The sequence below is a fragment of the Ciconia boyciana genome, chromosome 16, assembly GCF_034638445.1.
Source record: "Ciconia boyciana chromosome 16, ASM3463844v1, whole genome shotgun sequence".
Lineage (NCBI taxonomy): Eukaryota > Metazoa > Chordata > Aves > Ciconiiformes > Ciconiidae > Ciconia > Ciconia boyciana.
Genome location: NC_132949.1, coordinates 14,362,311 through 14,498,713, shown reverse-complemented (window position 1 = coordinate 14,498,713; position 136,403 = coordinate 14,362,311). Strand labels below are relative to the sequence as shown.

General features: G+C 43.9%; 3 protein-coding genes and 1 non-coding gene across 4 annotated transcripts; 3 read left to right on the top strand and 1 right to left on the bottom strand.

The window, feature by feature from the left end:
- Positions 1-9,559: 9,559 nt before the first annotated feature.
- On the top strand, positions 9,560-9,641 carry TRNAS-GCU (transfer RNA serine (anticodon GCU)). The gene has a single exon. It is a non-coding gene; the product is annotated as a tRNA-Ser (tRNA).
- A 45,180-nt stretch (positions 9,642-54,821) lies between these two features.
- Positions 54,822-64,070, top strand: DHRS7C (dehydrogenase/reductase 7C). Its single transcript, XM_072881258.1, has 6 exons — positions 54,822-54,975; positions 59,022-59,134; positions 60,542-60,752; positions 61,311-61,403; positions 63,196-63,351; positions 63,862-64,070. Exons 1-6 carry the CDS (start codon positions 54,822-54,824, stop codon positions 64,068-64,070), a joined length of 936 nt encoding a protein of 311 aa, XP_072737359.1.
- A 9,637-nt stretch (positions 64,071-73,707) lies between these two features.
- GSG1L2 (GSG1 like 2) lies at positions 73,708-90,735 on the bottom strand. The gene is made up of 6 exons (XM_072881534.1): positions 90,561-90,735; positions 87,262-87,585; positions 85,608-85,655; positions 83,038-83,190; positions 78,890-79,001; positions 73,708-73,963 (listed from the first exon to the last, which is right to left on the bottom strand). Exons 1-6 carry the CDS (start codon positions 90,733-90,735, stop codon positions 73,708-73,710), a joined length of 1,068 nt encoding a protein of 355 aa, XP_072737635.1.
- An 832-nt stretch (positions 90,736-91,567) lies between these two features.
- GLP2R (glucagon like peptide 2 receptor) lies at positions 91,568-136,125 on the top strand. Its single transcript, XM_072881161.1, has 13 exons — positions 91,568-91,672; positions 98,705-98,798; positions 105,026-105,130; positions 107,827-107,952; positions 110,404-110,506; positions 110,751-110,907; positions 111,876-112,035; positions 114,604-114,664; positions 115,903-115,972; positions 123,167-123,255; positions 124,870-125,008; positions 133,492-133,533; positions 135,793-136,125. The coding sequence occupies exons 1-13, from the start codon at positions 91,568-91,570 to the stop codon at positions 136,123-136,125; spliced, it is 1,584 nt and encodes a 527-aa protein (XP_072737262.1).
- The last annotated feature ends 278 nt before the right edge of the window (positions 136,126-136,403 follow it).

The following is a 136,403-nucleotide window of genomic DNA, read 5'->3' as shown; positions in this document are numbered from 1 at the left end:
CAATCTAGGCCACTAATGGAACCGCTGGGCAGTGCTGGCCTCAGAAGGAGCACAGCAGCACCCCACTAGACAGAGTCTTTGCCATTTTACCTCAATCCTCCTGTACCATCTTGACCCAAGATGACATTTTGGAGATTTTTTGACTCACTCAAGACATGGAAGTACCACAGACAGAGGACCTGCATGCATCTGGTCTTTCATCCACCCTCTAAAAGACGCTTTTCATGTTGTATACAAAACAATGGAAATACTAGGATTTTATTAAATATTTTGGCAGTCTCCTCCAAAAGAAAGTGATTGAGCAGGTGAAACCCTATGAAAGATGCCTAATTTCCTCTGTATGTAAAACTAGTCCCATCTAATTTGAATAATGGTAAAATGGAAAATGGAATCAGCAAGTGAGTATGCATAAATCCAAAGTAAGCAAAAATAAGCATTAAATTAACTGGAAAATGTTAATTTGATACCAAGCATGAGCTAAGAAGGACCTGACCTCATCAGACAAGGACTGCAGAAGCAAATAGACTCACTTTGGAAACAGGTGGGCACAGCCAGAATGGGTTGGAAGGATTTCTTTTTCCAATATGATCAGTTTTCTCTGCAACAGTTACAGAAACATCTGGCATGACTCCAAGGAAAAGGTACCAGTGCTCACAAAGGCCTTTCCATTGCTCAGTGAGTTAGCTGCTTCTCAGCAAACTTCTTACCATGTACTCTTGCTTTAGCCCCTTGCTAAAACAACCTGCACAGTATATAATCTGTTAGGGCTAGTAACATTGCCAGCCTGTTTGCAAGTACAAGAATTAACAGACTCAGTCAGGAGACTGTTTACTACTGAAGAAATCAATGGAGGCAAAGGCAAGGGAAGGCACATTATAAGCCCGGGTTTCTGGCTGCTGATTTCAGTGGGGTTGCTTTGCTTTGACTATTTCTGAATGGAGACCAAATGGTTCAGAGGTCATTTTATCCCCATATTCTTTTCTAGGAGTCAAATGGCTGCACCTGCAGTATGGAGGAACCCAGTGACCAGCCATTCACTTTCCTTCAGGTCAGGCAAACTACACGGATACCATGCCAGCAGCAAAATGGGTCTGGTCTCAGCAATACCTTTGTCATTCTGCACCTCAGCTTCATGCCCAGAGCATGGGATGAACATCATCACCCCTGCCATTACTTTGGTCCTTTTCCTATTTATGGCAAGGGCCTTCAAGGGCTACTCCTTGCCCAGCAAGAGTATAACTATATGTATTGCCAGCACCCCTGAGCAGCAGCAAATAACAATACAGAAAACTTGCACTGCTGCTGCTGATCGTGTCTAATGGCTTGGTAGGTCATGGCAGGCCAGTAGGGCTTGGTTCGATCACCCTTAGATGGGATTTAAAAGCAACTCTAAGTAGCAGTGGAAGAACAATGAACTTAGAGTGAGTAACTGTTGTACCACATATCTAGATTTGCTCAGACTTTGTAGAAAATTTTTGAAAAATGTCATTGCCACTTTTTTCTCTCAAAGAGCAAGAATACCAAGGTTTTTCAAAGTAAAGTCATTCTCTATTCGTGATGATGTGACAGAAATAGCACAGGGTCTCCTGAACACAGCTCTGCACTATTTGCTGACAATACGGAATGTCCAACTGTATCTTCTCATAGTCCACTGCCACTTTCTTTATCTCACCTGGAAAAAAGGAGGAACAATGTAACTCACACCACAGCTGAGCAGACTCAAATGAAGTGCCAGCAATTTCCAGGTAATATATTGCTACAGAGCTGTCTTGTCTAACCACATGGTATAGCTTCGTAAAGGAGATTATGTAGACCACTCCTACAGTAAATTCACCTGCCAAGTGATGTGCCACATGCACAGCCATGATTTCTTCAGTACAGAAATAGGAAGAATCTGAGCCATCTGGTGTGACTACTACACAGGGCAGCAGGACAAGGTGGGGAGAACCAGGGCAGGCTCCATGAGAAGACTGGAGTGTTCCAGGCCATGGAATTGAGCCCACATTTGGTGCACTTCTGGTTTGGGGAGACTTAGCCATGCCACAGAGGTAAGGAAGAAGCAAAGCACAAGTACTACACAAGAACCCTTTAGAGTGTTCTGGACACTCCTCATGACCCTCAAACTTGAGGAGCAACTGCCTTAGCTTTTGGTACCAGAGTCCTGCCCCAAAGAGACGTGTGATAGATGTTCCTATCAAGAAGAAGGACACCTTCTTAACTGGAAAGTTAAGAACCACCCCAAATAAATCATCATGTTGGGTGGAGGTGCTGGTTCTTTTCCTGTCAATGAACCACAGTGACATGCTTTTAGATCAGGAGCCACAGGTCTTGGCATCCCAGCCTATTGCGGTGCTTTGGCCTTCTGCACTAGGCACCTGGGTTTTCTTCTCAAAGGTGACAGAACAAAGCTGACAAATAAAGCAGGACACAAGGTGTAGGGGTGGTTTCATGGCCTCAGTTGGACGTGGTAACATTTTCTCATCCGAAACTTTGGTTAAGTATCATACTTGCACAGACGTAGGACAAGAGGTAACAGACACAAGTTGGACTGTGGGCAATTCCAATCAGGTATGTGGAAAGCCGTTTTTTACTATAAGAGTGGTCAGACATTGGATCAGCTTACCTGGGGAGGTTGTGGGATCTGCACTATTTGCTGACAATACGGAATGTCCAACTGTATCTTCTCATAGTCCACTGCCAACGCTGGAGGTATTCAAAACCCAGCTGGACATGACCTTGAGCAACCTGATCTGATGAGATGTACTCTGAGCAGGGGGCTGGGCTAGAAACCTCCAGAGGTCCTTTCCAACCTGAATTATCCAATTATTTTATGAGTTCTCTCAGCCTCTCCTTTTACATGAGGTTCCTGACAGCTCACTTCTCCAGTCTATTGAGGTCTGTTTGAAGAGCAGCCCTCCCCTCTACCATATCAGCAGGTCCGTCTGCTCCCCTCCCCAATTTGGTGAGCATGCACTCCATCCCTCATCCAGATTGATAAGAAGATATTAAACAGCGTTGGTCCCAGTACTGATCCCTGAAAGAAAGTCGCTAGTCAATGTCTGCCAACTGGATTTTGGACGCATCTCTTTGCTTTGCTTGCACATTGGTTTGCTGTGCCTCAGCTGGTAACCCTAGAGTTCCTTCATAGTCCGTAGAAAGAAACAGGCATTTCATGGCCAAAATGCATCTCATCCCAAAGCCAATGTATGGAGTAGGTCAGAAAAATCACATCCCAGCAGCAGCTATTTCTCTTCATGTAAGTTACAACTTTTCATTTCATATAAATGAAAGCAAAATATCATTAAAATATATATTCATCACACAATCTTCACAAACTTCACTTACACCAACAAAAAGAATTCCCCATACTGAACTAAAAATAACATAATCACAACACTGACAAAGGTGGACAATTTACACACGCCACCCCTTGTCCCACAATTACAACAAAAATTCCCCACAATTGAAAAATGAAGGCAACCTGACTTGACAAGCTTAGCTGGACACTGTGATACTGATGACACACAGGACAGACAAATCTCATCGCAACACTAAACTCATAGTTACAGGTTAAGTCTCTACGTTTTGGCACTTAATCAAGATGTTCAAATTCCCAGTCTGTCACACCTGGTTATTCTTAAAACCAGTGCAGAAGGGTCAGCATCTGCAAAGTGCCATTCAGTGTACATGGGCTTGTTTCATCTTTGGAGATACTCATCACTTCTCTCACTGTTGTCCCCAGAAACAACCTTAGCTCCAAAAAAGCAGGGTGACTGAGCACTGTAAGGAGGTGGCCCAGAAAGGTTATGGACTCTCCATCCTTGGAGGTATTCAAAAGCCATCTGGACATGGTCCTGGCCAGCCAGCTCTAGGTGGCTGTGCTTGAGTAGGGGGTTCGACCAGATGACCTCCAGAGGTCCCTTCCAACATCAGCCATTCTGTGATTCTGTGAAAAACTAACTCCTCTTGAGGATTACTACACTTGAGTGGGGAGAAATCTAGACCCATTGTCATGGTTTAACCCCAGCCAGCAGCTAAGCACCACACAGCCGCTTGCTTACTCCCCCCTGGTGGGATGCGAGAGATAATTGGAAGAGTAAAAGTGAGAAAACTCATTGTTTGAGATAAAGACAATTTAACAGGTAAAGCAAAAGCCGCGCATGCAAGCAAAGCGAAACAAGGAATTCCTTCACTCTTTCCCATCAGCAGGCAGGTGTTCAGCCATCTCCAGGAAAGGAGGGCTCCATCACATGTAATGGTTACTTGGGAAGACAAGTGCCATCACTCCGAATGTCACCCCCTTCCTTCTTCTTCCCCCAGCTTTATACGCTGAGCACGATGTCATATGGTCTGGAATAGCCCTTTGGGCAGTTCGGGTCAGCTGTCTTGGCTGTGTTCCCTCCCAACTTCTTGTGCGCCCCCAGCCTCCTCGCTGATGGGATGGTGTGAGGAGCAGAAAAGGCCTTGACTGTGTCTAAGTCCTGCTCAGCAATAATGAAAACATCTGTGTATTATCAACACTGTTTCCAGCACAAATCCAAAACATAGCCTCATACTAGCTATATGAAGAAAATTAACTCTACCCCAGTCAAAACCAGCACACCCATCCTGCTCTTTTTCCCACCCCATTCAATGAAAGCAGGCATTGCTTACATCCTCTCCAAAGATTGTGGCAAGATCACTTAAATGGGATTTAAGTTATAATTGTGATATAAGCAGGACACTATAGTTGCAAATCTGCTTTAGCTGGGCAAAAGGGTTATCTATACCTGTGTGCATGCCTAGTGCACATAGTCATAAAGTCCTGGAGGATCCAGAAAGTCCACCAGTGTCCGCAGAGATGAGACAATGAACTAATTTAAGACAATGGACTGATTTGCAAAAAGGTAGTGAATTGAACTTTTAGGGTAATTCACAACAAAAGAACAACTCCTAGCTGGCTTCACAACTGACAAGCTGTGAAGACCTATGCATGTGGGAATTTTGGAAAGGCACAGAGATTCCCTCAGGCATCTCCTGCTGTGCATAGATCAATGGATAGCACCAGCTGGAAGCTTAGATGCATGTTAAGTCCCTGTGTGGACAATCTGGATTCCCCCAGCCAATTCCTCATGCAGATGAAGGAATTGACCAAACTGTACATTGGTCGTTTTAAATGGTCATTGCAAATGATTGCTGTAGATTCAGGAATGGCGACGTGGGAGAGACTTTCATTCATAGCTAAGATACTTAGGAATTTTTTGATACATAGCTGAAGACAACCAATAGAAACAGATTAGTATGCTCTGGAGTGGTCATGTAGGACAAAGGGCCAACTGGATATAAGAACTCAGCAGAACAATGGTTTGGAGAGTCTCATCTGATATCCTGCAATGGCAGCCAGCCAGCCACTAACCATACTGTTTGAAAGATCTGATTTCCCACATTACTTCTCTTCCAACAGATTCATTATTATTGTAACACAATGGGTGTTCCCCTCATATGAGAAAGGACAATGAAATTTGGGTTTATTCCCACTCAGGATGGAAAGCAGTGCCAGAATACTCTAGTCTGCCCACAGGGGAAATGATGGTGCCTGAGAACCTCTGTCCAATACACTTTGACTATGCAATTGTTCTCCCACAAGTGTGAGGTCATTTACCCGATGTGCGAGATGCCAATATACACACAGGGCAGAGGTATTTTATTTCATGTCTGCGCAGAGATGGGTGCTAGGTGGTAGCTCCACAAAGCTAGCACAAAGTTTGGTCATACAGGTACAGTATTTATACAGTCTAGTTATGCATATGTGTAAATAATTACACAAAGCAGTTTTCTATTGGACTACATTTCTCTTATTTCAGCTTAAAGCTACAGTGCTACTTTAATATTCTGCGCATGCTCAAAGGTGGAGGGGTCTTTGCTTGGGCTGGGGTCTCCGGCTCGAGAGGTGTGACTTTTAGTATTATAATGAGGATACTTTGCATGAAGGTGCTTCTTATCACACTTCTACTAGTGGTTTCAGATGGTTCCCAAAACATCTTAATTAGCCTACATATTTCTCCAGGATGTGCTTTCCTCCCAAGGACAGTAATTCTTGCTTAGACGTTCCATGTTCCAGTCTGAATCCCCCTTATCAACTTTACGTAAGTCCGGGCCTTCCACCAGCTCTTGTAAGACTACACTGGGATTGAATGTTCTCAACTTCCTTGGTGAGTGATTTCTTCCGGATATAGCCTTGAGTTAGCCCCCCCCACCGCACCCGCCAGAGTGAGCAATTATATATTCTGGGTACCCATGAGAGAGAAGGATTCCCCCTTTGTAAGTGAGCGTGTGCGCGCGCTTTGGATCATCATTCTTGTGTGTATTGCTGTGTAGTAACAATACCCCAACGACACCTCGAACCTGTTAGATGTTACATGTTATCGGCGTGTTGACTGGTTTCGGTTTACCCCTGTTTCTCATTGGTTTCTCTTGTGTGATTTTGGCTGTTTTGTGAAATAAAGGTTGCCTCTCGTTTGAGCTAGTTTTAGTGTACCTCCGTGATGCTGCCAAAGCCCCATAATCCCAGGCCCAGCCAGCAGCCAGGCTGAGCATGCCTCCCACGAGGCACACACACACAGATCCATGCATACAACCCCGATACACATGGCCGACCACACCCATCAAGCCAGGCAGAAACACTCAGCACTCAACAATGGGCACCGAGAGCCTCGTCCAGGTCCCCTTCCTGGCTGATGACAAGGAAGGTCTGTGAGTGGGAAAATACTACACACCTGTACAACGTGGATCCCTCCATCAGCTGGGCTGAGACTGTAGCCCCTCTACCCTGTAGCTGGTGCCTGGCTCCAGTTGGCCTGGACACCCTGGTCCTTCTGGTAGCCAGCTCCTCCGGTTCTCTCGCCCCTAGAGGCTCGCACACAGACACAAACAGGCCCTATGGGGTCTCTGGCAGTTGGCCAGGACCCTCCGGTGCCTCCTGTAGCCTACTCCTTCTGCGACCTCACCCTTAGAGGCACACGCCCATACGTGGCTCCCAAGCAGCTCTACCCACCCGCTGCAGCATCTGGCTTGATACTCGAGGGCAATCACACACGGACTTGCATACTCTCACACGCTCCACTTGCTGGCACGTTATTTCCACTCATCCTGGTCTGTCCGGGTGCCGGCACCCCAGACAAACAGTCCCAATGACCTCTGGTCCCACTCCAGTGACTGGCACCACCCAGACAGGAACCACGGCGACCTGTGGTTTGACTCCAGTTGCTGGCCCCTAGGCTTCCATACACACACATACGCACAGAATAGAGAGCCCCTCACCAGGGAGAAGAGTTAGGAATAGAACTTAACAGGACACAGGACAGGCTGTGCTGATCCGAAGCAGGGCATGGCCATCCCGAACAGCAACCACTTCTTGAGTGACAGCCATGTTGTCCCATCTTCCCTCTAGTTTTCTCACGTTTCTTCCTCCCAGGACCACCCTGAACCCTCCCTTCCTCCACCTCTGGTTTCTCTCCCCCAAACATTCCATACCGAGTCTCCTGCTGTCCTGTCATGCTCTTCCCCTGCACTCATCACAGTTTTCCAGTACTTAAAGGCCACTACAAAGAGGACGGAGTCTCTCTCTTAACAAAGAGCCACATGGAGAGGACAGGGAGCAACCAGGAGAGGATTAACCTTGATATAAGAATGACATTTTTTACAGTGAGAACAATCATTCACTGCAGCAACCTCCCAGGGATGTGGTAGAGTCCCCATGACTGGGAGGTTTTCAAGATGCGCTTGGAAAGGGTGCTAGATAATCTCATCTAGGCTCCCTTTCCCACAAAAGCTTGGACCAGATGATCTTTGGAGGTCCCTGCCACTCGGGGCGATTCTCTGATTCTATCAATATTCGGGCTTCCTTCATACTATGTTTTGTGGCTTTCGGGGCGTGCCGATGAGTAATGGGGCTCCTTCCACAAGAGCTCTCACCCCAAGCTGGCCTTGTCTCCATTGCTATGGGATGTCAGGGGCGAAAGACGAGGCTCTCTCAAAGCCAGGAACTAGGGAGAAAGCCCTAGTTTTAGCAAGCGAGGAACTCTTTTGGACACTCAGCTGGCTGGGATTGGAGAAGAGGGGAGAATGAAACATGACTCTCTTGCAAAGCTGATGCCCAATGTCTTTAATGAGAAAATCAAAGGACAATGGAAAAGGTGAGAGATTGAGCAATGCATTTTGAAGGCTGAGTAAAGCTCAGAGAAGTGCTGCCATCTGAAGGAAAACCTCCACGCCAGGGATGCTTCTTTTCCAATTCCCCTTCAAGGCTCTGGCAATCGTGTATCTCCTAGAGCCATTGCTACGGAAGGAAGGAGGAGCTATTTGGTGGGGAGCGTAAGGCAAAGCAGAGCCAGAGGGGGAAAGAGAGAGGCTTCCTTGGGAAGAGACGGAAGGCCAGCGCAGGCCCCTTCCTCCAGGCAGACCGTGGCCGCGCTCTCAGGGCTGGCTCCAGGGCTTTCCTGGAGGCTCCTGGTGCTCAACCACGGGGAGGCAATATATGGCCTTCAGCATAAGAGATTGCCCCGTCCCAGAGGCCCGCAGAGCCCACGACCCAGACCGGACCACCCAAAGCCCCCCAGCCCCAGGGAGCCCCCAGAAGCGATGGGCACACTGGCAGCGCTGAGAGAGCTCCCCACGGCAGCCGACGCGGTGGATCCCACGGCTGTGCTCTGAGGGAAGGAGCTGAGGATTGGGCCCGGCAGGGTCACCAGGACCGGTGAGGGCTGGATGGCAACGCTGGAGTCGGCGCACCGGATGACGCAGGGCTCGTTGCAGCTGTTGGCAAGCGGGGTTGGGCCGCAGGCAGCTGGCAGGCAGGGGCTGTAGCACGCCATGTCTCGCGGAGGGAGGCGACCCTGCAAGACCGGGAGGGAGCAGAGGGCATCAGCTGTCGGGCCCTTTCAGACCTCCAGCTTGGCTCCTCTGAGAACGGGCAGTGCCTAGGCGCTCAGCAGAGAGTGATTTGGGATGGGGCACGAGTCAAGAAACCTGTGTCCGGCAGGAGGGCCCACAATTTGGCAGAACAGCACAATGCAGCCTCCTCTCCACTACCTTAACCTTCCTGGTGCCTAGTCACAACCTACCGTAACTGAAGACCCCTTCTCTCACGCACCTGAGATGTCTCACCGAGAGGGAGCCGGGCTAATCTGGCTAGAGTTACTTGCAACGTCCCCATGAAATGCAGGGTCCCACTTGGTAAACATTCTGAAAGGCAGTGGCATGGCCCAACAGTTGATGGACCTCCAGTGTCTGCAGAGAGGGGGTTTCTGGGCTTTTTTGTGGGCCTGCGGTGGGTATTTGTTTGCAATTGAAGGGTGATCTGAGAGGGTCTGTCCAAACACAAGGAAGCTCCCCCCGCTTCCTCGCAAAGTGTATAAAAATCTGTAGGCATCAGAAGCTGGAGATGGAGGTGGAGCAGGAACATGAGCAGGAGGAGGAGCAGCAGGAGCAGCAAGATCAGGAGCAGTGTCAGCAGCAGTGGCAGGAGCAGCAGCAGGAGCAGGAGAAGGAGCAGAAGGAGCAGCAGGAGCAGCAGCATGCTGACGAGGTGGCCGAGTGGTGAAGGCGATGGACTGCTAATCCATTGTGCTCTGCACGCGTGGGTTCGAATCCCATCCTCGTCGGTCAGGCCAATGATGGTCAGAGTTTATGAGAGTGAGGGGCTCCATGTGTGCCCCCAAGTAAGCCTTTGTTTTGAGATGAGAGTTGCCTGAAAAGAACTTGCAAGGTTTTGAAGTGGCTCAGGACACACCTCAACCTCTTCTGTCTCCACAGGAACAACAAGGGCAAGAAGGAAGATCCAGGGAACTCACAGGATGGTCAGCCTCTCCTTAACCTCTGGGAAGATGATAGAGCAAACCATCCTGGAAGTAGTTTCCAAACACAGGTAGCACAGAAAGTTGGTTGGGAGTAGTAAGCATTTACGATTTCCAAAGGAGAAGTCATGCTTAACCAAGCTGGTAGCCTTCTGCAGTGAGGTGACGAGCTTGGCGGAGAAGGGAAGAGCAGTGGATGCTGTTTACCTTGCCTTCAGGAAGGCTCAACCAGCCGCGGAACGAAAAACAAAATACGCGTAAACCACTTTCTGTCACAGAACATTTCAAGCAAGATATTCTTTTATGGGAGGCATTGCTCTCGTCTCTTCACAGAATCTCCGAATCGTTGGGGTCGGAAGGGACCTCCTGAGATCCTTTAGTGCAAGCCAACTGCTCCAGCAGGGTCAACTTGAGCTGGTTGCTTAGGACATAGTCCAGTTGGTTTTGAGTATCTCCAAGGATGGAGACTCCACAACCTCTCTGCGCAACCTGGTCCACTGTGTCACACCCCTGACGGCAAGAAAGCGGTTTCTTGCCTTGAGATGGAATTTCAGGTGTTTTAATTTGTGCCCACTGCCTCTTGCGCTGGCAGTTGGTACTACTGAGAAGAGGCTGGCTCCCTCTTCCTTCCCTGCCATCAGGTATGGGAAGAACCCCAGCTCTCACAGCCTCCCCTCACGTTTCAGACATACCAAGCCCTTAACCAGTTTTGTGACAAAGCAGGGATTTGCAGGGAAGACCTGTGTGGAGGCAGGAGTAGCCAGTAGCCAGCTGTGCCACCAAGGGATGTGCTGTCCTGGGTGGTCAGGAGCGACTTGGCAGGGGTCAGAGGGACAGGGATGATCCAGCATGGTTATGAAAAGCACAGAGGTGGCTGGAGCCTCTTGCTGCCCACACGACCTCCCCTCTCTTGCACACATTTACATTTCTGCCTCTCGGCCCACCTGCCTCCCTCCTCCAATCCCTGGACATTTCCTTGGGATATCTCTTCCCCACGACCGTGGGCCTCTTGCTCTCCCCACCCTGCTCTCCTCTGGATGTGCTGCCCAGTAGTTTTGCACTTCCAAGGATGCCTCGTGGCTCACGGTGATCAGCACCTGTGAGCAGCGTGCCTGGACACAGCAGCATGCAAACAAGATGAGAGAAGAAGAGACTGGGGTTTGGCCAAGGGGCTCAGAGCTCACAATGCTGCTGACCCCACCCCCTGCCCACACCCCCGCCAGCCTCGCATATCCCTAAGGCCTGTGAGCCAGGTAGAGGGGACCACTGGCCCCACTGCCAGCCCAGTTGGGTCTGAATCCAAAGGGAGAGGCCGTGGGAGACAAGAAAGGGGCCGCCTGCTGTGGAGAGGTCAGCTTCTTCATCAGCACCTTAATCTCCCCTGGCCAGCCTCAGGGAAGAGAAGAAGAGCAGAACGCTTTCTCATCGACAGGTGAGCTTGGCGGTTTGGACGGCCCAGAAGGATCCCTTTCTGTTCGGTGGCTGCTGAACCCAGCAGCCCAGCAGAGCTCAGGCTGCCACAGCTCCATGCCCCCAGGCCCGGCCAGCAGCCAGGCTGAGCGTGCCTCCCACGAGGCACACACACACAGATCCATGCATACAACCCCGATACACATGGCCGACCACACCCATCAAGCCAGGCAGAAACACTCAGCACTCAACAGTGGGCACCGAGAGCCTCGTCCAGGTCCCCTTCCTGGCTGATGACAAGGAAGGTCTGTGAGTGGGAAAATACTACACACCTGTACAACGTGGATCCCTCCATCAGCTGGGCTGAGACTGTAGCCCCTCTACCCTGTAGCTGGTGCCTGGCTCCAGTTGGCCTGGACACCCTGGTCCTTCTGGTAGCCAGCTCCTCCGGTTCTCTCGCCCCTAGAGGCTCGCACACAGACACAAACAGGCCCTATGGGGTCTCTGGCAGTTGGCCAGGACCCTCTGGTGCCTCCTGTAGCCTACTCCTTCTGTGACCTCACCCTTAGAGGCACACGCCCATACGTGGCTCCCAAGCGGCTCTACCCACTCGCTGCAGCATCTGGCTTGATACTCGAGAGCAATCACACACTGACTTGCAGACCCTCACACGCTCCACTTGCTGGCACGTTATTTCCACTCACCCCGGTCTGTCCGGGTGCCGGCACCCCAGACAAACAGTCCCAATGACCTCTGGTCCCACTCCAGTGACTGGCACCACCCAGGCAGGAACCACGGCGACCTGTGGTTTGACTCCAGTTGCTGGCCCCTAGGCTTCCATACACACACATACGCACAGAATAGAGAGCCCCTCACCAGGGAGAAGAGTTAGGAATAGAACTTAAGAAGAACACAGGACAGGCTGCGCCTATCCGAAGCAGGGCATGGCCATCCCGAACAGCAACCAATTCTTGAGTGACAGCCATGTTGTCCCATCTTCCCTCTAGTTTTCTCACGTTTCTTCCTCCCAGGACCACCCTGAACCCTCCCTTCCCCCACCTCTGGTTTCTCTCCCCAAAACATTCCATACCAAGTCTCCTGCTGTCCTGTCATGCTCTTCCCCTGCACTCATCACAGTTTTCCAGTACTTAAAGGCCACTACAAGAGCACGGAGTCTCTCTCTTAACAAAGAGCCACATGGAGGACAGGGAGCAACCAGGAGAGGTTTAACCTTGATATAAGAATTACATTTTTTACAGTGAGAACTATCATTCACTGCAGTAACCTCCCAGGGACGTGGTAGAATCTTCATGACTGGGAGGTTTTTAAGATGCGCTTGGACAGGGTGCTAGATAATCTCATGTAGGCTTCCTTTCCCGCAAAAGCTTGGACCAGATGATCTTTGGAGGTCCCTACCACTCGGGGCGATTCTCTGATGCTATCAATATTCGGGCTTCCTTCATACTATGTTTTGTGGCTTTCGAGGGGTGCCGATGAGTAATGGGGCTCCTTCCACAAGAGCTCTCACCCCAAGCTGGCCTTGTCTCCATTGCTATGGGATGTCAGGGGCGAAAGACGAGGCTCTCTCAAAGCCAGGAACTAGGGAGAAAGCCCTAGTTTTAGCAAGCGAGGAACTCTTTTGGACACTCAGCTGGCTGGGATTGGAGAAGAGGGGAGAATGAAACATGACTCTCTTGCAAAGCTGATGCCCAATGTCTTTAATGAGAAAATCAAAGGACAATGGAAAAGGCGAGAGATTGAGCAATGCATTTTGGAGGCTGAGTAAAGCTCAGAGAAGTGCTGCCATCTGAAGGAAAACCTCCACACCAGGGATGCTTCTTTTCCAATTCCCCTTCAAGGCTCTGGCAGTCGTGTATCTCCTAGAGCCATTGCTACGGAAGGAAGGAGGAGCTATTTGGTGGGGAGCGTAAGGCAAAGCAGAGCCAGAGGGGGAAAGAGAGAGGCTTCCTTGGGAAGAGACGGAAGGCCAGCGCAGGCCCTTTCCTCCAGGCAGTGGGAGCGGTGGGAGCTGGGGTCCCTGCAGACCATGGCCGCGCTCTCAGGGCTGGCTCCAGGGCTTTCCTCGAGGCTCCCGGTGCTCAGCCACGGGGAGGCAATATACGGCCTTCAGCATAAGAGATTGCCCCGTCCCAGAGGCCCGCAGAGCCCACGACCCAGACCGGACCACCCAAAGCCCCCCAGCCCCAGGGAGCCCCCAGAAGCGATGGGCACACTGGCAGCGCTGAGAGAGCTCCCCACGGCAGCCGACGCGGTGGATCCCACGGCTGTGCTCTGAGGGAAGGAGCTGAGGATTGGGCCCGGCAGCGTCACCAGGACCGGCGAGGGCTGGATGGCAACGCTGGAGTCGGCGCACCGGATGACGCAGGGCTCGTTGCAGCTGTTGGCAAGCGGGGTTGGGCCGCAGGCAGCTGGCAGGCACGGGCTGTAGCACGCCATGTCTCGTGGAGAGGGGCGACCCTGCAAGACCGGGAGGGAGCAGAAGACATCAGCTGTCGGGCCCTTTCAGACCCCCAGCTTGGCTCCTCTGAGAACAGGCAGTGCCTAGGCGCTCAGCGGAGAGTGATTTGGGAGGGGGCACGAGTCAAGAAAGCTGTGTCCAGCAGCAGGGCCCAGAATTTGGCAGAACAGCACAATGCAGCCTCCTCTCCACTACCTTAAACTTCCTGGTGCCTCGTCACAACCTACCGTTACTGAAGACCTCTTCTCTCACCCACCTGGGATGTCTCACCCACAAGGAGCCGGGCTCATCTGGCCAGAGTTACTTGCAACGCCCCCATGAAATGCAGGGTCCCACTTGGTAAACATTCTCAAAGGCAGAAGCAGTGGCATGGCCCAACAGTGGATGGACCGCCAGTGTCTGCAGAGAGGGGGTTTCTGGGCTTTTTTGTGGGCCTGCGGTGGGTATTTGTTTGCAACTGAAGGGTGATCTGAGAGGGTCTGTCCAAACGCAAGGAAGCTCCCTCTGTCCAAGTCAAGCTCCTTCGCAGCCTGTACCTCAGCCTATACCTCAGCCAGCCTTGCCACTCCCAGGCACGCCTGCCCCATGGAGGCACTCTGCTGCCTCCAGTTGCTCCATTACCAAGGGCTACGAGGTCTGCAGGCTACGAGGATATTTCACAACAACCCTTCTGCTCAGCCTTGAAGGCTTGCCAGGGAAGGTGCCGCAGAGGGAGTCCTCAGTAAGTCCCCTCCCAGTATGAGGAAATGGATGCCAGGTTTTTCAGACGGGTTGAGCATAGCCTTGATGCTGTGGCCTTAGTCAGGGAAAGATTTTTGACTGCAGACCAAGAGGCTCCCTCTTCTTGGCATCAGGCTGTGTACTTCCTGATCATCAGCCCTTGTACCAGCATCGATTTGTTCACTCAGCCAAATGGGTCTCCTTCTTCCCCCACCCCCCGCCCTCGAGACCCCTGGTCTTGTCAGGGCAGGCTCCTCTCACCCACTTCTCTCAGGAGGGGACATGTCTGAGTAAAACGCAACAGGGTGCCTGAAGACAGCAGCCACTATGGAAGAAGATGTCTACGGTGGGACAAGCTCTCCTGAGGAAGCTCCTCGTCATGCCCATAATGCAAAAGGAGCATTGCTAAACTGCGGATGACGGAGGAAGTGCCCAGGTGATGGTTAGAGAGTGCTGGCCGTACGTCCTGCGCCTTGGAAAGAACCACAGCTGGCAAAGAAACCAACCAATGCCCTGTTTCACATCCTAGACTGTTCACCCAGGATGAGGGAGGCAAAATGCATGCAGCCCTCTCCACAAAAACTGTCCTGCCAACCGAGGAGACAAGAGGCAAAATGAACTGAGACTTACCACCTTCACAGAGCGGAGGAAGGCACGAGGAGAGGATGGAGGAGCTGGGAGTTGGGCACGCTTTTATACTGTGGCCCAGAGCCCCAGGGGAGCTGAAAAATGACACAAACATGAAGCATGTTGAGAAACAGCAATTTTGGCTTCTCAAAGCTCTGCTGGTCGACGAAAGACATGCCTCCTTTGCCAGAAATGCTTGGCTCCCTTTTCATCCTGGGCAGCACTGAAGTGATTTGGTTGATAGCAATTATGTTTCTTCCCCAGACCAACGCTCGTTTGAGGTCTCATGCCAGTTGCTGGTGAAGCCTTGCAGCAGATTCAGGCCAGGAGTAGGTGTTGTGCGCGTCCTGCCCTTCCTGGGGAACATTACTTAGGACTTAGGACCACTACTAAGAACCACGTACTTAGGACTTTGCCTGTGGAGCACGCCTGAAGGCCGCTCAGAAGGGTCTCTCTTTGGCGGGCTGAGGCCGACCCTGAGCAATACCTGTGCCTGCTCAGAGCCCAGCCAAGCTTCTGCAGGATGGCTGTTCTGCTGAGGGACAGAGAACGGAGGAGACTCAGATCCCCAGGCTGATTGGAAGGTGGTCGTCAAACAAGGCCCTCCTGCGATCTGGAGAGAAACCCCGCTGTGTACAGGGACGGGGACACAGGCCATTGCTGGAGAGGATCAGGCTTCTCGGTGGCAGATCTCTGCTCCCCTCAGGCCTCGGTGAGGCACACACTTTCCAGCCATGCAAAGGGAGCCCAGCAGTTCAGCTGTTGCTTCGGTCAGGAAAGGCCAGAGTGTTTTCTTTGGGAACTGCACAGCCCTTGCCTTGCCTGCCAGGACTTTACTCATTACTGTCCCGAGGAGAAGCAAAGGCTCAACGTGGCCCTGGATGGCGATGAAGGAGCCTGCTGACTCGTGCCCGAAAGTGAGCCATCACCAAGTGGACCCGTCTGCTTTGGCACAGTCTTCCCAAACAACACTCACCTTTGCATCATGGCCGGGTGGCTTGTTCAGGTCACTGACCCAGAGGGTCTGGCTTGTTTTCCCTGCCTCAGGGATGGATTGGCACATTCAGGGCCCTTGAATTGCGAGGTGGCACCAGCAGACCACCTGGGAGTCACCAAAAAGTGCTGAGGCACTATGAGACACCTCAGCTCCACCTTGGTGCGAATCATCCAGGCACTGGCATCAGGGGCTCTGGGGGAAAGGGATTCAGGCGTGCAGAGGACCCTAGGCGCAACCTCATGTCCCCATTCCTGCAGAAATGCAGGTTTTGTACAGTGTTGTCATGGCTGTTAGCGTCTTGCCCAACCACTTGGTGACTCCTTGAAATCCTGTCAGGCTCCTTGGTGAAACAGCAGCCAAAAGAGGACAGCACGGACATGCCCTGACGTTCCCACTCCCGGACGTTTGTGGAGCGCAGACCAAATCAAGGAAAGTTGCCAACACGATGTGTCCAGGGCCTGGGGAGCCTGCATTTTAAGACAGGCCGGTGTGACAGAGCACCGGACTGAGGCTGCAGCCACTGAGTGGCACCAGATGGTGCTCCCTGCTGCCGTGTGAGCCATGGTGGAGACTGTGCCGGTCTGGAAAGGTCTGGGGGAGCTCAAAGGCCAGGCGCGTGTCACCGGCCCTAAGAGCTGCCTGGGCTGTAGTGCCGTCCTGCCGGGACAGTCAACCCAGTGCCACAGCTCACGGCAGAAACGTGCTCACTCCGTACAGGCAGAAACAGGTCCCAGGAGTCACTACGGCACCAGGCTGGGAGGCAGCCACCCGTGCCTCTTTTCCAGGTGCAACTGGAAGTGCACTGACAAAGCAGCCAGTGAGGCACCCTCCTGAAAGGCTCTGAGGCTCTGAGAGGAATTTGCGAGGCACTCGAGCCCCAGCGTGTCCCCAGCTGAAGGGCAGGGAAGTGGCTGCCCATCTCTTCCAGCCCCCAAAGCCCTGAGATGTGGCCTTTTGCGACGTGGCCCAGCCCCGCAGAAGAGGCGCGGGGTGCCCACAGCAATCTGCGCAGGGGAAGCTGCCAGCAGGAACCAACCCCGAGGGAAACTCCCCAGATGGCATGACCTGCCCTATGGCTGCTCTGTTCCCGGCCAGTGCACTAATGGCTGAGCGCTCAAACTCCTGATGTACAGCCTTGCTGCTCCTCCCTCTCTGCTCTCCCTTCTGGCAATTGAGAGGTCGTGCAAAGAGGAGCAGACGCCAGGACAGACACTCTGCTCCTCACGTAGCCTCCTTTGCCACCAGGCAGGAGCATGACACAGCCCATCACAGCTCCGCTACAGCAGGCAGTGACTACCATCGCTGGGCTACTCTCCTCCTTGGCCTGCCATCCTGCCCCGCTGCTGGATGCGGGAAGGGTGGGGAGGCATTCCTCTACTGCATGAGGAGCCCGGCCTTTGCTGCGCCTGAGCAAAGCTGAGGCAGCGGGAGAGGGCACGTGCATCCACCTGCCTCAGCAGGCATGTGGTAACACCTGAGGGCAGGAAGCGGACAGCACAGGCCCATCCTTGCTCCGCAAGATGCCTTCTGCTTTGAACTGCAGCCACAAGAGGACATGTCCTTCCCAGGCCTGGCAAGGCAACCAAAAGTGAAAAGCACCCTCGGGCAAATGCTATGAGTTTACTCCTCAGCCACTTTGACCTTGCACCCTTGGGGCTGACTACCCACTTTGAGCATGAGAATTCTGAGAATGAGCATTGACAGATTTCCACAGAACGAGACCTTGTTTTTTCCTCTCTTCCCCTTTTTTCCTTTGTTTTGAGGCCCCCACAGAGCTACCTGGCCACCTCTAGGAATGGTCCCAGTGCCCCCATCCCTTCACACAGTGGTGCTTCTCTGCATCTCCCATCTCCTTCTTTGTCCTTCACCTTCCAACCACCTCTGGGGGTCTGAGTCCCCTCCTCTTCGTGTCTCTCAGCCGGACAGGCATCCAGCCGGGGCTTGGCTGATTGCTGAGTCCTTCCATGGCCCTGTGGGGCCTGGTGTTTCTCAAGGTCAGCCTCAGCCCTTCAACAGGAGGCCCACGTGAGTGGCCTTCATCAGGAGTGCTCCACAGCTGAAGGCCTGACTGAGCGTGGTAGTCACGTGCCCAACAAAGATGTGCACAAGCCACACACAGGGCCTGGAGCTAAGGAAACCCTTTCCTGGGAACTGGCATGGGACCCCAAATGACCGCTGCTTTGAGGAGCCAGCATCTAATGAATCACTGTGCTCTCACCCAACAGGGAAATGCAAGCCAGACCTTTCAGATGAAAGAGACAAGTTCTTCATCTCTTGGCTGTGCTTTGCAAGCCTCAAATTGCTCTTTGTTGACGTGCTTCACAAAGAAGGTGTGTTCCAGGTCTCCTGAGGCGCCGGCTCACCATATAAAAAGCCCGTGCCACTCCAGGCCCTTCCATCCATATCTCTTCCCTTGCTCTCCACGGTGAACTTGGTAAGTCTGAACTCACTCCTTCTCTTCCTGCTGGGAGGATTTCTGGCAGGGGGACTGCTTCCCTTCTGCGCGTGGTCCTTCTGATACGTGGTCCAGGCTTGAAAATACACTGTGCTTCCCTCTTCTGGGAGGTGAGGTGGTGAGGGAAGAGGGAAGGCTTTGTTCCCTTCCGAGAGGGAGTCAGTTCGGCTCCTCTGGAGCAGTGGCTCTGCTGAAGTCTGAGGCTGGACGACCAGTACCGTCTAACCAGACACGACGTGCTTCCCCCCATCCATAGTGCAGCAACCTGCCTTGGTCACTCTTGGCACAGAAAGGAACTTGCCAGGGAGATCTGACCTGACCCAGGCACTGCCCGTTCTCAGAGGAGCCAAGCTGGAGGTCTGAAAGGGCCCGACAGCTGATGCCCTCTGCTCCCTCCCGGTCTTGCAGGGTCGCCTCCCTCCACAAGACATGGCGTGCTACAGCCCCTGCCTGCCAGCTGCCTGCGGCCCAACCCCACTTGCCAACAGCTGCAACGAGCCCTGCGTCATCCGGTGCGCCGACTCCAGCGTTGCCATCCAGCCCTCACCGGTCCTGGTGACCCTGCCGGGCCCAATCCTCAGCTCCTTCCCTCAGAGCACAGCCGTGGGATCCACCGCGTCGGCTGCCGTGGGGAGCTCTCTCAGCGCTGCCATTGTGCCCATCGCTTCTGGGGGCTCCCTGGGGCTGGGGGGCTTTGGGTGGTCCGGTCTGGGTCGTGGGCTCTGCGGGCCTCTGGGACGGGGCAATCTCTTATGCTGAAGGCCATATATTGCCTCCCCGTGGCTGAGCACCAGGAGCCTCGAGGAAAGCCCTGGAGCCAGCCCTGAGAGCGCGGCCATGGTCTGCCTGGAGGAAGGGGCCTGCGCTGGCCTTCCATCTCTTCCCAAGGAAGCCTCTCTCTTTCCCCCTCTTGCTCTGCTTTGCCTTACGCTCCCCACCAAATAGCTCCTCCTTCCTTCCGTAGCAATGGCTCTAGGAGATACATGACTGCCAGAGCCTTGAAGGGGAATTGGAAAAGAAGCATCCCTGGCGTGGAGGTTTTCCTTCAGATGGCAGCACTTCTCTGAGCTTTACTCAGCCTCCAAAATGCATTGCTCAATCTCTCGCCTTTTCCATTGTCCTTTGATTTTCTCATTAAAGACACTGGGCATCAGCTTTGCAAGAGAGTCATGTTTCATTCTCCCCTCTTCTCCAATCCCAGCCAGCTGAGTGTCCAAAAGAGTTCCTCGCTTGCTAAAACTAGGGCTTTCTGCCTAGTTCCTGGCTTTGAGAGAGCCTCGTCTTTCGCCCCTGACATCCCATAGCAATGGAGACAAGGCCAGCTTGGGGTGAGAGCTCTTGTGGAAGGAGCCCCATTACTCATCGGCACGCCCCGAAAGCCACAAAACACAGAATGAAGGAAGCTCCTATTTTCTGTTGAATGTCCCTGTGCTGCATTGATTACAGCAGGGGCTCAACCAAATGCTGCATTAATGAGAGCCAATGATGGGCCTGGCTACTTTCCTAGGAAAGTCTTTGTTAAGAACCCAGAAAGTGAATCCCAGGAACTTTTCATATCCACAACGGGGAGCACCAGCAGTTGGGGGAAGCAGCTCGGCACAGCATGGCATTTCCCAGGCCTGGCCTCCCTCCTGCCATGGGCTCCTGCCCTGGAGGCCATCCTGAATCTGTCAGTTCTCCTTGTTCACATGTCTCCGCAATTGTGGGCCCACGGGGTGGGCTGGGGCTAGGAGAAACTACTTGGGGTGACCAGGGTGCAAGTGGTTCTGGCCCCAGCCCCCAAGGCTGTGCACTGCTCCCCTTTGTCCAGGACAGGAATTAACCAGGCGGAGGAGAAAGAGAGGCTGCCAGGGCCCTGCCATCGGTGTCCATCCCACGGTGCGCAATCCCGTACCCACCTTTCTGTTATCCAGCAGGGGCAGCAAGCCTGGCCTCGGCACCATTTCCCCCAGCTCAAGGTCTGACCTTCAAGGCACAGAGAGGTCTGGGTTCAGTTGTTTCAACTCTCTGCAGCACTGGAGCTCTGGCAGGTAAAAAGAGGAGCTGTGTGCAGTGGGGCTGGTGTCCCTCAGCTCCCTCTTCATTCCTGACTGTTAGCTGTGCTGGGAGAGAAGCAGCCTGTGATGAGATCCTGGGTGAGCGCCGGGGATCAGCACAGAGGTGCCATGGCCAAGCCTGAGGCACGTGCTCTGTCCTGGTGAAAAAAGTCCACCAGTCAAGTGTGAGTGACTCCTGTCCATGTGAGCTGGTGGTATCCTTCCAGAATGTGAGGGGAAGGTGGCTGGTGACAAAGTAATCTCAAAGTCAGGCTTGAGTCCTTTGGAGGTGCTGAGCCGCTCTGCGGTCACTTTCTGGTGTTCCTTCCCGGGAAGGAGCGTGGGGCTCTGCTGTTCAGTTGGTTTCTGATGTGAACGCCGAGACCTATTTCCCAAAGGTCCCTGGAGCTCAGCCCAGCTGTCAGGAGAGCAGACCAGTCCCAAAAGGCAAAACCTGGAGGCTGTGTCCTTTTGTCCCATGTCAAAGTGTATAAAAAGCTGTAGGTGTCCCAGGCAGGAGCTGTAGGTGCAGCAGGAATAGGAGCAGCAGCAGCAGGAGCAGCAAGATGAGGAGCTGTGGCAGCAGTGTCAGGAGCAGCAGCAGGAGCAGAGGAAGCAGCAGCAGGAGCAGCAGCAGCATGCTGCTGTCTTGGCCCAGTAGTGAAAGTGATGGGCTGCTAATCCATTGTGCTCTGCACACCTGGGTTCACATCCCCTCCTTATTGCAACCCCAAGGTCTGGCCCAGACAATGGCTGGATTTTGTTGTCTGGTTTTTCGCTCCTTTTCCCCCTTGGTGAGATTTTGTGATCTCATTGAGATCAATCAGAATTCTTCCTCAGACCAAAGTGCACTCTTGCCTGATGCTTGCCTGATGCTTCTGAATCTTGAGAGGTTCAGAAGATCCTTGCCTCACATTGGTCGTGCATATTGATGTCCTCCTCGTCCTGTGGAGTGCAGCCAGTCCTCAGGGAGGACTTCAGCTGCAACGCACCCCTTAGGGCACCTCACTGAGGGCCTGGAGCTGAGCATGAGAGGCACAAGTCTTTGCAGGGCTATGCAGGACGTCAGGTCAGAGACACACCTCTACCGTGTCTGTCCCACATGGAAAGAAGGAAACTCAGATCCCCGTGCGTGATCGGTGGTGAGCTGGAGAGAAACCTCTTTGTGTACAGGGATGGGGGCACCAAGGCCTCTCCTGGAGATGTCCAGGCAGCTCCAGAGTGGGTCTTTGATCTTATGCTGTGCACAGATTCACACACCTTCCTGCCATGCCAGGGGAAGCCAGGGGGCTTGGGGACCTCATCCAGTGAGTTCTCTTCTGCATAGCTACTGCCTTACCTTTATTCCTCTCCTGAGTGGGAGCACCCATTCTGCTTGGGAAGTGTAGACCACGTGAGAAAGGAGGCCATCAAGGCCTTGGAGAGTGACAAAAGAGGCTGCTGAGTGCCTCATTGAAAGTCAGTAAGAACCTCCAGAAGCAAGGTACCTGCTAGGCCACCAGGGACATCACAAGCACCTGTGTAAGCCATGTGCCTGCTCCTGCCATATCAGCTACGCAGCCATGAGTGACATCACAAGCATATGCACAACCCAGGTGCATTCTCTTTCCATATCACTGTGTCAGCCACCAGTGACATAACAAGCGCTTGCACAAGCCCAGTGCATGCTCCTACTCTATCAGCTACTCAGCCACCAGTGACATCACAAACACTGGCACAGCAGCAGCGTCCTGACTTCTAACACCCTGTCTTTTTCACCTCCATCTCTCTCTCCTGTCTCTCTGTGCTGTCCTGTCTCCCAGGCACCTTTCTCACCCACTCCATGACCTGCCAAGGCCTGTTAATGTCTTTGTGCATCTGTGGCAGGTGTAAACTTGAAATCATTGTCCCAGCCTTGTCACCTGCATCTCCTTCTCTTCTCTCTGCTATCATCTGCTGGCTTTGTGATGCATTTTTTGACTGTTTTTGACCAGGTCCTTTTGTCCTGCCTCCCTCCTGCTTTTAAACTTTGTTCCTGCAAGAAAAGTCACAATCAGTCAGTGTTCCCTCCATGGTATTGTACCTGCATCTTCCTAAGCTGGACAGCTGGTGGGAACAGTTACCATCAGCCCCAGCTGTGCTTGAAGTCTTCTCCCGGCACAGGTGCACCGCTGGGTGTACTTGGTGTGTATCATAGTTCCTGATGGGGAACAGCAAAACTCAAAGTAACTCCTGGGCAATGTCCTGCTGGGAAGAGCTGATTTGAAGGCAGGTTGGCAGCAGGCCCCGAGGCTGTGCCAGGGGTGCTCCTTGTCCACCAGCTCGGACACAGGTCCCACATCTGGCTCTTTCTAGCAGGATTTTGGAAAGATCACTTCCAGCTGTGAGCTCCAGGCCAAGGGAACAAGGCAGAAACAGCCCCCACCCCTGAGGGCCCCAGTGCCACAACTGGCCTCTGTCCACAAACTACTAGAACTTCCAAAAAGGGTCTCTCTCTAACTAAATTATCTTCAGTTTTAAGAAAAGAAACTCTAGACTTCCATATTAAGTAATCTGACTAAAATTTTTAAAGGGCTATTTGGGCTTCAGTTCCAGAACAAAAGAATTTCCATTACAGAATCTCAGCCACCACCTCCATGATTGCCATCAGTGACTCACAAACACTGTGCTTTGAAGAAATCTATCAGCTAATAAAAAGTACCCTCTCCCCCCACCCAAATCCTTGTTTTTCTCATAGCCTCAGACTACCACAGTAATAACCATACTATTATTCTGTAAATACCACCGATCTGAAAACCCTCCAATGCATCATTCACTGACGTGACCGACAGCACTGTTGATAAGGGAGAACCATCACTAACCACACACCCACCTGTTAGTCCTTTTGCAGCAAGGCCTCTGTGACTGAGCACGTCTACATGGACCTCTCTGCCTGACAGGAGAAGACCAGCCCAAAAAAATTATCTTAGGTTGTCTTGGCTCTAGTGAAAGCAAAAAATTTAGAATAATGATACAAACAAGTTTAAGAGAAAGCAGGATAGTGGAAGAGGCAGAACATGTGATGTGTCTCTCCCACCTCTAACTTCAGAGGAAGTTTCCAAGGGTGGCTGTTTTTTTAATCACTGCACAGTCCGAGTGAAAAAACATGCACCTGCTTCTTAAGGAGAACTGAAAACCACAAGAGTAAGACTATTGAGTCTGTGTGAATACTCTTCTTTCCAGGATATGTCAGTCATCTTTTTACATCTCACTGGAGAACTTTAACTTAAAATCACTAAGTTCTGATATGGAAATAGCAACACTTCCTCTGAAAATCTCTGAAAATAATAGTATATTGAAGGAAAACTGTTCATATAAACTATAAATGACACATTTCCATTGTCAAATGTGACAATGCTTTTGAGTATCTTTGCCACAGTCGTCTTCACTTTCTTCTGATGACATTACAACTACCGTACCTCAACATAACATTAAACTGTTCAAGTACTCTTGCAAATTATATGAAATCCAAAATGCCCCACATGGATGCCTCTTGGGTTTGCTATTACCATGACGTTAATGACCCAATAAGTCCTGCCAAACCTACAACCTGCAAAACCTGAAGACCAATTTCTGCAAGACACATTCCAGAAATTACCAAACAGCACAGTGAAGCATACATATTGATATTGTTTCCTCCTTACCAAGACTGCTGGATGACTTGTCATCAGCCTCAGTGACTAACAACAGGCAAGACTCTCTCATCTGGCTTAGCTCAAATGCAGCTCCTATGAAAACAACATATGTTTGCAGCTCCTCAGGCAAAGGTAAACCCATTCGTGGGATTGCTTTTGCTCACAGACCTAGGTGGGTGCACTTGATGGGTGATGCAGAAGGATGGGGAGTCAAATGTGTACTATGTACTCCCTGATTCCTATCCACAAGCTGGTTCGTTGACTGGAGAGCCAAGGAGTGATTAACAAGACCGCTCACCCTTTAACAGTCCCATATGGCCAGTGCGAAAGTCTAATGGAGAGTGGAGACCAACAGTAGACTATCGTGGCCTGAATGAAGTCACGCCGCCGCTGAGTGCTGCTTTGCCAGACGTGCTAGAACTTCAATACGAACTGGAGTCAAAGGCAGCCAAGTGGTATGCCACAACTGATATTGCTAATGCGTTTTTCTCAATCCCTTTGGCAGCAGAGTGCAGGCCACAGTTTGTTTGCACTTGGAGGGGCGTCCAGTACACCTGAAATCAACTGCCCGAAGGGTGGAAACACAGTCCTACCATTTGCCATGGACTGATCCAGACTGCCTGCAATACATTGATGACATCATCGTGTGGGGCAACACAGCAGAAGAGGTTTCTGAGAAAGGGAAGAAAATAGTCCAAATCCTCCTGAAAGCCGTTTTTGCTATAAAACAAAGTAAGGTCAAGGGACCTGCACAGGATATCCAGTTTTTAGGAATAAAATGGATGGATGTCATCCATGGATGTCATCCATGTCATCCATGTCATCCAAATGGAAGGATGGATGTCATCAGATCCTGATGGATGTCGTCAGATCCCAATGGATGTGATCAATAAAATAACAGCCATGTCCCCACCAACTAGCAAAAAGGAAACACAAGCTTTCTTAGGCATTGTGGGTTTTTGGAGAACGCATATTCCAAATTACAGTCCTCTCTATCAAGTGACCTGGAAGAAGAACGATTTCAAATGGGACCCTGAGCAAAGACAAGCCTTTGAACAAATTAAACAGGAGATGGTTCATGCAGTAGCCCTTGGCCCAGTCCAGGCAGGACAAGATGTGAAAAATGTGCTCTACACCGCAGCTGGGGAGAATGGCCCTACCTGGAGCCTCTGGCAAAAAGCACCAGGGGAGACTTGAGGTCGACCCCTAGGGTTTTGAAGTTGGGGATACAGAGGATCCAAGGCCCACTATACTCCAACTGAAAAAGAGATATTGGCAGCATTTGAAGGGTTTTGAGCTGCTTTGGAAGTGGTTGGTACTGAAGCACAGCTCCTCCTGGCACCCTGACTGCTGGTGCTGGGCTGGATGTTCAAAGGGAGGGTCCCCTCTACACATCATGCAACTGATGCTATGTGGAGTAAGTGGGTGGCACTGATTATGCAACAGGCTCGATTAGGAAACCCCAGTCACCCAGGAATCTTGGAAGTGACCATGTACTGTCCAGAAGGCAAAGATTTCGAAATATTGCCAGAGGAGGAGGAGGAGGTGACGTGCTGAGGAGGCCCCACTGTATAATCAACTGCCAGAAAATGAGAAGCAATATGCCCTGTTCACTGATGGGTCCTGTCATCTTGTGGGAAGGCATGGGAGGTGGAAGGCTGCTGTGTGGAGTCCTATACGACAGGTCGCAGGAAACTGCTGAAGGGGAAGGTGAATCATGTCAGTTTGCAGAGGTGAAAGCTATCCAGCTGGCTTTAGATATTGCTGAACGAGAAAAGTGGCCAGTGCTCTATCTCTATACTGACTCATGGATGGTGGCAAATGCCCTGTGGGGGTGGTTGCAGCAATGGAAGCAGAACAATTGGCAGCGCGGAGGTAAATCCATCTGGGCTGCTGCATTGTGGCAAGCTACTGCTGCCCGGGTAGAGAACCTGGTTGTAAAAGTACATTACGTAGATGCTCATGTACCCAAGAGTCGGGCCACTGAAGAACACCAAAACAACCAGCAGGTGCATCAGGCTGCTAAGATTGAAGTGGTTCAGGTGGATCTGGACTGGCAACATAAGGGTGAACTATTTATAGCTTGGTGGGCCCATGACACCTCAGGCCATCAAGTACGAGATGCAACATATAGATGGGCTTGTGATCGAGGGGCGGACTGGACCATGGACTCTATTGGACAGGTTATCCATGAATGTGAGACATGCACTGCAATCAAACAAGCCAAGCAGTTAAAGCCTCTTTGGTATGGAGGACGATGGCTGAAATATAAACATGGAGGGGCCTGACAGATTGATTATATCATGCTCCCACAAACCCGCCAAGGCAAGCACCATGTGCTCACCATGGTGGAAGCAACCACCACCAGGTGGCTGGAAACATATCCCGTGCCCCATGCCACCACCTGGAACACTACCTTGGGCCTTGCAAAGCAAGCCTTATGCCGCCATGGCACCCCAGAAAGAATTGAGCCAGACAATGGGACTCATTTCTGAAACAACCTCATAGACACCTGGGCCAAAGAGCATGGCATGGAGTAGGTATATCACATGACCAGCCTCTGGGAAAATCGAACGATACAATGGACTATTAAAGACTACCCTGGGAGCAATAGGTGGTGGGACATTCAAACATTGGGATACACATTTAGCAAAAGCCCCCTGGTTAGTCAACTGTAGATGATCTGCCAATGGGGCTGGCCCTGCCCAATCAAAACCTTTACGTACTGTACACATAAAAAGTATGCTAGGGAAGACAGTCTCTGTTATTCCTGCCTCAGGCAAAAGTAAACCCATTAGTGGGATTGCTTTTGCTCAAGGCCCTAGGTGCACTTGGTGGGTGATGCAGGACAGGGAAGTCAAATGTGTACCTCAAGGGGATTTGATTTTGGGTGAAAATAGCCAATGAACAGAATTGTATGATGTTAATTGCTATATGATACTGTATGTCATCACTTCTATGGTTGCTCTACGCCATATCAACGGTATTACAGGAAGAACAACACAGAGTAATGAAGAATGAGCTTTGATGAAACCGAGCAAAGTGCAGCCATGATGGAACCAGAACTGGCTTCAGCATGCAACAATCCAAGACCGCACACCATCTCTCCTGCCTTGAAAGACTGCTATAACAGAGGGAGCCCAAAGTCATGGACTAAATGACACGAGTCCTCACCTTCCCTTGGCAGCCCTTTCACAGCCCCACCAGCACTGGGGCTCTGCACTTGACTAGCCACTTAACTGTCCCAACGCTTACTCTCACTCTTGCCAGAGCCCAGCTCTGAAATTGAAAACATCCAGCAACTGCTCCCACACAGAAAGTACCAGGACTAAAAGCTGTTGCTGGCCCTCACCTTCCCTTGGCAGCCCTTTCACAGCCCCACCAGCACTGGGGCTCAGTGCTTGCGTACGTGTCCCATGACTCTTACTTGTTCTTGCCAGAGCCAAGCTCAGAAATTGAAAACATCCAGCGACTGCTCCCACATGGAAGGTTCCAGGACTGAAAGCTGTTGCTGGCTCTCACCTTCACTTGGCAGCTGTTCGCAGCGCCACAAAATCTGGCGCTCTGCGCTTGCCTAGCCTCCTAATGGTCCCACGCAAAAAGCTCTCTCTCTCTCTTGCCATACCCAGCTCCACAATACATAGAACAGAATCATAGAACCCTTTAGGTTGGAAAACCCTTTAAGATCACCAAGTACAACCGTTAAAAATTGATTCTATGAATATTCGGGCTTCCTTCATACTGTGTTTTGTGGCTTTCGAGGGGTGCCGATGAGTAATGGGGCTCCTTCCACAAGAGCTCTCACCCCAAACTGGCCTTGTCTCCATTGCTATGGGATGTCAGGGGCGAAAGACGAGGCTCTCTCAAAGCCAGGAACTAGGGAGAAAGCCCTAGTTTTAGCAAGCGAGGAACTCTTTTGGACACTCAGCTGGCTGGGATTGGAGAAGAGGGGAGAATGAAACATGACTCTCTTGCAAAGCTGATGCCCAATGTCTTTAATGAGAAAATCAAAGGACAATGGAAAAGGCGAGAGATTGAGCAATGCATTTTGGAGGCTGAGTAAAGCTCAGAGAAGTGCTGCCATCTGAAGGAAAACCTCCACGCCAGGGATGCTTCTTTTCCAATTCCCCTTCAAGGCTCTGGCAGTCGTGTATCTCCTAGAGCCATTGCTACAGAAGGAAGGAGGAGCTATTTGGTGGGGAGCGTAAGGCAAAGCAGAGCAAGAGGGGGAAAGAGAGAGGCTTCCTTGGGAAGAGACGGAAGGCCAGCGCAGGCCCCTTCCTCCAGGCAGACCATGGCCGCGCTCTCAGGGCTGGCTCCAGGGCTTTCCTGGAGGCTCCTGGTGCTCAGCCACGGGGAGGCAATATATGGCCTTCAGCATAAGAGATTGCCCCGTCCCAGAGGCCCGCAGAGCCCACGACCCAGACCGGACCACCCAAAGCCCCCCAGCCCCAGGGAGCCCCCAGAAGCGATGGGCACACTGGCAGCGCTGAGAGAGCTCCCCACGGCAGCCGACGCGGTGGATCCCACGGCTGTGCTCTGAGGGAAGGAGCTGAGGATTGGGCCCGGCAGCGTCACCAGGACCGGTGAGGGCTGGATGGCAACGCTGGAGTCGGCGCACCGGATGACGCAGGGCTCGTTGCAGCTGTTGGCAAGCGGGGTTGGGCCGCAGGCAGCTGGCAGGCAGGGGCTGTAGCACGCCATGTCTTGTGGAGGGAGGCGACCCTGCAAGACCGGGAGGGAGCAGAGGGCATCAGCTGTCGGGCCCTTTCAGACCTCCAGCTTGGCTCCTCTGAGAACGGGCAGTGCCTGGGTCAGGTCAGATCTCCCTGGCAAGTTCCTTTCTGTGCCAAGAGTGACCAAGGCAGGTTGCTGCACTATGGATGGGGGGAAGCACGTCGTGTCCGGTTAGACGGTACTGGTCGTCCAGCCTCAGACTTCAGCAGAGCCACTGCTCCAGAGGAGCCGAACTGACTCCCTCTCGGAAGGGAACAAAGCCTTCCCTCTTCCCTCACCACCTCACCTCCCAGAAGAGGGAAGCACAGTGTATTTTCAAGCCTGGACCACGTATCAGAAGGACCACGCGCAGAAGGGAAGCAGTCCCCCTGCCAGAAATCCTCCCAGCAGGAAGAGAAGGAGTGAGTTCAGACTTACCAAGTTCACCGTGGAGAGCAAGGGAAGAGATATGGATGGAAGGGCCTGGAGTGGCACGGGCTTTTTATATGGTGAGCCGGCGCCTCAGGAGACCTGGAACACACCTTCTTTGTGAAGCACGTCAACAAAGAGCAATTTGAGGCTTGCAAAGCACAGCCAAGAGATGAAGAACTTGTCTCTTTCATCTGAAAGGTCTGGCTTGCATTTCCCTGTTGGGTGAGAGCACAGTGATTCATTAGATGCTGGCTCCTCAAAGCAGCGGTCATTTGGGGTCCCATGCCAGTTCCCAGGAAAGGGTTTCCTTAGCTCCAGGCCCTGTGTGTGGCTTGTGCACATCTTTGTTGGGCACGTGACTACCACGCTCAGTCAGGCCTTCAGCTGTGGAGCACTCCTGATGAAGGCCACTCACGTGGGCCTCCTGTTGAAGGGCTGAGGCTGACCTTGAGAAACACCAGGCCCCACAGGGCCATGGAAGGACTCAGCAATCAGCCAAGCCCTGGCTGGATGCCTGTCCGGCTGAGAGACACGAAGAGGAGGGGACTCAGACCCCCAGAGGTGGTTGGAAGGTGAAGGACAAAGAAGGAGATGGGAGATGCAGAGAAGCACCACTGTGTGAAGGGATGGGGGCACTGGGACCATTCCTAGAGGTGGCCAGGTAGCTCTGTGGGGGCCTCAAAACAAAGGAAAAAAGGGGAAGAGAGGAAAAAACAAGGTCTCGTTCTGTGGAAATCTGTCAATGCTCATTCTCAGAATTCTCATGCTCAAAGTGGGTAGTCAGCCCCAAGGGTGCAAGGTCAAAGTGGCTGAGGAGTAAACTCATAGCATTTGCCCGAGGGTGCTTTTCACTTTTGGTTGCCTTGCCAGGCCTGGGAAGGACATGTCCTCTTGTGGCTGCAGTTCAAAGCAGAAGGCATCTTGCGGAGCAAGGATGGGCCTGTGCTGTCCGCTTCCTGCCCTCAGGTGTTACCACATGCCTGCTGAGGCAGGTGGATGCACGTGCCCTCTCCCGCTGCCTCAGCTTTGCTCAGGCGCAGCAAAGGCCGGGCTCCTCATGCAGTAGAGGAATGCCTCCCCACCCTTCCCGCATCCAGCAGCGGGGCAGGATGGCAGGCCAAGGAGGAGAGTAGCCCAGCGATGGTAGTCACTGCCTGCTGTAGCGGAGCTGTGATGGGCTGTGTCATGCTCCTGCCTGGTGGCAAAGGAGGCTACGTGAGGAGCAGAGTGTCTGTCCTGGCGTCTGCTCCTCTTTGCACGACCTCTCAATTGCCAGAAGGGAGAGCAGAGAGGGAGGAGCAGCAAGGCTGTACATCAGGAGTTTGAGCGCTCAGCCATTAGTGCACTGGCCGGGAACAGAGCAGCCATAGGGCAGGTCATGCCATCTGGGGAGTTTCCCTCGGGGTTGGTTCCTGCTGGCAGCTTCCCCTGCGCAGATTGCTGTGGGCACCCCGCGCCTCTTCTGCGGGGCTGGGCCACGTCGCAAAAGGCCACATCTCAGGGCTTTGGGGGCTGGAAGAGATGGGCAGCCACTTCCCTGCCCTTCAGCTGGGGACACGCTGGGGCTCGAGTGCCTCGCAAATTCCTCCTCAAGTGCCTCTCAAGTTCTCCTCTCAAGTTCCTTGAAGGCCTCAGAGCCTTTCAGGAGGGAGCATCACTGGCTGCTTTGTCAGCGCACTTCCAGTTGCACCTGGAAAAGAGGCACGGGTGGCTGCCTCCCACCCTGGCACCATAGTGACTCCTGGGACCTGTTTCTGCCTGTATGGAGTGAGCACGTTTCTGCCGTGAGCTGTGGCACTGGGTTGACTGTCCCAGCAGGATGGCACTACATCCCCAGAGCATGGCTCTGCTGGAAACGACGGCAGAAGTGAGACAGAGCCATCAATCCTTTGCAGGAGAAGCCAACAGCCCCCTTCCAAGACCCTTCCCCCAAATGGCACAGCTGCCCAGCAGAGAGCGTGGCCCATGTTCCCGAGCAGCATATACAGTCAGAGGCTTTTTCCAGGCAGCTCTTAGGGCTGGCGACATGCACCTGGCCTTTGAGCTCCCCCCAGACCTTTCCAGACCGGCACAGTCTCCACCATGGTTCACACGGCAGCAGGGAGCACCATCTGGTGCCACTCAGTGGCTGCAGCCTCAGTCTGGTGGCCTGTCAAACCCATCTGTCAAAAAAAGCAGGCTCCCCAGGCCCTGGACACATCGTGTTGGCAACTTTCCTCCATTTGGTCCGTGCCTCACAAACGTCCGGGAGTGGGAACGTTAGGGTACGTCCGTGCTGTCCTCCTTTGGCTGGTGTTTCACCAAGGAGCATGACAGGATTTCAAGGAGTCACCAAGTGGTTGGGCAAGACGCTAACAGCCATGACAACACTGTACAAAACCTGCATTTCTGCAGGAATGGGGACATGAGGTTGCGCCTAGTGTCCCCTGCACGCCTGAATCCCTTTCCCCCAGAGCCCCTGATGCCAGTGCCTGGATGATTCGCACCAAGGTGGAGCTGAGGTGTCTCATAGTGCCTCAGCACTTTTTGGTGACTCCGAGGTGGTCTGCTGGTGCCACCTCGCACTTAAAGGGCCCTGAATGTGCCAATCCATCCCTGAGGCAGGGAAAACAAGCCAGACCCTCTGGGTCAGTGACCTGAACAAGCCACCCGGCCATGATGCAAAGGTAAGTGTTGTTTGGGAAGACTGCGCCGAAGCAGACGGGTCCACTTGGTGATGGCTCACTTTCGGGCATGAGTCAGCAGGCTCCTTCATCGCTGTCCAGGGCCACGTTGAGCCTTTGCTTCTCCTCGGGACAGTAATGAGTAAAGTCCTGGCAGGCAAGGCAAGGGCTGTGCAGTTCCCAAAGAAAACACTCTGGCCTTTCCTGACCGAAGCAACAGCTGAACTGCTGGGCTCCCTTTGCATGGCTGGAAAGTGTGTGCCTCACCGAGGCCTGAGGGGAGCAGAGATCTGCCACCGAGAAGCCTGATCCTCTCCAGCAATGGCCTGTGTCCCCGTCCCTGTACACAGCGGGGTTTCTCTCCAGATCACAGGAGGGCCTTGTTTGACGACCACCTTCCAATCAGCCTGGGGATCTGAGTCTCCTCCGTTCTCTGTCCCTCAGCAGAACAGCCATCCTGCAGAGGCTTAGCTGGGCTCTGAGCAGGCACTGGTGTTGCTCCTGGTCGGCCTCAGCCCGCCAAAGAGAGACCCTTCTGAGCGGCCTCCAGGCGTGCTCCACAGGCAAAGTCCTAAGTAAGTGGTGGCCATGTTCCCCAGGAAGGGCAGGATGCGCACAACACCTACTCCTGGCCTGAATCTGCTGCAAGGCTTCACCAGCAACTGGCACGAGACCTCCAACGAGCGTTGGTCTGGGGAAGAAACATAATTGCTATCAACCAAATCACTTCAGTGCTGCCCAGGATGAAAAGGGAGCCAAGCATTTCTGGCAAAGGAGGCATGTCTTTCGTCGACCAGCAGAGCTTTGAGAAGCCAAAATTGCTGTTTCTCAACATGCTTCATGTTTGTGTCATTTTTCAGCTCCCCTGGGGCTCTGCGCCACAGTATAAAAGCGTGCCCAACTCCCAGCTCCTCCATCCTCTCCTCGTGCCTTCCTCCGCTCTGTGAAGGTGGTAAGTCTCAGTTCATTTTGCCTCTTGTCTCCTCGGTTGGCAGGACAGTTTTTGTGGAGAAGGCTGCATGCATTTTGCCTCCCTCATCCTGGGTGAACAGTCTAGGATGTGAAACAGGGCATTGGTTGGTTTCTTTGCCAGCTGTGGTTCTTTCCAAGGCGCAGGACGTACGGCCAGCACTCTCTAACCATCACCTGGGCACTTCCTCCGTCATCCGCAGTTTAGCAATGCTCCTTTTGCATTATGGGCATGACGAGGAGCTTCCTCAGGAGAGCTTGTCCCACCGTAGACATCTTCTTCCGTAGTGGCTGCTGTCTTCAGGCACCCTGTTGCGTTTTACTCAGACATGTCCCCTCCTGAGAGAAGTGGGTGAGAGGAGCCTGCCCTGACAAGACCAGGGGTCTCGAGGGCGCGGCGTGGGGGAAGAAGGAGACCCATCTGGCTGAGTGAACAAATCGATGCTGGTACAAGGGCTGATGATCAGGAAGTACACAGCCTGATGCCAAGAAGAGGGAGCCTCTTGGTCTGCAGTCAAAAATCTTTCCCTGACTAAGGCCACAGCATCAAGGCTATGCTCAACCCGTCTGAAAAACCTGGCATCCATTTCCTCATACTGGGAGGGGACTTACTGAGGACTCCCTCTGCGGCACCTTCCCTGGCAAGCCTTCAAGGCTGAGCAGAAGGGTTGTTGTGAAATATCCTCGTAGCCTGCAGACCTCGTAGCCCTTGGTAATGGAGCAACTGGAGGCAGCAGAGTGCCTCCATGGGGCAGGCGTGCCTGGGAGTGGCAAGGCTGGCTGAGGTATAGGCTGAGGTATAGGCTGCAAAGGAGCTTGACTTGGACAGGGGGAGCTTCCTTGCGTTTGGACAGACCCTCTCGGATCACCCTTCAGTTGCAAACAAATAACCACCACAGGCCCACAACAGTCCCAGAAACCCCCTCTCTGCAGACACTGGCGGTCCATCCACTGTTGGGCCATGCCACTGCTTCTGCCTTTGAGAATGTTTACCAAGTGGGACCCTGCATTTCATGGGGGCGTTGCAAGTAACTCTGGCCAGATGAGCCCGGCTCCTTGTGGGTGAGACATCCCAGGTGGGTGAGAGAAGAGGTCTTCAGTTACGGCAGGCTGTGACCAGGCAGTAGGGAGGTTAAGGCAGTGGAGAGGAGGCTGCATTGTGGTGTTCTGCCAAGAACATTGTGAGCCCTCCTGCCGGACACAGCTTGCTTGACTCGTGCCCCATGCCACTTCTCTCTCCGCTGAGCTCCCAGGCACTGCTGTTCTCAGAGGAGCCAAGCTGGAGGTCTGAAAGGGCCCGACAGCTGATGCCCTCTGCTCCCTCCCGGTCTTGCAGGGTCTCCTCCCTCCGCGAGACATGGCGTGCTACAGCCCGTGCCTGCCAGCTGCCTGCGGCCCAACCCCGCTTGCCAACAGCTGCAACGAGCCCTGCGTCATCCGGTGCGCCGACTCCAGCGTTGCCATCCAGCCCTCACCGGTCCTGGTGACGCTGCCGGGCCCAATCCTCAGCTCCTTCCCTCAGAGCACAGCCGTGGGATCCACCGCGTCGGCTGCCGTGGGGAGCTCTCTCAGCGCTGCCAGTGTGCCCATCGCTTCTGGGGGCTCCCTGGGGCTGGGGGGCTTTGGGTGGTCCGGTCTGGGTCGTGGGCTCTGCGGGCCTCTGGGACGGGGCAATCTCTTATGCTGAAGGCCGTATATTGCCTCCCCGTGGCTGAGCACCGGGAGCCTTGAGGAAAGCCCTGGAGCCAGCCCTGAGAGCGTGGCCATGATCCGCAGAGGACCCCAGCTCCCACCGCTCCCACTGCCTGGAGGAAGGGGCCTGCGCTGGCCTTCCGTCTCTTCCCAAGGAAGCCTCTCTCTTTCCCCCTCTTGCTCTGCTTTGCCTTACGCTCCCCACCAAATAGCTCCTCCTTCCTTCCATAGCAATGGCTCTAGGAGATACACGACTGCCAGAGCCTTGAAGGGGAATTGGAAAAGAAGCATCCCTGGCGTGGAGGTTTTCCTTCAGATGGCAGCACTTCTCTGAGCTTTACTCAGCCTCCAAAATGCATTGCTCAATCTCTCGCCTTTTCCATTGTCCTTTGATTTTCTCATTAAAGACATTGGGCATCAGCTTTGCAAGAGAGTCATGTTTCATTCTCCCCTCTTCTCCAATCCCAGCCAGCTGAGTGTCCAAAAGAGTTCCTCGCTTGCTAAAACTAGGGCTTTCTCCCTAGTTCCTGGCTTTGAGAGAGCCTCGTCTTTCGCCCCTGACATCCCATAGCAATGGAGACAAGGCCAGTTTGGGGTGAGAGCTCTTGTGGAAGGAGCCCCATTACTCATCGGCACGCCCCGAAAGCCACAAAACACAGTATGAAGGAAGCCCGAATATTGATAGGATCAGAGAATCGCCCCGAGTGGCAGGGACCTCCAGAAATCATCTGGTCCAAGCTTTTGTGGGAAAGGGAGCCTAGATGAGATTATCTAGCACCCTGTCCAAGCGCATCTTGAAAACCTCCCAGTCATGGGGACTCTACCACGTCCCTGGGGAGGCTGTTGCAGTGAATGATTGTTCTCACTGTAGAAGATGTCTTTCTTATATCAAGGTAAAAGCTCTCCCAGTTGCTCCCTGTCCTCTCCATGTGGCTCTTTGTTAAGAGAGAGTCTCCGTCCTCTTTGTAGTGGCCTTTAAGTACTGGAAAACTGTGATGAGCGCAGGGGAAGAGCATGACAGGACAGCAGGAGACTCGGTATGGAATGTTTGGGGAGAGGAAGCAGAGGTGGGGGAAGGGAGGGTTCAGGGTGGTCCTGGGAGGAAGAAACGTGAGAAAACTAGAGGGAAGATGGGACAACATGGCTGTCACTCAAGAAGTGGTTGCTGTTCGGGATGGCCATGCCCTGCTTCGGATCAGCGCAGCCTGTCCTGTGTTCTTCTTAAGTTCTATTCCTAACTCCTCTCCCTGGTGAGGGGCTCTCTATTCTGTGCGTATGTGTGTGTATGGAAGCCTAGGGGCCAGCAACTGGAGTCAAACCACAGGTCGCCGTGGTTCCTGTCTGGGTGGTGCCAGTCACTGGAGTGGGACCAGAGGTCATTGGGACTGTTTGTCTGGGGTGCCAGCACCCGGACAGACCGGGGTGAGTGGAAATAACGTGCCAGCAAGTGGAGCGTGTGAGGGTCTGCAAGTCAGTGTGTGATTGCTCTCGAGTATCAAGCCAGATGCTGCAGCGAGTGGGTAGAGCCGCTTGGGAGCCACGTATGGGCGTGTGCCTCTAAGGGTGAGGTCACAGAAGGAGTAGGCTACAGGAGGCACCAGAGGGTCCTGGCCAACTGCCAGAGACCCCATAGGGCCTGTTTGTGTCTGTGTGCGAGCCTCTAGGGGCGAGAGAACCACAGGAGCTGGCTACCAGAAGGACCAGGGTGTCCAGGCCAACTGGAGCCAGGCACCAGCTACAGGGTAGAGGGGCTACAGTCTCAGCCCAGCTGATGGAGGGATCCACGTTGTACAGGTGTGTAGTATTTTCCCACTCACAGACCTTCCTTGTCATCAGCCAGGAAGGGGACCTGGACGAGGCTCTCGGTGCCCATTGTTGAGTGCTGAGTGTTTCTGCCTGGCTTGATGGGTGTGGTCGGCCATGTGTATTGGGGTTCTATGCATGGATCTGTGTGTGTGCGCTGCTTGGCTCTGGTGTCCTGCACTGGCACCAGCTTGTACATTTTGGGATTTTGTCTTTATACATTCCCCAGTCCATCAAACTCTAGTATTCCTCAGAGTCCCTCAGACCCAGAGTTTCCATGGACAATGAGGGGCCTGGAAGTAGCTCCTCTTGGCACTGTGCAGCCAGCTGTGACCCCAATAGAGGATGCTGTTCGCAGGCAGCACAGCACCCACTACCACACAGCCAGGTCTGGACTTGAAGTACAGGGGTCTGCTAGTGCCCCTGTACTAGGATGAAGCCACCTTTAACACCATCCTACAGCCACCGCCTGGCTCCTGCCTCTTCACCCCACCTCTTGGGCTGCAGGAGGAACAGTGTGCACATGTGCAGTGGAGGGGAGGGGCTGTGCGGGGGGTGTGTGCTGCAGGGGATGCACGTGCACCATGGGGGGATACATGAGGGGCACGGGTGCCATGTGGGGGTGGCATAGATGCCAGCATGCACTGCAGGGAGGTGCTCCTTGCGGGACCCAGTGCCTCACATGGCACCAGGCCTCACATGGGCTGACAGGACCGGGACCCCAAGCCCCAGCCTCACAGATGGCCAGGAGCCCAGGCTCCTGGGAGCACCAACATCCCCCCCATACACACCTCTTCCATCCTGCAGAGGCCTCTTAGGTCTTCTCACCTGACAGGTGCTCAAGGGACAATCAGGATTCAGGGCTCCCTTGGACCTGCCATCCCCGTCACCAAAGTAAGGCCCTGTCTGGCTGCCCTTCACCAGGCAGAAGTGATCTGGCTGGTAAAGGGGTCCCATAGGCCCCACTCCTAACACTGCAGGCCCACCTAGTATCTGATCTGGGGGGCGGGTGTCTGTACAGCACCATGTGTACAGGGCACATTTGGATACTGGGACCAGTTTGAGGTTCTCCAGTACACAAGACACATTGACATGCTGGAGCAAGGTGGTGCCATCCCCATCTTTGGAGACAGATATACAGCCATTGACTGCATGAGGACCTGGACAACCTGGTCCAGATGACACCTGCTCTGACATGGGTTTGGAGCAGAGACCTCCGTAGGTCCTGTACCAAGACCTGACAGGACGAGGCCTCCTATTCTGCCCACCGCAAGTGCATCTCTTGCCAGTCAGGCAATACAAGAGAAGCCCAGCAAGGCCTCCATGAAGCATAAGACCAGCCCAGCCTTGTCTCCAAAGGAGGAGGCCATTTCTTAGCCGCCAGGACCAGGAATATCCTGAAATGACCTTGGAGGCAACCCACAGGAGACAAACAGGTCCATGTGGTCTCAGTCCACCAGGAAAAAGGTGTGGTGGACAGAACATTTAGAATGTGGGTCCTGGAGACAACCTGTTTGCACCCAAGCTAGCAGTCACCCTTGACAGAGCTGGGCTCACCACAGGCAATTGTATGTCTTACAGGCCCTTCACTCACATCAGGACAGAAGCCAACCACAAAGACAGAGCAGCTCTGGTCCAATAGGCAATAGAGGAGCTTTGGATGACAACTCCTGGATGTCAGGTGAGGATGTGTGTGGAGGGAAACAAAGGCCACATTGCGGCCATGGAAGATCTTGGCTATGCAAGCTGGACAGCTATCTTAAAGAAGACACTTAGTCTCTGCCACTCAAGCTGCTCTAACACCCCCATGACATTTAAGGTGACCCAGAGAAGTCTGGACCAGCCACGTGCTTTTGGTCACCCTTGAGCACCAAGTATGTCTTACTGCCACAGGAGACATCCAGGGTCCTTTCTGTGATGGACACAGCCATTTCTATCACCTCAGCTTGGTCTTCTACCCTCTTCTTTTGCTCTGGAAACACATTGGGGCATCTCCATGGTCCCCCAGCTCTTTGACAGCACTGAGGGACACCCTTCTGTGCTGCCTAGAAGTGGCTCTGGGCTGCTCTCTGGATCAGCAGAGGAGGAGGGAAAGGAAAGAGGCAGATGGAAGGGACTCTGAGCAGGCAGTGTGTCTGAAGGACTCCAGACACCTCTGGTATAAGCCCCAACAGGGATGGTTGTCTCCATTCTGGCCCTGAAACCAGTTGCCCTGGGGTCAAAGCAAGCTACTACAAGAGAAACTCGGGGGCTGGTTTAGTTCTCTGGCATATGCCTTTGGGAGACAGTGTGGGGAAGATATCTCAGACACCTGGGTTCCCTGAAAGGCACTCATCATTGCCAGAGAGAAGCAGTGCAGGGGGGAGGGCAGTCCCAGACATATTGCTCCCTTCAGAAGCAGCAGAAAGTCCTGGACAGCTGGGTTCCCTGGCAGGGGAGAAATGGGAGAAGTCCAGGATGCTAGGGTTACCTGAGGGGAAGCTCAGAGCCCAGGAGTGTCAATGGGAGCGGGGGACATCCTGGATGCCTGGGTTCTCTGTTCTCTGGGGGTCAGTGGGGGGGTCTGAGACCCTCTGTTCCCCAAGTGGCACTTACCAGGGCATGACAGCAGGGCAGCACAGAGCATCCCGGGTTCCCTGGAGGGCAGGAGGTCTCTGGGATGCCTTGGTCCCCTTGATGTCATTGGGAGATCCTCAATGCCTGGCTTCCTTGAGGGGAACTCAAGGGTGCCACTGAGGGGCAGGGGGAGGGGTGTCAACAGGGTAATGTGGTGCTTCTATCCCCAGGGGACACATCCCTGCATGGTTCAAGGGGAGGCAGTGCTGGGTAGGGTGGAAGCCAGAGGTGCAAGTGAATGACTGGCCACAGCAGGCACAAGCAATGTTTCTCCCCCACTGGAGCACTTCCTGTATGAGGACAAGCTGAGAGAGTTGGGGTTGTTTAGCCTGGAGAAGAGAAGGGTCCAGAGTGACCATATAGCAGCCTTCCAGTATTTAAAGGGGGCCTACAGGAAAGATGGGGAGGGGCTCTTTATCAGAGAGTGTAGTGATAGGACAAGGGGTAATGGCTTTAAACTGAAAGAGGGTAGATTTAGATTAGATATTAGGAAGAAACTCTTTACTGTGAGGGTGGTGAGGCACTGGAACAGGTTGCCCAGAGAAGTTGTGGATGCCCCCTCCCTGGAAGTGTTCAAGGCCAGGTTTGATGGGGCTTTGAGCAACCTGGTCTAGTGGAAGGTGTCCCTGCCCATGGCAGGGGCATTGGAAATAGATGATCTTTATGGTCCCTTCCAACCCAAACCAATCTATGATTCTATGATTCTGTGATCTTCCCTTGTTGTCCTATGTACCTGAAAAAACCCTTCTTGTTATTTTTTACCTCCCTAGCCAAGTTCAGCTCCAGCTGTGCCTTGGCTTTTCTGATCCCCTCCCCACACTCCCGGGCCATATCCCTATAATCTCCCTAGGATGTGTATCCCTGCCTCCACTGCCTATGCATTTTGTTTTTGTGTTTTACTTTGGCTAAGATGTCTTGACTTAGCTAAGCTGGCCTCCTGCCTCCCTTGCCCAACTTCTTGCACACTGGGATTGAGAGCTCTTGCACCCTAATAAAAATGTCTTTAAATATCTCCCAGCTCCTTTGTCTCCTTTGTCTCTGAGGGCAAATATCTCCTTTGCCCTCAGATATCTCCTTTGTCTCTGAGGGCAGTTTCCCAAGGGATCCCACGCACTAGCGCCCTAAACAGATGAAAGTTTTCCTTTCTGAGGTTCAGGATCCTGACTCTACTTTTTACCTGTCCTGTACCCCTCAAGACTGAGAATTGTACCAGGGTTTGATCACTGCAGCCCAGGCTGCCTCCAGTCTTGACCTCTCTGATAAGTTCTTCCACATTAGTGAGCAACAGGTCCAGCAGTGCCTCTCCTCTTGTTGTGCTCTCCATCACCTGTACTAGAAAGTTGTCCTCAACCCACTCCAGTAGTTTCCTGGACTACTTTCTGCCTTCTTAAAATAAATTTCTGTAGTGGGTTCCTAAACAAATGCTTGGGTGGGAGGAGAAGTCTATTATTTAGATGTAACATAGCCTAGCGGTTTTTAGAACTGTGGTGAAGGCTAGGAAAAGAAACTATAATGATATGAAGTATATAAGGATCCAAATAGGACAAATACAGTTTTCTTACATTTTTAGTCTTGATCTACTTACAAAGTTTCAGAAGTTGTTTTCCTCCCCCTGTGACACTGCAATGTTAATTCAGTTAAGACCAGTCCTGGTTGACAAGAGTGTTAGGTTTTTTGGTTCAGAAGTGTATGTAGCTACTATGGGTTGGAAATAATTATGTGATAAGAGGTTCTGCAACTTCCAAATCGATAAAAGCTCCCAGTTTGCCAGACTTATTTGAAATACCATTTCATTCTCTAAACCAATGAATATTTAAAATATTTGAGTCAAGTGTTTTTGCCCTTGCTGGAAATACTTTGCATCTTGGGGATAGCTTCTCTCCAGATGATAGAGAAGGACAGCTGACCAGCCTTTCCCACAAGCCTGTAGCAGCTATAGTGCTCTGCACTGTATACTGGCAAAGCCAAAGAGCAATTGGTTCACAGGTGATGTACATTAGATGTGTCCCATGGTGCAGTAAGCCCATCTGGCTGCAGGTGAATAACCAACAGATTTGCAGTAAAGTCAGTGCAATATTCTGTTGGGTATTATGTATTGAGAACAGTCATATGCATGTGCTGTTATGAAAATAAATTCTGCTTTGCTGAAATGAATGGACTTGAAAAGTTAATTTCTGTTTCAACTTGTTGAGCAATTATCAAAGGTGTCCTTTAGAAATTTTAAACTTTTTGTCACGAGACTTCTGTCCATTTTCTTGACTTTTTAAATTTGTGTTAATGTTATTTAACATTGAAAATATTTCTTGGCCACTTGAAACTTGTTTTACTCTACGAAAGTGTTGTTTTCACATTCTGTAACTGGAGGATTTTTTTTAACAAAATACTCAACATTTTTAAGATCTTACAAATTTCAGTCGGATTTCAGACAAGTTCTAGCTGCAGTGCTTATTTAATTTTGAGGACACATAGAAAAGGTTAAAAATGGACTGTGTTGATCTCCTATAGTTTTTTGTTGTCCTCTGTTTCTAGATCTGTTACCACATGCTGATGCTGAAAAACAGATGTAGATTTTCCAGCTGTTGGTCTGACATCTTCCTTAAGTAGTTTCCTCTGTTTTCTTTTACCTGCTTGTTCAGCTATCTAATTTGGGATTCCATGTGCCTGAACAAGAAAAAAAATTAGAAATGTAGTTGCTGAGGATAGGGTTACCATGAATCTGCCAGCAGCCATTGCCCAGGGTGCGGGAGGTAACAACCACCTCACTTTCTGAACACAACGCATGGCAAATTTTGTTCTCCTCTTTATTTGTCACCCTTTCTTCAAGAGTTGTCAAAGATTCACACCAAAGGACAAGTGTGTGTATGGGTTTCTTAAATATGGATGTGAAACTAAATGAGGAAAACTGAGAGCATTAAAAAAAAAAGTTGAAGTAATGGTTTGCTGCATGTTGGTGGAAATACAGACATAATGTTTGTTACTTTTTTTTTTTTTAGACAGAAATAAATAAATAAATAAATACACAATATCTCCATCATTATGTTTTGGGCCTGTGTCAGTTGTCTTTCTAGATAAAATATAAGAATAATTTTTTCTCATCATTTTTAATGCAGGAATCATTTTTTATGCGGGAAGCACGGCTGAAAAAAGTCCAGGTAATTCTTTCTTCCTTTTTTTTTTTTTCTGTTGCATGCATATCTGTCAAATGTTGTTTTTTAAAGAGAAGTTTTGTATAAAGAGAGACAGGGACAGAGTAAGTGTTCCAAAAATGTATAAAAATAAAGGAAAAGCAATATTGCGTACGCAGCTTACATGTTACAGCACAACAGTGGGGTTTGCAAATGGGCAAATACATACATAAAATATCTGTGGTTGAAAAAAAATGAAGTTCATACACAAGACGTCTTTAACAGGTTGCCTCCAAATTCAGTCTTTCTATGGCTCTACAAAATATAAAATTAAAGTTGACCTCTGATAACTGAAAAAATGTCCATGAACATAAATTAGGGGAAAAAAGGAACTAATGCATTGGAAAGACGCAGAACAATATCCCACTGGAAAGGAAAGACAAGAGAAGAACTGAGATAACAGCAAAGCCAACAAAAAGAAGCAGTATACGTAAAAGTAAGAAAATTAATCAGAAACAAAAGGAATTATCCATCTCATAAATATTTCTTACTGATCTTCATAAAATCAATACCTAAATAGTATTTCAAATAATGAAAAAGGAAGAGATGAGAAACCCCAGTCTAACAGCATCAAAGAAAATGAGCAAAAAGCAAACTCATTAACTGAGACAAGAAAAAAATACTGAACAAATACTGCAAACAAGATAGGCAGTGAGTGGTAGGCTAGATGACAACAATTTTCCCAAAACAAGTAAAAAAAAAGAAAGCCTATAACAAACTTCTGAACTTTTAAGAAGAGAAAACTGAAGAGCAATGAGTAATTGGCCAGCCACATGAACAAAAACAGTAAGAAAGAACAACAAATACTAAACAAATTCCTACTAGCAATTAAAAAGCAGAAGGATTAAAAAATTGTATTGAAATAACTGGAACAGTCAATGAAGAGCAAAATGAGCAACAAATGGGTGGCAAATTAAATTACAACGAGGAAAAGATGCAAAGACAAAAGAAAGCATTTAACCACAAACTGGATAATAACAGAAAGAAAAGGAAAATAGAGATAGTGATCACCGTGAGAAACCAGACAGCACATGAACAAAGACTGTCACTCAGAAAAATGAAAGGGAAAATCAGCACATAGTAATGAACTGTTTCAAGCAAGATGAAAAGCAAAGAAGAGCAAAGTAAGCACTGGCCAAAGAAAGTACAGCAAGAAGTGCTATACATGACCAGTAAGTAATGTGTTAATGAACAGCAACAATGTTAACAAATAATGAACATCAAAAAAGAATCCTACTCTCTCAACCAGAAATAAACAAAAACCATTATATAAAATATTCAAAGTACTTCTTTGCTAGAGCAAAATGAACAACTAGCAGGAACTCCATTAAACAAGAGTATAAAGAAAAATATAAACTAAATAAAAATGAAATTATGAGCTAATAAGCAGAAGGAGCAGTTAAGTTGAAGGGACACAACACATGAGCTGTGAGTTAACAGCAATTATCATGCAAAATCTGAGACAAGTGGCCAAAAGAGACATTATTGCACGGAAAGTGAACAGGAAACAATATGAGAAATGGGCAGTAAATAATCACTGAAAACAAAACAAAACAAAAAACCAGCTACAGCCTGCTCGTTACTGTGCTGTCAATGCTGTGTAGCTGTAGCTCCATTGATGCCAGTAGTTACATTAGCCTGTATGCTGGTATAACTTCTGCTGAAGAGCCCTCTGAATACTTGCCTAACTGAGCTCTGTATGCCCTCAGAGCTTTAAAAAATGTGAGCTCCGTTTACCATCCTTTTAATGCAGCAGATTTTTCTTGTTTAGCTGAACATGGCTCTTATCCCACCAACCTTTCATCTCACTTCATCCCACCAGCCATCCTGGGCAGTAGCATTAATTGTAAACTTTTTTACAGTTTTTAAAAAGCTAGAAAATTCAGTGGTGATGCTGCTTTAGTCTTTCCTTCACAAGATTGCAAAACAGAAGTCTTAAGATAGGTCTGGAGCCCTGCTGCAGCTGGGTAACTGCATGAATCTGGGTTCAGCAGAAAGGATCAAAAGTTTGGTGCTGGCTTGTCTGTTTTCTTCTTACTTTTAAATAAAATTATCCTAATTTATACAAGGTAATCAAGCAGGAGCATGATTTTATACCTCAATTTAAAACAGAGAAAAATTATGTCTTTGTTGTCAGGCTAGTTTTGTTGTCTTTTATGTATACATATGTATATATGTATGATCCTTACGGGTCCCTTCCCACTTGAGATATTCTATGATTCTATGATTCTATGTATGTTTGTATGTGTGTATATAATTATATGTGTGCATGTTTGTGTATTTATCTATTTCTCCTCTACTCTGAAAGCCTCAATTGATACCTTGTCTTGCACTTGCAATGTTTCCCAGGAACTGAGCTTTCAATTAACCTAATATTCATGTGCCATAAGCTGCTTCAGGGCCTCCCTTCACAATCCAGTGAGCCTGGAGTAGAGTTTCAAAGAGCTTTGAGATTTCAGCTGACCTCAGGCAAGGTTCAGAGGCAGGATTTGACTTTGGAAAGCCCCTGAGCAACACACTTGGGTGTGCTTTGTCACTTGTATGCTGCTAATCGGGAGGGTCTAACCTCTGGCAACCACAGCACAGCAGTCCTGGGCTGACTGATACCCTGTGGCTCCTGAGGAGGGTGTGAGATTGTGTCAGTACCCCTGCAGATGCGGAAGTTGACACCACTGACAGCATTGGGAGCTTAGTTTCACCTAGGATGACCCCACCACCCACTACGGTGAAGGGACATTTGACATACCATGTCTCCAGAAAGTCACTGTGCATCAGAGGATTGGCCCTGTTAAGGCAGCAGAGATAAAGAGATGGATTTTGTCCATAGGTGCCCCCTTAGCAGAGTTCAGAAGCAAGAACTGATCACAGAGGAAACCTGAGCAGCCCACAGAGATAGGGACCAAACCCCAGTGACCACGGAGCTGCGGTCTGGGTAAGGAGCTAATGACGGGTCAGGGGTCCTTGGGAAGCAGCTGGGATTGGGGTGACCTAAGTTGGCTTCTCTGTACAGTTGATAGTGTTGGATCTCCAGACATCCAAAATGAAATCTGGTGGATGACAAGTGAGCCATTAGGACACCTGAGAGGAAAGACTTGACATCACATGCCCTCAGCAGATGTCAGAGACAGGATTTGGTCTCGGTCTCAGATTTGAAAAATAGATGAGGAACAGACTTAAGGGGACCCTGAGCATGGGCTAAAGTAAGATTTGCCTTAGTTAACTGCCAAGGAGGCTTCAATGGTGCTTCCCACCTGGTGAACCCTACACTGCAGAGTGGCTTGATGGCTGACCTGGGAGCAGTGTGCAGTGCCTGTGCTGAGAAATATTTCTGAGAAATATTTGTAGTTTGCTGATTTTGTGTAGGCTACATACACAGAACATTTTCACTCACGGTGAGTTCTTATCATTATTTCGGGCAATTTCAAGATCTATTTCCCTGTTACTGGTATACTTCTACTATCCTGATGAATACCCTATAAGTTGTCTTTCCCTGCAATGCATTAATTCCATCATTTCTATTAACCCAAATTTAAATAATTATTTAAAATCTAAACAATTCTTTGTATTTCAAGGCTTAGTTATGTTTGCCAGCTTGAACATGGCCATATTTCTGATAACTATGCTGAAACTTTTGAAGTTGTGAAAAGTTATTTCTCCCAGCCAAAGGGATTTTGGACTAATTCTGACATGTATTTGTCTAGTAAGAACACATTCCAGCTATAGGCTCCCAGTTAGTCCTGTGCAAGGACAAGTATCTTGAAGTTCAAGGCAAACTTCTCATATCTTCCTTGAGAATTTATTTATAGCTATCTAATTTTTTCCTATGCCTTTTTATGTCAAATACTGTAGTAACTTTCCCATATGTTTTTTCTTCACTCCCATGGAATTATGAAGATTAGTCCTGCTGCTGACTCTTTTCAACATCTGTTCAATAGCACATCATAGATGTATTTTGTGCGAGTTTTCACCTTCATTCCTCAAAAACGCTAATAACTACACATATTGCAGGGCATACTTGCTTTTGCTGATGCATTTCCACACCGTTTATATCTTCTGGGTTTCTGGTGAGTTTTTATCTTCCTATCAGCCTGATGAAATTGGAAATAATTCTACACACAGACAAAAGCATACTTGTCTAATGATATTTTTTCCCTACAGAACATTTGTATATGCCAAGTATTTTAGCTCATAGTGAGTTCTTCAGTGCATGCCTAGATAATTCACAGATACCAGTACTATCTCAAATATCCCTTCCCATTTTTCTGTATTTGAAATCCTTTCCATAGATGGATGAGACCTTTACAAACATCAGGAAATGAAGAAAGCATTCGAGCCTTTTTTGGCATGGACTGAGACCTGCAGAAGATGCCACAGTGCTGTTTAAAAGATATATATGTTTTACAGGAACTCTCTAGCTATTATGTTTGCATTGGGCAGATTTGAAAAAAACAACTCAAAACCTCACGAGAAATATAATACAAGCTTCATTTCATTGTTTTCTTAACTGTTGTCTTAAGGAGAAGCACAGGGCCAGGATCAGTGAAAGTAACCAGGACCTTCAACCCAAATGCAGAGGTCTAAACCTGAGCTAGTCATCCTCAGTTCCTCTTCTAATCAGTGGAGAGAAAGGCATCTCCAAGGGGCTTGTTATCTGATCTATCTTAGAGACCTGTTCTTGGCTTAAAGCAATTGCTTTAATTAATTGAAGTTAACTGCATCACTAAAGTATTTTTGGATGGAAAAGCATTTTTATTTGTAATTGAGAATTTTTAATTTGACCTAAGAACAGAAAACCTTTAAAGGCTTTTCTGAAATGCCATGTCCTCCCTGTTTTGCTGATTATGTGATCATGGAGTGGCTTTTCCTTAAGGGAGGCTGAAGGGGAAGGGAAGAATTGTTGCCAGTGTTCATCACTGAAAAGTTCTCAACACTTACCTTAATGGCTCCTCAAGCACTTCTCTCCTGACCTCGCATGTACTTCTAACAATATCCATTGAGGCACATTAGGAACATGTCTTTAACTACAATAATTAAAAAACTTTTCAAGAAATTTCATCTATTAAAGCCCAGGGCACACAGCAGCATCTGTCTGGAGCTGTGTATCATTACTGCAGAAAAATCATAGTCAATGGTTTAGCTTATTTGTTTACTGACTCACCGCTCTGCTGATCTGTATGTTCACATACACCTCTCCTAGTGCTGCTGGACTCCGGGCCATGTATGCCTGCCTGCATCTCCCTAAGCGAACTCTGTCAGCTACCGTATTGCAGAAGGCTTTTCCCACACCCGTACTCGCTGTTCCTGGCACACAGAAATGCTCATTCCAAAACCTAACCAGATATTACTGTCCATACTGGGTAATGGCTACAAATGGTACACTGGTTTCTAAATCCTGGCACCGAAAGACTGAAAATACTGCATCACCACGCTGCCGGGGAATACAGCATTGCTGTTAGAGTAAGAGCCCACAGCTCTGTTCAGCCTTAGCAAGACCTCAGGACTAAGGCTTGTCTGGCTTTGCCTGAAGTTGCCTTGCCTCCAGGATCTTTCTTTTTCTTTGGTTAGCTGTAACAGCAATTTTTGTAATGACCTGGTGGCTATGCCTGATTTGTTTTAGTTCTGCTGAAGCTTTGTACAATATAGACATATTTTTGTGCAGCTTCCAGTAAGAAGTAGTTACTCTGTGTAGAATTAAATATTGATGACTCCAGCACCACGATGCAGTGTAGAGATAGAGGCCCTTATTCTGAATAAATAAGATACAGAATATATACATAAATTATATTCTATGTGCAGACTATATAAAAAAAGGCTGATAGAGAGCATGTTCCTGTAGTCTGCTCTAGCTCCTGGTGTAGGAAGACAGGCCTCAAAGCGGAGAGCTGATACGTAGCATAGAGGAGTATATGTACGGGATCAGAAAAGGGGCAAGGGTGAACACTAGACACGTCCAGGCTCTAAACAATTCAGCAATAGTCAGGTAAAGAAATGCAGACCTCCGAGTGCAGCAAAAACATTTCTACCAGTAAACAAAGACAACACAGGAAAGTAACTAGCATTTTTAAATGTTCCATATAAGGTAAATTTTAATTTAGTGTGGAGCTGCAAACCACTGAAGAAAGAAGAAGGGCTAAAGCACATTTGAGAATGTATAACAAGATCCCTAAGCAGTCCCTAGGTGAGGAGGAAGAAACTACCACCAGGGCTGGCACTGCTGGCCACAGGCCAAGAGGGACAGGGACAGGCATTTTTCTGTAATGATTAGATTGACTGGCTTTTTTTCGTATATGCACAGAGTCAGTGCTGTAGAATATAATTTGCTGCAAGAACCCAGTTCTCCAAGGACCTTTTGACTTCACAGGCTGATCACCCAGGACTGGTATGGATGTGATCATGAATGTGTCTGAGTGAGTGTTTTCTTCCTGAACTCCATGCTTTTCTTCCCTCTGATTTAATCAGCTACTCTCAATACAAACTACACTGAGCTGTGGTTTGTACCTGATTAGTTATTCCATTGGATAATACTCTCATGTCATTTTGAAATAAATAAATAAAATTCTCAAAGTTTTTTGAGCAGTGAAATCTCTAAAGCACTGTTAGAGACCTTCTGGCTGATGTCAGTATTCTGCATTTTTCGTAAATGTCCCCAGCTGCAAGAGGTACAAACTGTGGCTTGTTCCGAAAACTGAACTTACTTTCCAGAAGATTCTTCAGGGAGGATATTCCAGATGCTGACACAAACAGGTGCTTTTTTACAGCATGAGACATCACCATCTGTGAAGGTAAACAGAGTCTGCCTCTTGCCATCCTTCAATAAACCATATGATGGTTAAAAAATAAGACCAGCAATAAATTCCAAGCTCATGTATAGTGGATAAGCCTCATGTATACTGGTTCCTACACTAATTTGATATAGTGTGGAACTGAATTAAACAGTCCCTAGATATAGCGTTGAAAGCACAGTGTGACACATGTCCAGTGTGGAGCACAGTAGCAAAGACTGTCTCCTGATCTTCTAGCCAAGACAGGAAAGGTTTTTAAAAGGCATGGAAGAGAAAGGAAGAGGAGGTTAAGATGATCTTTTTTCATAGAGTTTGGGAAAAAAGATACCCAAAGGAGAGGTGCAGAGCCCTGAAATCCTTGAAGGAGTGGAGACTTGGTTATACCATTGAACAACACTATACTGCCAATCTACAGGTTTTCCATAGGTGCTGGTAGGTTATGAGAGATGCCAGAATTTGAAAACCATGAAAAATTTTTAAAGTCTCCTACTGATAATAGTAGACAAAAAATACCATTTGATTGGTTATGACAAATTGTGCACAGTGAGAACTGATCTCTTTCCTTAAATCCATAAGAGGGAATCTGTGAGCAAAAAATCTTCCAGGAACACCAGGCCTTATAACCAGCCAAAGCCTGTGCAGGGAACCACAACAGTGACTGAGACAATTCCAGGGCAAGGATGCTGTCTGGTCGCATCAGAGTGTGAAAAACATATTCTTTTGCTCTAGTGTGCAGACTGCAGACAGGATACAAAACTCCTTGTGCTCAGCTGAAACTAGGCAGAGGAATGAAGGCTAAAGTACAGTGATCATAGAACCATAGGATCATAGAATAGTTTGGGTTGGAAGGGACCTTTAAAGGTCATCTAGTCCACCCCCCCTGCAATGAGCAGGGACATCTTCAACTAGATCAGGTTGCTCAGAGCCCCATACAACCTGACCTTGAATGTTTCCAGGGATGGGGCATCTACCACCTCTCTGGGCAACCTGTGCCAGTGTTTCACCACCCTCATTGTAAAAAATTTCTTCCTTGTATATAGTCTAAATCTACCCTCTTTTAGTTTAAAATCATTACTCCTCGTCCTATCACAACAGGCCCTGCTAAAAAGTTTGTCCCCATCTTTCTTATAAGCTCCCTTTAAGTACAGAAAGGAACGTGTAAGATAACTGATATGCAACTGTTATAAATGGGATAATTGTAGGGTAATTTGGAGGTGCAGAGTCTTGGTAGGGCACTCACTAATCATATCAGTAACACCTTATCAGGCTAAGATTGCCTAGGTAACCAGATCAGAACCACATAATTTGGATATGGATGTCACAGAACTGGGACCAATGAGCAAAAAGTAATTCAAAGTGGATTGTTTCTTTGGAAGGAGTTTGAGAAGAGAAAGGGAGATAGAATGGCTACAAAAAGGTGGATTCAGAAGTAGAAAAAAATGGGAATAATGTATGAAATCAGGTAAAGAGAAAAGATGAGACCTTCCAACAGTAGAGTGCAGATGCCTATGGATGGTAATGAAGCTGACTGCAGATCCAAGCCCACCAGGAAACCAGGGGGAAACCCACTGGTCAACCCAATAGAGTCTCCCTCAGGAGAAAGGAGGGCAGAGTGACGGTGTGCTCGTATGTCTCTATTACTGAGGTGAACACCAACTTTCTTTGTAGTTTTCTTTATCAGGATGCTTACCTTTCACAGTATGTAGGAGGAACCGTACCTATATACTGTGGCACACCACTGCTGTGGATGTGTAGGAAGAGAACATCAAATAAATAATTGCATGGACTGAAGAGTGTTTTTGACATTGAGCAGGCAGTGTGTTTGACTTGAACTAGATGTTCTTCTGTTGACACTGTGTTTCTGATTCAAAGGTTTTTGGTTCTTCCATTGTGATCACAGGACTTTCCAAAGAGCAGCTTTTTAGTCCAAAATTGTTAAGATCAATTTTTTTTACATTGAGAATGGAAACACTGTATGTTTCTGCTTCTCCCAGGACCAAACATGGTGCTGACTGCTTTTTCAAGCATGAATTTCTGTGCTTTCCAAGGCTTGAAAATATTCATAGTAATATTACGAATATATGATGGGCTAATCATGCAAGTCAACAACAGGTCTATGAATAGTGGGGACCATTCACAGATGCTTATGACATAGGTATAAACATAGGAATTCTAGCAAATACCAAAAGTATCTTTAAGTAGAAACTGTACTGTCAGAATGCTCAGTGATTTCAAAGCTATCAAAAGAAAATACAAGGAAAATCAATAAAATAAGAATGGAAGGAAACAGAAACAATGGCTGAGGAAAAAAATAAGAGGTAAAATTCATCTAGCTGTGAAAATAATGCAGTCACAGTAAATGCCCTATAATGTCACGTGGCTGAGACAAATGCAGAACACAGGACTCGCTACAGCCTGTGTGTTCCTTTAGCAGGAGTATAAGAAGCACAGAACTAAAGCACTTCACCTGGCTACTGCTAGTATTAAAAAGGTCTCTGGCTTTGAGTGCTAGAGACACATATCCTCTCAAAGTATATGAAAATCCATACTCCTTTCCATGTCTTCTCAAAGGGAGAATTGTATTCTTAGATGTTAGGCACCCACTGGTTAAAATAAAGATCTATGCTGTGGATGAGAATATGCCCATGCTTAGGGAGTTCACAACCCCTAGAAATGATAGCTATAAAGCTAGAATCATCTTTTTGGGGCAGACATGGATTTGAAATCTTGTTTTCTTTTTCCTGGATAAATTGCTTTAACCACCAGTGCCCCTAATCTTTGCTTTCTCTATAGTGTGTTAAACTCTTGTTTCCTCCAAGAAACAAACAAAACCACAAACAAAATATCAAAGAACACCCACCCACCCACGCAATGCTATGTCCAGCACTTCTGAACAATGTGAAATGTAATTAATGTAAATGTATGTAAGTACATGTTCATGCTCTTGGACAGCCTCCTGGGTTGAGCACTTCAGGGAATTAAGCTCTAGATCTCCATCAAGTTTCAGGTTTGGACACACACTGTTCAGCTCTGGTGTCATCTGGGACAGTTCCTGGAGCTCAGCTCTGGATAAAGGGGTTGGGAATGTAAAGACTTTCAGAGCTAGCCGAGGGAGAGCGAGGGCCTCACTTTTGTTCAAGTTTCCCTGTAGGTGACTTACCCTTTTTATGGGATCTATCGTCTGAAACAATTTCGAGTTATTCTTGTTTCCCTGGTGTTTCCAACGGTGCTCTGTAGGTGGCAGTGCAGAATACCTTTCTCTGGTACTTCACCCGACTGAGAGATTTGTGTGTTTGGAAAGATTTGGGTGTTTTGGTTATTGCAGTCACTGTATGTCTGTATTTTTCCAGATGACTCAGGCAGTCTTCCTTTACAATTGTTCATTATTATTAATAGACATGTTAGCATTTTATCATTACAACCTTACACATTGTTGGTTGTCTAGTTCTTTCAATTGACTTTTTCCTATTCTTGCTCTTGTATTACTTGTACCATTGCTCCAGTTCATTTAGGAACAAAGCAAACAAATCACTTGGAACTCCTATAAATCCTCTCTCTTTAGTGTGCTCTTTTTTTTTTTTTTTTGATGTTTCACCTTCATGGAAAAATGTTTCCAGAACCCTGAATAAATTAAAAAAACCCACATCCTGTTCCATAAAAGGAACAAAACAGCTTACTTACTGATAGGGAAATGCATATCTGTTTATTTAAAGCTGATGCTTTGAAGAAGTGAAGATAGATGGGGCTTTAGGGGTGATGGAAAATCAGATTTCCTCTCTGCTTCTGCAGGTGGCTTGGCATGACTTCTCAGCTTACTTGACTTAATGTTTTTACATTCTCCTGCGGAAACTGATGTAAATTTCATGGAATCACAGAATCACAGAATCACACAGGTTGGAAAAGACCTTTAAGATCATCGAGTCCAACTGTATTATCGAGTCCAACTGTAAAACAGGACACCATGACCATTTTGCAATGGAAAACAGGTATTTATCTGTCATTCACTATGGAGTCTTTTTAGCTAGAAGTGCACACAATATTTCAAACATTGGCACATTATACAATTCTGTGGTTTGGAAATCTTAAATCATGGGTTCTTTGGCCGGCAACTTCAACTTTCACAGGCAGGAATATGCATCTCAATTCCCAATGTCATTAGCTTCTAGAGCAAGTTAGGTTTACAAACTATGTCTAAAAGTCCCCTCCTACACCCTCTTGAATAACCTTCTATCCTCTTCCACTCATTGAAAGCTAACACTGTCCTGGTACCTGCAGATCTAACCATGAAGTCTTTGTTCCTTGTTACAGCACTCCAGTGTTAATGACTATCATTTGTAGACTTGTCATTCTCTCACTGGAGATGAAAATTAGAACATAGAATTTAGATGACCAGTAACACAGCATGAACAGGAGTACTGAATCTGATTGTCAAAACTTACAATTTTAAGACTGTGATACAATTTTTTGAAACAGCAAAACAGGAATGATTTATGGTCAACCATTCTTTTCCCTAGAACCCCAAAGGGTAACCCATAATTGTGATTGTCAGGTTAACAGATAATGTCTCTCTGAAGGAAATGTAAAAGTTAGATCACCTACCTAAAGTTGATATGGTCCTGAAATTGCTGTGAAAGAGGCACATCTGCCTTGCAGATACCAAGAGTGGAAAGCAGCCTGCGTCACCTGGAAGCGCAGTACTCCAGCCTGGTCTGTGTCCCAGCACTCAGCTGCCCACAGCAGCTCTGTGTGATTCACTGGCTCCCAAGCCAGCTTGCTCAAAGACCTTTTCCTGACACATACACACACCATTCATATTGCTGAACAGTGATTATTTCAAGTGGAAACTTCTTTATGGGACCTTTTGCTTGGTTTTGAAGGCTGGTTGTTATCATGGAGTTTATACAAATGTTTTTATGTGTAAAGCTAATTGAAGGCCAATGACAAGAAATTGAGACAGTCCTATGGACAACTGCAACCGAAGACAAGACAGAAAGATAGATATTTCTTTGTACAGTTGAATTGATACTGTACTAAGAGCCTTTACATGACTGTCCAGCCTGTTGGACTAGATAGGTCAGGCATGCGAAGCACACTGTAGATGCTATATTTACTTTTAAAGTATCTCTGTCACATGGCTATACATAGCCATCTCATTCAGGGCAAGCAGCCTCAACAAATGCAATGCTCTATGAAATTGCTAAAGGACTTTTATTAAACCTGTAATACAAAAATTTACAAAAAATACAAGAGAATGCTTTATCTGTACCTGGAGTCTTCTTAGCCATAGTAAGTGATTCTATTTTCTCTATCTTTTAGAAAAGAAAACACTTCTATTATGTGTTTTATCTGAAATTAGGCTTAAAAGCTGTTTATCTGTTTTCCTATAATAGCAACATAATTAAAAGTTGTGTTATATTTTAGCCTATGTTTTGCCTCAAGGCAATATTTGTACTAACTTTCTATTATGGTTTTGCCAACATAGAGTCATTTTGAATAGAAGGAATCCAGATTTGGTTAGACCATGCAATGATGAGGAAAACAGACAAACAAACAATATTACCCTGTTTATTAAATAATAATATTAAGCCATTGATTCGAAAACAAGCTTCCCATGGCTTCAAGCCTTTGGCATGCTGATTACTGGATTTTCTATATATGAAAACAATGCTTTTTTAGATAAGAATAATTTGAAAAATAATGAATGCATATTATGATTACTGTTACTCTCATCTGGTCTTTTGTTTCCCACAGAGATGGGTATTCTTGCTGTACTTGCTCTACCATTGCTTCTCTTCGGGATCAGTGGAGTTATTTATATTTACCAGTCAATCAGGTGGCTATTGTCCAAGTCAGCTGTGCAAAACAAGGTGGTGGTGATCACGGATGCCATCTCTGGGCTGGGAAAGGGTAAGTTGTCTCATTTCTTCTCAGTGTCAGAAACAGCCAGAGAACCACCCTCTAGGTGATAAAATCTGCATACATTACCTTGTATATATTTATAACTGCCTGGATGAAGCAGAAGTTAAGAAATATATTTTTAAACAAATCCTATGGTTTTTAAATGTACATTTTTAGTCTCAGCCACAGGAACTGCTGGTAAACTTTTAGGAACTGCAGAGCTCTGTATTTATTTAATTCAATAGAATTAGAGGTTTTGTAAGCACATTAAGAGTGCTATTTTTAGCATGTTGCTCCTATGAGATCTTATTACATAGGCTGTCACTGCAAGGTAGCAGCAAATCAGTATAAACGGGTGTCACCTTACTCTTTACATGTTCCTTTTCAGCCCTTAAAGACTTCAGCATTTACTGCTCCCTGTGAACAACAGTGCTCACCCCTCTGTCCCTGTTCATATCTCTGCCTCCTCTATCACCCATGTTACTCCTCTTCCCTTGACATCCTCCAGTACCTCCAATTGGGCTGCCTGGCTATGTGTAATGGTGGGTTCAGTGGACAGAAGGAAAGGGTATGTGATAATTTATCTATTTATATAAGCTGATTGCTTGGGTGGCCACCCACTTAGCATATTCTTCTTGGCTCATATTTCCTGCCTACACAGTGCTGCCAGATTAAAGGTACTGGGTCATATATTGCTTATGTACAGCCTTGCTCTAGGCATCACTTGAGGGCCAGTAGATGCAAGTGCCTAATAAGGCAAACATAGCTTGAGGCTACATTTTGGTGTTTTCAGTGAAGACTTCCTGTATGTTGGAAACATTGCACTCCCAAGCAGAAAACAGATGGAGAAAGGGAATGCCCTTGCGGAATTATTCCTTAGCAGAACAGAGCAGAGACCTGCAACAGAAATACACACTACGCTGGCAAGGAGTGCTCTTTATCAGAGCCTGTTAGGACAAGGTATGAAATAATTCTGACCTCCACATCCCACCTGGTCTTTCCCTTTCCCTTACACACCAGTTTCAGTTGAAGATAATATTAGCATGCTTTTTCTCTGATTGGTTATATTTCAGTATTTTTGTTTGGAGACGCATGATTTAGAGTTCTCCAGCTGAGACTGGGCGTCTCATAGAATCATAGGATGCCTGGAGGTTTCTAGACAAAAGTCCTGCTTGGAGCAGGAACATTACCAGTGCTAGATCTGGTTGGGTGTGGCTTCAAGCCAAATCTTGGAGAACTCCAAGGATAAAGAACATTTATTGAACATTTCTCCAGGTATCTTGCTCCAGCACTGCATGACCCCTGCGGAAGATTTTCCTAAGTTCAATTTCCTTATTAACCTTTCATCTTTTTTTTTTTTTTTTTTTTTTTTTTGGTAACTAGCTGCTGCCTGTCTCTTGAGGCTACAAAGGCAATCGCCTCCCCACTCCCCACCCCCCCACCCTTTTACACATAGATGAAAAAGGAGGAAACTCAAAGCAATTTTATTTTATTATCCTAAACATATCTACTGCCAGTATCCCATAGGGTGATACCGAGAAGTTATTTGCAGGCTTGAATTATTCCAAATCATGCAGAATTTGCTGTGCAGTCCACTCATGCATATGCGATGGCCATTTGTCCAGAGCTTTAAATTACCAGTTGTCTGGCCAGCTGCTGCATATTTGAACTCTTAGGCAACTGCCAAATTCCTTTTCCCACGTGGCAGAATTTCTGGACTAAAGACAACATTCATCAAAGTTACAAAAGAGAAACAAAAACAATTATGACTGAAGATGTTTGCAAGGGTTTATGGCTGTTATTTAAACCTGATTCCTGTTTCTTCTCAGCGCTATAACTCAGAAAAGTCCAGGATAGTTCTAAAGGAGAAAATCATTGGTTTCCTTTTTTCCCTTTTATTGCTGTTCACGTGGTAGTCACATTTATTCACAAGGTTACCCCAACTGTTATGTTTATAGGAAAAATACTGGTGTAGTTGTCCTAGTACTGGCAAATAATCTTTTGGGCTTTAAATCAAAAATCTTTCTATGCTAGAAAAAAGAAAATGAAAGACATTCATAAAATTACTGTTGTAAATAATGAAAAAGATTACATAAATAAAAGTCTCCAGCTGCACAGGTTTACAAAAATAGAAGAGTGGATCCAGAAGTGCTTCCATATAGATATTAAGAGTCTAACATGGGCATTTAAGAAATCTAAGATGTGCATATTAGCATAACTGGATTTGCCTGTGGGTATTGAAATCTGAAGAAAATGCTTTTTGGCGGACAGACAGCTATAGCGCTAGGGTTGTACTGTTACCCATTCAGCAAAGGCCATAGGAGCTATGACAAAAAAAACAGGCTGGAAAGGCATAAGAGTAGTTTTAAGACCATATTCCTGTTCTTCCCATGCTGAATATGTAACTGTCATGCAGATTCGATTTCGGGACCAAATATGAGGGCTCCAAGGCTGAGAGCTTTTTGGAAGACCTAATCAGGAACAAACCATGAGAGGAAAGATAACTCTTGATTTCCAATCCTACCAGCACACATAACCCACTGTCAACTAATTGTCTAGCTGCACCCAAACCAGATCTCTGGTTTGGGGCACAGTGGGCACATCCTCAGTTGTATCCTCAGGCCTATCTGCAAGACATTATCTATTCCAAGAAAGAAAAGGCAGGCAATTGTGTACTTTTCCTGGTCAGGAGGACAACCTTGACAGATTCCTGGACTGAGAGCCATAGTTTCAGTTCAGCTGAACTAGAACATGCGTCTTGTAGCAGCCTATAACAAACAGAGGAATACAACTGACAATGAATTCCTAAAAGATGCCCATGAGAGAGCTATGCTCCATGCTTCCACACCTTTCCTTGGTCAAACTGACAGGACAATGAGGAATATATTCTCCCCCAACACCACCTGGAGAAGAAAATAAACCAGACACATGCTGTCAAGATGCTCCACCCTGGTATTTCATAATCGGACTGAGTTGATTACATACTCCCATGAAGACCTCAACTAATGAGTTGGCTGCAATCTTGTAGCCAGTGCTGAGGTGTGACGATGGGTAACACTGACTGCCAGTTCCTCTTGTTATGTGAGTCCCCACTTTCAGAAAAGCACAATCAGAGTTCACTTGCATAAGAAAGGCAGAAGAATCTTCCCCAGAGACCTGGCTTAAACTAGGGTGAACCCCTAGCTCAGAATATCCCTGAATATATGGAGAAAAAGCAGTGCCAGCCCAGCATACCCAGAAACTTCTCAGTGAAGGCTTCAGGGAATGTAGCTGAACAAGAGGTAGCTCAAGCTGGTCCCTGATGCCTCTGCTGACTACTGGGAAGGTCTAATACTCAGGAGATAAAGGTCTTGGGATGGATTACATATGAAGGGAAGGGTCTGTAGAAGAAAGGCCTCTCTCATTGGTGCTCCATCTGTGGGCCAGTGGGTTGTAAGTTTCTCTGTATTGCTCTTTCTCAAAGTTGTAGATGAGTTTCATGTTGCCAAAAGCTTCATGAAGGTAGCATACAGAGCTAGTTTTACTATTTGCTGGAGTTGGTTGGTTTCTTCTTTATACTGCAGTAGACATGAAGGTTTGCAAAAGATGCAGCTTGTATTGTAATAACCTTAAGAGTGTATTTTTATATCTATTTTTCTTTATAGCAAGTGTGTCTGTAGCTGGAGAGAGTTAAGGAAGAAAGACAATGAGAACAGTTTTTCTAACTCAAACCCATCATCCATTAACTGGCATATTGTTCTTTTCTTAATTAAATTTTTATTAAATCCCATGACTAAACAGTACCATTGTGCTGTACCATTAATTGTGCATTATGCCATTACACTAAATTTTGATTTATTACTCACATATATATTGTTGCCATTTAGTGCTTTCTTTTTTCTCATATCTTTCAAATATGAGATCTCATCTCTGTCTCATAATTTCTTTCAAAATTAATGAATTTTAAAGCACAGATTCAACATCATTAGAAAAACCAGCATCCCGTCTCAAGCAAAATAAACAAAATCAATTTGTTATTATTGTTATTATTTCTTTTGAACATATTTCTCTCCTAGAATGTTCTCGGGTGTTTCACACAGGAGGAGCAAGGCTTGTGTTGTGTGGCAGAACATGGGAAAAGTTAGAAGCCTTGTATGATGCTTTAATTAGTGTGGCAGACCCCAGTATGGTAAGTATTTCCTCACGCAGCTTTTAAAATTCACAACTTGAGGTAAACACCTTGTTCAGGTACACAAAGCGCTTTTAAATCCAGTAAAACAAGGTACATGAAACATGATTCACTGTTAATGGTGATTTTGGTCACCCAGGTAACACACGCAACAGTCCAGAGAGAGAGAGAGAGGGGAAAAACACCTCTGAAGGTCTTCAGAGCATGATGCCAAAAGCATAAGTCAGAAATGCTGCTCTCTTGAGCTAATTCAAGGCAATTACTGTAAAGCAACTGAGTGGTCCTGCATTTTGAACAAGCCACCCAACTAGAAATGCTGGCAGAGGAATTTGCCTGTTAATTTGGAAGAAAAGGATCCAAAGTGCTTCATTTAATCACAGGAACTGTCATCCATTTTTCACATAATTAGTGTGCTCAAGGAGTGGGAGATGGGTCTAAAGACTGAATTAATTTTGAGTTTCTCCACTACTTTGACAGAAGTCCTGGCTAGAAGGGCATGGGAGCATATGAATGAGTGCCCTTTCCTCATTACCACTGATTGGGTCACCAAGCAAGTAGACATGCAAGGCTGCCCCTGCTGCCAGTTGTTTGGAAGGTGTTTCTTTGATGATCACTGGAAAGCTTTCCTTCTGTGACCAACAGATAGCTGACTCATTTCAGGGCACAGGTGTTCCTGAAGGCATTGCACAAATTCTACAGCCATTGCGCACCAGACCAACAAGTATTTGTGTTTGCAGTGAGCTTCATTCATCTGCATAAATAACCATAAAAGTAGTGTGTTCATGTTAGTTTGTGCAGATTCAACTAGGAAAAAAATGTTAAGTATAGCTAAGGGATCTGCATTACATTGTTGTAGTAATATAGTAAGGGAAGATACTCAGAGTTCATTCCTCTGTCCCATAGCTAATGAAATCTACATCTTTGCGGAAATCGTACAAATGTAAACTCTATTTGGATAACCTATAGCTAAACAAACCATTCCTACCTTCAAACTGCCCCCCATGTATATGTAAATTATCCATCAAAGCACTATATCCTAGACTCTGTGGTCAGCAAAGTTCTCCAGAGGGCTGCTTACAGAAGGACCATAACTTGGAGTGGTAGGAGTCACCCCCTTTATCTATTATCTGTCTCCACTGATTACAAGACAGACAAAACTCAACAGGGTAGAGCTAGTCAAGCTTACCCTTCCCATGGTTTTCTGCTTCATCTGAATTTCAGAGTCTATGAATACCCATTGCTGAACTACCTTCTTTCTAAAGAGGGTTAAAAGAACAAATCAAAGTTTTTGTGAGAATGATAAAAGCACTTTCTTCAAATATCAAGGTAAATTAATTTACAAGACGAGTAAATAGAAATACATTTTTATGTAACAGTTATCCTTGAAATAAGTCTTTTCTTTATTAGACATATGCACCAAAGCTCATACTTCTGGATATCTCAGACATAAACTGCATTCAAGATGTAGCTAAGGAAATCCTGAATTGCTATGGCTGTGTGGATATACTGATCAACAATGCAAGTATGAAGGTGAAAGGAGCAGTGCAGAGCATTTCGTTGGAACTTGATAAAAAGATCATGGATGCCAACTATTTTGGACCTATAACATTAACAAAAGGTATTTTAATTTTTTTCCTGTTTTGCTGTAGCCACTTAAAACTCAAGATCAAAGTCATTGTCATTACACTGTTTCGTTTGCACTTATCTTTGCCTTCTTCACTATAATCCAAACCAATTCTGTGACAATCAATGGACTGAAATCGAGGTGAAGAAAATCAAAACCAGAGTGCCTGGGCTTGGAAATAGATTGGTCAAGACAAATATAAGCAGGTGTTTGAAAGACAGACATTTTTTTAAATGCCTGCTTATTGTATTTTGTATATGATGACTCTTTTACTTACGTGCTTGCTGCCTTTGTTACACAAACAATTGCAAGGATACAGACAGGCTGACAATTAAATGTGGTAATACTGCACCCAAATCTGCATGTAGAATCCAAGTGAAGTCTAGAAGACACTCAGTTTCCAGCTACTGTATTTTATGATACTTTTGATTGCCGTATTTAGACAGCCTTCATCAAAGTTGTGCTATCTACATTTCAGCTGTCACTTCTTTTCACTAAATGCTTTGAGCTCTTTTACTTAAGCCGTTCTTTCTTTAATTTCTTTTTTTTCAGCCATTCTTCCCAACATGATCTCAAGAAGAACTGGCCAAATTGTTCTAATTAACAGTATCCAAGGAAAAATAGGAATGCCATTTCGTGCAGCTTGTAAGTTATACATAGCAAAAATGTACATTCTGATGCATAAATTGTGAGTATTCAATGGCACTGATAAGAGGTTATTAAAAGTGCTAATTTGGATCCTAATTTAGTAAACTATTAATAGGGTATTTGGCTGAAAATTTTTCAAAGAAGTGGAACTCAAGAAGAAATAGTTAAAATACTGTCTTTGAAGTACAACTACTGCCTAAGGTACTTGAGGACAAGAGGATATCAAATGTGACAGCAAGGTTTTTTTTTACCATCTTAGGAGACATTCAGGAAACAGCAAACTTGTAGGTCTAACATCTGTACTGGGCATGTTAGTAGAAACCATAACGAAGAATGAATTAGTGTATAAATATAACACTAGCTACTTCTTTGTAGACACTAGCTGCTTCTTTGTAAAGGGAGACTCATGCACCTTATGTGCAGGAGTTTAAAAGGAGATGTAGTAATTGGTTTATGTTTGACTTTCCAGAAAATTTTGAAGAAGGTCTTTCATCCAAAGCTCCTAATGAAACTAAACTGTCCCTAATTGTGATGAAAAGTCTTTGCAAAGTCAGTGGACAGAAAATATAGGATAGATGTAAATAGACATTGTTAACTGTGACAGGGGGTCAGAGTGGATGATGGGCTCTGAATTAAAAGGTCTGCAGGACCTCAGGATTGTGACTTATAGTTCCATGAAAGCAAAATACAGTGATAGAAACAGTAAGGAAAGCAGTAGAGAAAAAAATTAAATCCTGTCTTTATGCCTTTGTATAAATCTATGCAGTGCCCACATCTTGAACATTGTGGCAATTCTGGTCCCCCATCTCAAAAGAACTACAAAAAAGACTCAGAAAAGAAATAACACATTGATGGGACATCTGGAATGGTTTCCATCTACGGAACAGCCAATTGTGTCAAGATACATTGTATGTGTATAAAATCATGAGTAGCAGAAGAGATAGTTTTTACAATGCCTCTACCAATATCTATGTTGCATGAAATGAAGCTGCCAGTAGAAGAAATTTCAAAACAAATGAATGGAGAAACTTCTTTCCATGCCCAGAGTCCACCTGCCAGTTTTTAGATTCTATTATGCACGGGTTGATTTTCACTGCAAACTGAGTTAAATACAAGATGGACAAGTGCTTTGCAGCTCTGCTGCACTTAACACATAGTTCTGGGTTTTGGTCAAGGTTCACATATCATCCTTTAATATCATTCTCAATAAAAAGGCACTAAGAACAGTTTAAAAAATTCTTAACAGTCAGTTACTTTAAAATTAACTTTAATATTAAAAGCATCTTGGATTGCTGCTGCAGGGCAAAGGCCTCATTAGTTTACAAAGCAGTACTACTCCTGCATTCCAGAATTGGACAGGTATTTCACTGCATTTTATTGATGTGTCACAAACTGCAGCAACAGATGGTGTGGAGACTCATCTCAGGGACAGCTGTCCATCCACCAAAGACATTTCTAAACTGTAGAGGTAATAGAAGTATTATTCCTTAACCAGGACTTAATATTTCTGATTGGGAAATCCAGACACATGCTTTTTAACATGTATAGGGAGACTGACCACATACCTCATGCATAATTGTCCTGTACAAATAATATTCTTTTGTTTGTTTTAAATATGTCATATGATAATTTCACTGAGTGAAATAATTGACTGTTCTTTTGCTTTTTGGCTAATCATTCCATGCCCAATTTTCCAAACATTAATGTTTTATGGGGCTCTATCATACATCTATATCCATGCATTCATATATCCAAATATGCATATGTGGGGTTTTTTTCTTTCTTTTAGATGCTGCTTCTAAGCATGCTGCTGTAGGCTTTTTTGATTGTCTTAGAGCTGAAATGGAAGAATTTGATATTTCTGTCAGCACTGTGAATCCAACCTTCATCTGTTCATATCATCGCCAACCAGCACCTGGTAACTGGGAGGCATCTATTTGGAAATGTAAGGTTTGATGCATCAAGAGAGATGGTAGATGAGGCCCATATAGCAGCATGGATGCTCTTCCCAGGGAGAAGAAAGGAGCATAGGAAAAAAGAATGGAAATGACAGAAAGGATGAAAGGTTAGGGGAGCAAAAGGAAAGAGAGATTGGAGAGATCAGATGAGCCTGGTGAAAAGAGAAGGAACATGGAAAGAGACAACATTATGTGAGAAAATAAATACACCAGGGCATGGGGAATGGAGGTAGAGTGGAGCATGAAAAGTCCCAAGGGAGAGTTCCACTGCACTCAAGTTGCTCCTTCTCTTAGGGACTGTGAGGATTTTACTTCAAAATTGTAAAAAGATCTTCGGGACATACTGATGAAGGGAAGGGAAGGGCTAAGGGATTGAAAGTGTGTAGGAATTTAACAACCTTGACTGATGCACTAGCTGTGTATCTTTTCACCACCATTCCCTCAGATGTGTCTGTCTGTCTGTCTGTCTGTAGCTCTCACTCCTCTCTGATTTACAGTCTTTTTCAGAAAGGTGGCATATGGTGTGCACCCAGTGGAGGTGGCAGAGGAAGTCTTACGCACAGTGAGCAGTAAGAAGCAGGAGGTACTTATGGCCAACCCTATCCCCAGAGCAGCAGTTTACATTCGCACCTTCTTCCCTGAGTTGTTTTTTGCCATTGTTGCCTCAGGAATTAGGGAAAAGCTGAAGACAGAAGAGGAAAAATGATTTTGTTCTTTTCCCTGCTTTTGACCTGAAAAAAAGTTCATGTTTCAAATGTCAATGATTTCTGCTTCTCACTACCGGTAGAATAAAGCAGGAGGCTTTATTAAACATGAACCAGCCAATGTCTCACCTAGTGATTCACTACCATTGACACACATTTGTCTGTGGGACTTCTACTTTTCTGGATTTAGTAAATATGACAAGATGTCATTGTTTGCATTACAGTAGTATGGGAAAAACCCTACTAGGAACTCTATCACTGTTATAAGAGAGTGATTCCCAATCTAAAAAGGTAGATCAACATTTGGGGACCTGCAGCAACTTATCAGAATAGTCTGGCAGTGCTAGGACTGATGAGAACTTACAGGAACAAAGGGATGGGGAAGTACAGAGATGTGGGAGACAGAGGATTAAAAATCAGTGGGAAATGGGCTTAGAGGCTGGATCAGAGTGTTCCTCAGCTGTGCTTTTTGGAAGTACTTGCAGGATATGCAAATGGTGAGCCCAAATAAGGGCTTATCTAGTTCAACATCTCATCCACGACCCTGGAGTACATGCTTAAAAGATGGATTATAAGAATGGGACAATAATATGGAGAGACTCCCTGTATTATACTCTTCCAGGTTCTGGTAATCTGCTACACAGTTTGAAACAGAATCTGTCTCTGCATCTTGTTAAACTATCAATTTTTCACACAAATTATTCAAATTCCTGTTTGAAACATTCCGTCCCTGAGGAAAGGAACTAATAATATATTAAAAAATACTTCCTTATGTTTACTTTAAACCTGGTGTCAGATAATATTCTCTGATATCTCCTACTTCTTTTACTGTGAGAGACAAAAAATAATGGTAGTCAATTCATTCACTCCCAGTCATCCATGCCCATTATACTTTCTATGCAGTTACCTGTTTTCCAAGTTGGAGAGCCCTGGTATCTATTCACTCTCTCTTTGTGAGAAGTGATTATTCTTCTTGTTCTTCTTTATATCTTTTCTTGGTTTACCTTTTTTTTTTTTTTAAGATGGACAGGCCACAGCTGCATGCAGCATTCAAGATAAATAAACAATCTGGATTCACAACAGGCATACAGATGCTTCCTGGGTTTTTCACTTCTTTTCTTCTTTTGCATGTCTTATGCAAATTCATGGTTTTGAGATATTTTTCTGACTGCTACTGAGCATTGAGTTCCCTTGTCCACTCTGTTACGTGTGGTAATTAATCATCATGTCCAACACAAGCGTGGCCATTACTCATGTCAATTGTGTAAATTCCATATATTCCTAAAGTTCTCTCACTCCTAGTCATTCTAGGCTTCTCTTCCTTATCACATTTTCCCAGTTTATGCTGAGGACTTTACCCCCCTTTTGTCTCATTCTGTAAGCTGAACCAGAATATAAATAAAGCTAATGCAAGCATGTCCTGATCTTCAGTTTTACATCTAAGAGCTTAAATTCTGTCTCCCAAGCCCTCCCTTGGCCTTTCTTGTGTCATCAGTACTCACAGAGATCATGACCACCTGCTTTTTTGCAGACACTGTCAAAATGCCTTGTTTGCAGAATACCTACAAAGGAAATAATACCTACTCAGAAGCACGCAACCAAACGGCACTTGCTGCTACAACAAGCCCATTGCTTTCAGCACCAGCTGCACTTATCTTCCTCTTTCTATCAGTAAGAATCACCAAACGTGAAAGGAATTCTCAGTGCAAGGAAATACATGATTATCATCTTGCAGGGATGTTAACCTTTTCTTGTATCTCTAATTCAGTTGCTCAGGCTTCAGGAAACATGCATGCATCTCCCTCACTCAGGGAAGTAGATCGCAACTAGTGAGAAGCAGTCGGTTCCTGCAGTGCGTGCTGGATGTCCATCTATTTTCTGTTGTAGCACTGGGCTTTTATTGTTGTTTGAATGATAATACCCTAACTGTGAAGTCAAACATCCACTTTGTCCAAAATTTTCTTGCTCCTCACCAGAACTCTACTCCCTCAAACAAATGGGCTTTTGCTGTGGTCTCAGTTATATTTGTATCTGTACCTCAGCAACAGCCAAGCCCTTCACAGCTCCACAAAAACAAGATATGGAATAACTGGGTAATTTAATCAGAAAAGGATCAGAGAATCATAGGACATCACAGCTAAACATGAATCAACATCATCTTGCTTTGTTGTAAAAACAAGTGGATTGCATGTTAAAATAAGCTGAATAATCCTTCTGCTCCATTTTGCACTTTTTAGATATTGGCAGAAATTCTTCATTGGTTTTGAAAATTTTCGCTTTAAATCGCTTTAAAAATATGGAACAGTTCAAGAAACCCCAGTGAAAAGCAGTGAGAGTGACAAAGGTAGAATAACACCTGTGATCTATCAGTAAATTTTTAAAGAACAGATGTATTTTAATCTAGAAAGTAGAAGAAAGTTATATCTAAACAATTTTCAAATACCTAAATATACTGCCAAGAGGATAGAACTAAACTGTTCTCCATTTCTGCTGTAGTAGGACAATGTGCTAAAATTACTGCAAAGGAGATTTACAGGGAAAGAATTTTCTGCTAAGAATAGTTAAGCATGAAGGATAAACTGCCACAGAAATTTTAGAATGCCTGTCTTTGGAAGCTTTAAAGAAGAGATTAATGAAACATCTGTAAAAAAGCAATGTAGCTTTAGTTTATCCTGCCTAGAGGAAAAGAAGGATTAGGTGACCTTTTAAATGGGTCACACTTTTCTATAATTCTGTGGTTTTTTCTCATATTGAGAACAAGGTCTCTCCACTGGTATTTCTGAAGTAATATATTTTCCTCCAGGAAAATCTATTATTTAACCTGAAGTTTTCTATTTCATTTGTCCATCTCTGCCTCACTGTCTGAATAACTGTGGATATATGTTTCATACAACAAATATTGTGATAGTAAAAAGAAATATTATGAGATGAGTTCATTAAGAGATATTTTCTGTGAGCCTCACTCAGATTTTAATCTATGTAGATTCCTTAATAGTACTAACTTTTATAAATGAGGACAAAAGTAGGCTTGCAGATTTAGTTGTAGAAGTCATAGGAGAAAGATATTCAATTACAGTTCCTTTAATTTTTTTTAAGCTTCTCACATGCTTAAAGGGCACATAATTTTCTTTTAATGTCAGCTGCAGTTGCACTGTTTTAAATTTACATTTTTTGCACTGAAATCAACTATTTATTGGTGTTGGCCAAGAAAATTGACATTGCTGGACACAAGGGCCCTTGAAGTAAGGAAGAATTTAAAAGAATGCTAAGACTGGAAAGTCTTAGAAGTGAGGAGACTCTTGTCTAATTTTTGACATCTGTCCTAGATATAGCCTACCTCCTATAGCTAACCTCCCAGATCCCCTTCTTAAGCAGTGGAAAGAAACAGGTGTCTGTAACCTGTGATTTATCTGACACACAACTTAGGGTAACATGAATTGCATCCTAGAAGTGCCTATTTCTTTCATTAACTTTCAGTGGACTCTAGGGAACCAGCATAACTATAGATCTGTGTATCGGTGCCACAGGCATCTGAAGTTTACTGAGCTGCCACATTCATCAAGACTGATTGGGTCAAATGAACTGGAAAAAAAATGCCACAGTATTTGATAACCTTTTGTTTGGTTGGTTTTTTGTTGTTGTTTTTTGCATGCGTTCAAATAATGTGGCTCCAGGACTTACCCCAGTATTATAGATGTCTACAAACTGGGAGTCAACAGTTAAAATAAGGGCCAGAATGTGAAATCATGGGTTGCAAATAGGGATAAGAAGTCTTGCATCTCATCGGGTGACTTTGTTTACCAGACATTCAGCAGAAGACACATAACTTCTTGAATGGTTAGCATGTGAGAAAAACAGACAGTCTGAGATTTAAGAATTGATCAGAATGGGGGTCCTATTGCACAATTATTTAAAAGCTCTTGTCTGCATACAGCACTTTATATGAGTGCAAACCACTGTGAGAAACAAGCCTGAGGAAAGAGTATATGGTAGAGTCTACCGGTCTGTGTTTATAAACTGCAGGCTAAGAAAAAAATGGAGGCGCCTAAATGAGATCTTTTAAAGATCTTGTAGGCACCAACAAAGTATGTTCCTGGATGAGGTGGAAATTCATCAGTGACACCCAGGAACAACATGAGGTGGGTAAAAATCTATTGTAAAGAGACTACAGTTATTATAAAGGAAGAAAAGCAGAAAGTCAGATGGAATCAGGAATAATTCCTCTATCAGTGAAGATGTTAGAAACATCTCTATCAGAAAGAAATACGTGAAACAAGTGGAAGGAATCAAGATCTTGTGTTCTGGTCAAGGGATTGAGACTACTTCTACTAGAGTGGATACCAAACTCTCTAGCAACTGCTTTTTTCATCTACAGAACTAAAGGTGGCAATTTCAGAATACTGAGTATACTGTAATGAATAAAGACAGACTTTTCTAAACATGAAAGGGGAAATCTTATTGCTGTCTACAGCTACCTAGTGGGATGGTGTAGAGAAGATGGAGCCAGACTCTTCTCAGTTGTGCACAGTGGAAGAAAAAAAGGTAATGAACACAAATTGGAACACATGACATTCTGATTAGATATTAGGAACTATTTTTTCCACGATTACAGTAGTCAAGCATTGGGACAGGTTGCCAGTGAGGTCAGGAAATCTCACTTCTTGAATATATTCAAAACTCAACTGCTTACGGCTCTGAGCAACATCATTGAATTGGTCTGGCTTTGAGAGGGGAGGCTGGACCAGAAACCTCCAGAGGTACCTTCTAACTTAAATTATAGAATAATTCTGTGTGAGTCTATAGGTATAGATGGGTCTTGCAGTTGGCCTCCAGCCAAGATAATTTTGATATTCCCCCAGCCAGAGAATGTGGTTTTGTCAGTTCTCCCACTGGATGGGAAAATTTGGATGAATACCAAATGCTGAAAATTAGTGAAACTGCAGACAACTTAGGCAGAGTTATATATAAAACATATAATTAAACAACCCTGCTGAAGGTATCAGGAGATAACTTTGGGTATAAATACCTGTCTGACATCCTTTAGTGAGCCCCACAGTACTCTATGCAATGAGGTGTCAGCTGGCAGGACAGTGTAACCCAGTCACTATTCAGAGATGTCACTTTACATTTGTTTGTTTGGTTGGTTGGTTGGTTTTAAGGTGTTCATGAGTGTTTAGAAGCTGGGAATAGGTTAAATGCTAAATTAATAAGGAGAATACTATGGCAATTGTTCTGTCTAAAGTTGGTATGAATGAAGTGATGGTGCACAATGACCATAAATTAATCAATTACACAGCTAGCAGACTGCACAGAACTTATCTCCACAGGACGTGAAAAGCGTGAAGAAATTATGATGCTAATTTTAAATTGTACACAGTCAGATGCTGTTATAGGACAGGAGCCAACAGCTGATTGTAGGAAAATATAGGCTGAGGAAAAGGAATTTCTGCTTTGGGTAGAAGGGCAAAACTTGAACCTTGAAAATAAAGGTTCATTTAGTATTTGAAGTATACAGAAAGAAGCAATCAGTACTAAAGAGAACAGAAAAAAGAGGTTCCAAATATTTCCAAATACTAGATTCAATTTTTGGGAGGCAGCAGAGGAAGGATTGTAGGACAACTCAGGTGGGAAGGTACCTCAGGAGGTCTTTGGTCCACCCTCCTATCAGCTATGAGGTAAGATCAGGTTGCTCAGGGCTTTACCTAGTCAGGTCTTGAAAACCTCCAAGCAGGAAGACTGCACAGCCTCTTCTGGGCAGCCTCTTTCACTGCCTGACAATCCTCACGATGGGAAAGTTTCTCCTTCTATCCAGCCCAAGCCTCTCTTATCTGAACCTATGCTCAGTGTCTGTCATTCTCCTACCATGCACCAGCATGAAAAGCCTGGCTCCATGTAATAAATAACCTTCTTGTAGAAACTGGAAGACTGCTAGACATTGTAGATATTGGAGGGCTTCAGGTCCCTCTGAAGTCTCCTCTGCAGGCAGAAAAAGCCTCAGCCTCTTCTCGTATCACACGTGCTCCAGCCCCCTCACCACCTTGGTGGCTCTCTGCTGAACTTAATCCACTTTGTTCTTGTATTTCCTGTGTTGTGGAGCCCAAAAGTGGACAGTGTATTCTATATGTCATCTAATGAATGCTAAGGGGGAGGAATAATCACTTCCCTGGATCTACTGGGTATGTTCGTGTTAATACAGCCCAAGATGCTGTTGGCTTTCTTTCTGCCAGGCACATTTTCAGCTTGCTGTGGTCTCAGTTCAACAAGATCCCCAAGTCCTTCTCCACAGAGTTAATCTTCAGCAATCACAGCAGCCCAATTGTGCAACCACATCTCTTATTCCAATGATACTGCAGCTCATCAACTGCATGTGGAGATCTGGTTCCTCTTAGTTTCCCAGGCTGTTTGCACTGGTGTAGATACACTTAAGGTGGGTTTATCTTTACCCTGTTTTATCATCCTGAGGTCTCATTTTTTCCTGTCACCTTGCACTTTTGTTTTCCATCACTGTTGACTTCTACCTCATGACAAAATCTCCCTCCTCCATTATTCCTAGTTTAAAGTGTTTCTCAACAGGCTGGCCAGCCTGATCACAAAGATACTATTGTCCAGCTTTCCCAAGTGGACCATGTTTCTCCCCAGCAGTTCCTCATCCTCTGAGGGAGACCTACAGTTGTCAAAGCCAAACCCCTCTCACCAGGACCGGCTGTGCACAATCAAGTGTTGACCCACAGGATCCATGCCCTACTCCCAACCCTTCCCCTTGCAGGATCAATGAGAACACCACCTGGGCCCTCATATCCTACACCTTCACCCCCCAGAGTCATATAGTCACTTTTATAGAATCATAGAATTGTTTAGGTTGGAAAAGACCTTTAAGATCATCAAGTCCAACCATTAACCTAGTACTGCCAAGTCCACCACTAAGCCATGTCCCTAAGCACCACATCTACACATCTTTTAAATACCTCCAGGGATGGTCACTCAAACACTTCCCTGAGCAGCCTGTTCCAATGCTTGACAACCCTTTCAGTGAAGAAATTTTTCCTCATATCCAATCTAAACCTCCCCTGGCACAACTTGAGGCCATTTCCTCTTGTCCTATGGCTTGTTACTTGGGAGAAGGGACCAACACCCACCTCATTACAACGTCCTTTAAGGTAGTTGTAGAAAGCGATAAGGTCTCCCCTGAGCCTCCTTTTCTCCAGGCTAAACAACCCCAGTTCCCTCAGCCACTCCTCATAAGACTTGTGCTCTAGACCCTTCACCATCTTCTTGACATGCTCAAGGTCTCCCTGATAGTATAACTGGTGTCCACATGGATAATCAGCACGGAATCATAGTCCAAGGGCTGGACAGGCTTCAGCAGTCTCCCTGAAACACCTCAGATCTAAGCCCCCAACAGAGAGTAAACATCCCTGGATAGTAAGTCAGGTCACCAGATAGTGGCCTCCATCCCCTGAAAGACATAGTCTCCCACTACTGTCACTTGCCATGCTTCCCTGGTTCTGCTGCATGTTTCAGGCTCAGCTGGCTCTGAACGCTCCCCAGCCTCTTGCCTGCTGCCAGAGACCAAAACTATTCTGCAGTTGCAGATCTGCCAATGGAGAAAGAGTCATCCTCCTCTTGCCAGAAGCCACAACATCCAGCATTCCTGGTCCTGGGAGTCTCCAGTGAGCACAGTCTCTGGCTGCTCTTCCTTCTGTGCATTTATAGGGGTTCAGGGTCGCATCTTTGCAGTGTCTCTGTGAAGATCTTGTCAATCTCTTTTTCATCATCCCTTGCGCTATGCAGCCTTCTCACCTCCTCCCAGAGCTCCTTAACTTCAGTAGAACTTCTCAGCCACAGCACACCTTCTACAGGTAAGGATGCTGCCTTCACCTGCTCTAGCTTCAGCAAGTGGCCCCAGGCAATTCCTGCAGCCTGAGACCCAGAGAGTTGCATCCCTCCTCAGGAGCCCAGTCTGGGCCAAGACGTCTGCTGTGCCCGGGATTTTTGCTCCAGTTGGTGCTGGGGGCAATGCTCACTGGCATGTCACCACCAATGCTGAGCGCTCACACACTGCCTTCAGCAGTTTCTGCTGCTTTGAAGAGCGATGCTCTGGGCCCTAGGCTTGCAGTCCAGCAGTCATATAGCTCTGTCCCTAGCACTAGTTGGATGAGTGCTTAAAACTCCCTGATCGGGAGTCAGCTTTTCCCACCTGCAACCTGGATCTGAGAAGCCTTGAACTTGCTCCCAGAAGAACTAGAAGCAGAGCCCAGAACTGTTGCACAAACTGCGAGCACCAGCAGCCAGCAACAGTCCAAGCAGTGTCTGAGGTCCCTGCCTGCATCCTGCCCACAAACTGCCTGTCCTGAGGTCACAGTACTCCCAAGGGCCAGTTACATAGCAGATGGAGGCTGGGCACAGGTGCTTGCCACCCCTTGGTGGGCTTCCCACCACCCACCACCTCCCTTCTGAGGAGACTGGCTTATGTGTTGCTTTGTTATCTCACCTTATTGTCTCTCAGTTTTCCTGTTTTGCCACTAATGGCCCATGGTTTCCTTCTGAGCTAATTGTTTTTAATTGTGCTACTCTATTATCAGCTCCACCTTATCACTGGCCGTAAACTGGATGCTGCTGGCATAACAAGTTCAGACTATATTTATGTTAAGATTGTTTTGCCTGAAAAAAATGTATAGTGATTTTTCTAAAGCCCAGAGCTGCTCAGTATACTGTGTAAGGCTTCTGCCACCCAGCATTCACAAGTGCATTTCCTAGAGGGCTCATTAGCAGGAGGATTCATACAACAATGAAAAAAACCTGGTGTCCAACAGAGTAGGCACACATGGCTCAGTTCCATGGGGAAGCTCCACGTTGATCCTCAGAGTGGAGCAGCTGCATATTCCTGCTCTATGAAGATTGTAATCATTGCTACTTTCCCATCTTTAATGTGATTGTAGATTATTCTTCATGTGTAATAATCACAAATCAAATTTTGATTCTTTCCGACACTGTTGTCAGAATGATACCTAGAGAATTACATAGGTGAGTTATGTGCTGTCTACAACCATGTATCTCCTAGATTTCTATTTGCCTTCCTAGCCATTTTAAATGAGTAGTATTTACATTGAAAGCCTCTTCCCTCTATTAGCCTTTCTTTCACAGCAAATCCTACCAGTATGCATATGGTGAAACTCTTGAATAATAAGCTGGAATACACAGATTTTCCTGGAGAGATTGTACCTTTAATAACAAACAAATTATTCAAGCCATGGACCACATGTGGGCTGCCTTATTTGCTGCCCTGCCCTTTGTGGGTTTTGGTTTTGGGATGGGATTTTTTACAGTCTTTTCAATTAAGAATTAGAGTGGAAATCCATAATGCTCTGAAATTCTAACAAACTCACATACTTTATATTAGCATTAGAGACTGCTTGAAAATCAGAGCAGTGGAGGACCTGTGTCACTGTCTTCTTCTGAACTGAGACACCTGAATCTACTTTTCCAGTACTAAGACTTCCTTGAAACATTTGTGGAAATATCATTTCTTTATTAAGAAAAATAACTAATGCTACACAAATATACATTTTTATTAATTAATACTGTTTCATTCTGATCTACTATTATGATTTACAGGATGCCTTGAGATACAGTTCAAATTTACAGAACTGAAATAGTGGCCAGATGATGCAAGCCTTTTATTGGGTGTGCAGGGTCCTCTGTACTGTTGTGAAAAGAGTTCACATACACATTGCAAGCTTTCTCTGGAGCTGTATGATCAGAAAACTTGTATTTAATCTTTAAACTCCTTTCCAGCGTTTTTCTTTTGTGCTTGAATTCCAAAATAGTTTTTGTATATTTGTTAATAGTGGTGACAGCTGCAGCCATACAGCAAGCGAAGGAAGCCCATGCGAGGCTATAAACAAAAAGGTTTATCAGAAATTAGCAGAACATTTCATATCTAAGTCCTTCAATTTTATTTTTGAAAATACTGCATACATGTGATTGTATTGGTGTATATTAGGGAAAGAGGAGCATGGTGGGGGAGGAAGAAAGAGTCTTGGTTAATGACCATCCACATACCTGATTTACATAGTTGACGTCTACATATTGGTTATAATATTCACGTTTAACATTCCTGTTTAATGAAAACCTACCTCCAATTTCTCTGTTTACTCTTCTTAGAGCTTAATATCAGAAAGAGGAACTATAAAAAAATGAGGATGCATAAAAAATTAAAAGATGCAGTTATTGAGACTACAAATCCCACAGGTGACACTGAGAAAAATGTGTGCCAGTTATCCAAAAAGGTTAAAAAGAAAAGAGAAGGCACAATTAAATAGCTGACTAAAGCAGGCTCAGAGCACTGAAATGGATTCCTGAGAAAATACAGGTCATGACTAAACAGAGAGAAAAGGACATCAACTCTGAAATGTTAGAAGTAAAACCATAAGAAGACAGAAATGAAGAATGATGTTGAGGTACAATTTGCCAAAAATGTGTGAAATTTCCAGACTACTGAGTGGGCAATGCATGCTGGAGGTGTAAAAGTAGCATGCAAAAATATGGCCACAGTGGAATTAATTGGAGTTCACAGTAGAGGAACTTACTCATCAGAGCCTTTCTTAACATGGCAAGGTCACGATTATCTAACAACACATGTGCTTTGGTGGAGAAATCAGTTTAAGAAACTCCTGCTTATCTCTCCTCTCCCTCAGAGCTGTTTGTTCCCACATGCTTGCTGTAGTTCAACAAACTCATTTAGTTTTTTTAATAACTCCTCCTTTTTTTTTTTTTTTAGCATTATTTTTAGCCAGGATTGGTTTCCAGGATGATCAGACAACCAGATGCGTTGACAGAATTTGAGGGTGGTGGAGTATGGCACGTAGATGTGAAGGGCTCCTAGAAGCAGGAAGAAGGGGAGCAGCTTAAGCTATCTTTGCTCCTAAAGTCAGTTAATCTACACCCTGACTAAGTCTCAAATGTGAGGAGCCGCAGAAGAGCTCTTATAACAAAGAGATAGCAAGAATAGGGGAAAATCATGAGAAGCAGATAGATTTACCTTCCCATGCAAATGGAGCAAGAATGGGATAGCAGGCCTACCTACAGTGGTATGTGACCTGTGGATTAAGCCAACCATGGTAGAGAAGAATTGGAGGTTCAGCCTCTGGAATGAGATGAAAGTGGCAGGTCTGCAGTAGTCCTGACTCACGTAGTAGGCATTTTTGGCTGAATAACTGACACACAGTAGCATTAGTAGATAAATTGATAGAACTGATATTATGAAGCACAGCTTTTGTTGAAGGTGCTTTTCCTAATCCATCTGTTGAAGCCCTTTGAAGGACTCAGTGACATAAGGGTAAGAAACTGATTTCAGGAAAGCTTCTATAAAGGACTCTTAGCAAAGACTGAAATAAATTAATCTCTTATGAGCAGATTCTCTTGTAGATACTGTGTTAAAAGAGAAAAAACAAAGGACAGAAATAAATGGTTTCCTTTGACAATACAAGAAGGATATCAGTGTGATTCTTCAAAGTTTTTGCCAGAAGTTTTGCTTTTCCATAAACAATTTGGAAAAACTGGGGGGTCCCCCATCTGACTAAAGAGAATTGAGCAAGGAAGTGAGCAAAGTCTTGTCACTGAGAGACCCAGAGAATAAAGGGAAGTTTGGCTGCAGTGGAAATTCAGCTTCAAGGAGAGCATTCAATTTGAATTCTGCCCAGAGACAAAAGACAAAAGGGGAAATCAAACAGGTCAACTCAGCAAGGAAGCAAACTAAAGCAACCAGTCTTTCATCTGCATAAGGGAAATGCTCATAGAAGCTCAGCTGGATTATGGGTTTTCCTTTTACTGCATGGAGTATCCCATATGAGGTGTGTTGTGGGAATTTAGTACAGGGCAGGTCTTCAGAGAGAAAATTTTGTCTCTTGATGTGAGGATGCCTCAGTCTGAGAAACACAAGGAGAGTTAGAGATTCACCAGTAACAGAAACATCTTTCAACCTCCAGGAAAGCTGCTGAAGAAGAGAAAAGAGAAATATGGAGGGATTTATTGAAGAGACATTCAGGGATACCACAGAGCAAGTCTACCCATCATTAGCAATTCCAGCACTGTAAAGGAAGAAGAAAGGTCTTCATGCTTCCTGGGCCAGGTGGAAGAAAAACCCTGGCCACAGCAGCTGGATGTGAGGACAGAAGGGGAACTGTGGCAGGTAGAAGATCCAAGACAGAGACTCAGTAGTTCTTGCAGGAATAGCTGCTCTTCTAGGTCTGGTGATTGGGATGAAAAGCTGCTGCCATGGGCCCAATTCTTTGTTTTCTTTGGCTACTAAGGAGATGATTATAAGTCCCAATGAAAAAGTAGCAAGGTCTTTGCCTGTGCCTCTGCCTGCCCATGCCCCTGTCATGGTCTTGGTGACATTGTTGGCCACAAGTGGGTGCTGAGGTAATTAGAAAGGGAGTGTCAGTTATAATCATTAATGCCCCTTTTTTTGGCATCTGTTCTCTTTCCTCTTGCAAAAGACAAATAGCTTCAGTGTCCTTTTTCTCTTACCATCAGATGAGATTCTCACATGCAGTCAATGGGAGAGCAGCTAAGGGAGGCTGAGGATGAGGGTTCATACAACAGGAAGGGAGGTCCAAATGTAGGTTATCAGAAGAGAGACAACATTATATATGAAAGGAGATAAGTGGAAAGAAATCAAAGGAGACAGCTGGGAGAAGGGAATGACGCACCTGTATGTATGGCTTGCTTTATTTTTCAATTACGATCAAACAGGGTGATGTAGCTGCCTTTTAGGCTGAGAAAAGGAAAGAAGTGAATCTTGATAGAAAAATGGAGCATACAATTGATTAGAAAAAAGGCACCACACAGACCATCCTCCTCGATGTCTTCCTGTATGCAGGTACTGATGGCCTGGAAAGTCTTGTGTTGGTAGAAGCATTTCTTTGGGCATTCAATGGCCAGGGCTGCACTGAATCATTAGAGGGCAGCCATGAAGTCCTCAATTCCTGAGTGCATGCCACATAGTAAAAGTCATTAGTCCAGGTGCTCAGGAGAAGGCTGGCTGTACTGGCAGCAGTGATGGCATCAGTGATGAACATGAAGATGGTGGCGATAGTGGCATCAATTGAGTTGTGTCAGTAACAGCAATAGTGACAGTGATTTGGGTGTTTTTCTTCTCCTTCCAGTGGGATGGAAAGGAGGGAACAGGCTCCTCAGTAGCAGTCTGCAGTTTTCTGTTTCCACTCCCATAGGAAGGGGGAAGTAACAAAGGAACACTCCTCCTCTTTCCACTGACCACTCTTCTTACTGATTTTAGAGTAAAAACAGGCCTAATCCTATTCATGAAAGAAATGGAGAGACCTCCCAGAAAAGAGATCAGAGCCCCAAACAAGGGAAACTAAATTATTATTGCAAGAACAAAAACATGAATGAATGGAAGCAGTGAGAGTCAAAGAAGCAAAAAAAGTATCTAAGTCTGAAAGGAGGGAAGAAGGTACTATTTGAGGATCCTACACAGCTCCTATGATACCTGTTGAGGGTATCCAAGTAGCCCCTGGACATTGTCTGGGGTGTTGTCTGGATACCTGGTATTGGAGCTTCTCAGACCAGTTCTTCCTGACAGATGGTGGATCACCCTTTCCACTTCGAGCAAGTGGATGACATACGGGTGCTGGGCCACCTCATCTGCTGGACAAACAGGATAAGATACACCATTTGTTATGATCTGGCTAATCTCCAGCTTGGGAGTACTGACCAGGCCCATCCTTCAGTGCTCTGAAAGCACTAGAGAAACATCTCCATTTATACACATGTAACAATAGCTTCAAACAAACTGCTGCTGTTTGGGAAACAGATGCCTGGAAAGACACAGAGCAATGTACAGTGACCTTCAAATGAGATTTGAGTTATTAGGAAGGTGAAAAGTAACAGAACAAAAGACAAAAAACCCCTCTATTTCACTGCAAAAATCCCTAGCAAGTCTGCATCATGAAGACTGCATGCACCTATAAGCTCTTGTTCAATAATGGTACAATAAAAGTAGAAAGAGCAACAAGAATGAGTGACAATGAGCTGTGATCTCGGCTGTCAGAGCATGTATGAAGGAGACAATCAGCCTGAGCTCTGCTCTACTGACCCGAAATGTTGGTCCTGATTGACTTTGGATTTAACCCAATACAGTTGTTTCTAATCTTTTTCTCAGTCACAGTTGGGGAAATAGCAGCAATTTCCAGCACCTGAACATTCAAATGCCTGCTAGTGATCAAATTTGATGGATTTTCAAAGACACATCCCTATAGCAAAAATCCTCTGAACAGCCCTCTTCCTTAATAAATTCACTAGATTTCCTCAGAGGATATGTTGCCCCTGTAAAGGGCCAAAATAATGTGGTTTTCTTAAGCCCGTTTTAAAAAATTTGAACCTTGTTGTCTGAAATGTTCCAGATGCAACAACCTGAAGCATATACCTAATAAGGAAAAAATCAGCCTAAACGGCTAAAGCTGGAAGAGTTTTAAACAACTTATGAAAGGCAATTGTCCTGGGAGATGAGGGTACTAAACCTTGGTCTCATGTGTATGGAGAAGAACTCTGCTTCATGCAGAGCAGTTGGAGGTCTCGGTACTGTTTAAAGGATAGCAAATGCAAAACTCACAAGCTTATACATTCTATGCAATAATCTAAGACAACTGAATTCGGAGAAAAACAGCTGGTTACTGAACTGCATCCCCAGGAGTGAAATAAGGTAGACCCATTCCTTACAAATTAGGTATACGTCCCTTGATCATAGGGTGAAGTGACAGAAATGTAATGGAAGAACCAAATATAAACCAATAGGTACCAATAGGACCAGCCATAATCCCATGTGTGAGGTCTCCAGTCTTCAGGACCAAGATTTACAGTCATTTGAAATACCGTTGTGTACATCATGTGAGCAACCATGCCCAGAAGACCTAAAAAATATAATATCATAAGAACATTAGAAAATGTAAATTCAGGACGTTCTTGTTTGTCAACTTCTTGCAGTTGTCCCTTGAGCTCCTGAAGAATGTTTTATGAAGTCTCTAAATTCTATAAATCACTCAAAAATACTGGACTTTATAATCTAAGTGTATTTATGTGTCATGTATTTGCCAATACAATCACTAATACAGTCCCTCGACACCTACTCTGTATGCTAGAGGAATCTAGGGGAGCAATGGGACATGCAGCCTATAGATTTTAAAAGGTAACAAGCTGATTGGCTCTCATCCTCTGAAAATGTCTTAGTAATACAACCCTGAGCAGGGATCAGCCATTACAACAAAATATCACTCAGTTGCATTGACAGGACACGTTTCCCACAGTTTCCTATTGTTCAGTGGAAAGACTTTTCAAAGGCATGCAGCCATATGCTCTTTCCCAGTGCCTTAAATGCAGCTGTATTTATCAACGTTATGTACGTGAATGAAAAAGTGAACAAATACTTAATGGCCATTAAAAAGCACTGAAAGTCTAGATTATGAAAGGGGCTTATATTTAATCATTTAATTTTCAAAATTCCTACTAGGCTGCTGTCTAATGCTAAGGGTATCTGTTTTCCCTTAGCATTTTATCTTCCAGTAGTGAACTTCCCTGTCAACATCTATTTTTTTGTTTCCAGCTTCATTTACAAATCTGTAAATACCCTTGCAGTATCAACTATCCCACTGTCTAAAACACATTAGCTTGTCAGACCAAACGGTCGCCCACCAAACTCACAAGACCCAATTTGTTAGGTGTTCCTAAAGTAGGTCTGTTTCATGAATTCTTACAAAACTAGCTAGCTAGCACACAGTATCTCTCAGTCTAGGACACATGTCCTTGTGCATAACAAGTCAGGGCTGACAATGACCTGGCTTCATTAATCACTGGGAAATCATCTTCCCTGCAATATTGGTATTGCCTGAAACACTATCAACAGGCCATTAGGAGAACCCTTTTATGTAGCACAGAGCCAAAAGGCTTCATGCTGTGGAACACAGCATTCAGTAGTTAGTTGGCAGCCTGAGAGCACATTTCTTAATAGACTTGAAGGTAATAAATGTTTGGAGAAAGTTGTTTGACTGTCGATGTGGCTATGACAGAACAGAGACCAGTTGTCTATCGCTTACGACAGAGGTGGTATGTCATAGCCATTTTTGAGTTACACGAATGTCTGTCCTGAATCCTCCAGTCTGGCTGCCTATAAATGCATATAACTGGAGTGTGAACCTGAGCTCCTGTGCTGGAGCTCTCCTCTTAGCTCTTGTACAAGGATTAAATTCTGTCAGGTTCAACATTTCAGCACTGGCATCAGGGCACTTTGGTGACTGAGCAATGGTGAAAATTTAACTAATATAGATATAAAAGGCAAGCATAGTCATATATGGGTGTCTGTCAATGTTCATTTCATCAAAGGCCACTGAGGGCAACAGGACAGTGGTATCAATAATGTGTATTTCATAGCAGTGGAGTTAACTAGCAGTGCACTTGTATTTAAGAGAAAACACCCACAAATTAGAATAATAATTTCTGGAGAGTCAAGAGCTGCATGTGAGACATTATAAACCTACATACCTATGGTCAGAAAATTTCACACTGTGATTCTTCTTTTAAGTCACCATGTTCTGCACAAGTTAGAACATACATTTTAGGATTTTATTCAGTCTGAGCGAAACTGAGAAATCAAACACTAGCTTTAATGTGTTTTTTTCAATGGTTAAATACTGTAACAGTTTTAATTAATTGTGTATTTTCAATATAGCTAGAATTATGCAGCTACTCTTTCCAGTAGCTGAATTTTAATCTGCATTTGTCTGCTAGAATCGAGAGCATGTTTGTACAAGAAATTGCATCTTCATTACAGATTAGGGCAACTAGATTTGGTTTATATCTACAAAGGATTTATACATAAGTTTAACAGCTAAGGCAGATGCTCTTCAACTTTTTAATATTTCAAGAAATTTCACTAGTGGAAGTAAACAGAATGTCCAGGAAAAGCTTGCTGCTTGCTGTGTAAGCCTTCTTAATGCTGTACATGCCAAAACCAAAAAGAATATTAATAACAGTTAGTATTTATGATTACTGGGAGAGGGAAAAGTTGCTGATACTGGGCAAAACTGCCTAAAGAGTTGAATAAAGCTCAGTACTCTTTCTTCGGAAATAGACATGCCAGTGGATCATGAGGTTTGGTGAGATACAGGAGAAATGGGGCTTTTTTTGAGCAATTAGTAGAACTGGCGATAATAGAGATTTTTAACTAGTTGGACACCTTTCAGGAAAGTTATTCAGAAGAAAGGAGATATTCCAGCAGGTTCTCAGAGTTCATAGGCAGCAAAGTTTGGGTAGGTGGGTATCCTAAAAGAAATGCTGTAAAAAATTACAGCAGCTGGGGCTTTAGATTAAGACATGAAGAAAACCTTTAGAATGGTATGAATTGGATTACATGTCCTAAGAAGGTGACAGAAACTTTAGTACCAAAGTGGAAGCATTGATTTTTTTTTTGGTGGTGGTGGTTTTTTGGGCTTGGAGATTTTTTTAAGATGGGGCTAGACAAATATCTGTCAGGACAGCTTTAAGAGAGTTGGGCCTAACTCAGGGCGGAGTGATGGGTCCCTAGAAGTTTTACACACTTCCATAAAATTAAGCAAAACTAGAGTGTTTCAGAAGTCACCATCTGGAATATAAATTGTGTTTGTTAAAGTCCTTGCAGGTTCCGCCTGGCATCCACATTTAGCACTGCCCTCTAGCAATATTGTGCAAAAACTGGGCTACAGAAAGACTAGAGCAGCAAGAGTGATCAGAGGTCTTAGAAATACATGTGAAGTCATAAGACATGTTTCTCAATCATTTATTTTGGAGAAGATGAAGGAGAGACGTGATAGTTGTCTTCAACTACTCAAAGGTTTCTGCAGAAAGGAAGAAAATTATTTCTTCCTCATTATCACAGTCAGACATTTAATAAACTTGATTTTTTTAGCCAACAAAAATGAGATTGGCAAATTAATTAAATGTGTGACTATGTTTAAAAGGAAAAAGTATAATAAAGAAACTTTAATTCATGAAGAAAGGCACAACAATCACAAATGCATGAACACTAAATCCAGAAACATTAGCATTAGGATCAAAGACCGAAATTTTGACAGAGAAAGACAATCTTGAGATTAATTCTTTGCCATCTGCCAGGTGTTTGACTTCCAGTTAGATGCCATTCTAAAAGATACGCTTTCACCAAGTATAAATCCCTTTGGATTCTAAACAGTCCTGACCATATGAAGCACAGCGGCATGTGTTGCACAAGAAGTTATAGTAAATAAACACTATGATTGCTTCTGGCTCTAAAATTAATACCTCTATGAAACTTTGTTCATGTTACCCTTAATTGCTGGTTTTACTGCAACATTCGTCAGGAACAATTCTATAATATAGACAAAATCACAGAGTACTTCAGGTTGTAAGACACCTTCAGAAGTCTCTAGTCCAACCTCCTCCTGCTCAACACACAGTCAACACTGAATTCAGACCAGATTCCTCAGATTGGACTAGGGACTCTCTGAAGTTTCTTCCAAACTAAATTTGCCTAGGATCCTATGATTAAATAGCACTGGATTAAGAAGTAATATGCAGAAAATGAAAGAGAATTTTAATGATGATTCTCTACTAACAATTATCCAATCACATTTTATTACCTCTTAAAAGTGCTATTTTAATTTGGCTATTGCTAATTTTATACTTAGCATGTTGGAAATACAAAAATCAAGTTATTTGGAAAAATATGTTACTTTATCTTTGACAACCAACCTGACAATGAAATTAAAAATTATAAAATTAAATTAATTAAGTTAAAATTATTTTGCCGCATCTTGTATTGTTAGTGTCTCCATAGGTATTCTAATAGTTTTGAAACTTGGACACTGTTATTAATTTTCAGGTGGAAGCCTATCAATGTTGCATTTTCTGGATGTAATAAATTGCGATCCTTAACTGTACCTGCTAATACGGTGACTACTGCAGAAAAGGCGTTGATCTTTAGCCCATCAATAACAGTACTGTAGTAGCACATTTCCACTGACATAAGAATGGCTCCAGTCAGAAGCAAAATGATGTACAGAAGCTCTGCTACAATAGACAGCCATAAAACCCCTGGAAAATCAAATCAATAGCACTGATATTATAAGCAGTCATTCAGTATTTTCAACATTTCTTTCTTCTTCATTTATATGGTTTACACAATATTAAACAAAAGCTCAAAGGCTGTGAGGATGCTATTATAACATCTATAGGAAGATTTCAAGGTTAATGGACACCCTAAATTATAATTCCGCCTATTGATTTGGCCATTTAGTGAAAGAGCACTTGCATGTTCCTGCTATACACTTAAGAAGCTTACAGTACAAGGTGGGGCAGTATGGTTTTATGCTTGGTAGCTACCCTAAAAGTACCATGAACCAAAGTTAATATAAAAAGAAGAATTACTATCCAATTATCTAGTTGTTAACATCACGGTTGCTGAGTCCAGAGAGAAGTGTACCAAAACAGAAGACCATGTTACCCAGCTAACAAACTGCAAGACCATGCACACAGCCACATGGCCTGAGGGTCTAGTCATTAAATAAAATCTTCCCCATGGGCTTAGTTTTCCACCAAACAAGATCCTGATTTTTTGGACAGAGAAGCCTTCATGGGCCCAAACACTCCCCGGGTTTCATTGAGATTCATTTCTGTGGTTATCTGCTAATTCATCTCTTTCTGGATATCTGTTAATTACATCTTATGCAAGAAGTTAATCTTCCTAAGTTTCTCAGCCTGCTGTACTACTATTAGCATGCTAATGTCCCACAGTCAGGAGCAGGAGGTCTTCTTGCATCCAGATCATAGCAAGAACTGGCCAACAAGCTTCCCAACCTTATTAAAAACAAATAAGTGTGTCCTGAGATACCTGGCTGTAGATTCAAATAGTGATTTCACGTGAAGGTATATACTAAAAATCATAACTCAAAAATAGAAACATTGCGAAGACATGTAATTGATTACTAAACAGTATATGTGGCAGTAAACAATGTTTGTGTGGTACATAAGCCCTCCTGCAGGCTTTGACAGTGTCTGTGGGACTTCTCTGATTCAAAGGCCATTTAGACATTAAAGTCTTGGGCCAGGCTATGTGGGTTCCTGGGCAAGGTTTATTTCTCCAGCCCAGCAAATCTTTGCCTCAGTAAGTAAAAAATTCTAATTTTTTTCAGGAACTCCAGATGTTACGTTGCCCAACAGTATTGGCTGCTCCAGCTATGAGAGCTTGCATCTTAACATTTTTGATAAGTGAGACATCATTATATATGCACTGAACAACTGTGATAATCCCTGTGTATGATGCCTAGGGATGATAATTTCAGCAGGGATGAGCCTGATGCATCCTGAGTTTTGTGCACACAGCAGCCATATGCACGTGCAGAACACAAACTTGCTCTTCTCCTGTGCAGGGCAGGAGTCTATTTCCACACAGGATTTCACTATTCAGGGGTAGCTTCTCAATGTGGTTATCAGGTACCTAGATGCTGTCTTAGGTGTCTTGATCTGACGTGCAGGTGCCTATGGCATTTGCCGATGCTGTTCACAGAGTTAGTTTCAGCACTATGTTCACCAGTATTTTCACATGTGAGGAGCTCTCAGGGCAGGGCCCATAATCCACCCTTCCTTTTTGAGGACTGTGTCTGCGTGACTAAGAACCACATCTCATTTATATTTTTTTCTCACGCTATAAAAATCTTGAAATATTTGTGCATAGTGTCAAGCTGCAATAGAGGGAAGGAGGACTAGCCTTCAGATACTGAGTCTTTCTTTTTCCCCAAGGGGCTGAAATTGCATATCCAGGAAAGTACTCCAGTCCCAGTATCCTGTAAATGCAATTTCAACCCCCTGGGGAAGAAGGAAGACTTTTTTCTGGATCAGCCACTTGCAAAGTGATTAGTCTAACCACATCAGTGATAGGGTTTAGATTGGAGGGGGGGACGCTTAACATCTGCAGGCATGTTTTATAGGAACATGAACCATTCTTTGAAAGAAAGAGGGCAACTCCCTGCTTTCAGGAGAATGGAAATGCCTCCTTACAGCTCTGTGTAAGGTACAGGGAGGGGATTCAGACTGCCATCAAGATTGGTTTGGTCCATAACACGTCTCGCCCAAGTCCCCTCAGCATACTGTTCACGCACTGCCTGTCCCTCTGCAGGTCCCTCCCAGGCTGCATGGTGCAAGCCATAAAATTCCTGACTCTGTGAATATGGAGGTATGAGGAAAGAGGGGGCAAAAACTTACAAATCTTGACTTCTAGTACCCATATTCAAAGTAATTTTAAAAAAACATTCATGTTCAAATGGAGTGTTTTCAAAAGACATAGATTCATATTTTAAGTCATGTGGACTTCATTTTGAAGTTGAAAAACTAAATAAAGGACAAAAACCTGTGTGGGATTAAAGTAAGCATTTTTGATATCAAAATACAGAATATTTATATTGGTAAATGTGATCAGAAAGTTTTATTTACACAAACAAAATATGCATATCTACCTCGATCAGCAGCTGGAGTCAGACTGATGAAGCTTCTACATTTCTCACCTAAAAAAAAAGTAAAATGTATTTTAAAAGAAAATTCACGATTATTTTGTATTCTGTAATGTTCTAAAGAAATAGATTAATAGAAAGCAGAAAAATGAAAATCTATCATAAAAGCACAAACTGAGATGATCAGGAGAAACTATTTCTGATGTCTGTTTGTACACACAGAGTCGCTGGTACATCGACCTACTCCTGGGACTTAGCTAGAGAATCTTTCCAGACTTTTTCAAGGCAGAACCAGACTCTGGGAGACTTAGAGAAAGGCTATGAATTTATTTCCAAAAGGTTATAGCTGTGAAAGCCAGAATGGGAAAATGATCAATTCCTTTGAAAGACTGGCAGCCTGTATACCATCTTCCCTGTGAAGGAAGACCTGCTCTCCTTACAGCAACAAGACTGCTGCTCACACAAATTTCTTCTAAGCTTGATTGCGATTTCTTTCTGTAAGCTTTGATTTTCAAACCCATGTGACTTCCTGACCCCCACACAGATGCTGTGAACAAAGCTCTTGGAATTAATTCTGCTCTGCTCTGAAAATACAGGGTGTTTTTTTTCAGCTACTAACTGCATCAAGTTGGAAAACAAGAACTGCCATAGCAGATGCACAAATTAAACAACTCCAGTATCCATAGCAATCACCACCTGAAAGATGTCTTTTGGAGATGTATTTTGCTCTGATCTTTGACATTTACCCCCTTAAAATTGCATAACTTACAAGACCTTCTGGTAGAACTGGACTTTCAGGACAGGTGACTGCAAAAATATTTGCATTTTATAGCACAGATGACAGCTGATTTGATATCTCTGAAGTTTTGTTCTAGTTGTCATTTGTAAACTGATCAGGACAATAAGGGGAAAAACTTAGTGTTGATCTGGATTTACAATAAATGCCCTATTTCTTGAGCCAGCTAAGCAATTCCCTTATACAAAGTTCCAAAATTAACTAGAAGCTTTCTTTAATGGCAAGCTAATTTCATTCTACTGACATTTACTTACCAGTGTGAAACTCAATTAAATGCCACCACTCATGACTAGTAAGTCTCCAAATTATGTTTTAGCAGGGTGAAAATAATCTTCTTCTGCTTTGATTTATGAAAGGTGAGATCACAGTAAGAAAGTAGAAATACCTGTGCTTAAGAGGAAATCCATGAAATAACTTAGATCTCACAGATTTAATTGCTCAAATGACTTTTAAAACAAAACAAAACAAAATCACATTGTGCTTTTTAAGTTGCCATAGGGAATCATAAGCAATCATTTAAGGCAAACGTTCATTTCGCCTAAGGGACTAAAAACATCAGAAAAATAAAACACTTTCCTGTTAAAGTAACTTAACTTGCTGCTCTGGTTAGAAGAATAAAAAAACCCTCTTCATCTGTACTACAACCTGTCACTCTAAAGTTCTTTGCAGAATTTATTAGGAATTTTTTAGGAATCGACTAGATAGTACCCTCTAAGATCCCGCTTCCCAGAGAAGAGCAACTTTTTAAGGATACTTTTTCCTTTAAAATACATACACGATATTGCAGCAAAGAGGAAGGTGACACCAAATAAGTAGGAAGAACTCTGATTACTTTCTTAAGTAAATTTACATGGTTTTACTCACCTTCTTCATTTATAATTTCTTCACAGGAATACCAAATCCCAGCATGAAACTTTCGGTCAATGAACTTGTCATCTCCTGTCTCCCAAATATACTGCACAGCATCACTGTTGTTGGCATCAGGGCTGTTAAAGCGGATGCAGTGATTCCCTTTGCTCTGTCCTGTACAGAAAGGTTTGGCAACTTTTCTCATCCCTTCACACCAGTAACTGCTACTGAATGCTGTAACAGAGAAGACTAAAGAGAGCAAACTGAGAGAAAATGCTGCTGAGGCTCTCTGCCGTCTGTCTGCAGCTGGGACTGAAACTGGCATCCTCCAGGACTGCACTATCAATTATTCTAGAAACAACCTTCTACAAAGCTATGTATATATCTGCCTGGTGAAACACCTGCCTGTATTTACCATCCCATTCTTCATTCCTCTCAGAAAATTGTACCAGCTTAGTAGTTAAGACAGAAAGCAGAGATATGGGCATGACCAGAAATCATGTGGCAGGAGAGATTAAGGATATAGGACAGTGTTGTTTGGCAGCAATGTCTTGTGAAAGAAATATGAGGAAGTGGGACAATAAATTATAGTTTGCCCCATGAATCACAGGAGTAAAGATACAAAGAACACAGAAGCATTGGAAGCACCCCAGTATGTGATCAGAAAAGTTTTATTTATACAAACAAAATATGCATATTTACCTTGATCAGCAGGTGGATTCAGACTGATGGAACTTCTCCATTTCTCAGCTAAGAAATAAATAAAATCTTGTGGTTCCAAATGCTCTTGTTAAACTGAACACTGATTAAATTGAATACAGTTGTGAATCTTACTATAAAGAAATTCTTAAGGAGATAAAACGAGTTGTTAAGTTAGAGCATTTCACAGCATTGCAGCACTTCCCAAGACCACTGGGAAGGTGATGGCATCTGTTTGAAGTTCCACCAGTGACAAATGAAAGTCATAAGTTACATGACTTTGCTATTGATGGGCTTCTGGGCACTGTCCAGCCTACCTCCATGAACACATAATAGAAGTCTTGCCCAAGTTAGGTGAAACAATAGAGGAAAAGCTGAATTATCCCCATTTTGTTTGTCCATTTGTTCTCTCTGTGAAATAGCATTTTTTTTCCTTCATCTAAGAAACATTTCCCACCTTGACATGTTATTTATGTTGCTTTTTCTGCCTGTTTGATAATATAAATAAGTGATGCAAAGAACCAGAAGGAGCAGGAGTGTTAGTAAATGATTCCTTCATTTTACAACTGTAAGGTCAAAACACATGCCCGAAGGGAAAGTGATACCACAGGACAGACACTGAAGTCACATATGTATCTTTTAAAGAAAAATCATTCTGATTTTTAAGACAATTCTCTTCTCAGAAGATGTCAGGGTTGGAGAAGGATGTGGCTAGACAAGTCCCAGCACGAACCTCAAAGAAACAGGATAAATGCCTGTTATGAAGATCTCAAGCTGTGAAGAGCCGGCCAGCAACAGCATGAAAGACCAAGCAGGTATCTGGAATAAAAAGGCAGAGCAAATGTCACAACCTGAAAAGCAGACTGTAGATTGAGCCAGGAGTTATTTTTTCCTACAGCTTTGTGTTACTGTATTTTCACATAGATGTAGCGCTTGTGAACTCCACTTGAAGCCTCTGTGCATTGACACTGCTTCTGGACAGCATTACCAACTGGCCAGCAAGTCTGAGAACAGGATCAGTGAGAGGGAAGGAGGGAGGGAGGGAAGTCCCTTTAAGATAAACATTTATCTATGTTCCTGTTCCCAGGAGTAGTCTGTATATGGCTGTATTCAAACATATTTTGAGGCCTGTGAAACCACTGACTCAAGGCAGTTGAGTTCACTTGGGAATAACACTGACACCTCTCCAAGATGTACAAACTTCACAGTTTTATGCCCATTATCAAATTTAACCAACATAAATGTCATAGCATTGTTGTCTTCTTTGACTAAATTGACCTTGTACTATACTATGAATCGGTCTCTGGAGACTTCAGAAAAAGCTCTGTAAATTGATATCTTCTGGTTGACAACTGCAGTCTGAGATTTTTCACTGAGCCAGTTTTCTGCTTATGCTCTATCAATGCTGCTACCACAAACTTTTAAATCAATTTGCCATGTAAGAATGCTCTATATAATAGGAGGAATGTATCGCATGAGCATTTATTGGTTAGAACTGTCACACTGTGAAAAAAGAAAGAAAATAAAGGAGGACCAAATAGATTAGCTGGATCTTCCTTTAAACGAAGTGTTATATTCAGTGACTTTTGGTGGAGTAAAGCTGAGAGTGAAGGAGGGTGGGCAGCTGTGGCTAGCGTTCAGCATTATGACCTTCCTGATTTACGCTGTTCTAGTAAAAACTCTGAACAGTAACTCAGAAATTCAAACGTCAGCTCTGCATTCTGTCTTTACCACCTAGTGCCACATTTTATTAGTGTAATTACAATATGGGGATACTTTAATGTGGGTCTCCTGCACTGACCTAGTCCTGGGTAGCATTAACTCTAGAGAGGGACCACAGAGGTCATTCAGGTATAAATGTCAGATGATTTTTAAAAGTGAGCAGGTAAAAACTAACAACTTGTAGAAGTCAAAAACTGAAAACAGAGCCTCAGCTGCTGGGTACTAGCTATCAGTGGAGAAGATGAGAGGACTTGCATGCTACTGAACAATAGTGAGGATGTACCGCAGGAGACCCTGCGGGTCTGCTCATCTAGGGTCTAGGCAGACCTCAGGGTTTCTTGAGCACTAGGACATTTCTTATGGTGATCTCAGAACAGCTCCAATGCCAGAGCACTATTCAGGTCCTGGTTTCAACCTGCTACAGAGATGATCTTACTCATATGGCCATTAGAAAATGTGCTTTTATCCCTTGTAGCAATACACAGATAAGCAGTTGCTACGGGGCCTTTGAAGTGCCTCTCCCTGGTCCCCAGAGTTGCCCTTAGGTGTGGCAGGGAGGAATATGTATACTGACACATCCACCCAGGAGGCACAGTAGTGCAGAGCAGCCAGTGCCCTTACTGCCAGGCCTCTAGAGTGGGCTGGATGCATTTCCACCCTGAAATACTTGTCCCCAGAGCACTTCCATAGCCCGTGTCCCAGTATTCTTTTTTACCACATCCAGACTTCATGTAAAGATGAGATATGGGTATACATCATGCCCTTCCACCTCCTGGATTCCTCCAGAAGAAAGTTTAGGCACGTGTGTAGAGAGGGAGTCAGGTCACACTGCTGGCCAGGTTGATGGGGTGTGCTGCAGGGTGTATCTGCCACACAGTTTGGGTTTAGCCTACGTCTGGCATTGAAAACTGGGTTACTGCTGGCCTCCACAGTCCTAGTCTCGCACCTCTGCCTGTTCTCCAGCTTAGCTGGATGCCCGTGAGTTGTGGGAAGGGCATGAGCCATCCTCCAGCCACAAGTTTCATTTCTCTTGGAAATGGAGCAGGCAACATCTTCTTGACTTTCCATATTGCGAACTCAAAGCATGACAATTGTAAGCTAGACCCTAAAATTGTTATATTATAAATGGTTTTATTCCTTGAGCCTGTATAACACATAGATTTATTAATGTTTTCAGGCTTTTCTCTGCAACTAGGAAAGTTGCAAACAATTTTTTAAAAATTAAAGCTGAAATTCATTGGCAGTTTCTCCAACCTTGCAGCTGAAGCTGTGAAAAAACCACTGAATGTCACAAGAATTGTAGTAGAACTTTAACCGCTGGTAACATCGATTTTGTACATTTAGATTCTCCCTGATCCTGCACTGACTGTGCATATTTGACAAAATATGATCAGAAAGGATAAAAACAGCTATTACTGAGCTGCTTTCTAACAGCCAACTAGATTCAGCAAGCTTCCTACGCAAAGTTTTTCTGTGTTCTAGGGCATATTTAATGGTTTCATGAGGTGTGTATAAATATATATATGTATTTATGGAGCTGGATTACATTCTTGCAAAACCACTGGCAAAATTCCCATCGAGTTTCAAGGGAACAGGATCAGCCCTTTGATGTTTTAATAGTTTTCTGACTTCTTATTGGCTAAAGGACAAGCTACAGTAAGCAGACTTTCTGTGAAGTTTAGAGTAAATTCTCTCTGCCTTCAATCACAAAAAACAAAATGTAGTTGGAGTCTAGCAAGCCTAGACATTTTAGTAGACTTCCTCACTTATTTGTAAGAAGATTCATGAAACAGTTGCACTCATAAAAGAAGACATTTTTACTTTTTTTTCACAGGACAGGGTGACATAATTCATCTATAGTAGAGTGAAATAGCAGCATATTGGGGACAAATTTATTAGAATGGGCATCGTGACACTTTTTGGTCTCTGTTCCAGCATGGGACTCTGGTCCAGAATATCTCCTGCACCTGCCAGCTCTGTCATGATATTGTTTCTAGTGAAACAGGTAAGCTAATTCAATAATTAATAATGGACAGTATAAAAGTGAATTCCTATCGCATAACATTTTAACCTTCACAAACAGCATGTTTGTTTCAAAAATAATTCTGACATAACAATTAATGTTTATTAAAAATTAGTCGTGAGAAATGTTGACTGAGAAGCTGTAGAGTTTTGTATTAGAACTCACTCTGACTAGGTCATTTATTACAATTTTCTTCTGTTAATGCTCATTCATACGGTGAATAAATTGCATTTACATCCATTTATACAATCTCTTTTCATACCAATATTAATCCGTATTGAATTATATTTATTTTTCAATTTTCCTACCAGATATCAATACTATTGCGAATCACGTTTATTTTTTACTGTTTTACCCCTGTTCTCAAAACAGCTTTGCTTTGTTTCTAGCACTATCTTTTATCCTTTGACTTGTATGAGGGGTGAGCATTGAATCTCACATTTGTGAAATCTGCTGTTATTGATTTCATTCTGCACCTCAGCTTCTTACAGAAGGCTAGTAAATCTGTATGCGATTTGTATATTTATTTCTTGTAGACATCTATTAAACTATTCACTTCTTTTTTTTCTAAATCTATAAAAATCTGAAAGCTTACTTCTTTGTCTATACTGCCTTATAATGTGGAAGAGGTTAGGTATTTAATGACAAAATATCTCAGTGTAATTCACTTCAAGGAAATTTTCACTTATGTTTTTAATCATTATTATCTATTTATTAATATCAACCTTGATTTTGATAAATTTTTAAAAAATTGCTAAGATGTAGTAAATTTCAATTCATCTGAATAAAATTCATATATAGATTTAGGGTACATTTCTATGAAATAAGTGTACATGAGAATAAGTGTAATTGACAGGCTTACTTTAAACTGAAAATAATAAGGTATTTCTGTCCACTCATCCTCCATTTAGCTGGGTTACTAAGGAAGTGGGTTTGCATGTGTATGTGCTGTAGAGATCGTAACTGCGTTCCTAGCTTTTTTATGAAGAAAAAGTTACCAGGAGACACATATTCTGGTTTTTTTAAATAGAAAATATTCCTAATGCTTTTGTATAATTCAAAGCTAGAGCTTCTCTCACATAAATGAATATAGAACTGAAACAACTCTCAGGTTTGTGAGACACTTTAAATCTGTAGAACACCTCGACCAAAGCACTGGTTCCATCAATGCTAACAGAAAATCTCCCAACTACTTCCATGAGGTCAAAATTTTACAAGACTATAAATCACAGTGAATTACTTTGCCATAGTGATTCCTGTAACTTGTTTAAAGAAATATGTGTTCTATTTCTTTACATTTTATTTAATAAGAAAGAAAAATTTAAAGAAATAACAATCATAAATCACTATATCCATATTTTCTAGCAGACACCTATATAGGTATAAAAAATATCAATCAGAATAAACCAAGATCATAGCTGAAAGAATAAGTAAATATTTAAGCTCTTATTTCTAGTTTATACCTACATTGAAGTTTTTTCCTGTCAGTAATAGCATAGTCTGAATAAACAGAAACATTTCATTTCACCATTAGCTTAGTAAAAGAAATTAAAAGGGTGAAAACCTGATTATACTGTGGTTGGTTATGAAAAAAATAAATTTAAACCAGTCTGTTTGCAACCTTGGAGATTTATTATTATAATCCACTTCCTAAGCGAGAGCTTCAGGCAGTGTTTTCTGCTGCATCCAACATATTTTTAAACAGTGGTGTCATCTTGGTGCAGTTAGTGGGCTCTGAGAAAACCAAATGAATTGAAAGACCCTTCCAAAGAAGTTTGATTAAATTTCAGTACGGGTGAACTTTGGTGCGAGCAGGGTGCCAGGCTCGCAGGCTGAGGCGGTTCATTTGCTACCAGTGAAACTTCAGATAGCCTGAAGTGAAGAAATGTCCAGTGTAGGGCAAAAGGTCGCAGACTTTCTGAGCTTCTGTCTGGGACATTGGAGTTTAATTTCTTCTGAGTCAGAAGTCCCGTTTAAATGCTAGTGTCTGAATGTCAACTGAAACGTAAAACTAGGATCAAAAGCCATGCTGAGCTGCATGCTGCCACTGCTTGAGATCACGGTAAATTTACCTGAAAGCTTGTATTTCTACCACTGAGCATGCATTGTATCTAAATTTTGATAGCACTGAGTAGCCCAAAACCTAGATCATAATAAAACCTCACTGGGATCTGCAATCACACACCCATGTCAGATGCAGAGAGCAATTTGTGGTTTTTTCTCTGAACATACCCACAGGACTGGGCCTTCTCCCACATGCGGTAAAAGCAGGAAAAGCCCCCGCAATCTCAGCAGTGATTGCTGTGCTCCTTACATTGACCCAGCCTGCAGACCCTCCTCTTTCTGAGAGAACCTGCGCCCCTCTCTGAAGAACAATAGCAGTACGGATGTAAGATACAGAGGCAAGCCTGTCTCTGATATTTTTTGTTGAATCCTTTTCACTTAGTTAAACATACAACATCAAGGTGTCCCAGCTCCTTAATTTCCCCTTCCCTCTTAAGGCTAGTGCCTTATTCCCAGCCCACACAGTTTGCCTTCTCACTGGACAGTGAATAGCTCTCTAGGACACTTAATGAAGAAAAGCCTTAACAGGATGTCCCACTGCAGAAAACACTGAAGTCTTCTGTCTGGGGCACCTGCATCAATCCCTTTCAAGCCAAGAAGGGAAAGCAAGCTGATTGTCCTCATTCCAAGGCACTGCCAGCATTCCTGAGCCTTTCTTTATACATATGTCCTTATAGGTTTTCTCCAGAGAGAGTGGAGACAACTGCAGACTGAATAGTCACCTATGAACAGCAAGCTTGCTTTTTTTAGCTACTTTTGGTAATCCCTGTGTAAGTAGCTGACGATCAGTTCACAAGTTGCTGCCATTCAGGTCATCATGGTTTGCTGTTGAATATCTGTTTATCATTTCTTTGATACGACAAATCTATGAGGATTTCTTAGTCTTTTAGTTTAAGGCCACTCCAGGACTTTCCTTACAACTTGCAAATTTATCACCATCTCTTTTGAGATATGACCATCAGAGTTAGTCATACTATCCAGGAAGAGTTGCACCAGGGAGAAACACTACTCACTAATACTGTCTTGTACTCCTTTTCAACATCCTCCCTTGTATGTACAACTCCAGAAATGTCAATAGTCCCCTGTACTGCAACATTGTCTACAGGTGGCTCATGTCACTTCGTTTCTACAACTAAATATAAATTTTCAAAAAGTCCTCACATACATCCTCCAGCTGTAGCTTCTAGGAGTAAAATGGTCTATCACGGTGCATGCTCTGCAGAGGGGTTCATGTTTCTCTGCGATCTAAATGGCCCTTATTAACTGGTCTTTGTCTGCTCCCCTGTTAATTTCCAATCCTCCGCACATTTTTTGATTGATACCTTACATTATTTTATATGTTTTTCTAACTATATTTCAAATTAACTTTTGAAGTTAGCTGACAGCTCTTAATTTTTTTTTTGTCAGGTGCAGCCCTGATTTTATATAGACTTGATTTGTTTTTTTCATCAGAAAATCTTATGGTAGAAAAACCAAGCATCTGACAGATATTTACACCAATAGTGACCTGGTATTGGCTATCTGACTCTGCCTGCAGCTTTGCAGAAACTGACAATTACATAAGGAAGTGATGTGAAACTGTGATTTCTGCCTGAACTGCTCCTCACCCTTGTTGAGTGAGCTTCTTCATGACTGTATGTCAACCTCGTCTTCAGGAATGGAACCAAACAAGTAGCCAGGTAGCCGCTGTGAGGTTTTCCTTGCATTTCCTTGGCTGTTTAATGCATTTGTTTATTAGAAACTGAAGTGTTATCCCTTAAATCAAGCAGTCTTTTCTACAAATGCGTCATCTCCATGTCTTTGCCTCTTCAAATGAGGTTCACTGACCCAGGAGTGTCTGAAGAATCTCCCCTGGCTCACAGCATTTTGAGGCCTACATGAGGGAAATGTCAAGATTATTTTTATTTTGGAAACATGCATTCTTTTCTCATGGCTGCTGTAAATATTCTCTCCTTATCTCGCAAGCCCATCAGAGGAAGAATAATTATAGTCTTTCTACTCCCTGGAATTTGAAGTAGGGTGTCTGGAAATTAGCTGAGAGACTAAAAGCACAGTATTGGGCAGGCAACATTTTACACAGCAAAAACATGCATGAAGGAGTGGTCTCATATAACAGCTAGCTAATAGTCTCCACTGTTCTTGTTTTGAAAGTAAATAAATATGATTTTTTAATTTTTCCAACAAACATAGATTCAAAGAAAAAGATACAGGTGAAGTTCACAACCATACATTGTCCTGGTTATTTATCTCAGCCCTTGGCACATCACCAAGCTCAGACAAACTCAGGACAATGACACATGTGTGAAAGGCAGTTTCCAAAAAGGGTCTACTCCAGACAAAAGGAAATTGATGTTCCCTGGAGAGCTGAAAAAGCATCCCTTGGTATAAGGATCGTTGCTTTTTAGAAAACTTCTATTTAGTCTGCTCTCCAAAATTTCATTGGTAAAATTGGTAACATTTTCAACCAGTAGTGAATTTTTCATTTTTGGTGACTTATAGTGACTTTATAGTGAGCTATAAGTCACTTTGGTGACTTACAGTTCTTTGACTAATTGCCCATCTCTAGCCTCTCAAAGCCCTGGTTTCAGAAGACCAGCTGGCATATTACACAGAGACTGCTTAGGCTGATGTTCTTTTCCCTGGATAAATAATGATCAAGTCATCACGCTGATACTGAACTGTAAGAAGTATCTAGCATTATCCTTTCTCTACTGCTTTGCTCCTAATTGGGCATTTCTTCAACAGCCGAAATCTAACACGTCACCAAGCAATTTTGCATTTAACTCTTCTATGTTTAGGCATTCCTTTCCTAAACAGTAATTAGCATCTGCGGTCCTCTTAAAGACCTCTGCAGTCAGATATTGTGTGATAAAGATGTGTCAGAAAGATGGATATTTACGGAGAGCCTGTTAAAATATGAGAGTCCCCTTGGGACAATTGCAACCCTTACGTTGATAAGGTGTATGCCACAGATGTCTACCACATCCTAAACACATCAGTCACTATATATAAAATCATTATTAAAATCTGTCTATAGCTGGGAATTTTTATTTTTTCTTAACAGCAGAGCAAATTTTATATTAAGAGTGATTTTATCAGTGGAAACAAATGCAATTATCTCCCTTGTGCTAACAACTGTTGATCTACATCCCTGATCTCATCATTTCATGCTAATGTCTAGGTCTCTTTCCTTTCTGCTTATCTGCTTCCCCGTGCCAAGGGAAGGGAGTGACTCAAGGTCAGCATGTCCAACCAGGGCTCCTAACCCTCTTCTCTCATTCCCTTTGCAAACACCACTGACAATCCCCTCAACCTCTGTGCTTCTTCTGTGTGTTTCTGTGGCTGCAGTGCCATCCGTGTCTTATAAATGCAGCAATCCTCTTTCATAGAGCCTGCCAGAATTTGTCCATCAGAGCAAGTGCCTATTTAGACACCGACACACTTTTTCACTTCATTTGTGTTCTCAGCCTATCTTCACCCAGAAAAGAAGAGAGTGGGTGATAGGTCTGGGAGGACCCTGTGGACTGAGGGTGGATTGTTATTGCTTTTAGGAGCAGCAAAATGCGTTTGGGGACAGAAGCTTCCAGAACACAGCACAGGGTGAGCAGGCAGAGAAAGAGCCAGAGCAAGGAGCCAGGAGCCAAGCAGCCAAGAGGAGCAGGCAGCTCTTGTAATCATGGGATGGTTGATTTCCAGACACCAGAGGGGACTCTGCAGAATCTGCTGTCATTAAACTAACTAAGTCCAAAGTTGAGCCTGTCTTCAAGGCGACACTACTAAAAAGGAGATTGTTCTTGAAGTGCTTTTATTTCTATTCTCTCTAAACAGATCACATCAATGCAATTGTTCAGGATCATATTCTCTCCAGAAATCTAGCTTTTCAGAGTTCTTGATCTGCTCTGGGGTTGTCACTATAACAGGAAGGCCTAAGCAAAAACAGCTTTGAAAAGATCTAAAACAAAAAAAAGAAAATAAATGTACCTACAAAAGCTCAGGACATAAAAATACATTTGTGTGAGATGTTTTATATGGAGAAAATTTTGGCATGGATAAAAATAATGCTCCATTTCACTATGTGAGAAATCTGGAGGGCAAAGACTCTTCTCCCTTCTGGACACAAGAGGACAGCAAAACTGTGCCCTGTCCAGGCAAAAAGGGCAAGAGAGTTGGTGCAGATGGGCAAGTAAAACAAAGATTTACAATTGTTTTTTCTCAAAAAAAAAGAAGAGTAAAAGAAAGATGTCTATGGCACAGTTGCAGCTGTTGGAGAAAGAAGTGGTCTTTGAAGTGCTGGGCAGGAGTACAGAATACACTGGAGAAAAGGTGTTAGTGGCTAAATAGTATTGCTTATTCATTACTCTTTTATTCAATTTTTTTACTGTACTACTCAACCAGGTGTGCTTGATTATCTTTAAAAATATTATAAAAATAAACAGCCCTCAAAATTATCACCAATCAGGTTCCTAAATTAATCTAGCAGAAACATAAATATATGAGAAGTATTTGCTGACCTTGGCATAAATTGACTGTAAAGAGCCTGGAAAGACTGCAAAATTTGTGAAGATAAGCACCCATTTTCTGCAGGGGAGGAATGAAATGCCAGTGTTTTTGGTGCACCCTCACAGGTCCTAGCAATTAAATATCTGTGTGGATTTTTTCAAAGGGACTTTACACAAGTTGAATAGATTTCTGTGGTAATATAGCAGCATGGCAATACATTTCTTGCTCAGGCAAAGACAGCAACTGAAGAAATTTCACTAATAGTTTCCTGGAGAAGGAAGGGGTCTGTCTTTACCTCCCTGCTTACCTACTGTTCCTCCATTCTCCTCTCCTCTCCTCTCTCCTCTTCTCTCCTCTCCTCTTAAATGTCTTATAATGGAAAGAAACTTTCCACTAAAAGACCACAAGATTCTAACTGATTTTCCTCATGTTTAGTATTTTCACTCACAGGCCAAAGGATCTGTGCTGCAAAAAACCACTACTGGATGGAACAAATATAAACAAGAATGCTTGAAAAAGCTGCAGGAATCAACTGTAGATACTGGTAAGGAAACAAACAGCACAATAAAGCAACGTGTTAAGTAACATTGATGAATATGCAAATATTCTTTGACTTGCTTTGCAGAAGTGTGTGTCTGTTTATAAGTTCTAAATGTAGAACAATCAGCTGTAATGAGACATGCAAACATGCAATCATGAAGTTAATGGCTCTCTTTGTCCTGAAACATATTAGGTTCCTATATGTAAAACCAGATCATATACAGAAATGAACCATTGAACAGCTGGTGCTGAGCTACCCCTATGGTGCGGCACTGAGTGTCTGGTCAAGAGGTAGCTGCTACCCATTATTGGTAAGAACTACGTCCTTTGGATGAAGGAGACCAGTTTTCACTTCCCTTTTCAGCCTGAAGGAAGTCAAACTCATATTCCTGGAAATTATGCTAACCACAGGAGAACAGACCATCCAGAGAAAAGAAGATGTCTCCCATATCTATACTTTAGAAACTGAGCCATGGCAGAGAAGAATCCAAAACACATGAGGCAAGACAGAGTCCGGTTTCTGCATAGTCAAGGCAGCTGGGGAGCTTCTCTCTTCTCACAGGACTGCTTATGCATTTTAGGTTAATAAGCTAAGACACAGAGACCAGGTTGCCCCATGTTCACCTGGCACTTATAACCATTAGCTTAAAGACCCTTATTTATTCTCCTGCCTCCACAGCTTTTGGATTCTTGGCTGAAGAGCAGCATAGCTTCAGAGGACAGTGTCTTCTGAAAAGTGTCAGAGGGAGGAACTGAGTCCACATCTCCTACCTCTGGTTGAGTGCTCTAAATTTTATGCTGTTTGGTAAAAAGGGAGCTTATAATCTGGGATTCTTTCACTCTTAAAAGTATAAACTCTGCTCACCTAGATGTCTGTCTTCAGGAAAGGATGACACAGGCTTGGTTTGAGAAGTTGGAGAGGTTCAAGAAGTGGCTGGGAGAGAGGTGACTGCAGTCACCAAGGAAAGATTAAGAGTGAAACTGTGCTCTATGTTTTGTACTCACTGGATATAGGCAGGTCTCTGCTCCCGTGTGCAAGTGATACACTCATGGTCATATTGCTTGGTGGCTACCTCAACCTGTCAACTGCACAGGGAGACTCCAGGATGATATTATGAGCTCTGACTCACTTTGCTAGTGGCAGAAAGCTGCATTCATGACATTGTAGTGTGCATTTTGTCGGCCAGAACATATGGTCTGATTAAGGTCAATGTGTATATTTTTCATCATTCAAAATACATTTAGAAGTTGGAAATCAATCCAAAGCATTGATCTGGGAATTTAAAAGAGCAGAAAAAAATAAAAAAAAGAGAGGCTTTCAAGCCTAAATGATGTAAAATTTTATGTTTTAAAGTTCCTTATACTTTTCCCAAAATATTGAAATCTCTAACTTTCACAGGCCTTTGAAAAGCAAAAGGGAAGATATACCCTGTGATTCAAGGAAACTATTTTTAGCGATCACATTCAATAACAGGCTTTCTCTTCTTTCAACTGAATTAGGAGTTGCTGAAAATGAGCAGTTCTGCTTGGGCATGGCAGCATGCTAAAGGAATGAATCCTCATGCTCTCCAGCCTCCATCACTGACCTTCTCCCGAGGCAGCTGCAGCTCCTGGCAGCTGCAACAGCATGAGTTAATTGCCTTAGCTTACACTGTGAAGCTGTAACAGCTGGGGAAACAAAGCAAGACCCCATTCTTATTTCTGACCCCCATCTCCAACAAGAACTTGGTTCAGCTTTCATAGTATACGTGGGACAGGAAATGCCCACTCATTCTTCTGGAGCTTTTGGGTGTGCTTAAAAGCAAAAAAAAGAAGCATACCACCTATGCAAAGGAGGCCAAATACCCATCGAGGACTACCAGAACTTTGCTAGGGCTTGCAGAGATGCAGTCAGGAGCTAAGGGTCATCTAGAACTGAAATTGTCCAAAGATGTCAAGAACAACAACATACATGAGCAGAAACACAGAGAAGACATAGGTTCATTACTAAAGGGCAGGGAAACTAGTCACTAATAAAGGAGGACCCAGGAAACTACAGGCCCATTAGTCTTGCTTCAATCCCTGGGAAAGTAATGGAATGAGTCCTCCTAGATGCTGTTACTAACCAAATGAAGCAGGTGATTAGGAAAAGCCAGCACAAATTTACCGAAAGCAAATCATGCCTGACTGACTAACGTGGTCACCTTCTACAACAAGGTAACATCTGCTGTCGACATGGGGAGAGCAGTGGATGTTGTTTACCTGGGCTTCAGCAAAGCATTCGACACTGCTTCCCACAGCTTTCTCCTGGACAAGCTGGCAAGGTAGAGATGGGATGGAGGGTTGTGAGATGGGTAGCAAACCGGCTAACAGGCCATGCTCAAACAGTGATGAAAAATGGTTTTTGACTCAGGCTGGCAGCCTATCACAAGTGGGGTCCCCCAGGGATCAATACCAGGCCCCATGATGTTCAACGTCTTCATAAATGTTCTGGGCACAACGGCATGAAAGCACCCTCACGAAGTTTGCTGATGATGCCAAACTATGTAGTGAGGTGGACAGGTCAGAACGCAGAGCCATCTTACAGAGACACCTGGACAGGCTGGAAGAGTGGGCTATCAAGAACTGTATGAAGTTTAACAAAGACGTAGCCAAAGAGCTCAGTACAGGCTAGGATGTGTGTGGCTGGGGAGCCACCTTGCTGAAAGGGACCTGGGTGTCCTGGTGGACAACAAGCTGAACATGTCAGCAGTGCACCACTGCCTCAGCAAAAGCAAATTGGATCCTGGGCTGCATCTGCAGGGGCATTACTAGCAGAGATAGAGAAGTGATCATCCCATGCCACAGCGCTTGTCAGGCCGCATGTGGAGTACTGTGTCCAGTTCTGGTCCCCACAATTCAAGAAAGACGTGGACAGACTGGAGAGGGTCCAAAGGAGGGCCATGGAGATGATCGAAGGGCTGGAGAACCTGCCCTATGAGGAAAGACTGAAGGAGTTAGGTCTTTTCACCCTGGAGAACAGAAGGTGCAAGGGGGGACCTCATCAGAGTAAAAGGTGGCTACAAAAAGGCCGAAGGCTCTCTTCACAAAGAGCCACATGGAGAGGACAAGGGGCAACGAGTACCAGTTGCACTGGGAGAGGTTTCTCCTTGATATAAGAAAGACATTTTTTACAGTGAGAATAATCATTCACTGTAACAACCTCCCAGGGATGTGGTGGAGTCCCCATCACTGGAGGTTTTCAAGATGTGATTGAACAGGGTGCTAAATAATCTCATCTAGGCTCCCTTTCCCACAAAAGCTTGGACCAGATCTTGGATCTTTTGAGGTCCCTTCCAACCTGGGCTGTTCTATGATTCTATGGTATTTCAGGAAAGCATGGTAACGACTGGGCCACTAGTGGTGCTGAAGGAGATCGGATAACCTTTGTTCAAGTTGACCCACTATGTATCCAGCAGTGACAGCTGGGGGAAAACAGGAGTTCCAGTCCCAATTCTCTGTGACGTTTATGTGTTTTTTATGAGCAGGCACTGGATGAAAACAGAAGTAATCTGGGGTGTGGAACTTGTACTTTCCACACTCTGGGGACATGGAGGTTCTGAATTCAGTTTCCACCAACTTACAAGAGGATAATAAAGATTATATGAATAATGTCCTGGGGTATTCTTCTAGCCTTTACTATGCAAAAGGGGAAAACCATCAACAATGTTTAAAGCCAGTTCTGCCAGTATGCATATCCATGCTAAGAACTTAGAATCTGGGAATCTCCATAGTTTAGGGACTTGCATGAATGGCACATCATTTCTGAGTCCTAAGCAGTCTGAGGCAGGAAAACCAGGCAGTTGCCTCTGTCAAAACTGTTATGCTTCTAGTACAACACAGTGTCAATTTGAGCACATAATGAAAAGTCTGCCAGCAGTGTCATGCATCTGGGCTGTCTCAGGTCCCCAAAAAAACAGGTAGGCAGGTGTTGGATTTGTTCCCTTGGAAGCAAGCAACTAACTGTTCTGGTTACCATGCTGGATGTTACCATGTAGGAGAGTCACTGTACCAAGAGCACATGCAGGAAGGGTCAGGGTGTCACTCAGCTGAAGCATTCAGTTATCTAGTTCTTCATTGTCCACTTTACCATGCTAGATTTTTATGTGATTATAAAATAATACTTGTTGCTAGATGCCAACAATCTAATTATATGTTTTCCTTCTATGTTGTGTAAATCTTTATCTGACTTCAAGGTTTCAAAGGTGAATGACCAGAAGTCAGAAAAGTAGTAATGAAGATACGCAGTAAAAATGTTAAGCAGATTTTCTCAGAAAGAAAGTATATTTGTGACAGAGGGGTCATCAGAACAGTGTGTATGGCCAGCATGATAAAAAAGCTGAGCTACACTTACGTCCAATACAATCCACCTTCTAGGAAGTCTGATCATCCCTAGGCGTGTGTTTTCTAGTAGTAGGCCACAAGTACCAAAAAGTATGATCTCACTCCCAGAGTTTTGCTTTTTGTTGTCCTTTGACATTTGGAAATGCTATGCTTTTCTCTTCTCTTCTCTTCTCTTCTCTTCTCTTCTCTTCTCTTCTCTTCTCTTCTCTTCTCTTCTCTTCTCTTCTCTTCTCTTCTCTTCTCTTCTTTCTCTTCTCTTCTCTTCTCTCTCTTCTCTTCTCTTCTCTTCTCTTCTCTTCTCTTCTCTTCTCTTCTCTTCTCTTCTCTTCTCTTCTCTTCTTCTGCTTACTTTGGCTGTGGGAAACAAGGAAGGAGAAAACACAGAAAGATCAGACAAAGAAGCTGCCATAAATTACAGACTATGTGACTACACTCAGAGAGGCAAGAAGACAGAGTGATGAGGATTGCAGAGGGGACAAAAGTTTTTCTGGAAAGCAAGGGAAGCAAAGCACAGATCAGCCCAGCCAGTACACCTGCAAGATAGCTTACAACTAAAGCTGACAAGAAAGAAAGAGAAACAGTGGTGAGAAGCTAGAGATCAATGACCTGTGGTGAAAACCTGGTGTGCAGAAACACTTAGCACGATGCAAAAGAAGAGTGTATTATGGTGGGAAGGCAGAGAATGGTGGCTTTTGGTGGCAACTAGAACTAAGCCAGATGATCCAGGAGGCCAAAAGCAGTGACATATGGCAAGATATTAGAGGGCAGTAGTTTGTACTAGTAGGTGATCAGGAGAACTACAGGGACTCAGAACTCCAGTTTTCATGAAATGGAGAAAAAACTATTTTTCTCCTGGCAGCCTACCTAATCCACACTTGAACAAACCTTGATCAGATATTGGGGAAAGGAACAATAAAAATGCAGCTGTAAATGTTAACAACTACACGGATCATAAGGCAGATGGGGCCACAGATGTTCAGCCTCAAAGGTACAAGGGAATTACTAAGAATGCACATACTGTGCTCTGTATTTTAGCAGAAGCACCCCAAAAAGATGCTGGTGAGATAGCACACAGCTGTATTTATTGCTCCCTGTATTCTTCTTCCCACACAAGTTTCTCAAAGTGGTGTTAAGTATTACAGAAAACAAAGCAGAATATACTCTTCTAGCTTTGGATGGGCAAAAGCATTAAAGTTAAGAGAGGAGAACTTCAGCTTATCCTAGAAGAAAGACAGAAACTAACCAAGACACTAATGCAGCCATTAATGCATTTTACTTTGTCTTACTGAAACCTGATTGCACCATTTCAATTCTGCATTAACAAATGTTTTATCTTAACCTTAAGTCCTGTGAGTGATGTGAGACCTGTGAAGCTTAAAACTGAGTTAGCCTGAGATATTACCAGCTCCCTAACCTCTACTGCCCAAAGACTAAGAAGAGTTACTATCCGAGAAGCTGGCAGTGGTCTGAACTGAGAACTGGTGTCACAGGGGTTATGAAGGGTGGAATATCTTCCATTTACTAGCAAAAAGTCTCCGGCATGTACCAAAAACAGTGAGTGAGAGCACAGCTGGGATCTGTTACATTTGGACAACAGAGGCCTCAGGATTATTTAGAGCAACACCCTTGTCTCATAATGAAGCATGTAAAACCTGCTGCTGTTGTGTAGATCCAGGGAAGAAGGGTAGCAGCCATTTCTGCACTGTGCACTGAGTACTGGACAGTGAATGCACAAATTCTATCATCTGCTACATCTTGTAAATACGCTGGAGTAGCTTGCAGGTTACCTGGAAATGTATACAATGGTTATCATGATTGTCCATTGTCTGAACAACTTTTTCTAAAACTTCTATTTGCTTCTCTCCTCAGGAATACATTGTAATGGGACATTTGATCAATTTGTTTGCTGGCCTTACTCACCCCCAGGAATTGTCTCTGTTCCTTGTCCTCCATATTTGCCATGGTTGGAAAACGGTAATGTGAAAGTGGTAACTTCTCTTTGAGTTTATGTTGGGAATCCAGCTAAAGGACAGATGGTGCTCATCTCTCATCCCAGTGTCCTTTGAAGTGTCTGAGGGCTTTCTTGTCTCACCTCTTTTCACCTCTTTTCTGAATTGAGGCACAAAATTGTTGTCGATGTTTAATTATTTACTCTTTTTCTCAATCTGTGCTTGTTACAGCTCCATATTGTCTGCTATAAAGCAACATTTCCAAGATCATGTAACCGTACTGCCAAGCCTTTATTGGCAGTAATAGATTTGTGGTTCAGCTTCTGAGGTTCAACTTCTGGGGTTCCCACTGACCCCAGACAAGAAGCTCTCTCCCAGAAAACTGGAATAGCCAAACAAAGCAGCAGTCCAAGCAGTCAGCCCTCCAGTAGGACATACCACACCACCAGAAAGTGGTGTGGTGAAAAAACAAGTGTCGTGGTTTAGCCCCAGCCAGCAACTAAGCACCACGCAGCCGCTCGCTCACTCCCCCCTGGTGGGATGGGGGAGAGAATCGGAAGAGCAAAAGTAAGAAAACTCGAGGGTTGAGATAAAGACAGTTTAATAGGGAAAGCAAAAGCCGCGCACGCAAGCAAAGCAAAGCAAGGAATTCCTTCACTACTTCCCATGGACAGGCAGGTGTTCAGCCATCTCCAGGAAAGCAGGGCTCCATCACGCGTAATGGTTACTTGGGAAGACAAACGCCATCACTCCAAATGTCCCCCCTTCCTTCTTCTTCCCCAGCTTTATATACTGAGCATGATGTCATGTGGTATGGAATAGCCCTTTGGTCAGTTTGGATCAACTATCCTGGCTGTGTCCCCTCCCAGCTTCTTCTGCACCTGGCAGAGCATGGGAAGCTGAAAAGTCCTTGGCTAGTGCAGCAACAACTAAAACATCTCTGTATTATCAACACTGTTTTCAGCACAAATTCAAAACATAGCCCCATACCAGCCACTCTAAAGAAAATTAACTCAATCTCAGCTGAAACCAGGACAACAAGCTTTCCAAGCAGCCTTTTCCTGGAGGGAGTGGAGCAGGGAGGCTCTCAGGAAGGGAAAAAGAATAACATCTGCAGGAGCAAAACTGTCTAAAAGCAAATAACATTCCCTTTCTCCTAAAGAAATGAAAGGACTTTCCTACCACCACAGCCTAGCATTTCTGAATCCTGCTACACAGCCTTTCTTAGCTACATGCAGCTTTCTTAGCTGCATTTCTAATACCACTTGGAAGGACCAATTGTGTCTGAGTCCTCTAGTTTATGGGAGACTACTTACGGGCTGCTTATCCTAGCTTTCTCCAGTCCACCCCACACATGGTTTGTTCTGTAATGTCATCATTTGTCCTTTTTTGTGCTGCTAAACAGAAAGAGACCCAGCTTCTCTCTAGTCTCCCAAACAACTGCTTCTGTCAACCGTTTAGAACAGATTTCGGCTCATCATAATACACATAAAAACATCTTTCTTCCCTCCATGTAATGAAGACTCTTTTTTTCTCTTTTTCTGTCTAAATTTCTACAAAAGCAAGATGTAAGACATTACACCAGGTCATTAAGCTTTTAATTGTGTTCACAGTGGGGAACACAGTGGGGCTGCTGTGTTACAACATCATCTGGCATTCTCATCCATGCCACAGAACCTTAGGAGAAAAGGCATTAGAGACAGCCCAGCTGTCTGTTTGCCCTAGAGATTTTGCGGGACTGAGGTTAGGGTTGCTGCTGGTCCCCATTTCCATTGCTGGTCCCATTTCCAAGGCATAGCTGTGTCTGTTCTGGGACACCGATGGACTCAAACCAGAAATGCTTGGAAGCTTGAGGTAAATTTACTGTGGTTTGTCATCATTGCCAAGCCTGAGCACCGAAAAATTAGGGCAGTCTAGAAATTAGATTTCTGATCACGTTTCATAAATGCCTTCAGATTTTTTTCAGTGTCTAGTCTCCACACAGAGCTCCTGCTCCATCACAGCAAACTGTGCTCCCAAAGCAGTTCCTCAGTTCCAGTTATCCTGAGCGAAACAAGATATTCTGGTTGTTGCTGCAACCCTTAAACAATTTCTAATTCAAAAATGAATGAAAAAGCTCAGGTCTGATCAGAAATAAATGGAAGGCAGCTGTTGAGGACATGAAACAAACATCAACCAGGGTCCCAATGCCATTCTTCTGATCTAACAGGCAAATTCTTAATTAGTATAAACTAGGACAATGCAGTGAAAGCCAAGAAAGCTTCACCGGTTCACACCACCTGCTGATCGGGCCCAAAGCACATAAATAAAACACGAGCCAGAAGTGTTTCAGAGAAAGATCATTCCCTAGTCAAACCATACTCTTTTGCCTGCACAGCCTGGGCAATGTGCTACTCATACTTGATGGAACTTTTGAGCTTAATGAGGAAAAAGGAATAAAGTGAGATACAGGTTTTTCGTTTGGATGTAGTAACTATGTATTTTTTGTAAATAGCAGGTACATTCTGGGAATTTATTTCTGCTAGATTACATTCCTACTTTGTCCCACGTTAATACGAAAAATGTATTGCCAAAGATGAAAGAAAAGTGGTTTTTATTCCTTTTTTGAGTGGGGGTAGGGTGGTGTCTATTGCTGTGGTGTAAGGGAGAAATCTTTAAAACATGTATGAAAAATGAAATCTTGATTTTGACCTTTCAGACTAAACCTCTGTTTACTTTCAGGAAGTGTAGGAAATGCATACAGAGTCTGCTTGGATGAAGGGACTTGGCAAACGAAGGAAAACTCCACAGACATTTGGCGTGATACTTCAGAATGTTCTGAGAAAAATAATTTAAAAAAAAATGTAAGTAGGTTTTATATTATGGTTTAATACTTTAATCTTCTTAATCCCTTCTTGAGTAACTGATAAAACATTTCCATTGAATACCTGCAAAAGATGTTCAGTTTTCATTTAGATTACCAAATGGAAACCTGTTCTTTTATTTAGAAGAAGCGGAGGAGGAAAGATTAAGGAGGGGGATTCCTGCTTTAGATGCCACAAATTCTTTTCTGTTCAGAGTCCAGTGTTCATATGTGCTAAATTTCTCCTAATAAAATTGAAAAAGACTGCAACTCGACAAGCAAATAACTTAAATTCAAAGCATCCCATCATCTCCCCAAATCGCCGTTGTCTGCCAGGGCTAGACAACTTCATTCCCTGCCGCTTCCTGAGCCTTTTAGCATTTAATGAGCCGTTAACTCGTCCTTTCAAATTTAGCTAGTCACCGACTGGAGAATTCATCATAATGCAAATGCCGCCCTTCCCGCTCTGCTACAGCATGCAGCCCAAGCGTCGGGCTTTGTCAGCACGGGGGGAATGGCTCTCCCGAGCTGAATCAAACTAGATACTCTCGCCTCGACAGCGCACAGCTCTTTGTACTGAAGAGAAAATGAAAACAATTACTGATCAGCTCTGGTTTGTGAAGCTGGGAATCACACTCTTGCTCTCTATCTGCAAAGAAGCCTGGCTCGTGTTCTCTGCGAGAAGGCAGTTTGCAACCGAGCAAGCTCACTTCCACCACCCGCGTTAGGTTTAAGGTAAAGGACAGCTGAAGCAGTGAAACAGGGATTTGATGCTGTTGCCTGCTTGTGCAACTGAGCAATGACTTGCAACGAATGCAGCAGCATTTCAGCTAACAGTAAAGCATGCAGCTTCTCTGGTTTCAGCTTCTTGTAACTTATTTTGCCATAAAGTTCAGCTTAGCTGATGTCAAGTCTGTTAGGTAAGCACTATTACTGTTTATTTTTTAATTTTAGTACTTTATTGGGTGAGCACTGTTAGAGTTTATTACTTTATTGATTACTTTATTAAACACTGTTAGTTCAGGATCCCCATGTACTGCTAAGTTTTTACTAAACTCTTTATATAGTGGGTACATGAACTTCCAAAGTTACAGTTTATTTATACAAGTGTGATAAATATTCCTAAGTACTGAGAGTTTTCCACGGTTTGTTGACCATTCTGGATCGCAAACTTGTGGGTGGGAGACATGTTAATTAATCTTGTGTAACAGCAGACGATTTCTCTGAAACCTTTAACCAGCTTTCCTACCAACACTAAATGTGGTTTTGTACCTGTTTGTTATATTTAGTGGAAAGCCCCAAGATGTTAGAAATAACGCAGAGCTAGTACCCGCACACACTGGAGAAATCAGCTTGATTTAATTTGCTGTGGTGCTGCGAAATTGTCACAGCCAATATGATAACTCATGGTTTTTATTAGGTTCATGCCTGTTTGAATGTTCTCATGGAGCAGAGTGACTAATGGCTGTGCTATTGGAATCTCCTGCACCCACACTGCTCTCCTTGGGCACTTTCACCCTCTCCATGAGAGCTTCTACCAGCAGGCACAGCTCACCCATGCTATCCAGATAGTATTCATTAGCATAAATTGATTAGAGACAACTACTGGCAGGAAGACAGTGCTAAAATCCCTGGCGCTGAGCAGTAAGACAATGCACAATGAAAACAGCAAAATCACTGAGGAAAAGACACAGGTTCCAACAAAATCTTTGCAGGCCAAATATGGATTGTGAAAGTCACATATCCTGTATCTCTACGTCCCCTCTGCAGAGAAGCTTTCCTTGAGCTAGAAAAGCAATACAAAGAGATGACAGGTAGACATAAGCAGCTAAATGGAAAAATTTAGCAAGAAGAAATGTTAAATGAAGCAAAGTGGAAAGAAAGTGTGAGTGCCCCCCTTCCTCCTCTGAGGTCTTATTCGTCATTCTAGACAAATTCTTATTCTACACTCTAGACAACTCTAATTTAATAATTTTGAATTTTTTCTTTGAACTCATGGCAGAAGTCAGTCTGTTTCAATGACTTCAGACAAAGCTAACTCTCAAAATTGTACAGACACAACTGTAACTGTGTCCCCAGGCCACACACATAGTAATTGCACTTGTGTGTACAGGTTGAGTGAGTTGATCGCTGCAGTTATTAAACCACCAGGATCCATTTTGTGCACGTAATCATGGCAATGATTAGCTGTAAATCAGACTACAAATGGTGTTTGTGCAGGAGCAATCTGGAAATGAGACCGTGAGTGCCTTCAAATGTAGAAAACATCTATGGCTGGCTGCAAGCGTCTCTGTCATGCAGTGATTTCATGAGGCAGTGCAGGGAGCAGGCATCAGAAACCTCCCCTGGCTCCCTTGCAACACAAAGAAGTCGGACTCAAAAGTTTCTGAGCTGTGTTTGTGCTCTGCCCACCTGCCTGCATGTATAATACATTTTTCTTCTTTGTTCCTAGGAAGAAGAACATAAATTACTTACCACGTTACAGCTGTTGTACACTATAGGATATTATTTTTCTCTCATCTCACTTGTATTAGCTCTCCTTATACTTTCTTTACTCAGGTTAGTACAAATTTACATGCATTTTAAAAGTACAGACCCAGTATGCACATTCTTCTTTTCATGTAATTTGAATTTATTGCTTATCTTCCAATGTAAATAACTTGTCTTTTCCTAATAAGCATTGTAAAAGCAATTCCTAAGCAAAATCCATTGATGGCAACAATGTGAATACAACAGTAATTTTTTTTTATTCTGCAAATTAAATATATTCCAGAGGATTCATGCATTATTTTTTCTCCCACAGAAAACTTCACTGCACAAGAAACTACATCCATATGAATTTATTTGCATCTTTTATCTTGCGTGCCACAGCAGTTCTTGTAAAAGACACTGTATACTACAATATTTACTCCAAAAAACCAAATGATGAAACTGGATGGATATTATACCTCAGTCCTAAGGTAACTTGTTAGTTCATTGCTAATAGTAAATGTGGGCTGCTAGTGGCTGTAACAGTTACAGTTTCAGAAGTTTGCCATATGGCAGCAAGTTTTGAGGTGTTTGTTAGTTGAGCTTTGAATGCTGAAATTTTGCTGATAAAGCTTGGGGTAAGCAAGAAAAAAATCTGATTTGATAAATTGTAATAGATTGATTTTATATGAAGCCTTGCACAGAAACAACAAATTAATCAATAGTTATATTTAGAAACATCCAATTAAGCAAAACAATTTATACCTGTAGTTTTTAGGAAGAAATCTACACATTTATTTGGCACTTACATAACACTGTATTTATTTGGCACTTACATAACACTATATATATTCACTCTTGGTATGCATAGCACAATGCAATGCACACAAATCTTGCTTTTAAGACAATGTTATCAAACAACATATTTGCTGTGAAAGAACACATTAGAGAAAAAATTAGTTTAAAGGCTTTTCTGCACTAGGAAAATGTGCTAATTTTCTTCAACTTGTTTAGGTAATGGAATAACAACATCTCTCATTTGCGACCACTGTGGATAAATTATACTTGTATGATGTTGTATGAATATAGTTTGCACACGTCAACAAGCAAAATTACCTGCAAGATGTTAATGGTGACTATTATTTTAATAGCTCATCAGTAAAAATTCTAATATGCAGATCATGACAAAGAACACATACCCCAGCCTACACTGTCACTGTCTTTTCCTACTTGTCACCTCCACTCAAACTCTCTGACAATGTAGAAGCCTTTAAATTGTTGCACTCCCCTCCAGCTTCTCCCAAGCAGCAAGGAGAGTCTTGTGAAATATGTGACCAAACCACAGTTATATCACAACCATGTGCTAGTTTTAAAATGGTTGCTAAAGTAACAAGAGAAAACCAGGATTTGTCAGAGCTTTTATATATTAACAATGATTCCCGGTCTCTCATTTCTACAGATTGTAATCATTTGCAGGACTGCCCAGTTTTTCATGCATTACTTTGTTGGGGCAAATTATTTTTGGCTATTAGTAGAAGGAATTTATCTGCATACGTTATTGATAACTGTTGTATTCTCTGAAAGACGACTGCTACAGACATATATTGTGATAGGATGGGGTAAGTACATAACAGTTTCCAAGTTCTTGATTCTGTGGTGCTTTTTTGAGTCAGTGGTGGATACTTTGTAACGAAAAAAGAAAAAATCTGAACTCCTCTTTGTTTGTTTTGAAGTCAGCGATTGTCAGTAAAGGTATACCAGCAGTGACACATTCGCTGCAGTTGAGCTCGATCTGCAGATACAGGAAATACGTGAATGGTTTCATAAGAAAGTAGCCTAGTGGACAGAACAAGAAGAAATTTGACTATATTTGCCTGTATTTTCTGTCATCACTGAATATTATTATGGTACTATCAGCAACTTCATCTTCTTCCTTTGTAGCAGAGCACCTACATAGCAAAGATGTCTAACCATTAACAATTTGCTTTTATATGTACACCTTCCTAGCTCACCTTAAAGTTCTGAAGTGTGCTTTACGTTAGGGGACAATCTGAAACACTGCATGATTCACGTCTTATATTTCAGGCATTTTTCATGGAATAAAGACAATGTAAAGTTAGTTACAAGGATCTGAACAATTTTGTGTAAATTATGTCGTGTAATCTGACAATTACATTTGTTGCTTACTCAAATAGCATAATACTGTATCTTGCCTCCAAAAAGGAGAAAATGAAGGTTTCCCAATTCCCAATAATAATCTAAAACCTACCTGTACAACTTGCAGGCCTTTAAAGGTTACAAATGAAGATTAAAAATGTACTCTTAGACAATATGTAGGTTTGTTGCAAGAGTTATTGATTCAAATCCAGTTGCCTGAGTTAAGGAGGAGGATAGGATGGATGGCCATAAGAACTTCTGACTGTAAAATTTTATCAATGCATGGTTTTACAAGCTGGTTCACTATCACCATGTCTATGTCTATTGAACTATATTGTCACATGTAAAATGCTGTATCCTGGACTGTGGGACTATAGCGTATAGCCACTTAAAAAAAAAAAGGAAAAGTAATTTTTAGAAGGATTTTATTGTGGTGGACAATTATGTAGATGTAAATAAATTATTCCATATTTGCTGTGCTGTACTGCTTGCTAAAATTATCTACCAAGGATAAAGAAGTATGATTTTAAAGAGGAGTTTAAACTAAAACATAGAATAGCTGAAGCAAGTGGCAGCTAAGATTGAAATTATAATCATTACAGTTAGAATGCTACAACATTTACATGTTTAAAGGAAATTTTTGGTTATTGTTATCAAGGCTGTGGAAAACTCCCTGTCAGTTTGACAGTAATTCATGTCATTCAGTTTTAGTTGTCTAAAAGTTGTACCAGGCTCTCTCTGTAACAATCACAGGGAATAAAGACAGTTCACTATCCTTCTCTTTGACATCTACCTTACCTCTTGAATTTTGAAAAGAGAATTGGATAGCATCCAAAAAATTCCTAGAATTTTTTGCCTACCGGAAAAATTCCTAGAATTAAGTGAATTTCAGATAAGGCCATTTTTCATGCTTTTCTAATATGATCGTATTAATTTATTAACAAAGAACCATTGCTGTAGAAAAATGCCAATGCTTAAAGCAAGATCTGAAACAGGACTTCAACATCTAAAATACCACACAGAGGGAAACCTGAGCAAAAAAGTTTCAAAAGCATCATATAAAACCCTGTTGAAGTACACAAGATAACTTAATTTCGGGCAAAACTATCTGGTCTAAAAGAACAACCATTAAAGAACCCAGAACCCTTAACTCTCTTTTATAGAAATGGCTTGTGTTTACTGCTACTGACAAGATTAAAAGATACCTGACTTTTGTCTCTTATAGCATTTGAACCAGGTTTTGAATACGCATGAGATAGTATTGCATACATTGTTCTGAAGATGTCAGTACAACAGATTGCTTCACTTTGTGCATTGTATAATCTTGTTATCAGAGATCAAGAAAAAAGTACTCAGACCCAGTAATTTTGGCAGTGAATCCAGCCAAACATCTGCCTTTTGTAGCTCATGTGCCCTGTGCTTGTGATTGCAGCTTGTGCCTGCACATTTGTAGACCCCTGGAATAGTGTAGTAATCCTTTATTTCAAGGTTTTTTTTCAGTTTGCAGTCTATGATCGCCAGGAGGGTGGGGAGGGGGGAGCAACAACAGGGGAATGGGGACCACAGATTATATTTAAGGGCTCCAGGAAACGTAAGCCAGAAAAACAAGCCTTTGTCAGTTGTTTTAATTAACTAGACCAAGTTCCATGCCTCCACTGAAAACTCTTTAAGGTTCAACAAATAAAAATGTTAACAACTGGTGCCTTAGGTAGTCTGTGAGGCCTCAAGTGAAAATTATTTAGAATTCTCAGGGTCAGGAATTTAGAAGATTTGGACAGGTCAGCAGCGTGTATATATATATATATATGTATATATATGTATGTATCAGTCTGAAAATGCAAGATTCAACTATACAATGAAATTTTGTATTTGAACTACAAATGGGGAAAGCCAGGATCAGGTTGATTTTTGTACAATTCTAAATAGAAGACTGAAAAGCGTATGTCTGCACCACACACTACGGTAACATATCTGTGTTTTGTATGAATCATTCTGCCATCTTGGCTGTAATTGACTCCTCTTCTTTTCAGTTGTTCCTATCCTGTTTGTGGGCCCTTGGGGAATAAGCAGATCAAAACTGGAGAACACAGGGTAGGTTATTAAATAAAATGTGCCTTAGAATACTGTCTTTCTGTTTGCTTAATTTTTCTGGAAGCCCTTGACAGTAATTGACACAAGTATTGACTACTAGATTATATTAAGATCATACAGCACCTATTAATACTTGTTACATTTTCTGGGTTCATTTTAGTACTTTTACATTAAACTACTTCTAGGAATTCTCAGATTTACTTATGCATAAATCAAGAAGTAGAATGAACATTCACTGTTCCTGCAATGAAAGCTATTGCATCCAATGTTCATCCACTTACGTGAAGCAAATTGTCAGCACAAACATCTTCATGGACAGCATCTTGTTAGTAAGAAAAGGAGGGAGACCAGTGCTTTCCTTGGAGACCATCTACACTTTGAGTTTAATTAGTATTCACTGCCATTTTGGAAAAAAAATTGTTATAGAAGATAATGACAAAAACTGATATTCACTAAAAGCTGGTATTAAATGAATGTGTTCAGTATTCAGTGAATGAATCAGTAAGAGTCACTTGCACCAGTAAGCATCAGTTTTCCAGTCTTCTGATCTTCAGTGATGCTGTTAATGGTATCACATAGACTTTGGGGTTTATGTATGATTTCTGTTGTTCCCCTTTTTTATTCATGGTTCCTAGAGAGTTTTGTTTGGAACAGCGATATAGTTATTAAGCAACAACATCAGGAACCAAATCACAATTACAGTCTCATAGAGTTCGATGTTATATAGACCGTAAATGACAAGCCAAGATCCTACAGAATTTCAGGCTAATTAGCAAGAAGGAACATGTGCATAGGACAAATTTGAAGGTTAGAGCAGGAGAAAAGGAGACAGCTTCGAGGAGACAGTATGCATACTTTTTAGCAGGTCAAGAACCATGGTCACAATTCAGTTTACCCATTTCCAGTTTCAGATAGATAAATTTGAGTAGGATGAATTCCATTATGGAGGTTTGGTGCCATGTACAGTTGTTGTGTGGATCCAAAGACTGAGTTTGCCAGATAGTTCTGAAGTTTGCATTCTAGGGAAACCTCTCTCAACATTCTGGTGGAAAGATCTTTAGAATAAATACAATTACAGTTGTTGGTGAGACTCTTCCTAGTTTTACTCTGTTTCTCCTGAGTGCTACCTGAAAAAGCTGAACTTTGTTAACTTCCTTTTGAAATATATACGTAGGTTATGTACATTTTCTAATTTTTTCTATTAAAATAATATAATTATACTTTAAATTATTCTTCAGGTGCTGGGTAACAAATGAACACATGGGAATTTGGTGGATCATCCGAGGACCAATGTTGTTTTCCGTTGCAGTAAGAATTATTTCATCTGTTCCTAATACCATGCACAAGTGTGATTATCTTTTGTAACCCATTCTGCAAGTATAATCCAATTCTTGGATTAGAAAAGATGAGAGAAAAAATTGTAAATGAAGTTTCTTACTGTGGGTGGATGGGCATAGTTTCTCTTCTATCTACAAACAAAGATTTCAGTGTCAGCCTCTCAAAACACTGCTGTTTATCTGTGCAGTGAATTCTGCACAGCTCCATCTATATCAAAGATGGAGCCTTTTGCTTCTTGTATTTTTTACTTCTCATATTTTTACCCTCATTTTCTCAGTGAGCAAGTTACTTAGGAGAGTGCTACCATGTGGTGAGCACCACTAGAAAGCTCCAAATTCTCTATAGAGGAAGATCTTATAACAAGGAGGCAGAGAAGTAGCAACAGAAGTACTGATGGTCATGAGAAAGGATTCACCTAATGAAAAAAAATTAAGCTTAGCATGACAGACTGAGTTATGAAATTTTTTTCTTAAACAAATGCAAAAAAAAGTACACCTGAAATGCAGTGATAATGAAGAGATGGAAATAGCATGATCAAAACAACTCATGAAGACATGATTATAAACACAGAATTTTGATAGGTGTGACTATGGTGTGTGTCCAGAATACCTTATATTCTCACACAGTCAGCAAGGCATAAAAGGATTAGGGGAATAAGTGATTTGGTTAGCTAGACAGATAGCAAATGTTGTAGAGAAGAGATGTACTTTACTCATGCAAATGTGTACAGGGAGTAAAAGAAGGACTACTCAAAGTGTAATATTGAGGAATTGCTGCATTCAATGCATCAGTTGGAAAGGAGGGTATTGGTTTCTGTCACACTGGAGAAAAGATGTGGAAATTAAAACTTTAGAGAAGAAATAATGGACTTTGTTTTGCTGCTGCTGAGTTGGAGAACTCTGTGAGAGAGAAAGTGGGCATAGCTGGAACTGAGCTGTGAAACAGAGAAACACACTTAGTAGCCATCAAAAAAAGTAAATAATTAGAAGCACAATGGAGGACTCTCTATCAAAAAAAAAAAAAAATGCAGTGAAGAGCCAGAAAAGAAAGCAAAAAAGCCTGAGACGTGAGAGGAGGCAAAAGCCAAAAGAGAGCATAAGAAAGACTGAAACTGTCCCAAAACTAAGGGAAAGGTCAAGATGGATGAAGTCCAGACCTGAGGGGATCTGAATCAATTTCTTCCTGGATATGTCTAATTCTGAAAGAAAACTCAATCATCACCTTACTTTTTGAGGGCAGAAAATACACAGCTAGTGGAACACAACTGGCAGAAACAAATAAAAGCATTTCTGTTACATCAAAGAGATCAAGTGTTTTGCTTTTGTTGTAAGAACATGAAGTTCACTGATGTTAGTAGGCTCAACCCAGAGCAAGTCTCCTGAATAATAGGAAATTAAATAGACCTAAGAGGCAGGAACGCATTCTGAAGTAATTTGAAGACTAGCACTTGGATGGAGACAATCAGTAATTTAAAAATACCTTTTAATTAAGCTATTTCTGCAATTTCCTTTTAGCCAGTGACCCAATAGGGCATAATCTTTGCTGGTGTAAATCAGTGCAAAGAACTGAGGATGTGAACCACTGGTTTTAGCAAGAGAAGTAACGTCAAGATTGCATGTTACATCAAGAACACAGCACATTGGAGGAAGTGATTATTCCTCTCTGTTCAGCACTTGTGAGAGCCCATCTGGAATACTATATCCATTTTTAAGACATTAACGTACTGGAGACAGTCCAGCAGAGGCCATCAAGACTATTGGGGCCTGGAGCACACGATGTACAAGAAGAGGCTGAGAGAACTGGGTTTGTTCAGACTTAAGAAGAGAAGGCTAAGAGAAGGGGATCCAATTGCTGTCTTCAGTAGCAATAACAATGGGGACATATGGGGCCAGGAGGGTACAGCAAAAGGATGGTAGAAAATAGACAAGAGCTGTAACATACAAAGTTCAGCTAGATATAAAGAAATTTCTAAAGATAACTTTCTAACCTTAATTCAGATGTTCATGTCACTACTTGGAGAACTCCTGTCATCATCACCCAAAACTAGGGGAAAATACTTTTTCCTGGTTTTTTTTTCCCTTTGTTTTTCATTGTAATTAGTGCCATTTTTTTCCTTCAATATTTTAGAACAAATAAGATATAGTTTCCAATACACAGAAATATCAAGGTGGATGTAAAGTGACAGAAGGGATAAACTTTTGTTCAAAAATCCCTCTAACTAAAGTTGGCAGAAAGAGAGGTCACCTTAGATTTATATGTAAATAGATAGATACACATATATGTTATTCCTCTAACATAATTTTTAATCCCTGTTTTTTTATATTACATTTTGGGATCTTCTGCCTTGGTGCTATTTCACAGATTCATATAGCCCAGCAGTTTAATTTGTTCTGAGCTTGTAGCCCCTGATCATTACCAGTGCTTGTAGTCATTAAGTATTAGAAAATACAGAAAAAGTGTAAAAGATACAGCATTATCAGTTAGACTTTACGGACATTTAAAGGAAGCTAGTGAAGGTCTAGAGCACAAGTCTTAAGAGAAGCAGCTAAGGGAACTAGGGTTGTTTAGCCTGGAGAAAAGGGGGCTCAGGGGAAACCTTATTGCTCTCTACAACTACCTTAAAGGACGTTGTAACGAGGTGGGTGTTGGTCCCTTCTCCCAAGTAACAAGCCATAGGACAAGAGGAAATGGCCTCAAGTTGTGCCAGGGGAGGTTTGGATTGGATATTAAGAAAAATTTCTTCACCGAAAGGGTTGTCAAGCATTGGAACAGGCTGCCCAGGGAAATGGTTGAGTGACCATCCCTGGAGGTATTCAAAAGATGTGTAGATGTGGTGCTTAGGAACATGGTTTAGTGGTGGACTTGGCAGTACTAGGTTGATGGTTGGACTTGATGATCTTAAAGGTCTTTTCCAACCTAAACAATTCTATGATTCTATAATTCTATGACATCTTTCTACAGAAGAACAAGCAGCAGCTAGAGGACAGTTGAAGCTGTTTCACCTCCCAGCAATGTGTATAGAGGACCAGGCCCACCTTCTTCCTGGGATGACTTTCTTAAACCTAATTGCCTGTCTGTTGAGTCTCGTAGTATTGAGTCCTTGAAGTGGTGAAGGAACTCACGTATCTTCACCCATTGCTTCTTACCTGTGTATGTCGGTACCAATGCTAATTTTAGAAGGAGCCATAAATGTTCTGAAAAAATGTCACTAAGACATCCTGTTGCTGTTAGGTTGCAAGACATTCTGTTTGTGATTGTTCCTCAGAATCACACTGAGTGACCCTTACTTGGAAATTACTTCTAAGGCAAACAGGAAATATATGCGCAGACCTGATATCACAGAATCCAGTTTGCCACTGTACATGATGGTGGCCAGCAGTGGAGCTGAACCTGGGGAGATTCCTTCTGTGGCTTGATCAGCATCGGCATCACTCCAGCACTGATACCATGGGAGAGGCAGAGAAGGAATCAATGAGAAGTGAAATTGAAAGGTTAAGCAAAAGGGATTATATCAGATTGCAGGAGAACGGAACATCAGAAGTGACTAGAAATGGGGAAGAAGCAGGAGCAAAGAGTGAAGAGGAATTAAGAGGATGCTCAGCAAGATAAATTGGACAGAGGGACAGACACAGTATGGAGGCAGCAGTAATACATAGTGGGCAGAAATGAAGGTGTTAGAAACCCAGAGCCAGATCATGTAATAACCAGACAGGTTGTTCTCAATATCCTTTTCTTGAATATAATTCAGCAAACTTATTTAAAATCCACTGGCAAAATGTGTGTCAGCACTACCTAATGATGTTGTGCATGGATTATAACAGCCAGGTACTGCAGCTGGACCTTGTCCTCATAGGTCATATATTGGTGTACAGGCCAAAAGTTCCTAACCTTTTTCTTGTGAAACATCAGAAACACAAAGTTCGTATTTTCTTTTTTTTTATCTTATTGGACCTTATTCCACAGTCCTGTTTTGTTTAAAATAAAATGAAAAGAATCATGGGGAAAGCACCATGCTAGCTTGTATGTTGCTATTTTGTGAGCAGCTCTATTCATGTATAGTCAGCCTGGAAAAAAATGATGGCACTTCGCTTTTATATATATTATTGCCATCCAGAAATTTCAGAGTACTTCAAAAAGGAAGTTATTATCTGAGTTTGGTGGTGGAGAAATGGAAGAGACTATGACAGATGTAGTTCTTAACACTGATCTTCAAAACTCCATGTGCCATTTTGGTTTCTTTGCCCCACATTAGGTAAGAAATAAAGTATTAGATTTCTTGCACATAGCTAGCATTTTAGATTTTATCTTGAAATGACTGTTTCTAGCTGGGGTAGGAGCTAATTTTCATGATATCAGTACTTATGATAGGATCACCCTGCTGAGACCTTCAAAAGCGCTGACATAGGGACCATGGCATAGCCACCATGGCATAGCCATTGTAATGACCAGTTCAATGTATGGGTTGGATGAGCAGTGAGGTGGATTGAAAACTGGCTGAATGGCCAGGCCCAGAAGGTGGCACAAAGTCTAATTGGAGGCCAGTAACTAGCAGTGTACCTAGTACTGGGTCCGATCCTATTTAACATCTTCATTGATGATCTGGACAATGGGGCAGAGTGTACCCTCAGCAAGTTTGTAGATGACACCAAACTGGAAGGAGTGGCTGAGATGCCAGAAGGTTGTGCTGACATCCAGAGGGACCTTTCCAGGCTGGAGAAATGAGCTGACAGGAACCTCATAAAGTTCAACATGGGGCAGTGCGAAGTCCTGCAGCTGAGGAGGTACAACCCCAGGCACCAGTATATGCCAGGGTCTGCCCAGCTGGAAAGCGGCTTTGCGGAAAAGGACCTGGGGGTCCTGGCAGACACCAAGTTGGCCATGAACCAACAATGTGCCCTTGTGGGGCAAAGAAGGCAAATGGTATCGTGGGCTGCCTTAGGCAAAGCATTGCCAGCAGGTCAAGGGAGGTGATCCTTCCCTTCTGCTCAGCACTGGTAAGGCCACGCCTAGAGTGCCGTGTCCACTTCTGGGCTCCCCGGTACAAAAGAGACATGGACATACTGGAGAGAGACCAGCAAAGGGCCACAAGGATGATTAAGGGACTGGAGTATCTCTCCCATGAGGAAAGGCTGAGAGAGCCGGGAATGTTCAGCCTCGAGGAGAAAAGGCTCAGGGGGATCTCATCAATGTATATAAATACCTGAAGGGAGGGGGCAAAGAGGACGGAGCCAGGCTCTTTTCAGTGGAGCCCAGTAACAGGACCAGAGGCAACGGGCACAAACTGAAACAAGAGGTTTCCTCTGAATATCAGGAAATGCTTTTTCACTGTGAAGGTGACCAAGCACTGGCACAGATTGCCTGGAAAGGTTGTGGAGTCTCCATCCTTGGAGGTATTCAAAAGCCATGTGGACATGGTCCTGGGAAACTTGCTCTAGGTGGCCCTGCTTGAGCAGGAGGGTTGGACAAGGTGACCTCCAGAGGTCCTTGCCAACCTTAACCATTCTGTGATTTTGTGATTTTGTTTCCACGTTCTAGTGAAAATTCTGTCTTTTCTATGAAACATCAAGAGTAAAAATATTTCAGTCTTATGGCAGTCATTTTCAATGAAGTTTTAGTGTTTTCTGTGAAAAGCAGAAGTTCATAATAGAAAATAATTTTTAGAATAAACCAAATTTTCCAGACAAAAGTAAGTTTGGATGGAAAATACTTGCTAGATCTACTTTTGAAGAACCTTACAGTGATGAATTATTTGTATTTGTAAAAACAAAAAATTATAGTAAAAGGAGAAGTCAAATTCTAAAGGTTAGGAAAGACCAGAAGTAGAGGCATCCATTTAAAGGTAACTCACCCCCTCTTGTACATGTCTATATCTCCCCTAACTTGTCCAAAGAGATGCCCACAGGATGAACTACTGCTGCAGAGTAAAGCAGGAGAGCACAGTCTGCAAGACATGCACTTTAGTAACAGAGACCTGTGAATGACAAGAGGGTGCTTCATGAGGAAAAAGGATGATCCTGAGTTTAAGGTAGTTCAATGCTGCCTCAGAAAATTGCTTTCCAACTCTGTCTCTGTCCCCAGGTTCATACACAATGCTAGGCAAAATATCACATCTGGCTACTAACTTCTGGTTTTTGCCTTCTGAATGTCCAGACAGCCGATGGGGTAAGGGTTGAGCACTTCCAGTTGCAGCTGAAGTAACAAGTATGATACTCTCAGTAACATAATGTTGATGCTAACTGCTCTGCAAAAGCAAACCAAAGCACCTCTAACTGGTGAGATCTTACCCTTTGGACCTCCATCTATTTATGCTTTAGTTGTCTTTTTTTTTCAATGGGGAATAATATCCACTTATAACCCTGTGATGTTTTAAAGATACATCTGTGCACATTTGGGGAGAACAGCATGAAAAGTGTTCGATTCTTTACACCGAACAAGAACTAGGGTTCCAGCAGTAATACCTACACATCAAAAGAAGACAAGAAAAGTAGTCCTGAATAATTGTCCATCTGCAAAATGAGGAAGCAGGGTTCTGTGTTAAATTAAAATTTAATTTTGTACTGGAAGATCATGTATCATAATGTATATGTAAATCAGGCTGAATAAGGCAATGCTAAGTTTCTCAACTTTGCAACCTTAATTACTTTTTTGCATAGGGCTTTTGGTTTGTGGAAGTGAAATAGTTAACGCCTCACAAGCATTTGCAGGCCTCATTAGAAAAGAAGTATTTGCAGATTGGTCTTGGCCAAGTCAGCATAATTTAATTAACAAAGGAGTGAGTTATTCGTAAAGGAATGCCCAGGGCTTCCTTGTCTGGCTGTCTAGAGCCTCTTTATCTGAAGAATTGCAATCACTGCTGTTTTTTAACCACATCCTGCTTACCTGTCATGGTTTGGTGAAGAGCTGTATGACCTAAAGGTATATAAACTCTGTTAACTGCCTCATTTGGAGAGAGTTGATACCAGCAGAGTCTGTCACGGCTGCTCTGTGCTCTCTGCTGCAGCTGTGGTAATAACCTGCTTCTGTTCTGACCTGATCACAACTGCATTCCGGTTATTCGGTGACAGGTTTTACAAGTGTTTAATAACAATTTTACATTTCTTTAATAGCTATATGAGTAGTGTCATAGCATTTATTGTAAGTAACCCATATGTATTTTCTTTCAAGGTTAACTTTGGCATCTTCTTAAAAATTCTCAGGATGCTGATTTCCAAACTAAAAGCTCAGCAAATGCGCTTTCATGACTACAAATACAGGTATGTAATAAATAACAAACTTTTTTTTTTCACAACATCAGAATGTTGCCAGTTTGCCCTTGCAGATTATACATTTACCTACCACCACCAGGTGTAACAGATATTCAGACTATGATATAGGAAAGCCATCTGGGCAAGTAGGCTCCACGAACATTTTCTTATCTGAGAGGTAAAGGCAGGTCAGTGCCTGTGTGCTGAGTATTATGGGCATTTTCTCAAGGACTTTGCAATGCGGTAAGATCTCTGCTCTCAGGTAACCTCACTGTACACCGGTGGCCTCTACTGCTGTGACACATTTTTTCCTTGAGCGTGACAAAAGGTCCTCAAAAGAAAAGGAGGTGTAGAAGATTTCTGGGACATTCCTAAGTGACATTAGCATTTCTGATCTACCTTTTTTCACAGATGCAGACACTGTTGACTCAAGAATGTCCCTGGTCTTCTTGTAAACCCAAATCAGAACATTATCCTTAGCGTGCACTCTTGCAGGCCCTGATGTGGCCTCTCTTGGCCAGAGTCTCAGTGTCTTACATGAAGTCCTGAAGTTGGCCTTTGCACAAACATCTTCCCACTTTGTGCGAACAGCAAGGGCAGGCTGCTCGGCAAGGAGCTAAGGGTGCAGTGAAAACAGCACTTAAATCAATGGAAACCGGAGGATTTGTTAACTGCTTTCCACATCCGAGTTCTTTCCAGTTCTCGGTATCTTTAATCAAAGCATTGTGAATCCCTGTCTGCTACTACAGTCCTGCTTTACTAAGATGAATTATTTTATTGTCTAACAGGACTGGGCAGGGGAAGGGAGGATGGAAATTCCACTCCTAACTTCCTATTAAATTCCAGTATTAAATCCCTAACAAGAAGTGTATTTCCATTTTCCTTCAACATTCAAGGTCCAAAAGATCTCAGCTATATTCTCCAGATTGCTACAGGAAGATTGTTGTGATGATAGTCACAGACAGCAGTGCCTGTATTTAACATTGCCTAATGTTTTGTGTTACATTCTCTTTTCTACTGCTTATAATTTTGCTAAACTTTCAAAGATTCAAGCTATTCCTCACATTGCAAGCCTTCCTCAGGCTCTCACTCACTTTCTTTTGAGATCTCTTCTTTCATTCATGCAAACATGTTCCCAGACTTGTTAAAGAAGATTCTCTCCCATAAAAATTATTCCGGTTGCATTTTTTAAAAAGTAGACAACTGCCGACAGTACCGCAGAAACTTTCTATGCAGCTACATAGTTTTCAGCACTGATAGGAAGGTCTAAGAACCCTGTTAATAGATCACTCATAGTTCGCTATGTAAATATTTTTCTGTTACCTAGCAGCATAAGTTTGATGATAGTGGCCTTCCTGTTCAATTTCTTGTCCCTAACTTTCTACCTTAAACCCAAAGCCAAGGTTCCCTCCTGTACAGACTTTTCTGATAGTGTGCTCCAAAATTTGTATCTGGGAATTTGTACTCAAAATCACAAAATTACTAATACCATTCCAGAGTCAGAATATTGAGGGAATATTTCTGGAACCATTTCTTAAACCATTTCTGGAATCATAGCTGAATTTTTTATTTTTGCTCCAAGGATGTTGAAAAAATACTATAATCAAACATTTTCTTTTTAAGATTGGCAAGATCTACACTTGTACTGATTCCATTGTTGGGGATCCATGAATTTGTATTTGCCTTCATCACTGATGAACAGGTGGAAGGACTTTCAAGACATATAAGACTTTTCATTCAGCTGACAATGAGCTCGTTTCATGTAAGTACTGTTTTGCAAGTACTGTTTTTAGGGGACATAGATCCACATATATATGTTGTTCACCTACAGATATCACAGATATACAGTATTCTTATTTAATATTATGCTCCAACCTATAATGTCTCTAAATACACTATTACGGTGACAAGATAAAAAATTCACAAACTGCATATTCAAAATACAGTAGTCCCAAAGACCCAAAAAGGAGTCTGACATCTTCAGAACCAGTGTGTCCTGTGTTCTCTAGTAATGAGTGACAGTTCATCACAGACCTCTGTTCTGAAAATAGGATTAAAGTGCTCTATTTAAAACTTGTGTTTCACGTAAGTTAATTCCTAAAAAGCACTGGATGGCTTTTTTTAACAAGATTTTCAGGTGATGTGTTGACTTTGCAGTCACACTGAGGAGACAGTTGTTTCTGGACTCATCTTTTTCAGCGCATAGTACATGTCCAGCATATTTCAAACACACCACAATGACCTTGTTGTTGTGCCACTGTACAAACAAAAAACAATCAAGACTCTTTGTACCAGGAGATACAAGGATCAGCTTAACTTTAGCTTGGGTAGTTGGGGCAGTCAATTCATGACTGACACATCACTGACACAGCGGGCCTGTGGGGCAGTCCTTACCTTTTAGGACTTTTTCCAAAAGGAGTTGAATGTAGACTACATGGCATTTGGGGCAGTTTGATGAAAGGAGATGCAGATCTGAATACTGTGAGAACAATGAGCAGAGTTAAAATATTTACTGTGAGGAGAAGCATGTGAAGGATAAGCAGGAACAGCTTTGTGTGTGGTTCCAGCCTAGAGAACACACTCTGGGTACGCCTACCAGACTAATGCACTTGAGCAAGTGCATTGAAGACACGTCTTTTACAAGAACTTTGTAGGGGCCATGAATCACCCGAGCTGTGTGCTGTTCAGCAGTTGTAATAGAGGTACTTCCATGCAAGCCTAGAGAAAAACTCAAAGACATTTTTTATGCCAAAACCACATCTCCAGGCACCTACATACTTCAGGCCTCCATAGTTCACATATAGGCATCAAAGATGTCATCTGAGATGCCCTTTTGAGGACCTCAGTTTGGGGCTTCTGTCTCCTTCATGGGTTTAACTATAAATTCAACAAAGCACTTAATGCATCAGAAGTGAAACATAGAAACCCACCATGAATTCAGTGAACAGGCACCAGTAAAAAAGTCCACTTTTGCACACTAGACTCCTGATTAGTGCACCCCTCTGGGAAACAGAGACAACACAGGCCCCAGCTAGGAGATGGTTTAACCTGTTCCAGGGAAGTGCCCAATAAGGCTTACGCAGCACCATTTCCTCCTGCCCAAACAAAGCTGTGTACGCCAGCAACTAAAGATGCAAAATGAACTGAGAGGAAGGAGGATGAAAGAGAATCTGAATCTGTGGTTTGGTGCTTAGAGCTGCTGGCTGGGAAAGGGACGTTTTGAGGCCTTGGCACCTGCCCCTGAGTGCTGATATCATTTACATTAAATACCTATAGATTTTAAAAGGTAAGAGAAAGTTAAAGTAATCAGGGGAGCAAGGAGTAGAATATCTCAGCACTTGCCTTACTCATCCTTTAGTTCCACTCATGGCCTTGTGAGACATGGCAGTAGTCGATATTAACCTGCCTTGATTCAAGAGAAGGTGCAGATGTGCCTCCTCCCAGAGAGGCTGGTAGCTGGGTGACTACTCTCGGGCACCGCTGTGCCTGTGGTGAGGCATGAGGTATTTCTTGTACTTCCAGGTTACTGAGCAAAATATGGGATATATCACGACAGCCAGCTTCTCCTCCTTTGAAGACAAGCGCATTGACCCACTGACTACAGAATCATAGAATGCTTTGGATTGGAAGGGACCTTTACAGGTCATCTAGTCCAATCCGCCTGCAACAAGCAGGGACATCTTCAACTAGATCAGGTTGCTCAGAGCCCCATCCAACCTGACCTTGAATGTTTCCACGGATGGGGCCTCCGCTACCTCTCTGGGTAACCTGTGCCAGTGCCTCACCACCCTCATTGTAAAAAATTTATTTCTTAAATCCAGTCTAAATCTGCCCTCCCTTAGTTTAAAACCATTGCTCCTTGTCCTGTCATAACAGCCCTTGCTAAAAAGTCTGTTCCCGTCTTTCCTATAGGCCCCCTTTAAGTACTGGAAGGCTGCTATAAGGTCTCCCTGCAGCCTTCTCTTCTCCAGGCTGAACAACACCAACTCTCTCAGCCTGTCCTCGTAGGAGAGGTGCTCCAGCCCTCGGATCATTTTTGTGGCCCTCCTCTGGACCCGCTCCAACAGCTCTGTGTCCTTGTGCTGAGGGCTCCAGAGCTGGATGCAGTACTCCAGGTGAGGTCTTACCAGAGCAGAGTAAAGGGGCAGAATCACCTCCCTCGACCTGCTGGCCACGCTTCTTTGGATGCAGCCCAGGATACGGTTGGCCTTCTGGGCTGCGAGCACACATTGTTGGCTCATGTCCAGCTTTTAGTCCATCAGTACCCCCAAGTCCTTTTCTGCAGGGCTGCTCTCGGTCACATCATCCCCCAGCCTGTATTGAAACCAAGGATTGCCCTGACCCAGGTGTAGGACCCTGCACTTGGCCTTGTTGAACCTCATAAGGTTCACACAGGCCCGCTTCTCCAGCTTGTCCAGGTCCCTCTGGATGACATCCCATCCTTCTGATGTGTCAACTGCACCACTCAGCTTGGTGTCATTTGCAAACTTGCTGAGGGTGCACTCGATCTTGCTGTCAATGTCATTGATGAAAATATTGAACAGCACTGGTCCCAGTACGGACCCCTGAGGGACACCACTTGTCACTGATCTCCATCTGGACATTGAGCCGTTGACCGCTACCCTCTGGATGCAACCATCCAACCAATTCCTTATCCACTGAACAGTCCACCCATCAAATCCATCTCTCTCTAATTTAGAGAGAAGGATGTTGTGGGGGACCGTGTCAAAGGCTTTACAGAAGTCCAGATAGATGACATCCATTGCTTTTCCTTTGTCCACTGATGTGGTAACTCCCTCATAGAAAGCCACTAGGTTGGTCAGGCAGGACTTGCCCTTGGTGAAGCCATGTTGGCTGTCTTGAATCACCTCCCTGCCCTCCATGTGCTCTAGCATAGCTTCTAGGAGGATCTGTTCCATGATCTTCCCAGGCACAGAGGTGAGGCTGACAGGTCAGTAGTTCCCAGGGTCCTCCTTTCTACCCTTTTTAAAGATGTGCACAATGTTTCCCTTCTTCCAGTCACCAGGGACTTCACCTGACTGCCATGACTTTTCAAGTATCATGGAGAGTGGCTTGGCAACTACATCAGCCAATTCCCTCAGGACTCTGAGATGCATCTCATCAGGTCCCATAGACTTATATATGTTCAGGTTCCTCAGGTGGTCATGAACCTGATCTTCCCTTACAATGGGAGGGGCCTTACCCCCCTGGTCCCCAACATGTTGTCCATTGACTTGGGAGGGGTGAGGAGAGCGGTTGCCAGAGAAGACTGAAGCAAAACAGTTGTTGAGTACCTCAGCCTCCTCCTCGTCTGTTGATACTAGGTCACCATTCTTGTTCATCAGTGCTTTCTTTAACTGTCCTTTTCTGGTTGATATACCTGTAGAAGCCCTTCTCGTTATTCTCTGCATCCCTTGCCAAGTTCAGCTCCAGCTGCACCTTGGCCTTCCTGACCCCATCCCTACACAAGCAGGCAGCGTCGCTATACTCTTCCCAGGTTACCTGTTCCTGCTTCCACTGCCTGTGCAGTTCCCTCTTGCTCTTTAGTTTGACCAGCATGTCTCAACTCAGCCATGCTGATCTCTTCCCTTCCTTGCCTGATCCTAGCTGGATCCTTAACACAGGTGTCTAAGGCCACAGAAGGAATAACTGAAGCAGTTGCATTTTCTGCTTTGTCATTTTTTTCTTGGTTGCCTGGCATCCCAGCTTCCAGTTACTGGGCTATTTTGAGTCCCAGTCTGGGTGCCCAGTGCCCCATCCTTCACCCTATTCAATATATACAGGAGCTTAGCACTTAACTTGACACTTGGGAAAAATTGCACTTGTGTAGGCTTGAGTATTCAACCTTGGGTCCCAGCATTTAACTCCCCACTGCATGTAGCTTCCTAACCCTTAAATGCTTATATTTGCCACGTTCCTACTGATTAAAGGACTTTTGGTACTTCCTCCCAGCAATAAAAAGATCCCCCCTACATTTTCCTCCCATGGTTCCCAAGATTTAAGTCTGGCAAGGTCAACACCTGTAAACCTGTGTCTCATCTACTCCTGTATCTCTATATGGAGCTGTTTTTCCTCCTGGTAATCATTTCAGCTTGACCAACAGCAGAACTCTTCCCATTTTGGTTACAAATAACTATAAAAGGAGACTCCATAAAGTTCAAGTCCTTATGGGATACCATTCATAAATTCTAACTAAGATTTTAAGAGTCTCTTTTTAATGGAGTTGCCATATATCCAGTTGTCTCAGAAGGCACACAAGGTAAATCAGGTAGCAATTTAACTTTCCTGAGCAGAGAAAGAGCTTTCTTGCTGTCTTCTGAAAGAACTAGGCAGTTCAGGAAGTACCAACAATTCTTCAGGCAAAAGAGTAAAAACGAGGTTCATTCCTGCAATACTTCATTTGAAATGTCTGTGTATCAAGCTTTTCTAACCCCCAAAAATCATAACTATGAGAATGTCTGTCCTCAACCAAAGTTTGGGCTTCATTTCCCTAAAGGATGTGTTCATGCACCATATCTGCAAAGTGACACTATAGCCTCCTATATTACACTCACAGAAAGTACTGTACTCATGAACAAATTTCTAGAGCTAAGAGAAAATTTGTCAGAGCACTCACATGGGTGGAACAGACAGATGGACTAGCATCTGCAGGTGGAAAAGAAGTTTCTCCCCTATACAGTCAGCAGATTGTTTTAGAGATGTTTATGCACTTGACTCCCTTTCAGTCACCCTGCCTTAGTAGTGTGTAAGTAGGCAGAAACTTGAGGTAGCGAAGGAGTGAGAGTGTAGCTCTGGCAGCTCTGCACCCTCATAGCTATCTTGGCTGCAAGCATGAAGGTGTGAAGGAGCCGCACTCCATTACAATGGTCAATCCTAAGTAGTCCAAATTCCACAGCTAGCTGTTACTGAAACGAAATGGTGATTCTCAGATAACTGCTTATGCACAAGTATACATGTGTTTCACTGTAACTATTTACTCCCCAGTTTACAAAGGCTAAGAACTGGACATGCCAGTCATTCTGCATGCACAAAGCACTGCTGTCTGCTTCAATCTGTGTTCTGCAGAGCTGCTGAGTAATGAGTTTTTCAGGTAGCACTCCCGTTAAACTACCTGCTTAGCAAAGTTGTCCTTTATCCTTATCTTCCTGCCTTGACCTTCTTGGTGAGACAGGACACCAGTTTCCAGGTCTTCTTTCTTTAATGAGGTACCCAGCAATATCTCTGGCTAGAAGTCCTTACTACTCACTTACTCACTACTTTGCCATACGTCTGCCCTCTTCTCCAAGTCTGAGACATGAAGTCATCAAAGCATTATTGCACTTTTCCCACAATTTATGGTGATCCTTGTTTCTAACCTGTATGTATGCACCAGTGCTCTGGCGTATATATGCATCAGTGCTTGACACTGTTATTGAGGCTCTAATGAAAAATTTCCACTACAGCTTGAGGGGAAAAATGTCCAGGCAGGCAGAAGGAGTTCACACAGAGCCACCATCCTAAGGGGGCCTGCTGACATGGTGTTGAAGTACCCGTTCCTCAGTTAGACATATCCTTACTTGGAGAGGTTGCAGTGACCAGATGTTATTTTAAGAAACACAGAATCATTTTAAGTAAGTGAAAATTTTATTTACTGGCTTGTAGAAAGAAATCTGATATGGAAGATAGCTTACTCATCCCTGCTGGAAAACACAAACTTCATTCCTTTTAGAGGAACATGCACGCGCTCAACTACATGGCACGCTTTAGAAGCAAAACTTCTTTTGAAAATACCCAAAGATCTTAGAGAATGTTTATTGCAGATTCTGTTTTTTAGCTACAGCATTATTTGTGAAGGGATTAGCAAAAAAAGCACATAAACTGTACACAATTACATTTGTTTAGTCTGTAAATCTTCTCAGTAGATTTAAAAAGCAGTTAAACTGTTTTGTTAAAGAAAAACAATTACCTCGGGGATCTCATCTGGAGGTTTTAACTCAAACATTTTCAAGGACCACAAAATTAAATTCTAAATATGAGTTCTGCTCTAGATATGATGCTTTTTGCTTTAGAAAGTGGAACAACCTAAACATCTTGGCTTACTGGTGCATGTGAACTGTTAGCCACAGGAAAAAATACTGGTTTCTGGTGGATAAAACCCAGTTATTTAATGAGTAATTTATCATGTTGCCATTGTCAATAGAACTGAAGAACAACTGTGAGGTTTACACATGCATCTATCCTTTCCTATTGGTTATTATGCTAATGAACATTTCTTCTGAATTTCTGATTCTTCCTTTTCCCTCACACTGGGATCATTTTAAAAATGTATGCCTTAGAACTCATGGCATACAGGAAAGGCTTCTAAGTATGAAGTTCTATGTATTGCAAAAAAAAAGAATATGAGGAAGCATTAAAGAAATCAGGATATAAAATGAACATCAAACAAGTATAATCAACTGAATTTTTCACCTTCTGGTGTGACTTTACAGTGTTTCTGCCTGTCACTGCATGTTCTGATCTTGCAGCAGCATTGAACTGAATTCACATAGGGATTTACATTCAACACTGAAGTGCCACTAGTATTCACAAAGTCCCCTCCTAATCTAGTGAGCTTCTACATTTCTGGTAGTGGGTATCATCAGGCTTAGCAGTCACAGGACTTAACAGCACCATGTAGTTTAGATCCTATTTCTGCTTGTGGTGCCTGTGAGGCCAAATTTAGAGCTCATGCTCAGAACACAAAAAAACCCACCCAGTAGAGACATTTTCATGGACTTTCTACCCAAAAAAGAGAACTATCTCCAGGTGCAGAAGCAGTTCTGCATAAAAAGCTGCTTTTTAAGCTATTAAATTTGTATTTATCTATCAGAACTCTCTCCATGGTTTTTGAGTCTTCTGTAACTACTGTTCTAAAATTTATCCCCATAGTAAAATATTATCTATTATAAACTCTAATGACCACAATATTTTGTAATTTTTTTGCATATTTCTGTGAAATAATTCAGATGCAAAGGATTGTTTAAAAGTTACATTGATAAATGACATGTCAAAATTACCTATATCTTGCTACCATAACCCAGGTGAAGCATGAAATATAGTAGAAATAAAATACACGGAAAAAGCAATTGTGATTGCTATTTCTCCTGCCTCCTTTTCCACTGGTGCGGCAGATAAACTGTTATTTTTCATAGTTACTGCAGATATGCTTGAGGAATTAATGGCTCCAAACCTTTCAGGATTGCTAGAAAATTAACAGGAGGCTCAAAATGCTATTGGTTAATGCTAGATATAAGAAAAAATATTTAAGCTGCTGTGTATGTGAATTTATTTTTAAGCTTTTGTCTGAGAAAAACAGAAGCATTTCTGGAAAAGTGTGAGTATGAAAACAATTGAATTATGTCAGCTGTATTATATATGGTTATGACACCTTTTTACTTGTGATATGAACATTGCCTCGGGAATTATAGTCAGTAGTATTTCTTCTCTTCATCAGAATTTGTGTCATAGATGTGTTTAGACATACCAAAAGAAGTCAATTTCCTGAAGCAATGGTAATAAATCTGCATATCTGTGCCGGACTGTTAGGCTGAGATGCATGCATGTAAGCTGTTTTGATCTGAGATCAAATACAGACAGGAGGAAAATGGAAAGAGTAATTTTGGGGTTGGTTTAAAACAAGTTTTATCTCTAGGATTTAATTTTTTTTAAAAAGGTTTTTATTTAAATCAATTTCAAAGGAAAAATGGCAATTCAAAATAGCCATAACACTTAATACAGCTGAGCCTTAAACTAGCACTAATCACTGAATATATCACTAATTTTTTAAAAGCACCCAAATGAGATCCCTCTCAGTAGTCTCATTCACAAATTCAAAGAAGCACATGAATAATATGAGACCCCCAAGATGCATTTTTTTGTTTTACCATGTTTAGAAATAGCAGCAATCACAGTATAACAGCAGTAGTTTGAAAAAAAAAATTATGCAGTAGCAAATGAAGATAACATGGAAGATCAAACTGGGTTGTATAGTCTCTGTTCTTCAGCATCTGCACCGAATGTTCCCTACTTTTGCTAAGGCACCATATGAAAACAAGTTAATAGGTACTTCAATAATAAGTAAATACATACAGGCGACTAGTTTCCTTTTTGAAAATTAAGAAGCATTGTTTATACTTAAAGCTTTAATGCTAATATAATCTTTAAACTAAAACTTCAGGTATTTCCTGTACACTCTAACTTTTTCCTTTTACTGTCTTTCTCTTACAGGGTTTTTTTGTAGCAGTTTTATATTGCTTTGCTAATGAAGAGGTAAGAGACAATGCTATGAGAAAAGTTTGTAGTTGATTAGTAAAGTATATTAATGATTAGTAAAGTAAAATATATTAAAATCATTAAAAGTATATTAATGATTAGAAAGTAAAACTAATGATTAGTTGATTAGTAAAGTATAGGTCTGCTTATTTGAGAGCATGTGTGCATTCTTTTGAACTGGTATAATTGTTTTGTACAAAGAGAACAGCAAGATGTCTCACAGGTTTGGGATTCAAATGCCAAGTATTTCCACTGAAGCCTGAGTGGCTATAGCACTGTGGAGGTATGGATGCCCTGGGGTGTCTGAAATACCAGTAGAGGCTTATGGTCAGCCACCTAAACCCCACTCCTTTAATCAGCTGGAATCCCAGACTTCATGTTTGGCCAGGCTAAACCCTCTCTTAGTTTACCCCTAAAGTCCATGTGAAGCAACCAAATTTGGGGTGATTTAATATCTTAGACAGCAACATGTTGAAAAAAAAATTTCATGCATGCACTGCTCAGGACATCCCTAAAATTGATGTGAGGGGATTCCTTGTCTGGAAGTTGTCTCCTGCTATGCCTCAAGGGACAGCTGGGTGTTCAATTTGCTCCACGCCAGGATTTAGGGAGACCAGTGATGGCTCTTATGCAAGGAGATGACAGTAAAGAAAGCTAACCTCCTGCCCAATGTAGGGTGAAGACTGAATTCAGACCAGGTTGCTCAGGGTTTTGTCCAGCTGAGCTTTGAACCCCTCTCAAGGACAGAGGTTCCACCACTCTCTGGTCCTCTACTCCAGTGCTTCACTGTACTCAGAAGGAAACATCTTTTCCATATATTCTGTTAGAACTTCTCTAATTTATTTCAGTTTATAATCACTGTCTCTTGTGTCCCTACCAAACACCTCTGCAGAGTGCCTGGCTCCACCTCTTCCATGATCTCCGCGTAGGCAGTATCTAGGCCTTCAGTGTGAATGAGTCCCATTCACTCAGCCCCTCCTCACAGGGCAAGTGCTCCAGCCCTGATCTCTGCTGATAAGTTCAAGCTTATCAACACAGTTCTTGTACTGGAGGCTCAAAATTCAATGCAGTATTCAGAGGTAGTCTACAGTTACTGAGTAAAAGAGAACAATCATTTCTTTTGATCTACTGGCTCTGTTCCTGCCCATACAACCCAGTGCCTTCATCGCCATCACAGCTGCATGCTGCCTTTGCCTTATCACACTGACTTGCTACAAGGTACCTCAGAAAATGATGCTATGTAGGCTGTGGAATTAATCTCACTTAATTTTAAATGTTTTCTAAGCTTAATCTCACTGTCTGTACTTCCCTTATATTTGGTCCGGGTGCAGACCTCCACTACTTGCAATAAACAGACATGTATCCAGCGTCAGTAGCACTTAAGAGCCTGGCACAGCCAGCTGGCATGGCACACACTACACTGACACACGTACATGAATTTGGACAACTTCTTAAAGGCACCAGTGAAACAAACGAGATGGGCTTTATACAAAAGGTAGGCCATATGTTCCTAATATTTAACAAGGAAACCTGGAGCAATTTCAGAACTACTTAAATAAAAAACAGAGCTGGCACTTGTCTGCAATACAGGAGTACTTGTCTAACATTTGTGAAGGGCACAGAACTGCTAGCATCTCTCATCAGCAGTTAAAAGTTGCTCTTTTGGCCTTCTACCTCCTGGTCCAGCTGAGCTCTCAGGCCAAAAAGCCTGCTGGTTAGAGTAGGGGCACGTCCTGCTCCTCTGCGTGGGCCTGGAGCCTGCCCTCCCTCTGCAGCACTGGCTCGGGTGATGCAGGCAGCGGGACACTCAGTACTGAGGGTTTAAGGCAGGCTGCCAGATAAAAAGCTTTAACAAAACAAACCAGATATCCAAGCATAACACTCCAGCAAAGCTGCGTAGCCATTTCCACAGCCTTTGGGCTTTCCTCCTCCTCACTTCATCAGGCTGTAAACATGAAAGTCACTTGAGCTCTCCCACATGCATGCATTAGGATCACAGTGTATCAGAGATTCAGGGGCTAGGAAAAGCTTTCCTAAGTTAGAGTGAAGAGGGTGGACTCTTAAGATTGACTTAGCAAACAAGTCTGTTTCTACCCTACAAGGACCTCACCAGGTGTGCACTGCACCCCAAAGGGACAGGAAGCTCAGCACTTCCACGGTCTCTCTCATTTTACAACTAGCATAGTCCACAACTAGTGGACTGCAGGGTGGTCACAAGACATCACTGTGGACAGACTGTTTTCTTCTCCCCCTCAGGTGAAAGCAGAGCTCCAGAAGCAGTGGTCTCGATTCCTGCTGGCAGATCCCTTTGGCTGCAAACTCTGCTTTCTGGGGGAAAAATACCTCAGGAAATGTTCACAGAAACGAAAAAAACAGCACCTCAGCAGCAAACACCACTTGCGCCTGGAGGCAAGCAAGCCCTGGGGCATGCAGCTCCAGCAGGTGCTAGGGAGACAGAGAACAGATCTCAGCCCAGAGCCAGGCTGTGCTCTCCCATCTCGTCCACGGGCAAGCATGTCAGACAGCAGCGAAGGAGAAGTCACCACTGGAGAGACAACTGAGGAAGTCTTTGAAGAAAGTGAGATTTAGAAAGCTGTCCACTAGGACAGCACCTTCCAACAATCACAATATTTTGAAAGATTTTCTCTCACGTCCAGACTGCACAGATCTCTGGGATGTGCAATGCAAGCAGTTAATATCCCAATTGTCCTAGTTTTCTTAAGCTGAGAAAAATGTTGATCTGGATGTTGCTAACCTGTGTGGCTGGGGTAGAAGAGGTTTGCTGGATCAGAAAATGCTTTGAGTTGACCAGTCTGGAAGGTAACTGATGCTGAAAGACATGTACACAGGGGAGCAGGATGTACTCT

Bases quoted from the DNA above. Each gene is read 5' to 3' on its own strand.
- DHRS7C (XM_072881258.1), top strand. From the start codon at position 54,822: ATGGGTATTCTTGCTGTACTTGCTCTACCATTGCTTCTCTTCGGGATC. The intron at 60,753-61,310 runs GTATTTTAATTT...CTTTTTTTTCAG, and splicing joins ACCTATAACATTAACAAAAG to CCATTCTTCCCAACATGATC. The intron at 63,352-63,861 runs GTAAGGTTTGAT...TCTGATTTACAG, and splicing joins GGAGGCATCTATTTGGAAAT to TCTTTTTCAGAAAGGTGGCA.
- GSG1L2 (XM_072881534.1), bottom strand. From the start codon at position 90,735: ATGGAAAGTCAAGAAGATGTTGCCTGCTCCATTTCCAAGAGAAATGAA. The intron at 87,586-90,560 runs GTAGGCTAAACC...AATAATTGATAG, and splicing joins CCCAGTTTTCAATGCCAGAC to TGCAGTCCTGGAGGATGCCA. The intron at 85,656-87,261 runs GTGAGTAAAACC...CTTTTTTTTTAG, and splicing joins AGAAATTATAAATGAAGAAG to GTGAGAAATGTAGAAGCTTC.
- GLP2R (XM_072881161.1), top strand. From the start codon at position 91,568: ATGGGCATCGTGACACTTTTTGGTCTCTGTTCCAGCATGGGACTCTGG. The intron at 91,673-98,704 runs GTAAGCTAATTC...TTTCACTCACAG, and splicing joins TATTGTTTCTAGTGAAACAG to GCCAAAGGATCTGTGCTGCA. The intron at 123,256-124,869 runs GTATGTAATAAA...TTTCTTTTTAAG, and splicing joins TTTCATGACTACAAATACAG to ATTGGCAAGATCTACACTTG.